This window comes from Passer domesticus, chromosome 1 (assembly GCF_036417665.1).
Source record: "Passer domesticus isolate bPasDom1 chromosome 1, bPasDom1.hap1, whole genome shotgun sequence".
Classification (NCBI taxonomy): Eukaryota; Metazoa; Chordata; class Aves; order Passeriformes; family Passeridae; genus Passer; species Passer domesticus.
Window position 1 is genome coordinate 117,598,946 of NC_087474.1, and position 129,946 is coordinate 117,728,891.

The window sequence follows — 129,946 nt, forward strand, 5'->3', positions numbered from 1 at the left end:
GCATTTCAGTCATAGCAGCTTTTTCTAAGGATTCAGCTTTATATTGGTGCCCAGTTATGATTTATGGTTACGTAATTTCATGCTGTATTTTTTTCAAAGTATTTAGAGACAGCAATAAAATACTGAAAAGCAAAAGCAAAGATTGCAAATATGTAGGACACTGTACAGCATTGCATACCCTTCCCTTAGCTTGTAAATGTAGCTCATTAACATGACAGGTATGTGCTTCTGCTTGCATTTGTTCCGTTTCTCATACATATCCAACAAAATACATTTCAGAAGATTGTTTATTATCATTCTGTATTTCTGTTAACTGGGGGATTTCCTTCCTCCTCTGCATGCCTTTAAAAATAACCTAATTGACTCAATCCATCATGTAAAATTAGTTTGCTAATAAAAATTTAAAAAGTGAAATGATACTTTCAAACTAGCAAGTTATACTTTTCCTTTCTGATGTTCCACAACCATTTTGGCACAGGCTCATATGACTGCAAATGTCTTGCATACTTGCTTAAAAAAATCAAAATCAATTTCTAATGCTGAGAAGAAAGTAGATTCTAACATGAAAAAAAATCACAGGTTTAGATTATTTTTTAAATGGGTTAATCTCTAAAACACTGAAGTAATAAATTTCATGGCACAGAAACAGGAATTGTGGTCAGAATTATATTTTGAGGTGAAAAAGTGATTTGTAGCTATGATAGCAATGATTTAAATATTTAGTAACAAATTCTTGCTGCCCAAGCAATAGAGTTTTGATGAGCCCATGTCCAAGCTGTTCTGTAGATTAGCTGTGACAAAACCCAAATGATGCCAAATGATGCCCAAATGAGGCATAAGGCCCTTGGGCAGAGGGTTTGTTTTGTACCATTTCCACGGGCCACCAGGCACAACCCATCCCTTCTAAGCAGGGACAGAGAAAGAATACACAAAGAGAGCCAAGAAAAAGGCTAGGGAGTGTGCAAGCCCCAATGCATGTTTGTTGAGGAAAGAGCTGGTTTAGGACTGCCCTGCAATTTTGGTCTTTTGTTTCTAGAAAAGTGTGGGTTTCCCTGCAATCGCACTAATTTGGCCTGAAGGTTGTAAATAGAAGTGGTTAGATTACGGCAAATTAAAACTGTAGTCATGCAATCCTTACTACTTTGGGGCAAGGCAAAAGCTATAAACTCAGGAACTTTGTGCAAAAAGGAAACAAACTCAGGTCAGAGGAAATCATGGCTTCTAGTTACGAACAGCTCATATGCACATCAGTCCTTACCTCCTGTGTTTTGTGAAGGCCTTCACTGTCCTTCAAAAAACACTTTAAAAACTCTTTGAAGAAATTTTGCATGAGAGTATTTCTTCTGGGAACACTTTTGCTCCACCTGTGAATCAAGTGAATTTCAGATGTCCTAATAAATCCCATCTCCTTCAGGTTACTTTTTTGACCTTCTCTGTCTCTTTAAACCTATTCTTGTGCCTAATCCTTAAATTATTATCATTGCAGTTGTTCAAAATAGGCTTCCTATTTCTCAGGGGAGGAACCTTGCCTAAATTTGTATTTGCAAATCTCCATCCACACAATCTGTACCTGAGGCACTATATGGACAGTAAATAATCATGAACCTTCTTAGTGACTGACAGATGTGTCTAAAAATCTCATTCAGTGTACTCAAAAAAAAAAAAAAAAAAAAAAAAACCAAACCAAAAAAACCCACGCTTTTAAAGTTTTCAATATAAGTTGTGTTTGGAACATAAACATGATTAATACTAAAGATATGTTAATGGTTTTTTTAATCAATAATTTGATTTCAAATGTAGCAACTGCTAGCAGATTTCAAAGTAATTATAATTTATTTTTCAAAAGTATTTATTTTTCTAACTGTGTTACTAATACCATAAAGTAAGGAGGTATTTTTCATGAAAATATCATATTTTTTCAACATAATTCAAAATTCACAATGACAGGAAGATATTAAAATCAAGTGTTTTGCCTGGGTCTACAAGAAAAAAAATACACCTGTTGTTGTTGGCTGTGTACCCTTTTATAACTCCACAAAATTTCAATGCAATTACTCTTGATTTGCACTCTGCTGTAAGAAACAAGCATGTCACGTTTTTCCTTGGGAAGTCACTGTGCCAAAGATTGCTGTAGGCTGTACAAGTTCATTAGGAACGTGCCACTTTTATACCTACCTTGTTCATATACTCTCCCCTGGATCCATTATTGGCCATTATCAGAGAGGGAAATGGGCCAGCTGTGGTTTAATTTGGTACTGCTGCTTTTACAACCTTAGATGTCTCTGGAGGACTTAAATTCATCCTATACGATGCAGACCAAACAAACAAAATAAAGACAATAGAATTGCTGTTTAATAGTCATTCCTGAGACTTTTTGCAAGAATCAACATGATTTAGAAGACTTGTTTCCATAGGGAAAAAAACCTGGAGATACTTTTTGAGTCTTATCTGACCTTCTGCAGCAAACCTCATTGGATTCTAATCTGACTTTGCAAATGAGAAACAAACATCATGGAAATGAATGGAATGCCATAAAACTGGATTTTAAATTAGAATTGGGCCATTAACACTGTTTTAGAGGACTGTAACACAACTGACTTAAAAGACCTCTTTATGACCCAAATGTGAAGATGTGGGGAACTTGCTTTATTGACCTAATTTGAGATTTTAGCTTGAAATTACACAGAATTTAGAATTTTATTCTACTTCTACTTCAGATGTTAATCCAACCTAATTGCAGTCCTATAAAGGTGTGCAAAATACAATGAAAAAGCACAAATGTGGATTCACCATGCAAATACCAAGGGAAAGCCAAATTTCTCAAGCATTGGATTTCATGGGATTTACGAGACTGTAGAGTTTGTAAAGTTTATGTAGCTTTGGTGAACATCATGTATAAATTGTAATCTGGGGACAAAGTGGCTGCCAGAGCTCAATTTCCAATTTGTCCTCAGGCCTTTTTATGCTTATGTATGCCCCACCTACAAATGTCCTTAACTAAAAGGCTGGTACATACGAGTGACGTTCAGTCAGCATTTTCACACGATTACCTTGCCAATTAAAAATGGGCTTGGTACTGAGTTTAGAAGTCAACTCAGATACTCCTAGCTTGGGCAGAGAGTTGCTTTCAGGCAGGGTGAGGCCAAGTCTGATTTTGTAGGAGATGTCACGCCTGCTTGGAGAGACGCCGTGACTCGCCAGGGAGCTCGCTCCCTTGGGCCTTTCTCCTGGACCGCAGCCAGAGGCAAAAGCACCGCTGTGAGACTGAAGTGTGACTTTGATCCAGCAAGTGGCTGCAACTTCGCCCAGCGCTTCTTCTTTGTTTACTGTGGTTTCTTTTCACATCCTCAGTATTGCTGCCATACTGCCTATGATGGTTTCAGGAAAAAAAAAATCCCATCGTCTGTTGAAATTATTTTTAAAAATAACTCTGGGCATAGTCTAACTGCCTGTTGTTTCCACTGTAAGAGGGAAACTGTATGTGTCTGGGATTTGATGACAGTAAAGTGCAAGAAAGAAGATGTACAGTATTTTAAGTATATTATTTATATATATTTTATACTAAGAAAGAAGATACCACAATGATAACTTTCCTCTAGGTGACGTACAGACAGGACAAAACAAAAGCTGTTTGACTTTACAAATGCACCTTGGGTATTATTTGGAGAAAGAAAATGCTTATCTTGGAGATCAGAAACATTAAAGTGTCTGGAAAATAGAAAATTGTTCAGATATGATGTTGCACACGGAAAATGCACACTTCAATCTGGAAACAAATTGGTTATTGAATGTAACTAATTATGCATATGTATGTGACAGCAATTTGTGCAAATAATTGTGATAACTGTCAATACAAATTAGATGTTTGTCATTTGCACATAATGTGTATGATATTTGGCTTGTGTGTTTGCACATTAACATGAGAGATGTTGCGACATAAGCAGTTACCTTTTTCTTGACTTCCTTATATAATAAACACAAAAATGTTTCGAGAATCAGGAAAGAGAGCTCGATTATTTCAAACAATTGCAACAATTACATTTGGTCGGTACTAATATTTTGAATTAGTCTGAATAATAATGAAGAAAATTTTATTTCCCTATCACTGTCCAAATCAAATAGCAATACAAGTTCTCCCAGTGGCACTTGTGCAGATATCACTCGTCAACACCTCCTACACATTGCAATTGCTTGAAGAGCCTTATCTTCTGTACAAGATGGAACTTGATTCATTTACATTTTCCCTTTTCAAAGCAACAAGTAGTAAATGCCAGAAACTCTCTGGGACTTAACTATTTCACATGTTCCCTGTCACTGTTATTTGTACCCTCTCACTTAAGTTAGACATAATAAACATACTTTTTTCACGGAAAATAACACTTTGAAAAACTCTGAATGTTTGTCTCTGACCATTCACTACTTTAGCTTTGTTTAGCAGCATGGTCCAGAGCTCTTGAGTGGAGTAATTTTTGTTATAACATTTTTTGTATTATTGGTGTTTCTATAATACAAAAAAACACCAGTAAAGTTAACAAGAATCAAAGGACATCAGATATTCTTGCAGCTATTCCAACCAGTAATTTTATTACTCTCGACATCTTCTTCATTATTCTCCAAAAATTATGTGTTGATATTCTTAATCAAAGCGTGGAAAAGGTCTGTACCATAGAGGCTTAAATTGCTTCTTTGGTTCCTGGGGGAAATGTTTTATCTTTTGCTTAAATAGGATTTTCATATTGCATATCTTGGCTTTTTTAAGATTTTAAAAAATTGTAGGCAATCTGTAGATACAGAGAGCTCATATGAACAAATAATGTTCCACACCAATTTATACAGATTATTTGGTGTAGACAGAAAAAAAAAAAAAAAGTAAACCTGCCATGTCAAGGCTTTCTGCAAACCAGACTGCTCAGCTCTGAAGTTCATAAGATGAATAAGGTGAAAGCAGAAACAAGGTCCTAGCTTTTTTCTTTGTTGATAATGGAATTTTGTGAGCTGATTTCTGTCTAGTCATTCCATTTATTCTGTACACCAGCAAACTACAGAAGGCAGAAGGCATGTACACACCCCATCAAATGTAAGTCCTTCATTTGTCATCTATTTTCTGCACATCTCTGAAGTGAGTGGCACTGTGCCTCAGGTGTCATTCAATAAAAATGCTCCATCTGCCTCTGTCATCACAGCAGGATTTTTAAATTAATCATAGAAGGCTGCATTAACCACCCCTTCATGCAGCACCTTCTTCGTTCCATCATTGATACTATTTTTTTTCAGACAGTCTCACTCCATGAAACACAATGTTAATCACATATGTTTTATTTCTGTATCCAGGGCTTTGCTGGCTTGAACATTTAATTGTTTTGCTACACCACATAATGATGTCTCAGAGACTCATCTTTATTAGGAATTATTTTTAAATTGCCTGACACTTCAAATTTTTTTTTCATTTTAAAACCCTTAACACAGGAACTTTAATCTTGTATGTCATCCTTCAGTACCTACCAACAATTTGCTCATTCCCATCACAAGTGTGTCTCAGCAGTTGTACTACTTCCATGATTAAATATGGATTTAAGACCATACAAACTTAACTACTAACTTTTGCTTTGAAAACGTATTAATAGGCCTGGGAATTATCCATAATGGGGTCAACGGCTAGATGTGGAGACCAGTGTTGAGTGGCATTCCTCAGGGATTCATATTGAGACCAGTGCTGTTTAGCATCTTTGTCACTGTCACAGACAGCGGGCTCGAATGCACACTCAGCAAGACTGCTGACATCAAGTTGTGTGGTGCAGTCAACATGCTGGATGGAAGGGATGCCATCCAGAAGGCCTGAAGAGTGAGCCCACATGAAGCTCGTGAAGTTCAAGGTCAGTTGTAAGGTCCTGCACCTGCGATGGGACAGTCCCAAGTAAAAACACAGGCAGAGCAGAGAATGAGTTAAGAGCAGCCCTGAAGAGAAGGATTTGGACTGTACTGGTGATGAGAAACCCAGCACTGGCCCAGAGAAGTTGTGGGTGTCCCATCCCTGGAAGTGTTCAAGGCCAGGTTGGATGATTTTTGAGCAATCTGGTCTAGTGAAAAATGTCCCTGCCTGTGACCGTGAGGGTTGGAAATAGATAATCTATAAACCCTAACCAGCCAAACCATTCTGTGATGAAAAGCAGCTGGCAATGAATTTAAGGTAAAATGGGATAACAGTGATATCTTTTCAGTGATTAAATAACCCAGTAAAACTCTTTACTAGGTTATTTAATTCCTTTCATAAGAGCCAAAGAGTGACAGGATTTTAAGAAGCAGTCAGAATCTGCTTGATATTCAAAAGGCTGACACATTTGAGCAAATTGTTGTCCTTGTTGTCTCTGACTAAATGGCGATAAGCTCAGAGTTGACATTTATAATATAAGGCTATAAAATATGTTACAGGCTCACTGAGTCCAACTTGTTGTTGTAAGCAAAACATCAGAGAGGTCCTTTCCCCAAAGTTATCAAGTTCCCATCTCCTAATAATTAGATGTGTTGTTCACTGTCCTTTAATTACAACCTCAGTGACACTGCAGAAAACCAATCCCTTCTTTGTTTACGTTGCTTTAATTCATGGAAAAATAATACACCTTCGGATGGAACACACACAGGTTCTCCTCCCTCAGTTACTGTAATAAACCTCTTCTAATACTTATTGCAACAAGACGTAGTTAAAGTGTACATTACAAGACCATGGGATTTCTGCTATAATTTGTGGTAATGGTGTATGCCCAAAAATTAGTAATTTTTTGTAACAGGATATTGATTCATTGTAATACAGCTTTGTAAAGAAATACAAGCAAGAAGACAAAATAATGATTCTTTAAATAGTAAATAAATTCTTCATAAGTCACTGAAGCTTTTTATAAGACAAAGTCAGAAACAGGTCTTTGATCCCTGATATAAAAAAATAGTGATCTTTAAAGGGAGACTATATTTCCAGGTGAGAGGAAGGTGTTGCTCAGAGAACTTCTGTCACAAAGAGGCACAATCATCCTTAAAGAACTTCAGTCCTCCTGGGTTAACAATTGGGAAAAGCAACATTTAGAGTATATATGCAATTTTTGTTTGTCTATTTGATTTTCCTCTAAAAGTGTGGTTTCTGTCTGGGACGGTAAATAGAAGTATGAATTGAAGAAGTCCTAAATTCCTAAGTAACTTAATGTGTCTGATTTCAGTGGACCTGACTTGTTAAGTGTTTATACCCTGAGAACTTGGTTTGTCTGGAGTTGCAGACCTACAGAATTCACCTGTGTGGGAAATGACATAGGTGAATAACAACTGAGAAATTACATAGGTGTGTAACAACTCTGAGATTCATCAAACTGGCCAGAGGAAGGAAGGGGGCAGAGGAAAAGATCTCATCTGGCTTCCATGATGAAGAGTTTTTTCAAGTGTCCTTCTAAAATAGAAATTCAGTGATCTGCCTTATCTTGCAGTCATTACCTCTTTGTTTTTAACTTTTTTCTTTACTCTTTACTCAGAGTTAGCTGAACCTGAGAAGGAGGGGGAAATTTCATTCTAGTTTAGCTTCTTATATGATCAGCCACTTTTTTTTTCCTTACTTCAAACTTTCAGAAAGGTTTGGTTACCTATTTCCCTATATTATAAACATTTTCCTGAGTAATTCATGCCAATTTTCTTTCTCTCAACATTTTTTCTATGATTCCTATTTCCATAATATGTTAAACTCGGGCTTCTTCAGTGTTAGCATGACCCCCATCCATTTGCAGATCGCGTTCCCTAGAATCCCCTTCCTCCACACACTTCAAAGGATCACAGAATATTCTGAATTGGAAGGGATCCACAAGGATCAAATCAAAATCCTGGCTGTGCACACTCCAAGAGTCACACCATGTACCTGAGAGTGTTGTCCAAACTCTTCTTTAACTCTGGCAGACTTGGTGCTGTGACCACTTTCTCTGGGGAGCCTGTTCCAGTGCCCAACCACTCCTAGGGTGAAGAATCTTTTTTCTGATATCTAATCTAAAACTTGATTGACACAATTTCAGACCATTCCCTCTGGTCCTGTCACTGGTCACCACAAAGAATAGATCAGGATCTGCCCTTCATATTTTCTCCATGAGGCTATTGTGGACTGCAATGAGGTCTCCCCTCAGTCTCTTCTTCTCCAGGGGGAAAGGCCAAAGTGACATCAGCTGCTCCTCAAAATGCCTTCCCCTCAAAGCCCTTCACCATCTTCATTGCCCTCCTTTGGACACTCTCTAATAGCTTAATGTCTTTTTTATATTGTGGCACCCAAAACTGCCCCCAGCACTCGAGGTGAGACTGCCCCAATGCAGAGCAGAGCAGGAAGATCCCCTCCCTGGCAATGCTGCGCCTGATGCACCCCAGGACAGCGTTGGCCCTCCTGCCTGCCAGGGCACTGCTGACTCATGTTCAACTTCACATCAACCAGGACCCCCAGGGCCCTTTCCACCATACTTATTTCCAGTATCTCATTCCCCAGTCTGTCTGTACATCCCAGGTGCAGAATCTGGCCCTTTCTTTCCCTTTGTAAACTTCATATATTTGGTGACTGCCCAGCCATCTGGTTTATCAAAGTCTCTCTTCAGTGCCCCTCTGCCTTCAGCTTGCTCTGTTTCACTTAATCACCTGTCTTCTAAATGGTTACTTCATCTCTTCATGCCACTTTTTACTGAAACAATCTCTTAATATTTTCCACCAAACTTCTCCTGCAGAGAAAAAAGCCCAACTCTACCTTCGGATCGTTCATTTTCCCTCCACTTTTCCCCCTCTCCCAAAAGTCCCTAATTTTTCATAAACTAGTGCCTTCAAAAATCACTGCCTAGTGACTTTTTTGAAAGTAATTAGACACTCCTCTTGATTGACAAAGAGTCTTTGTCTTATAACTTTTTGGTAGAAGATTGGTTTTTTGTGATGATTAATCTACCTAACACAAAGAGACCACTGTTGCTGGGTTTTATTTTGATGATCACAGTTTTTCCTGCTTGACAGTTTGAGACAGTGTACTGTATTATTGTTTTATTTCCTCCAATTTTGATATGATAAAAGAACACAGAAAATGATAAAATATAGAACAGATAATTTTATTAGAATATGTTGTCAGTTAGGGGGTTTGTGTCTACACATTCTTTCTGTGCAGAGTGGAATATTACCATTTAATAGAACTGTGCTTTTTTTTTGTCACTCAGCATCAGTTATAAAATATTATTGGTTAATATTAACAAAGGTCATTTTCTGAGCTGCAAAGGACTGTCAGTTTAAGACTAAATTCAGAAAGTAAAACTATTACTGAATACAAACATTAATAGCAAAATGGCAAAGCAAATGTATCTTACCATCTATATCTAAAAAATTTTTTGATGCATTTTTATGTTTTATGCGGTAATGATAGGTGCAAGTCTGCATGCAAGTTGAGGTACTCTAAAACCATCAAAAAAAGGCTATTCAGATATTTGCTGCTACTTTTTGATTCTGTTACTTTTCAAGTCTGTTTCTTGTTAATTTATGCTATTCTATTGCAAACAGCCTGGGTCTTAACTTTTATTTTCTTAATAGGTGGATAATATGAGAAAAATATGAGAAAAGGCACATTAAAGGCATGACTGTTCAAAGTGTTTTTTCTTTCAGCGGTGAACAGTCCTTCCCCTCCAGCATCTCCCCCAAGCAGTTAATACTCCAACTTGTCCCATGTATTGTCCTCTGGAGCAGTCAGAAGTCTTTGATTAGCCTAATCAGATTTCTTTGACACTTCCTGCTGGGTCATTTGGGGATACAAGCTATGGGGCTCAATGGCAGGAGAAAGCGCTAGGAAAGGAACTGCTGTTGATTGAGTAGCAGTGCTAGAAATACCAGTTGACATCTCAGTTCATGTGTTTTATTACTATTGAACTATTCTATTATTGTTTGCTACTGTTGATTTTTAATCCCTGTTACCGAGGTAAATACTTCCCTCTTCCTCAAAGAAAGCAAGAAGCAAGGGAGGTATAAGTCCTTTGCTTTCACTTCTGGAAAAGTGTCAACTTTCCCATTGACATTAATGTGGTTTTTACTGGTTAGATTCATATTTCCTTTACAAACTCACCACTGACCCACTTAAACAGTCCAATCCAATCATAGAATAGTTGAGGCTGGAAAATACCTTAAAGATTATGTAGTTCCAGTCCCCCTGTCACTGGCAGAGACACTGTCAATCATACCAGTGGCAGGGGAACTGGAACTAGATGATCTTTAAGGTATTAGACGAGATCTAAACCCCGTCCCACCTGGCCAGCCATTTCCAGGGATGAGGCACCCACGACTTCTCTGGGCAATCTGTTCCATTGTCTCCACACAGAAAAGAGTTATTTCCTTATATCTAAGCCTACTCTCTTTCAGTTTAAAGCCATTCCCTCTTGTCTTATGCCCTTTTAAAAAATCCTTCTCCATTTTTCAGTAGGCCCCCTTGAGTAACTGGAAGGCTGTTATAAGATCTCTCTGGGGTACTTTTTTTTTCAAGGCTAAGCAGCTCCAATTTTCTCCACTCTCTTTATAGGAGAGGTGCTCCAGCCCTGTGATCATCTTTGCAGCCTTTCTCCGGACTTGCTACACCATGTCCCCATGTTCCTATGTTGGGAGCTCCATAGCTGGATGTAATATGTCAAGTGGGGTCTCACAAGAACAGAATAGAGGGAGATAATCACCTCCCTTGGCCTGCTTTTAATGCAGCAGGATATGGTGGCTTTCTGGGCTGCAGGCGTAAACTGCTGAGATATACTGAACTTCTTCATCCCCAAAACCTTCTCCTTTGAACTGCTCTCAATCCATTCTCTTCCTAATCTGTATATGCTCAGTATTCCAAAACTCTGGTGCAGGGCCTTGCTCTTGGCCCTGTTGAGCTTCATGAGGTCCTCGCAGGCCCACCTCTCAAACCTGTCCATGTCCCTCTGGATGGCATCCCTTCCCTGCAGTGTACTGACCACACCACAGTAACTTGCTCAGGGTGCCCTCCATCCCACTCTCTGTGACATTGACAAAGATGTTGATCAGTGCTGGTCCCAGTGATGGCCGCTGAGGAATGCCATTCATCACTGGTCTCCACTTGGCCATAGAGATGTTCACCATAGCTCTTTCAGTGACACCATCCAGCCAATTCCACTGAGTGGTCCATCCATCAAAAACATGTCTTTCCAATTTAGAGACAGGACATCCTGTGGGGCAGGGTTAAATGTAGTCTGTCCCCTTTGCTATCCCAAATCTCCCCAAAAAAAACAATGCAATCATCAGACCAGACAGATGTGTTTAACAATGTTTTAAAAACAGTATCAATTTTGCACTCCAGTTTTCTGCTGTCAATTGCAGGGTGATTTCACCTGCCAGATAAATAAAGATCCACCAGAAAAAAATAAACACCTTCCTATAAACTGTCTCACTGAGGTGTTTCAATGGCTTACCCAAGTGTTGAATTTTATTGACAACCATTTTATTGTCAAGTAAAACACATACTTGTAATATTTCATTATTATGATACCCTGATCAAAATCAGAGTATGTTTCACTAGATTTTCAAGCAGGTAAATAATGCAACAGGTTCAAATGATAGTTAGCAATGATACCTGTATTACAGGTCAGATTCTTCCACCTATAATTGTCTGCTTTCCCAGTCCTCATTACATACTATTTCCATTTCCAATACAATAAGTTTTAAAAATATATTTAGGTACTTAATTTCACTGATGGTAAAAGATAATGCATTTTCATAGAAATGTCAAAATCTCTTAAATGTTTTATACCATATTGGAAGACTTAGTAAAACTATACATGTATATTTAAGCTAAAATTTTTTGGACTAGTGTTTTATTTCATTTTGTAATGAAGATCACACTATATTCATTCATATTTTATTTCTATTCTGACATACTTTCTGCAATGTTTTCAGAAAATAATCTTGAAACACAAACTCATAATTGTTGCATAGTGCTGTATAAATATTCAAGATGATCAGTTAAATAACAAAGAACATAAGAATAACTGCTGGACCAGACCAAAATGATGGATAAAACAGGATACCAAGTGAAAATTAAGAAAACAGGACAAGTAAGTAGTCATGCTTCTCCCAAATGTTGCAGCAGACTGATTACTTGCAATGTGGGTGGTTCATGGGCACTGTGTATCCTGTGACCCTACAGATATCTGAACTTTTCCAGTTTGGCCTTCCACCTGGGAAAGCTTTAACTTTCAAAAAACCCTTTCACAAGTAGTGCTTAAAATTAACACACACTAAATGAAATAAACACCTCATTTTGTCTCTTTTCACCCACCCACTTATCGAGAGACACAATGAGCAAGTGATGCCTATTCACCCTTAACATGCCACTCCCAATTTTTTAATCATTTATCACATATCCCCTCGATAGTCTGTTTTCCAGGCTAAAGTTTCCTGGCGTGTATAATTGTTCCTCCCCTGGAAATCATTCACACCTTTGATCATCTTTATTGGCCTTCTCTCTATCTACTACAGCTCTTCCATATCCCTTTTTTTTTGAGGTGAGAGAATAAAGGCTGCCTGGAACATTCGTGATGCAAGGATAAAGCAACACCTTGGTAAGCACAAGTGTTATTTCTCAAACAATTTTAGTGTTTACTTTTATTAAAACATTTATTTCTCTCAATTCCTTATTACAAGACAGGATTTGAAATTCAAGATTGACTAATGAATACTGCTTTTGGCATAGCAAATTCAAGTTTGTTTTTAAGTGATAGAGCTCCAGGCTAGAATATGTTTGCAAGTTACGTTTGCCTATGCTGAAACCAGACAACATAGATCCAGTTCTACCTTTGAATGTTTAGATAATAATGATTCATGCTAATAGAGGCTGTCTAGAGCAGTTCAACTCCTGCTCACTAAAGAATTTATTATAAAATATGTTAAACAGGGTCATAGACACAAGTGAGTCATAGATGCTAATAGACCCGAGCAGTCCAATGTACTAAGGAGCAATGTGAGTGAGACATGTCCTCTTCAAGGAGTCCAAGCTCTGTTGATAGCCAGCTGGTACCACTTGTCCTGTGCTATAAAACAGCAAGGTAAAAAAACACACCCTGAAAAAGAGTACCAGACCTATCCCTTTCTCATATTCTGATGGAATTACTCAAAATAAAATATTTAGTGTAATTTCATCCCAGACATTTGACAGGCCATTCATGAATGTAGACAGACTCAGCTCTTTTTGTAAGTGATGGAAGAATTTGACTCCATTTTTAATTGAACTGCTATAGTTCTATTAGAATTATAACTTAATGGAATATTTTACCCTTTTCTGTGCTAGAAGTGTAATTATCCTTCACAAGTTTTTGAATATATTTAGGAAACAGATGTTTATTCCATAATTTATAATATTCTTTTAAAATTAAATATTTCATCAGATTATTCTTAACATGGTACATATATCAATTTAATCAATTCATTCCTGATCATAATATTTCTTGACTTGTCAGCACAGGAGTCTCAACTAATAGGCATATTTTTCTTGAATAAAATCAATTGCTGCTTCTATTTTACAAGGGTGTTTTTTACTTTAAGCATTCTTGTGTTTTTTGGCTTTTTTACTGAATCATTTTGAAAATTTAAAGCTCAGGCCAGGTTTCATTTTTTTTACTATCTGCTCTTAATTATGCAAGATTTTTATTTCTATAACAAGCTTTAAAAAATTATGCAGGGAGTCCAAAGTTGATATGTATTTTAATGAACATTCATTTATTTCTATGCATATCTTGAAAAATGAAAGCAATGAGAAAAAATGTCAGTTCAACATTACAACTGAAAATTTGAATTAAAAAATGTAAAGATGTTTGAGGGTAACATTTTCCAACAGATAAATAATTTGGAGTATTTGGTGCTTATCACATTGCTATAACAAGAAAAATATTTCTCCTAACCTTTGAATTCAACAATAAATAAATCAATTAAACAATAGAACAAGAGCCTGAATTTTTTTTTTGTTTGGAACCGTGAATTAATCAGACACAATAATTTCAGTATAAAAGACCATAACCTGTGCCTAATGAAATGTTACCAAATTAGCACATTTCTTTCAAAAAAATGTAACACCATCTAGCAAGTTTTTTCTAAATAAAAGTTTAATAAGATGCTATTGAAAAACTCTTGGAACCACTCTGAAACTCCAGAATAAATTGTCAGGTACAATTTTAAATGTGTAATGGAGATTGATACATCTTCCATGCAGTGTCTTCTTTCTTGCTGGACAGGTTTGAGTTACCATGAGTACTCCACCCATGCACCCATATATGAAAGATTAGCAAGGAAAAGAATTGCTGAAAAATATAAGCTAGGTCTGCATTAGTAAGTGAATGACATGCACTGAGAGTGACATTGCTTTGAGAAGAAACAATCAAAAATTCTCTGCGCTGAATCAGCAAAAAATGTACTGAACTTTTGCCCTGATCTTTGAGAATGGGGATAGCATTGTACCGAGTTCAGTGCACACACTGACTAACACTACACTCCTCTCAGGCTTCTCTGTCTTTTCCATTCAAAGATGGACAGAAATTTGTGTAAATGGAGTCAGGACTGCGTTTATTTTCCAGCTGACATACAAGTTGCATCTGTTTAGAGGAACATCAATAACACTGCAGTCAGAGGAGCGGTTGAATGTGTTGCAATCAAATTTTGCAAGACATGGGAATCATGCTGGAAAAGCCTGTGATAAGACAGGACCTACGCAGAGCGTTGTTCCTAGGGAAGAGCTGATAACAGTGTCCAGCTGCATGTGACACAGGGGGGTCAACAAAGGGAGAAGCTGCCTCTACGTGCTACAAAACCTGAGATGTCACTGGGAGGGGACAGGCAAAGGGGCCAGAAGGGTGAGCAAGCCTTTACTCAGCACGTGTGACTTGACAGGTCTGGACAGGCTGTAGATGAATCCTTCGAAACTATAACTTCTTTGTCAAGGAATGAACAAGTGACAATGAATGTATGGGAGGTGCCATGTTGGAATCACGCATCTTTTCCTTGCAATCAATTAGCTGCAATTTGCCCCAGGAAAGGGCTAACCACAGTCCAGTTTTATCTAGTGAATGACTAGACACCACCTCTTGAAGTCAGCTGGCTGTGTGTAGGGTGAGGACCATGTGGATATTTGCAATTAAATCTGTAGCACAGTAGCACAGCAATAGTAACATTATATTGCACACAGGACACAATGCCAAAGTCATGTTTCATGCAGCCCAGCTATCACCCAATAGCGGGAATATGAGAGGTGCCAGCACCATGAGAGAAAAATTTTAAAGATGAGCTGAAATTAGGCAATACGAAAGCTTCAAAGGTCTGTAGCCTACAGTGTAGCCCTCACAATTACAAATCCCTGTTCTGCATCATGGCTCAGGTGAATACACTCTGATGTCTCCTGAAAGAAAACCAGAAATAATCAGGCTTTGAACTGTTCTACCCCATGAAGCTGATGTGTGAGAAACTGAGGTTTTTTATCAGGAGTTAATGATGCTTTTTAATTATATTATATATAATTAAAAATTATATTGTATTATATTATAAAATAAAATGTTGCTCCATGAAATATTTACCTTTATTGTTTTCCTCTTATTATTACACTATAGTGATGGATGAGCACCTGTCTTACTCTATTACTTCCTCAAGAAAGGATCATTTTAGGTAACAGCAAAGATTTCTGTAGTCAGCAATCACAGCAATTTATATGACTGACTTGTGGCTATGTGCACAATCTGTAATAAAGCTTTTAGTCAAATGAGGCTCAACTAGCCCTCTCATTAGAAAGGAGCACTTGATGAGTGAAGTGCATTTACTCTTTCTTTACTTTGTGATCTGTGTTGGCTAAACCCTCAAGACTCCATGGTCCCTGAGCCTTTTGTTTCACTCTTCTATTCATAATCTCCATGAAAATACCTCACATCTCAGGACATGCTCCATCAGTGCAGATCTCTGGCCAGCACAATGCTGAGATTGACTCTGCAGTGCTGCCATTAATGTGGGTTCAACTGCTGACTTCATCAGAGTTAGGGATGGTTTCTAACCACCAGAAGTATGTTCAGGTAACACAAGTTGTGTAAAAGTCTTTCGTGTTCATTTCATGCCATTTCACAAGCAATAGTGCACACAGTGCTTGAATTCAATGCTCACTCTTCCTGTAGCACGGAGAAGCAAAGCTTAAGATCATGTGTGAGGATCCTAAAGGAGCAAGAAGCAGCCTAAACTGACAACTCAGAAGTATTCAAGAAGAAAACTAAGCAGTCAATCCATGGCTGTAAAGAGAATTAGGAAGCCATCTATTTGCTGTTTGAATTTCCTCTTCAGGTTGTGTGCTTCAACCAATTATTTCTCATAAAATGTGGGAAGGCAGGGTATTATCAGCCATCCATACTACTCAAGCTATAGTACTTATTCTATGAGGCATTGCTCTAGTATTTAAATTAATTTCTGCCTCTTTTCTGGACTACCCCTGGGAGTGCCCAAGGTTATTGGTATTAACTCTCTGCAGTGAGAAGGTTTCAGGTGCCTGATGGTTTCTCTACCAGGCTGGAAATTGTGGGGCTCAGACTTGAATCTCATTCCAAAGAACACAATGTAGTATATTTAATGTTTACTTGTAAATGGAGACTACCCACTCATCCTTCAAATCTGTGTTTTGTGTACCAAGAAATCACTTATAAGAGACCTGAAGTAGGAACTCACAGACCTAATTCGGGGTTTCTGAGAGATCTTGCGCTACTAAGTTGCCTTTCCATATCCAGCCTAACTTTCCTCAAATCTCAGTGACAATGGTGGGTATGCAAATAAATTTTCACCACATATATTTTTCACATTTGAAATACAAAAGACTGAATGCTTTAAAAATATTGACCTATGCACAATCATTTATTTTTACAAAGAGATTTCCAGCATCCTGTAGCTTTCAAGGCTCTTGTGCTGTTGCTGCTCTTTACAAACTGCTGGCAAAACACAGACCTCAGCTGGATTACTTAACAGTGTAATCTAAATCTTGATGCAGCTAAGCAATTTGGGGAAAAGAAAGCAATAGCACAGCTCTGCTCCTTCTGCTGTTCAAATTACTGTGTTGGGCCTCATGGAAGATGATAAACAGGACAGGAGAAAGGGAAGGACAATGACAACAATAAAAGTGTTCTTCTGCTGTTGTTTTGCTAGATATTGCACAGCTCAGCATGACCAGTACTTCTAGTAGATTTGAAATCCCTGAACCTTCCTTTGTCTTCTGCTTCATCATGTCTTTATGGGCATGTAGACCTATCCCTAGAGGAAAAGCCTGCTCTGATTACAGCCCATGTGTCAAGTGAGACACTGTACAAGACTTCTGAAACTACTATCTAAACCCTAGGTAGCTTCCCTTGGAGAGAAGATTCTTTCAGAGTCTCTCCCCATATCTTCAGGACAACTCAGGCCTGACCTTAGCAATTCACATAAACAGGATATATGGAAATACATGCCTCTTTAACCTTCTTGTCCTCCAGTGCACAACATAATGAATGCTGTAAGAAGGATTGATTTGTCTACTTTGAAACTTGGGATTGGTCCTGAAGGGCAGGTTTCACTCAGGTCAAAAGACATGAACTGCCTTTCCCTGTCTCTGTCTTATGCAGAAAACAGTCTCATCTCCTCTTCTCAGCTTTGCTCCTCAGAAAAAAGAGAAGTGGGTGTGGAAGGGAAGGTAGTGAAGATGTCTGGGAAAGAAAACAATTATTGTTAAGGGTAAATTTCCTATGTTTTAGGTGTGTTCTTGCAATAATTGCCATGAGCCCTGCAGGACACAACAGACCACTGAAATTCATTGGTGCTTCTAAGCTCAGATTGGCTGGTTACTAGAGTGAGGGGGAGGAGCTAAAGGCTTTCATTAGTAGATAGCTATATGGAGCAAGTCTATGCTTCAGAATTGATCTGAAATATCAATAAAATTTCCTTTTTTCTGATCATATGAAATACTTGAATCCTTAGCAAGAATTTATTTTCTGTCCTCTCCTCTTTCTGTTTCTTGATCAATTACTTATTGATAAATTTCAGGCATCTACAGATATTTAGTATTATTTAATACACTTTTATGGTCAATTTTCATCGAGGTGAATCTGAAATCAGTATGCTTAGCATTAATGCTTTTAGATAAATAAAGCTGCATCCTTAATACACTGGCAAGTTACTTAAAGCTACAGAAAAGGGTGCGGGAAATACTTGACACTGTAGGCATATAAACAGCATCTCCAAAGCCTGTCACTTGCTGTCTCCACTGGTAGTAGCTGCATTCCTGCATCATTACATTACCACCAGCAAAGACCCGTTGGCACCTACGAGTCTGACTTGAGGACTGCCTGTAATGCCACCAGGCTTTTGTCATGCCTGTGCCTCCTGCGCTAGTTTGCCAGACTGGGAATGTGGATCTGGTGATGGCTGTAGGCTTAGGCAAAACAGGAAACTGTCTAGGTCACTAGGCTGCCAATTAATCACTGTGCTGTGTGGGTGCCAGGGAAAGGACATCAGATTTTCCAGCAGCTGGTATGGCTCAAGTGACCAATCCCTGCTTTTGTTTGGAGCATTTCATATTGTTGTTTTGGCTGACCTGATGGTAGATCAAAAGGAGAGCAATTACCTGTCTCTTTTTCCTATTCCCTTTTTCCCAGGAGCCATTAAACTTTAACTCCTGAGCTGCAGGATCCTTTCCTAGCTTTCCTGTGGGTAAGAAAGAGACATAAAGTCTCCATCAAAATGTGTTTATCAGAAACTTTAAAAAAAATCAGTCCCTATAGGGAAATACTGGATAGCAATTCAGAACCAGTTGGAAGGTCGTGTGACATTTGTGGCAGGTATCAGCAATGAGCAAAATGCTCATAAAGGAATGGTAAGAAAAAGTACAAGAGAAACTCTAACTCTTTATTATGGGAAAGTGTTTTCACGGTATGGTAGGATGCTTTTCCTTGAGAGTTCCTGTGTTAGACAGGAAGCCAAGAGTCTAGTAATCTTCACCTTGACTTGGTAGAGAAGATGGAGCAGATAGAAATATTCATTGATATATGAGGCAAGAAACACTACCTTGAGCATGCAACTGAAATGACAAAAGACAGAGCAGCTGAATGATTTTGGTGGTTTTCAAGCTCATTGCCAGACAGAGAGAAGACTGAACATAATATTGAGATCAAAGGGCTTTTGAATATTACCAGTCTAGCATTGAATAAAATTGTCCTTCACAGAAAGAGGTCTAGTGGGAGGTGAGTTGGAAAGCAACCAAAGTCTCAAGTTTGTAAAGCAAAGAGCACACTGCCAGAAATAATCTTTGTTTTTAATTTCTCACATTATTCAAGAGTACAAAACTGAGGCACTGTGCTTACTGCCAAACGGTTTACATTTTATCATATATTAATATATTGTACATTTTTTTATTTAGAATATTCTGCATATAATGCAAGAGAAGTAAGTTTTTCTGTGCTTTAAATATCTGGTGTAAAAAAATTATATATCCTACAAAATCAGCTCATTTTTTGTGTCTTAAGTAAATATAACTCTTAAGAAATAACATATGTTCCAGTTTCCAGAATACTATTGATTTTTTCAAAGTTGGGAAAACAGGAACATGCCCTTGAAAAAGCTCACAGTGCAGACATAAAAAAGTGAAAAAGGCAAACCAGACCTTAATAATAATATAAACACATAAGCATAATAAAAATTCTTTTAATAGAAAATTAGTATTTTTTCTTAAATAGAAAAATGATAATTTCTTTTACAACATGATAGTATAAGACAACACTTTTAAAACAAAACTGAAGGGAAAACTCACTAAATTTATTAACATAAAATAAAATATCACAATACATGAAATTAAAATGAATAGTTGCGGTCAATATGTTAAAGACATTATATCACTGACTCGCAGATAATAGTCCAATTTGCAATTAGTTTCCCTTGGGCCAATCTACTTGATAGTCAAAACCACATACACCTGTGAATGTGTTTATGCGATAACAATATGCCTCTTAATATTATCTTAAAATGGATCAATACAAATTAATGTCACTCCTTTACCATGAGTTGTATCATGAAAATTTTAGACCTCGTAGCTGATTTTTACACTTTTTCTCTTCCATTCATCCTTGCTGCTTTCAATGTGATATCATCTTGGAGGACTGTGGTATGTTCATTGGTGCAATATTTACTTCTTTTGTGTCTTTGGAGAGAGGATAGTCTTTATTATTCTGCTGCTCTCTTTATGGCCAATAACTGCTGATAAGGCAGCAGCACATTCTCTGGAATTGCCTCTTCCCTTTTAATGTTTCACAGTCTCTCCACAGTTGTGTAACTCAGCAAGTTTGCCAACTTTTGCCAGCCACTCTATCTCTTACAAGGCTTTGAAGCATGTTCTAGCTCCTGTTAAGAGCACATATAAACACTCCAAAGAGTCAATGCTTTTTTGTGGTCAATGTCCTGAATCCTTATGGGATGGACCTTGTTATTTCTGTTCTTTCTGTGGCCTGTTTGAGTTTCCTCAAGTTTTTTATAGGGATACCAAAAGACCAGTGCTACATCCCTTGCTCTGAACCCTATCTGTTCAATTTGAGTGATCACAGGGTCTCACTTGCACCATTACTGCCATTAGAGTATCTGCAGGACCATGGGAGCACATAAGGTTTTCTGCCACATCAAGATCAAGCATTCACTGTATGTTTGTATTTTCTTGTTTGGGGAAAGTTTAATCACTGTGTCAAATATCAGGGTGTTACTCCTGAACTTGAGCAGTTTACTGTTAAATCTCATGTAGCTCACAGAAAAGCAACTAAGTCATAGTTATTTATATAATAAATGTATACACAGGAGGCAGACAGGCATAGAACAGTATAAGCAAATGAAGCTGTGTGCAGGCATGGTAAGATCCATGCATAACACAGCAGGTTTTGTTGGAAAAGAGGCAGAGGCCCTGGTAGCAATGAACATGAAGAAATACTGGATGTTTTCTCACTTGTATGGTCCTTGACCTCAAATGAATCATCACTAGATCAGGTTGGTTTTTTATTTCAGTTTTATACTCAAGCAGACAAAATATAGAGGGCAGTTGCTTTGAACAAAGAAAGAATGCTTGAAAATGCCATGTTAATGCATTGTTCATGAAAGGAGAGTTAAAGCAGTCCTAAAGATAGACATTACTGGATTTCTGCACACAGTCACACTGATAATTGTTATACTGATTGATGGGCAGCCATTAAACTCGATATGAGGTTACTTACTGGTTTGTAGCTGTTTGTTCATAAATAGCATCCTTCTCCTGAAACTTCCTTGAAACACCTCACAGGGTAGGAATGTCCATAGTCCTTTCTACAGGAAGGAAAATGAAGGTATGGAGCCATGAAGTGACTAGTCCAAGGATGTGTGCTGAAAAAGCCCAGGAAAAGATTGGGATCAGCTGGGTCCCAATACAGCCTTTGACCCTCGGCTGATTTTTCTTTTATAAAATATTGGGTCAGGATTAACTCAAGACAAATTATTTCCATGTGCTTTATATTGAAAGCAATCATCATATCCTATTTCTTGGAGAGAGCCACATGGACAAGCCCACTGCAGAGTTTGTCAGAGAGCTGGGTTACTGAGAAAAGCTTTTTAAAAAGCAGCACCAAGGATATAGTGCTGTGGTTTTATAGACAGCATCCCTTTTGTGGCTTTCTTCTCCATCCCTCATCTGTAGTGATGCTTCTTCAGGAAATACTATCCCTCTTCTTGGGTTTGCTGCCTCGGGATGTCCCTTCTCTGGTTTTATTGTAGTTTCATTGCTAAGGTTGCACCACCAAAAGCCTTACAGCAAAGTGGTGTTGCTGTAGCAGCTGTCCTGTGCCCAAAACCCGTGCTTAAGGATAAAGTAATGAAATAATTTCTTCTGGGGCAGCTTCCCTCTTGGGCCCAGTTGCTCACTGGGTCTTGCTTTGTCTGATGGTGGGGTAAGACAGTTCATAGGAAGCCACTTCAGTCCATCAGCAGCAAGCCAGAGCACCCTGATCCTTCACTGCCCTCATGTGTGGTCAAAGTGACAGCTTGCCACAGTCTGCAAGACAAGGAAAACTGTCTACCAGAGCTTGAGTCCTTGCTGAGCCTTGGAGCCACCTCTAGCTGGGGAGCCAAACAGGAAAGAGAAGTTTGACATCCAGAGTCCCACCTCAAGTCGTGAGACAGTAGGCTGAGTCTACCCACACTTGAGCCATGATCGATAACAGGGAATTTGTTTTATTTTATTCATTTAACCTATTAGCCCATCCCTCAAAGAAGGAGGAAGGAGGTGGTACAAAATACTAATTCTGTGGGTCATGCTCCCAGTGCTAAAACATGATGTCTACAAGAAATGTTAAGAAACACCTAGAATTAACCGATATATTTTGCACATATTCCAGATGCTTTATACAGTATTCATGTTTTACAATTATTCAGTGTGAATCTGCAGATAAACAAAACTTTATGTACAACCAGGAAACATAAAAATCACCTAAAAATGTAAGATGTATAACATTACAGGGGAGTCTGTACTGTGTAACAGAGCAGAAATCCTTGGAGTATTACTGAGTTAGTACTGTTAGCTGCATTGGTGGCACGTTGTATTCAGACTAATTAGGTGGAAAGCAGTTATGCTGTTTCAAAACCTTACCTAGTGTTTCTTCATGGTGCTATTATGTGCCTGTGAACACATTAGCTCAAATATCAACCACTGCACAGCATCATATAGATTTGCTCCTAAGTATGTTGGATTTTATAATTTTTGAAAATACAATGTCCTTGTGCTGAACACTTTGTTGAATATTCCAGTACAAAGCTGATTTGAATTCTATAAGGAATGATTTATTATCTCACAATCTAGCTACAGAATACTTTGAAAAAATTGTATCAGTAATTATTCCTGGTGACAGATTAGGGGTTTATCATCATGTAATAATGAGAATTCTAAGAAGCAAGATTTAACTGGAAAAAAATGTGCAGATTTTTTGTTAGAAGGCTGGGGCAAAAAGGAAGGATGGGCCATTCAGACGTTGCAATGTGCTGGTTCATTTTTATTTCTTCTTTTATTGCTCTTTAGCTATTAATTGGCAGGCTTCTGTGCTAGCCATGCGCCTTGCTTTCCCAGCTGTGCATTAGAGTCCAATGTTCACTAGTGACCAGTTTTGCTTTCACTCCTTGCTGCAGTGCTGTACCCGGGAACATTTTTATAACAGCAGTGGTGATGGGCCTGGGCTGGCAGGTGGCCAGAGCATTGCTGATGGTCCTGTGCTGCTCTCCCAGACAGTCTGGAACTCCAGTGTGAGCTTGAGTTTAAGGGAGCATCCCTATGGATGAGGCACTCTGCATCCATGGTTATGTCTGTGTCGCAGCAGGTGTACCTCTGAAGGGGTTGTGGCCCAAGGATAAGTCCACGCAAGGGAAGGTGCACTTGGAAGCATCTGTGGTTGTGGATGATCCATGCTACAGCAGATGCACTTTGTAGAACCAGTGGCTGTGCATGAGGTTGTGCTGGAGCACCTCAAAGAATGTGGCCATGGATAAGCCCACGACAGAGCAGGAACACCCCTGAAGGGCCTGCAGCCAAGGGTGAGGCCATGTTGGTACGGGTCTGTTTCTGAAAGGATTATGGCTGTGGGTAAGGCCATTCTGGAGCAGATCTGTCTCTGAAAGCATTCATCTCTGGAGAAGGCCCTGCAGGAACACACACATCCAAGGGATGGTGGCTGTGGATAAGTCTATGCCACAAGCAGTTACCCCCCTGAAGAGACAGTGTCTCACAGACAAGGCATGGTGCACGTACCCTCCGAGAGAGTGCAGTCTTTGAATGAGTCCACATCCAACTCAGATTATCCAGCTGAGATCTCTCCAACTAGGAGAACTTTTGTTTCAAGGTGCTATAGAGCTGAAAAGTTTTGTTTGTTTTTACACAAAATCTCTGGGTTTTTTAAACAACAAAGTGTCCCTGCCATTCCTGTTTATTGCAGCCTTTCCTGAGTTTTTCTTCAATCCCAAACAAGTATTTGACTCAGTGCAATTCTTTAATGGCTTCCATTGACTTTTGGCCCCAAGGTGAAAGACAAAGGAACAGAATTACATCCTGACAACGATTTGGGTGGAAACAAGTAATCAGGGACTTCTTGGTCAACTTTCAGCTCAGCTGCACACCCACATTAGCAGCACCCCAAATGAGACAGTGAGTATCTGGGAGGTACAATCGCATCTTGACTTCTGCCCATCAGCTACAAAAACTTTATTTTAGTATGCATGTCCTGTGATCTTCAGCCCCATGACTGTTTTAAGAATCAGCAGTAGAATCTGTGTTAAACTACCTAATGGGCAAATCTGGATTGTATTTAAAACAGTGCTTTTATGTTAAAACTTTTATCTAGAAAGAATGACAGATAGTATTTGCTGCGAACTTAGAGAGAATGGATGATGCTTCCTTCATAACATCCACCTATAACTTCCAATGTTATAGGAAGTAAGAGAGAATTATAGACCAAATAGTAAGAGATGCTTTTTTTATAAATTAAAGTAGTTCACATAAGATTTTGTCGTGGGCAACGTGCTGTAGGTGACTAAGAGTGTTGTGTGACTAGGTAATCTAAAAATAATTCTTTTTGAAATTCAAATAATTATTTCATATCTTCCCTGATAAACTATTTGTCTTCTAGAAAAGCCAAGCTGAAATATGTATAGGCATACTTGCTGGTTATATGGTATGATTATATGGTCATTCCACGGGTATTCCATTAAAGGAATATTACTGATTAAAATACCGACTCAATTTTATTTTGATATCCTTATAGTATTAGGTCAGTAATAGTAGGAACACCAAGGAGTCACTTTGTTCTCATCATGTAGGTCTTATTGTCCTCATGGGATATTAAATTTAAGGTGCAGTCAGTCTGTAATGTAATGTCTGTGGTGTTTCATCATGTGACCTACAAATATAAAAACAGAACCCATAAAATATATAAATGACAGTTACATGTATCTTCTAGCTAATTGGGAATAATTATGTGAATTAGTGTGAATGCATTATTCTTTTCCTCTGTTGAAATGTGACCTTTGATCTTTGTAACCACTCCCACGTGAACACCACAGCACAAACATCACAGAGGATGGTGTAAATTTTCTCCCTCCTACTGCTCTGATGCCTGCAAAGCCCCTTATTTGCCTGAACAAATATTTTTTGAATGTTTCATATATTTGCTCTGGCATGGATTTTGCATATTTTTGCTAGCAATTTGACTCCTTATCTGTATGCTTTAGCAAACATATTCAGAGCTTATTTAGGGCAGGTAAACAGGTGGAAAACCACTAATCTTAAACGACTTTATACCAAATTGCTGTGCATGGTCCTAGGGGGTACACTTGGCTCCTCAATATCAGCTCATCTGAGCAGACCTCAGGGCTTTACTGTGGTCACCTCCTTAGCACAGACACATCAGCCTGCTGCAGATGTAGGGGTATGGGACCGTCCCAGCCCACCAGATTAAGTTTGACCCAGTTTCCAAATTCTTGCACTTCCTCACAGCCTCAATCTCAATGGCTTTCAAGCTGTATAGATCATCTTTTCAAACACAAGCTTGATTTGAATCACACTGGCATATTTTTGGCAAGAGTTCAGAACCTCATCAATCTTTATCAAGCATGAGAAAGAGCCACTTATCCAAAATGACAGCCAGCCACATGTGCTTTGCTGCCTTAGCTGATTGCTGGGCGGTCACTTAGGTCCAAGGGATACAAAAGCACTTCCTTCTCTCTCAGTTAAAAACTTTCTCAAAAACACAGAGCACACTCTCATTCCAGCAGCAGATAATAAGATCTCTTGTGTTCTCAGTTACCAGTAAGACACCATCAATATGCTCACCTTTTTTTCCCTTTGCAGTAATACTCCAACATCATTCTTCTCAGAAACCTCCTCCAGCTAAATGCATTTAGTTTCTCCCTCTGATAGGCTTTAAAATACAGAAATGTATGTATCCAATAAAAAAGCCAAATCAGTTTAAGCAGTCTTTGGCTTCTTATGAATAACAACATTGGTAGAATGTAAGGAAAAAACACAGACATCCCCTGGGGAGAGATGTAGACAAAGGAGTCACACGTGAGCCTGGTACTCATGTTGCCTAATGTAATTTTGGAAAACAATTAGACAAGCACAATACTCAAGTGTGAGAAAAATTGAACTTTTTTTTAATTGTCAAATACATGAAGTATAAAAGGCGCTTTAAATTTAATCTAATTGACTTTTCTGGAGGTGCTGTATTGGAAGAACAGATTTATCTTAGTTCCAGTGGAAGAAAAGCATTATGTCAGTTTTACTTAGAAAGACACTCCCTAGTTTATCATACCATAACCAAATTAAGCTTGAGAACTACTAATCAGTAGGTGTCTATTATACAGCAAAGCATCAGCCTTAGCATGTACAATGCCTTCGGCATTCAACAGGGCATATACTGGAAATAAGAATTCCTTTGTCATTTGGCCAGGGATGCAATTATCTTCGTAGTTCATGATTTGTGTAATAATCAGTTAAAATAAGGTGTGTCATGGGCAGAAGCTTGTGAAAAAAATAAAAGTTCTGGTTCTTATGTAGCACCTTTAACTTCTTAAATACTTGCAAATTCCTGAAAACACTGACTGCCTATTCATATAAGACAGTTTCTCTTTCTGCAGTGGTTCTGCTCCCACCTTTCCCCTCCAAAATACACAACTTCAAAAGAAAACTAGAAATCTCCAGTCACAGTTTACAAAATTCCTCACATTCCAGTTTTCTTTTTCCAATCCCACATATGCAGATACAGGCATGTTCACAGATTTATGCACAACATCAACTCCTTGCTCCTATTTCCATACTAGCATGACAAACATTTCAGGTCAGATCTGTGAGCCAGACATGTCCAGTGAGCTCTAGCTCACCTTTGGTTACCCTCAGGAGGTAAGGTGTCCCTGAGGGACCTCTCTGCTCCCTCTTCCTCTCCTTCCTTTCCCTTTTTTTTCCAGTAGAAGTGACACATGTGCTGTGGACAACACTATTAGCAAATGGTGCCATCTTGTTATGCTGTTCCATATGCTGCTTATTTAGAGCTATTTACACTAAATAAAGTATAAACTATTACAAGCACTACTTATTTAGTGCTTACTTAATCTCCACCCATCTGAGTGGAGTTACTGGGCTTGCAGGCTATGATAGTCCATATGCATTTGAGTCCAAGGTCAGGTAACTTATACTTAATTTCCTTAAATAGCATTTGCTACAAATTACAACAGCATTTTGCTGTTAGTAGCAAAAAAAGGCTTCACTTATGGTAAGATACCAAGTAATAGAAACTACTCCTATACCTTATTTTCCCATGGCATCATTTTACTGAACAGAAAAGTACTAATTACTGATATAGGATACCTAATATATCAAATATCAGGTCACCATCTCTTTGTTTTCTTCACAAGCTATTGCCTTTAACCATTGGAGATTTATCCATATTAACAACCTCCAGGAAAGCTAGGAGGTCTCATGATTGCTCTCATCAAAACTGTCTTAAGCATTTGCAAGTCTCAAATAACACACAAGACTCAAAATAGAAATGATCTCACAACTGAGATTTTAAAGTATTTAAAGTATTTAAATTTATTTATTTATTTCAAATAACATTATTTCTCCATCCATTCCAAGGTTGTATTTGTTAGGATGAACCCCTGGTCTAATGAATCAAGACAATCTCAGGCACCCCTTCCTGAGATCCCAGGTAACTTCTACTTCCTCTTCCAAGCTCATCTCACTTACTGATGTTGTTCTGATGACATCATGAAGAATAATTCTAAATGTGCTGTTTTCCATAGGACTTCAAGAAAACTGTACCCTTGCCAAAAGCCCAGATGTAATTCAGTGAGGAGAACATGCATATAAACACATATGCAAAATGGCAGGAAGAAGAGTAAGCTATTATAGTTTGAATCCTTCTACATCATGTTGTTGAACTGAAAAAAAAAATTAAAGACATATCCTTCCACTGAGAAAGTGACAGAAAGTGCCATCAAAATATAGTAATATAATTTTTTTTCTAATTACATAGTTCATACATCAAAACTGAGGAAGAAATTAACACATTGATTTAGAGAAAAAGAGGAATCTTTTTGGTCTTCTAATCTGATATGAATAACCAAGATCATGCACAAACTGAATAAAGGGAAGAATCACACCTGGAATCAGAATCATCTTAAAATACCTTACTTGATTTATTGCAACTTTATTTTTACTCTACTAAAACGTCATACAAATATTCCTCATTGGTATCAAAATATTCAATGCATGTACATTTCCACACATATTCCATCTTCCTGAAAGGCTGAATCCTGCAAAGCCACAAAACACAGAAACAGTTTCTGTTTGCCTCTTCATGGGAGTTAACCACCCAATAAAGTTAGCGGACTAAAATGTTGTTTCCATGGAGGGAAAGAGGATACTAGCCTACTGACCTAACAGAGGAGGCCAGCCTTTGGTGGGCTCTGGTTGTGCCAGAGCATCCTGCCTGGTGACCCAGTCAGCCTCTCCCCATGCAGCGATAGCTCTTAATAAGCAGATGCAATATTTTATGACAGGTTAATACATTGAACTAGACACAACATTGTTAGCACAACCTTTCTGATCCCAGTAAGAGCTCACATAATCACTCATACATATTTATCTTTCCTCTACTAAACTATCTGCATCCCAGCTTATGCATAATGACACCTTCCTCACAAACATATTTCATTGATTTGTTGATGTTTACAATATTAATAGAAGATGACATGTTCTTCAGATTTCCTCTAGTGCGAAATTATTACTCATTCCTGAGTCAGTTCCTGGAAATTGTATTGTTTTCCAGGAGAATTTTTATTGAGTTTTAATCGCAGCTTTTATTGCCAAATTCAAATATCTATGCAAATTGACTGCTTAGCTTACCAACCTCTTGAAAACCCTAGATGTGACAGACATTGATACTTTTCAGTACTATCAAGACATTTCCAAAAGGCAGGTATAGAAATATCAGAAATAGCACAGAATAGGAAGAAATCTTATTTCAAATTTAAAAAAAAGATAGGCGGGACCAATGTCCCCACAATCTCAACTGTTAAAAGAAAAGAACTAATTTGTTTGAAATAAATATTGGTAACCATTTTAGCAAGTGGGCTGCTAGTACTGAGAAATAAATTTTATGTTATCTATACAGTTCTTGCTCAAATAATTGAGTGAGGCTCCTGGATGTTTCAGCTGTACCATTAAAAAGAAATTCAGGAGAAAAGATTGAACAGAGCGCTGCAATAAGAAAAAGGATTGTCTCCACTTGTTTAGCTTCAACTCTTCAACGTGGTGCCCAGGACAGACCTATTGTCTCTACAAAAATATCATTTTTTTCTTTGCTAATCCTCTGTGTAGCTATGACAAGGACAGACAGTTGCAAACTTTTTTCTTTTCTTGATTCAGACTAGCGCAGCCTTGATCACAGTTAATGACTCATAAGTAAATAAAGGCAGAGGCCATCCTAAAAAAAGATCTTGAAAAGTGATTTTTTTTGAAATTATTATATTGGGTGCACTACCAAATGACTTATTGTATGTAGAGTAATGTTTCACATGTTTTGGTCATGATCAAAATAAATATTTTTGGTAGGCTTGATCATAATGAAGTTAAAACCTTGAGCCATCTCTACAGTATTGCGCTTTTGCCTCTTCACTGAAATTGGTTTTAATTAGAGCTCAGCATGAGCTCAATGTCTTGGAAACTCCTCTCTGCTTCTGGGTGCCAAAATTACATTCACATATAATCTCCAGTTTGTCAAATATCTCATAAAATCTGTGAAATTGTTTTAGATGCTGTAGTGTGTCATACAAAATAGCTGAGCTTAGGTAGTGTCTTCTCTAAAATGTCTACCAACCAAAAGGTAAACCGGCCTGACAGGTCTCTAGGGTGGGGACTTTTTGTGAATAATTAGCCTTGAGCAATGAAACTCCAGAGCCACACCTGGGCTGAATCTTTGATCTGTCTTTATACAGCTAGAACCAAGTTAGAGAGTTTATGCACTATCTTGATGTTGCAGGTGATAAAATCTTTACTCTTGCATACATACTGCAACAAATACACTTGTGTGTATATGTATACATGTGTGTATATCTATATGTATACCATATATGTATGTATCTATAGAGTAAAAATGGATATTAAGGATCACCATTCAATTGTGTTTCTTCATTGTTCATTCTGGTGTGGCTTAATCACTTTAAGATTTGTTATTTTTTCCTTTTTTATGTAAAAGATGAGACTCAGTGACACATTGTGTCTTGATAGCATCAGAACAATATGTACAACAATCAGTGTGCTGACAGAGCAGAATTTTTACCTGACCTATTTAGGAGGTGCAATTGTCAAAGACTGTAAAATAAAATAAATCAATCATTTGCAACATGTTTAGTTTTGGGTTTTTTTTATACATAATACCCTTTCTTAATAAAAGTTTTATTAAATAACAGAAAGAGTTGGATTGCTTCATGTATCTGATCTAGCTGCATGTGGTCAATGAACCATTTTGTCCTCCATTTTAATCTTTGATGCACTTCCAGATCTGCCTGTGGCTTTGGGCAAATCCCTGAATTTCTCCGTCTCTCTTACACATGAAATAAGAAATAATAACAACAACAACAACAACAACAATAATAATAATAATAATAATAATAATAATAATAATAATAATAATAATAATAATGAGCTAATTGGTTATTTGTTTACCAGTTTGTTTGCTGCAGTCTTCTCTTGTTTATACTAACATCATATCCTAAGTGAATAAGTTTGTGACTGTGTAATTTAGAAAAATTCAAACACAGATTGTACCCTCATGCTTAATATTGTACATTTCTTATATCATTAGGTTCTGCAAGTACACGTGGGAACTGCACATATTGTTTTGAAAACTCTCAAGAATAAAAGACTTTACTTCTTCTACTTTGTGTGGTTATAATTGCCTCTGATTTAAAAAAAAAAATGTGCATTCAACCAATAAACTAGACTCAACACATTGTTGTGAATGTGAAATCTTTGCTATCAGTAGTCCTTCGATAAAACCAACGTGTATCTGCACATCTGGGCTGTTCAACTTGCTTTAGTCACACTCCTCAGATAAATATTTAGATTTAATGAACTGCTGTGGTTGATACCACTAAGAAGTAACCATCTCAGTAGTGGACAAATCATTAGGAAAATACCTGTGATTTCTAATTTTTTCATATGTTATGGAGTGTTGAAAAAGGCTAACTTACTCACTCATAGAGAAATTCAAGATGAGGGCACTTTATTTTCATCTTGCTTTAAATATTGACATATTAAAAGAGTAACATTTATAATGTACTCTGACTTTTTATTGAAATTAATCTATTTTAAAAGAAAATATTTATGAGCTGGATTCATTCAGACTAGTAAATAACTTTCCCTTCTATATTTTACAGGAGTTTTAATAAAGTAGGTGCTTTACAGGCAGGAAAAAACAGACTTTTAGCAACACTGTCTGAGCATTTTGTAATGACCATATTATAATGAAATATGTGATGAAAATGCACTAATATTATTCCTTACAGATAAAAACAGAGTGGAATATACTCTTATTTTCAGGTAAAAATCATGAACATGCATGTATTTCTCTTCAACAAAGCTTTTATGTGACTGTAGCCGAAAAACAGCATGGTTTATTCTCTGATGTCAACTACAGATAGTTCCATACTAGGTTTAGACTGAATATCAATATATAAGGGATTAGAAGCATAATACTGCTTTAACACATTTTCACCTTTGTTTAGTAGATAATTCCTAAAAAAAGGCAAAATTTTGATGACAAAAAACCTGATTTTCTGATCCCATTAATTCCCAGACAATCTGAATAGAAGACTTTCCCTGTTTTTAAACTTTAAAAAAAGCTGTGAATCCTTCTTCTTGCGCCCTTTCCTTAGCAATGATGGCTCCACCACAAAGAGTCTCAAGTTTGGGGCTTGCCAAGGAAAAGTTGAGCCAGGAGGACACCCTGGGTGGGAGCCTGGAATGTAAGGCTTGTTTTTGACATTCTGTCATACCCAGGCTTGTTTTTGTGCTCAGACTCATGGCTGATTCCCTGAGAAAGTCCAACAAATCTCACATCTAAGTGTGGTTTTAGTCAAAACCTCAAATAGCATTGGTTAGCAATGTTTACAGTGCTGTGGTTTCAACTACAGGCTGAGTAAACAAATATTTAATGGGCAATAAAATTTTTAAGATACTTGAAAAGTGGGGGAATGTGGTTTTGCTTGGCTGCATGCTGTGTCTCATGCTGAGAGACCAAGCAAAATGTTCACTATGTGGTTTCTTTTTAAGACCCACGCAAGAACGTTTTGGTAAGCTCTTACGGGGTTAAAATTCACTTAATTTGGCATTTTAGTTTGGGACTCATATTAAAGCACTCTAAAAGTTTTGCTAACAGTGTTGATGGCAACAGACCGGGAGGACCAGATTATTTTTCCAGTGTATAGCTCAGAGGTAGAATGGTGCCCAGCATTCTCATTTGCCTTATTTCTAATCACACTGCACAGCTCTTCTTATAGTCCTCTGTGCTGCTGTGGGTGTGTTGTGCTTCCCTATATCTCAAGGATAGTTTTAAAAGCTGTGACTCCAGCATGATCTTTTCACTAGCATACTTAAAGAATCGCTTTTCCTTTCTGTTGTCCTTTCCCCCTCATTTGCCCTGTTCTGCCTAACCCCAGCAACAAAACTCTGTGTTAGTAGGACATATACTATGGCAAGAATCCTGAACAAAACACAATTCCTGCTTTGTTATGGGTTTGAGGGTGGTGGTGCCCATCAGCAAAAATTCCTAGTGGTAAAAGATGAGAAACATCCATAATCTATAAAGAACAAGATAACAGGTGTAAGAATTTCTTCTCCCCTCAGATTTCTCACAGTCAGCAAGACTGGGCCCACGTTCGGCCGCTGTAATTCACAGTCGGGTGCATTAGCCAACATACACTTTGGTTGACATTACAATGCTGGGCTGTGAACTGCCATGCCTGAGGAACTGGTTCACATCCACTTCTGTGACCCAAACACAAGCAGAAAGGTGGGGCAGGCATACCTAGTGCTATCCTTCTAAAATGTCTCAGCATCCTTTTTTTTTTTTTTAATGTAAGGTCTCATAATTCTAGAAATGGCCAAAAAAAAGAGACCACAATAGGAGTGGGAAAATACAGGAAAGAGATTAAGGTTTCAGGCTTCAATGTAAACATTGCCTTTTACTCTAAATGAAACAGAACTAGTAAAACAAGTTAAGCCGTTACTTTGTCCCAGGTGGTTTTTCTCTAAGTGTGAAATAAGATTCACTTTAGAAAGGGCAGATTGTACTTTCCCCACTGTGGTTAGCTAGGCCACACTCCATGGCTCCTCTTTGCATATTCCCTTTGGTGTAATGCTGTGATCACCTCTATAAATAAGTAGACAGAGCTGATTGCCAGGCTGTGATGATGTCTGCAGATGAAGGCTTCCGAACATTCACAGGAGGCTCAAGTTTCACCTCTGTAGTGGTAAAGGCAATTCAATCTTGCCAGCTGACATATTTGTGATGTTTTATTCCTTAGGTGGTTATCATCTTCAGATAGTAAATACAGTATGTTGGACACCTGAGTTAGTTAAAATTAGAAATATTTTCATATTTGTTTGAAAATGTGTCTCTTTTGTATACTTATGTAGAATGTACATGGGATATATGTGAAATACATGGGAACAAAATCACAAATAATATTGTAAGTAAAAGATTTCCTGCATAAATACATTCCCATCTGAAAAAAAAAATAATATGCTTCAATTGGTGAGGAGAAATTATTTATTCCAGAAGTATTTCATGCAGTTTCTTCATGAACAGGAAAAATTTCTTCCGGAAATATTTCTATGCAGTCAGGCGAACAAAAGGTCTTTGTTGTTAATGCCATTTTATTGGGCTATTTAAGACTGATAAGTTGATTGTATATTAACACTCCTCCCACTCTATTCCTCAGGGTAAAAGCAACCTCCAAGTTTTCACTAGGAAAGCACACAGATCCACAGCCTGCTTTGTCCTAGCCCACCTGAGGTGCCAGAGCAGGGCTCAAGTTGTATTAGCTGCCCTGTCACTTAATTGTGTAGTGTTCCTTAGTCCAAGGAGGAAAAAATTTCTACATTGCATGTGCAGAGAGCTAGAAACTCAGGAGAGAGGGCTAGGAAAAATCAGAGAACACTCAGCAAAACATAGAGCTGCTTTTCTCATCAGTACAATACCAGTTTCTGTGAAAGTTAAAGTTCACAGAAATAATAAGCAATTTAGTAATTTTTGAAAGAATTAGTAATATAGATAGCAGAATGATTGTATCCTTCAGTGAGCAAATAAAAATTCAATGTTTCTACAAATGCAAAACTTATGATACTGCAACTTTTCATTGTATTTTGGATTGTGCATGTAATTCACAAATGTGGATTTTTTTCTCAATATAACTGATGAGAAAGCCCATCAAATTCTCTGTGCTTTTCTTGAAAACAATTGGAATGTGTCACAAATTAGCAACAAAAACATATGAAGAAATGTTTTATACTCTTTTTGTCACTAAATAGATAATGGATGTAAAAATAAATTCACAGTTGCAGTTTTTTGTATAGCATTCTCACTACTTCATATATTTTTTATGGTATAGTCAATATGAATATTAATCATTGAGAGTACATATTTTTTCTTTAGTACATAGGATAATTATAATAGAATTTTTTGCTGTTTTAGAGATTAATGGTCAAAGTTTTTTACATAAACTTGTAAGTAATCAATTAACCTTTCATTTACTGCAGGAAATCTGACAGTTTCTTTTATGTTTAAGTAATTGCTGTCTTCCAGTTATTCACAAGATAAACATGCCTGTCAAAAATTGATTTTAGTGTTTGTCTGGTTACAGTCCAATGGTATTCCAGTCCTTATCTCTTGTTTGATTACTCTTTATTAGCCTTTAAGAAGAGTTGTTTCTCAGCTGAGTTTCCTGGGGCAGTTCTGAGGCTCGAGGCACTGTCTTTTAGTTCCAGTCATGTTGTTAAACAGAAGATTTTTTTTCTCCAAGTGTGACAGCACATTCATTACAAACTGAAGCCAAAAATGGTTAGTGGCACAAACATGATCAAAGAAGAAGCTTCTCAAGGGGTGACTAAGTTTAGAATAGAATAGAATAGAATAGAATAGAATAGAATAGAATAGAATAGAATAGAATAGAATAGAATAGAATAGTTCGGTTGGAAGGGACCTGCAATGATCATCTGGTCCAGCTGCCTAACCACTTCAAGGCTGACCAAAAGATAAAGTGTGCTGTTAGTATCATTGTCCAAAAGTCACTAAAATACTGCCAGGTTTGGGGTGTCAGCCACCTCCCCAGCAACTCTGTCCCAGTGGATGACCACTCTCTCAGTAAAGAAATACTTCCTGACATCCAGTCTGAACCTTCTCTGGTGAAGCTTTGAACACTGTATTACAAGATCATAAACTCTTAAAGTGTTGTATTATATGTTTAATGTTTCATTTAATTATGGTCAACAAAGATAGTTTATCTAAGAAATTACTCTTAGGAAAGAGTTAATTACATGTAAGATTTCGGTAACATATTTTATATGAATGATATTGGCTATTTTTGACCTCATTTTTAGTATAATTACTCAGGATAATGTGTAATGAACAATTCTGAGCCAACCAGCAGCACTGTTCTGCACACCTACTTTATAATCATGATCACGTTGTATGTCATGTGTCATAGTAGTCTTCAGGCAAGAAATGTTTTAAAGAATAAAAAGGAACTTGTCTCCAGAAAAACATAACTCTGTTTGCAGCACTCAAAAATATTTTGATTGACACAAAAGATATCTAGAATAAAGAACTATAGATTCAAAAGTCATCTTTTTCTGTGGAAAGTGTGCAGAAAATAATTGCAGTCATAGACATTTCTAATATGAAATATATAATTGCTCTTCTCACTTTATAAATGACAAGGAAAGACAGAGAGAACAAAGGAGTAGCAAATAACAACTTAATGGCACTTTCAGCGAACAACTGCAAGCACAGTGGGCCTTGTTTCCTAATTGTTTGCTCCTTTTTTCATCTGCATAATACTGTTGATCTTTCTGAAACAGGTCTTGGTAACACTGATAGTAATGATGTGAACTGAGAAACAAGCCTACTCACTATCCTTTAACAACATTAATATGCATGATGGAAAACACTGGATTGTATGCCAGTTACGTAGAAAGTAACTTGTCAAGACTATTTTTTGTGTGTTTTCTTGCACTGTGATATTCAGTCAAACCTAAGCAACAGGCAGTGTCTTGTTCTATATTTAAAGTCTGAATGCCATAAACTTCTGCAAAATCTCTGAAGTTCTCCAAAGCTTGCTGATACATTACTTTGCTATTTACCATATTTACACCAGATCAAACCACATGAAACCTGAAGAAGACAACTTGTCCTTTTCACTGCTTATGTTTCCCTTGTGTGTGTAACACTTTCATGAAACCATTCCCCCAAAGATCGTACAAAATCCAACTTAGATCTGAAACACTTGGTTGTCCTTTGTGCAGTTAAATGAAGTCCAGGAGGAAAGATTTAGTGATCCAAATCTACCTCCAGGCACTTTGCTGACCCTTTTTTTTTTCTTCAAATATCTAAATTAAAATGATATTGTATTTAAACAGTAAATGTATTCCACCTTCAGAAAACTATAAAGACTGAAAACAATTTTTCCTCTTCCTTTTCCTTCCTTTTTTTTTTTAAATGATGTTCAGATGCATTGCACTTCTAAACAAGGTTAATAGGTACTGAAAAGAGCAAGGAATGCCCTGATCCCTGTGTAGTGGAATGCTATGAAACCCAAGCTGCAACATGCATGCTGTAGTACAAATGCTAGCAGCAATTTATTAACATGATTTCCACATACTCAGGTACTCCTACATTCAACTCACATCAACAGATGCAGACACAAAATACCTACTAAAGTTTACTACAAGAAAACTTTTATCTATGGAAACAATTTTTTTTTGTGTCAGAACAGTAAGTTTGGCTTTAATATTATTCAGCAATATATGCAGTTTTAAAATTTTGATATAGGTAATAATTTGACCCATGTTATGTAAAAAAATATTCTGCTTTTGCATAAGCAATTACTGAGTTTTACAAATAAGAGATAGACAATGGTTATCTAAGCAACAAAAATGCAGAAGAGGTTCTAATTTTTTGAGGATCACAAGCTAAATTGCATCCAAGGCTTTCAAAAACTGAAGAAAAACAGCTTGTAGGAACAACAATATTATCACTATCCTGGTATCTCTGATCTATATACAGAAGCACTATTTGTAAGACATAGAACTCGACTTTTTGACTTCCTAATCTCTAATAAAACTGTGGGATGTTTGTAAGATGCCTACACAAGAGATACAAGATTGATCAAAGGCCTGGGAAATTTTGCCTGTGATAACAACTTGACAGAACTTGTGTTGCTTAGTCCAAAGAAAAGGAGACCTGGAGGAGGAATCATAACTTGTTCTAAACTTCTGCAGGAAGAGGAGAGTAGAAGAGGAGGAAGGTAATTTCAGGACAAGTGAAACTGTGAGTGGATCCATGGGAGTGTCTCTGTCCAAAGTGGTTTGAGACAAAACAGAGAAAGATCTTTTTTCATTATATTTGTAAGTATCTCCCAGGCCCTGAACATGGGCAATGTGCCTGCCCAGCTTTCTTGCCCTACCTTCACCTTCCTGGACCATCATTCCCATCCCTCCCTAACTGCCAGAGAGATGGAGCTCACCAAGGGCTCCACTGGCCACACTTGACATGGGAACAGCTTCCTACTTCTAGTCACTTTTCCTTGCTTTGTGCATTGCTCAGCCAGGCAACAAAATTATCTCTTGATTTTGGAGAACAAAAAATTTGCACAAAATATTTCTTCCTTTTAGAAGATACTAGAAATGAAATGGTTATTATTCCATGGGTTTTGCAGCTAGTTGGATTTCTCTGCCATTTCCATCTTCACTCACACTTTCTTAAATTCAATCACTAAAAAGAGTAAAAACAATGCTGTTACACCTTAGGTGCAGTACTTCCACAACAGAAGTTGCAGTCAAATGATAAAGGAAGAGGTAATATTTGAAAACTTACACTTTAACACATTTGTTTCAGATTCAGAAGGGGAAATTGAAGGTGTGGCTGCATTCGTGTATTTACCCCATTAAAGCTCTTTCCTTTCAGCTGAAAGTAACTGTCCTGCATCTGTCTCAGGTTTCTCTCAAGATGAAGCAGTTGATGCCTGATAGCATCTTCCCTTTCTTTTCTGGATCCAAGAAAATTCCTATTAAAATCACAAGAAAAAAAATCCCTCTAACATAAACATGAAGTTAAATTGGGCTTTCTTGGGTTTGTGGTGTAGCCTTGGACAAGACATAAATCCTCTGTCCCATAATTAATTAACTGCAGGCTACCTTTCAATACTCTAACAAGCCAGGTCATTAGCGCATTTGGAATGTGCAGATCTTTTATGCTGCATTTCAAGAAATTCAAAGCAAAGTCTTATTTTAGGTAACTACATATAATTATAAAGCTGTGATCATTAGATGTTCGCAACAGATAAGATCTGTAGGGTATATAAGGATATTTCAGAGTTGTTGAGGATTTTTAATATATTATCTGGAAAATGGAGGCTATATGATAGGGGCTGACTAAAAAACAGTAATAACAATTTTCATTGTGTTTACATTTTTTCCTTTATAATAGCTTTAACCAAATAATACATGGATGCCGTAATACTGTTTTAGATTAAATTTTTAAAAACTGAAAGTAAGGAAGGATTAATTCTACTTTTGATAAAAGAAAAATACTTTTCATAAGCTAAAAACTTTTTTTTTCTGGCATTCATTAAATTTCAGACAGGGCAGTTCCAATTTCTAAGAAGATTAATTTAAAAATATTATATATTTATATATGCACAACTTTTATTTCAGCTAAAAGACAATTTTACAGGGAAAGAATTGGGACAATACTTACTTACAAACCCAAGTTGAAGTTGTATCCTGTAAAGATTTTGTTAATCAAATAGAATCAGTCTTGATGACCAAAAATATCTAATTGTTTTTACAGTGTGGTCTGTTTGATTAGGAGGATGGGAGAAAATTGGTTAAGGAAATACTTAATTCTTGTTCCCAGGCACCCACAGTAAGTATCATAACCAATCCCTCAAATTTAGGTAATGTGGGGAATTGTCTGAGATTCATCTGACTAAATTAATGTTTACTATAGCAACACAAACATATGAGCTTGGGCTCTTTTATAGTCAGCAGAGATCTGGCCAACAGTTGATGGATATGGCTCATCCTAAACTCAGTGCCTACATTTGATCAGATTAATATTTCACTATGTGGCATTGATTGTATTTATTCTACTTTGACCAGCTACAGATGGTGTCTAGGTGGCCATGGGTTACCTGTCTGACTAGCTCAGATGTAGACATCTACACCTCAGACATCAAAAGTTACACAAATGAATATTGGTCTTTTGATACTGTGAGCAGGGTTTTTGTTAGGTTCACTCTTACATCAAACAGAACTAATACGAGAGCAAGGCACAGTTTAAAATAGCCAACTGATTAGGTTATTTCTTGAAATAGGAAATACTTTGGGACTAATCTTTGTTCTTAATAATTCAAAATAAGGAATGAAATCAGCATATTTTACATTCTATCAAAGTCTACTAATTATGGGGATACTATAGTTACTATTCTGATGTAAATGACTTTTAAAAATTTGTTTGAAGGATCCCCTTTTCATTCCAGTGTAGTACAGGACTCATTTGAAAAGCTCTAGTAGTACAAAGGGACGGAAAAATATGTTTTGCGCATTTCAGTTCCACACCATTTTTTCACTTTAGTGTGTGCCTTCAAGGCATAATTGAACATCTAACCCTTTTGATCCATCTGGTAGAATATATGCACAGAGTGGGACTAATTTAAAAGAGGTTTTGATTGACTGTAATTTACACATTCATATAGCTTTTTGCTGTCTGCTTAACATGGCACACCCTTACCCAGTCCTTTGGCACCCTAATTAAACCAGCCTTAGATTGCCCTAGAATTTCTTACCCTTAGACAACAAAGGATAAATTCAGAGATGGACTATCAGATGAACAGAGAATTCAGTGGGGATGTAAGGTGGTTTACATGCCTGGCAAATTATCTAAACTGAGATTACCACCAGAATTATTTCATTTTACAGCTGCAGTTACATTAAATTTACACAAAATTTAATTCCTGAAGGTGGCAGCATCCTGGCTAAACCTATATAGAGGCTTCAATGCATGCAAAACCCTAGAACACGATGGTTTACAGATAAAATTATAAGTGTTAGTTTAGCAGTAGTGCCACATATGACCTTTTAACACATATAACTGGGAGTATGCTCTGTGTTAGCAGTTGGTTTGAATATTTCCAATGTTTTTTTCTTGAGCTGTAAAACTTAAAAAGAACATTGCATACAAGAAATTATGGATTTGGAATATTTTTACCTCATTCTTTGTTTTTTTGCAAAGGTTATTTTACATAACACAGGCACTGTAAAAGGAGACACAATGCAGAAGTTTTATCTTCTCTGCACACTTTTAAACTCTCTTCATAATGTGAAATGAACTCTGTAGAGAGTCTCTATTTTTTCTGCAAGGGGCTTTGTTTATTTTTTGCTAGTTTTTTTTTTTTCCTCCACTTTATTCCTTGTAGTTACTACCAATGTCTGTGTAGACTGACTGGTTACAGAAAAAGAAGGGACAAGGATTTCATCCACCCATGTCCCTATACATACAGAGGCATGAATGGACCATTTTTACACAGGCAATTTTTTTTTTCATTTTCAAAAAGACTTAAAATTTTTAAAAATTGCCTTAATAACAAACACTTGAGATCATACTGAAATCAGGGAAAGGTTCCATTAAGCTTAAAATCATGGGAAATCTTTTATTTGGCTAGACTAATATCAGAAAAACAGAGAAGAGTTACAGGCTGCTATTGCAAAGTCCCTGGGAGAGCCAGAGGGAATTACACTCTGTCCCCAGAGGAAGACAAGCTCTACTTCATCCCCATCTACTCAGAAAAACAGGCTTTTCAGAGAGGGTGAGTTTCTCACTTGGGTAAGCAGGGCAAACCACCCCTTGCAGGATGGCATTGCTATGGCAAGGTAAAGCTATATGTGGGCACATTCCCTTGTGCTTCCTCCTGGAAGAATTTACATCATTCCTTAGTAACGGCTACACCTAAATGTTGCAAACTACCCCCTAGTTCTTCTTGGCCATTTTCTGGTATGCAAAGCATATTTTCCAGTCTGACAGGACCTTCCCCCTGCTGTAGCACAGGCTTTTTTGGTTGTCAGGTTCCTGGAGCAGAAGCCTTCAGACCAGTGTTCTGTATTTGGGTTTCTGCTCCAGGAACCTGACAGCTGAAGAGACTGGCCTGGATTCCCTGTACCTCTCCCAGTGTGCTTCTCTCTCAGAGGCACCCAGCAGCCATCCAGCTCTCCATAATGCACATATTATTTAACTACAAAAAAAAAAAAAAAAAAAAAAAAAGTTCTTAGGAGAAAATGTCTTTAAAAATGTTAAAATAGTATGAATAACACTTAGCTTACCTGCTTGTCACGTTTTTTTCCACATCAAAATCCTTTTGAGGGTTTGTCTCTGTCTTGCTCAGTCATACATCTCTCACTGATGAGATGGGTAAAATGTCTTTTCTGTCATGTCAGAATGGAGATTCACCACATTTTGAGCTTCTCCATCTTCTTACACTTCCCAAACCTGACCAAACTAGTCTAAGCTAGTCCTACAGGGCAATACTTCAAAAGGCATTTTTACTGCTTAATTTTAGTATTGCAATTTACCCTCATTATTTTTAGTTCCTACCACAAACATTTCTTGTGTTAACAGATAAGTCAGGAAGACTTTAACCAACACTCTGTAAAAATGTGTATATAACCTCAGTAAAGTCAGGACAGCTGCTATTGAATGTGCTCTGCTCCTCTAACATCTGCAATACTAGCACAGATGAAATGACACTGGTGCTTATGGCCTGCTATTTGTGCTGGGAACTTTCTGATGCAGGATTTCACTCAAAAAAAATTTGTATCAGTTCTGTCTGGCATAAATGCAGCTGTCAGAGATCCACTGCATTACCCCTGGCCAAAGCAGAATTAGCTCATCCCTCATGTGGTTGCACGGCTGTCAGTATTATACCTGTGGTTTAGTTTTCACCTCGGCCACTCTGCCCTCCAGACGTGTTTGGAGACTGAGATATGAAGACAACATGTCGGAATGTGTAGCAAAGAAAACTGGAGTAGCTGAGGGGCATTACCTCAGCTGATGGCAAATGTTACTGACCTGCCATTCTTAGTAATCATCCGGATCAAAATAATTATTTCAAGGAGAAAATATTATATATAACAAAGAGCAAAATTAAACTGAGTGGAAATGAGGCCTGTGACTTCCTTCTGTTTCTGAAATAAGCTTAGACTTGTAGAAGAGCCCTGAGTGTAGCAGGGAGTATAAACTGGGCTGTGCCCAGACACAGTAGGGTCAATCGCTAGAACAAAATCCTTCCTCTGCACCCTTCTGGCGGGTCAGCTTGTCTGTGTCCTGCCTCTGTGTCCACTCTTGTCTGGTGACTGTCACACAAAGAAGGGGGGAGGCCCAGCTCTTTACTTCTCCATCCATGCCTTCCTCACTAAGAGCAATACTTTAAGAAATCTGTTTTCTCTCTACCTTGAGTTTTCACCGAGACTATGAGCAGAAAAGCTATAATTTTACAGACCATTCAGATCTAGCTGAGTGATACAAAAGTTTGTCTAGTTACTGGCATAAAAGCCTTTCCAAAAATTGATTTAAATTCTTGTTTTTTTAATTAATTTAAACTATTGCCCATTTCACATGCCAGATGAAACTCTGACACTGTACATGATATGGCTGGGGTGAAGTTAGATTTCTTCATGGTGGCTGGTGTGGGTCAGTGTTTTGGATTTGTGCTCATCATATTTTGATGATTTATTGGGAAAAAAAATCAACACAATTGCACAATGAAGTTTTTCCAGCATTCACAGGTTAAAAGATGTCCAAGACTGTTTTAAAAAATGCTAAACAGAAATGTACATGATATCTTAGTCACAAATAGAAAGCTGTAACTTTACAACGGGTTACTGCATCTACAAATAAATATTCACAATATTTTTCTGACAATGTGAAAGCAGCTGTAATGTATCAGAGATTTTTTTTCCTGTTAAAATTATAAATGACACCTTATGAGAAAAGAGACTACAAGTACAATGTAACCTTCACATAAAAAAAAATTAATGCAGGTGCTTGTGCTTGATGATCTAATACAGATAAACATATATTGCCAATATGTAAATATTTCCTTTTATTAATTTAGAAGTAACAAAGTGTACTCCATATTTATTTCTGTGCTCGAAAGCATGTCTGTTCTTCTACTGTTACGGACTTAGAGAAAACCTCCATAGGAAGTGTTCCAGTTGTACCTAAATCTTCAGTATTAAATAGATAGTAGGCTTTCATGGGAACCGAGAGCTTCAGAAAATGGCTTTTAAATCAGGATGACTTGGCCTGGGAGTTTACACTGGCTGCCATCCAAGCAGAAATATCCAAAAGAGCAAATTACACCTCCACACCCAGTTAGAAAGTCTTCAGGTATTAAGTTGTTTGTTAAGTAGAGTCATTGCGTTAGTAATTTTAGCTGTGTTTGTTCTTTGTGGAAGGCAACAGGCTCTTCCAGATAGTTTCAAAACACAGCAGGGCAAAACTTGATCTTATTAAAACTAAGTTTCTACATGAACTGTTGTTTCTCGCTTCACAGGCTTCCTCTGCTCTTCTCAGCCAAACTTACTGCTAGTGTATCTTCCTCTGTAAAATATGGTTTTTTATACATATATGTAAAATAAAATGGTTTTTTTCACAAGCATTTATTTCAGAAACTGCCTTAAAAGCCTTTTCTTTAGGGAAAACAAGCAAAAGCACAATTTTCACATCAGACTCATTTGTTTGTATTTTTAGCCTTGTTATTTTATATTTCCCACAAACGGAAGAAAAACTGTATCTCTCTCTCTTGCAGAAAAGCCCCATTTTTTTAAATTTAAAATTAAAAGGTCAATAAATCTGGTAAATTCTTTTTAAGCTTTCTTAGACTTTTAAATAGAATGTATTAGTTAAAGCTGTAGCTCAATTCTTATCAATGAATACCTTATTATAGAAGTATGCTAAGAATTATTTTCTGAATATGTTCGTCTTCAGAAAGCAAGGGTGACAATGATTACACTAATAAAAATTTGTTTCACTTGGCCTTTTGCTGTTGTACTGGGAAATTTTTCTTGGAACTGTCATCTTTCCTCTGCATCAGCAATGAAACTTCCAAGCTAGTTTCAGTGAAGGGCAAGACTTATTCTAACTCACAGAGGAGCAACTGGAGGTAGAGTTCAGTTCAAAGCCTGATATATATGCAACCAACAAGCCCAACTTGTTCCTCTGGCTGCATGGGACTCCTCGCAGGAGAAGAGAAGGCAGGATTGTGTTTTGCAGAGGGAAACAGTGCTTTAACTCTTACTGTATGAAACCACAACGCAACCCAAAGGAAGTCTGCTGTGCAGTGCCTGGTGAAGATAACCTTCCCAACAGAGGACTACAGTGCAATGCCATGCCCTCAGTCACCCTTGTATCTTCAGGGTATCTGCAGACTACTGACATAACCTTGTGAGACATGGAGCTGTGGCAACCAGACATGCAGGAATTGCAGAACTCTTTCAAACTTCCTCTGCCTTGCATACCGCTGCAGAATTGCAGTGCAGGCTCCTTTCCCCTCACCAAGGAGCTCAGCTGCCCCTCAGGCTCAGTGACTACTGCTGACACCAGCCAGGGCGGTTTGAATTATGCCAGCTCTCAGGGGTGATTCATCCTTCTCTTGTCCATGTCTCAAAGCATGCTCAAAATCAGCATATTTCAACTCACATACAGTTTCTAAGCCAGAAAGCTTTCAGCTACCATTGCTCTGGCTTGTATGGTTATTTCCAAGTTGAAGAGGCATGAATGCCTCCTTGTTGGCTGAATTTGTAATCTGCAAATGACAGTATACGTTTTCTTCTGCCTTCTCAGACCCCTATGGAATTTCTTGTGAATTCAGCTGCAGCATAGACACCAGATCTTGTTTGGCAAGATATGCAAAAGAGGGCTGGTAGCATAACCAAATGCAGCATAAGCCTTGAGGCTTCTTTCCAGCCAGCTGTCAAAGCATTGAAAGTATCTTGTGTTCAAGGCACTGAAAGGACTGTGGAGCATGAGCCTGATGGAATGCATGGTATTCATTTATCTCTGGAAGTTTACATGTCCTGCTTGATGAATTAGAGCTATAAAGTGATGAAGTGAAAGATGAAAGAAGCTGAAAAGGAGTAAGAGCTTCTGCAGTTATAAAAACTACTTGAAAACTTGTGTTCACCAAGCAAAACTTTTGATTGAAATTACTTTAAGGGATGAAAATTTGATTTTATACCTTACCAGACTGCACCTTGATGGTGCTTGACTCCAGTATGATTTCTAACAATTGCTCTATAAAAGGACAATATTTCCCATTTAATGGATAGTGTGAGCTCTGAAGCTGAAGCATTAATAGATGTCTGACCCTGTGTCATAGGGGAAAGGTAACAGGAGAGGGAATGAGCCAGAATTATTCCCTAACCCCAGAATTTTCTTTTTTAGGCATCAGCTGTAGCTCTGTGCTAAGTGTCCACAAAGTTTTGCAGATGACCAGGCAGCTAATTTACAGCTAATACTGTAAGTAAACAGCCTGTACCGCAAACTTCTTAAGAGATGAGTGGTTTATTCATTTGTGTATTTGCTTTGAATTTAGCAAAAATGGCAATCCGATGTTGCAAGGTGACTGCAAAAGCTGCTGAAGAATTCATTTAAGCACCCAGAAAACAAGGTTTAGAAGTAGATCTGCCATGGAGCTCACTTAAGTTATACAACACTGTTTCTGTAGTCACACCATGTGGAAAAACTTCTGTAAGCAAAGAAACACATGTACAGTGTATTCTTCAGAGGGATGGAAAGCCAACTCACAGGTGATCTGTCTCTCCAGCTGATGCTCTGTCTTCCTGAATGTCATCACCCTGTGATCCCTCTCTAGTCACTGGGAGGAGATAAGCATCTCCAGTAAGTAATTGAGAATTTGGACGCTCTGATTCATCATCTGCAGGAGACTTCCTCCCCAGTGGCTGCCCAGAGAGGCAGTGCTCCTATTTGCTTTACCCAAGTGTTTAAAGTTAAATATACTAAAGAGTTCTCCAGACTAGCCAGGGAAATCCTTATGTTTTCTTCCATCTTCATTTCCTTTTCTGTCCTGGAAAGCAAGTTACACAGAATTTGTATTTAAAATATGTGCATTCCCATATGCAAATAAGAAAGGCATATCTAGACTGCCCCAATATAATTTTCTCACAGAAATAATTATGTTTATTTTACTTATTTTTATCCCCAACTAAACTAAGACTTTATCCAAATTATTTTGGGAATGGTATGGGCCTACTCAGCTCCTTTCCTCTTTAGAGGACATTAAATTTTATGCTCCTGCAGGTGGATAGATTTTGTTTAGGGGGTAGAAGGAGACCAAAAAAAAGCCTACTCCTCCTCAGATATGCATATTGCCTTTCTGGTTACCTCCTTCTGGAAGAAATAGCTTTCCAGTGAAGGGTTGATTGCATGAGGAAAGAAGGGTGAGCAAAGCACACTGTGGCCTGGTGTTCAAGGGATTTATGGTAGGTAGGAAGGGAACAGCATAGGAGTGTTTGGATACCAAGTCTAACATCCCCTCATCAATCACTCTTTGTCACTCACACTGATAACCAGTTACAGAGTTTTTGAATGACAGTTGACCACCTCTTTTGCTTCTCTCCTCTCAAAGTCTGTTTTTGGTAGCATGTAATCAGCCATCTATGTACTTAAATCTAATTGCATATTTTAGATGCAAAGAAGAGGAAAACTGGGAGCTCTTGATTAAAAGATGGAGATGCTTTTTGCAAACAGAGACTGAGGAAAATGACCTGCAGCTCATGAGTTCCAGGAGGAACAGCAAGTTGTGCCTGTTGCTGGTGCTACAACTTGTGACTGGGGGCAGAAATGTCCATAGATATTTTCATGGGCCATAATTATGTACATGAGTAGAAAATTTGGTCATTAGAGGACTCTCTAACTTCAGTAAACTAAGCAAGTATCCAAAGTTGAAATCTGTATACTAGAAAAACACAAGCTGTAAATGCAGTACCAATTTTCAGATGGAAGTAAAATAAACATTAAACAAATAACCATGGGGAGCAATGGAATATCCGGCATGCAAAACCCTTGCATCAGGACCAGATATATTCTGAATTATGTACTTTGTTTCTAATGCATGACAAGTAAAATTATTATAATGGTCCCCTCTAGCCTTAAAACTATGAACTGCTTCCTCTGGTGCAGCAACCTAACTCAGCAGGCCGACAGGAGCAGGAGTTTATTGCGCCAGCCACACTGCTCTTAAAACCACACCCCAAAGGAAAGGTGCTTGCGAGGAAATTGGTGCGGTAGGTTAATGAAAGGCAACAGTGACCAGCACAGAGAGAGGATTCATTCATCCTGCTCTCTGAACAGCCAGTTTGCACCAGCTGGGCAGGATGACCAAGAGAAGCATCTGGAAAATCACAACTGAGAGTGAAAACTTGGATTCAAGAATGTTCTTCCACTGGTGGTCCAGCTCTCTAGTTTTGCATTCTGTGTCTGTGCAGAGACACTATCCAAGCACTGTCTTTCATGAAGGTGGTGCCTTTCTTCCCCAGGAAAAAGTTTTAAGTGCAAACTTATCTCCCAGCACCCACCACAAATTACTCATTTGCAGATTCCTCAAACTTTTCCTTCCTCCTGCTCAAGAAGTGGTTGAGCATGAACTGTATACTTTTCTTAAGTAAGGAACAAAATCGGATGTGATTTAGAAAAATTTGAAGGTTTTGATTACTTTTCCTAAAACCATTTAAAATTTATGGTAAAATGTTATTTTTTTTCCATAAAATGAGAAACTCCAAGATTGTGCCAAGAGTTATAAATGCATCAGATAACATTTTCTAGCCATTTTTGGTGATCAACAGCAAAGAACAGCCAACGTAATGTCCATAGTGGGAGCTGGCAGGTTTGGTAGAGTTTCTTTTTGAAGTATTAGCTTTTTATTCATGATAAATCATGATTGAATTTTAAGACGATTCTTAGAAACATTGTTCCCCTTTCTAATCTATGAATTTGGTATGAGTGGAAAGGGCTGTGTCTATTGAAGAGAATGACAGTCTGCTTTTTGCTTACTTAGCAATTTCCATACCAAACTACCAACTGCGTCACTGTCTTTCTCAGCCACTTCCTAAATCCAGTTGGACCAGTACAGTGAGGTTGACTTATTACCCTTCTTTTAGCTTTTTTGACAGCTGTTAAGAAGACTATTAACTTATTTTAGATGACCATGTGTTTCACACAGAGGGAACCAATAATATTCATTATATACAAAGTTCCCCTATAAGCCTATTATAGGCACCTGGTCCCATTATCCAATATATTCAGCATTCCTTTATTCTGACAGAGTTTTTTAATAGATTCTTTACGTTTCTGGTTTTGTTCCTTTCAAGTCTCAGCAATTTCAAATCCTTTCAAATATCTGAGCAATTTCTTGGAGGGGAAAAAACCCTTTCTTTTAAAGAAAGATTCTGTTGCACACAACACATACATTTTCATGTTTCCAGGGCCAGAAGTTAGATTCAATGATCCTTGTGGAACCCTTCCCACTCAGGTTGTTGTGATTTTATTATTTCCCACTGTTATTACCATTATTAATAATATTGCTACTATTATAAAACAATTATACAACACTGTGATTTTTATGAACATGACTAAACCCAAATTCTCTTCCAGAAAGAATTAAAAAATGCAGTTAAGAGACGTGCATATGCCTTCAGTCTATGATCTTATTGGCATCATGGAGACCAGAGGTGTGGTGGGATGGCTCCTATCACTGGAGTGTTGGAGGGGAAAGGAAACATGCAAGTTCTTTAGAAAGGACATGTAGGGAAGAAAAGGAGGTGGTGCTGCACTCTAAGTCAGTGACCAGATGGAGTGCATGGAGCTCTGCTTGGGGATGGATGAAGAACCAACAAAAAGCTTAATGGTAAGGATTAAAAGGAGGATGGGGACAGGTGATTTTTGTAGTGGGGGTCCGTTACAGACCATGGGACCAGGAAGATTTGAAGATGAGACTCTCTATGGACAGATTGGAGCAGCCTTACATTCACAAGCCCTGGTGCTCATGAGGGGACTTCAGCTGCCAGGATATCTGTTGGAGGAACAACACAGCAATTCAGGACATTCCTGGAATGGCACCAATAGAGAATTCCTTCTCTAAGTGACAGAGGAGCCAACAAAAAAAGGTGCTGTGCTAGACATTGTTCTACAAACAGGGAGGGGCTTGCAGGGAATGTGAACGTGTGGGACAGCCATGAATTTGTGGCACTTGAGATCCTCATAGAAATGAGGACGGTGCACAGCAAATTCCCTACCTTGGCCTTCAGGCAGATTTTGGCCTCTTTAGTCATCTGCTTCATAGAGTGCAAGAGAATAAAGGGCTGGAGGGAGAGAGGTTCCAGAACAATGGTTAATATTCAAGGATAACCTCCTCCAAGGCCAGGAATGATGCATCCCAGTGAAAAGGAAGTCAGGCAAGAAGACCAGATGGCCTGTGTGGATGAAAAAGAAGCTCCTGGACCAACTCAAACCAAAAAAATAAGTCTTTAGTGGGTGGAAGCATGAAGAGATAGTCTGGGAGGAAAACAGAGAAATTGTCCCAACAGCCAGAGATTAGGTTAGGAAAACTAAATTCCTGAGACAATTAAATCTGGCCAGAGACATAAAGAGCAACAAGAAAACCTTCTGTAGGTCAGTCAGTGACAAAAGAAAGACGAGGAAAAATGTGGGTACTCCCAAGAAGGAAATGAGAGATCTGGTTACCTGAGATATGAAGAAGACTCAAGGACTTTTAGTTTAAATCTTCCTCAGCAAGTGCTCCATCCACACCATCCACGTCACTGAAAGTAAAGGCAGGAATTGAGAAAATTAAGAGCTGCCAGCTGCAGGAGAAGATCAGGTTCAAGATCTAAGGAACCTGAAGGTACAAAAATCCATAGGACTTGATGAGATGCAGCCTCAAGTCCTGAGGAAATTGGACAAGGAAGTGGCTAAGTCACTATCCATCATATTTGAGAGGTTCTGGCAGTCCAGTGAAGTTGTTATTTATGGGAAAAGGGGAAATGTAACCCCCATTTTTAAAAAGCTAAACAAGAAACACCAAAGGAACTACAGGTCAGTAAGTCTTACCTCAGTGCCCAGCAAGACCATGGACCAGATGCTCCTGGAAATTCTGATGAGGGAAATGAAAACTAAGAAGATGATTGATGACAGTCAGCATGGCTTCACTAAGGGTAAATCATGCCTGACAAATCTAGTGGCCTTCTACATCAAGGTTACAAAATTGGTGGATAAGAGAAGAGCAACTGATGTAATCACATGCCTGTGCAAAGCATTTGACACTGTCTGGCACAACATCCTTGTCTCTAAACTGAACAGACATGAATTTGATGGATGGTCAGTTGGTCAATAATGAATTGGCTGAATAGTCACAAATGAAAAAACTGTGGTCAGCTGTGGCTTGATGTCTGCGTGGAGACCACTGATGAGTGGCATGACTCAGCGTTGATACTGGGAATGGCACTGTTTCACATCTTTGTCAGTGTCATGGGCAGTGGGATCAAGTGCACCCTCAGCAGTTTTGCTGCTGACACCAAGCTGGGAGGTGCAATCAACAAAGGGAAGGAATGCCATCCAGAGGGGCATAGACAGGCTTGGGAGGTGGACCCATGTGCAACAATGCAAAGTGCAAGGTACTGCAAAGTGCAAGGACCTGGATCAACGCAATTCAAAGCACAAATGCAGGCTTGGCAGAGAATGGATTAAAAGCAGCCCTGAGGAGAAGGATCTGAGGCTGTTAATTGATAAGTTCAATATGAATCAGAAATGTGCACTTGCAGCCCAGAAAGCCAACCACAACATGAACTAGATCAAAAGCAGCATGGCCAGCAGGTCAAAGGAGATGATTCTGCCCCTCTGCCTGCTCTTGTGAGACACCACCTGGAGCGCTGCATCCAGCTCTGGGACCCCCAACAGAAGAAGGGTGTGAACCCATTGGAAAGTCCAGAGGAGGGCAATGAATATGATCAGAGGGCTGGAACACCTCTCCCATGAAGACAGGTTGAGAGAGTGGGAGTTTTTCAGTGTGGAGAAGAGAAGGCTCCAGGAGATGACTTATAGCAGCCTTTTAGTGCCTGGAGGGGGCCTGCAAGAGAGTTTTTACAAGGGCATGTAGTGATAGGAATAAAGGGAATGGCTTTGAACTGAAAGAGGTTAAGTTTAGATTAGATATATAGGAAATTCTTTTCTGTGAGTGTGGTGAGACACTGGAATAGGTTGCCCAGAGAAGTTGTGGATGCCCCATCCCAGGAAGCGCTCAGAGCCAGGCTGGATAAGGCTTTGAGCAACCTCGTCTCATGGAAGATTTCCTATCCATAGCAGGAAGGGTAGAACTAGATGATCATTAAGGTCCCTTTCAAGTCAAACCATTCTGTGACAAGACGCTTGTTATTAATTAACAAAAAAATTTAGAATACAGTTACAGTCAGGTCATAGTACAAAGGTGGGAGGGCAAGAAGGGTATAAATGGTTAGCAGAGTTTCCTATCCTTGCAGAACAGACAGAACCCTCTTTGTTTCTTCCTGGAATTGCACTCTCCCAGTCAATGTGAAGTCAATGCTTGGTTGAAGTAGACTTAGCTTTTACATACCTTTCTAAAGCTAGTTTGGCAGACCTACACTTCTCAGATACACAGCTGAACTAGTGGATGAAGCATTCTGCCTTGCTGGAGTTCAGCTTATCACCTTGGATGTGGGGTACAGAAACTGTTTATCACTCAGTTTCCTGAGTGACTGGTTGTTTTCTTAGGTGTGTGCAGTACTCAGTGCACTATAAAGCCACACCTCTCCATTTTCACCACTCTCATTCCTTGTCTAATTACGTGTGCACCGTCATAACTTGTGAAAGCAACTGGATAACTTGCTAATATCATGACAATGCTTCCTTCTTCTAATTTTTTGTTGTTGTTGTTGAGACATCAGTTTTATATTTAACAGTGATTGAGACATTTTTAGTGTTTAATCTTTGCTTCTTCTGACAACATAATTTATGCATCAGAGTCATAAAGATATAAACTGCTGGTAATGATTTACTTTTTACAGAACTAAACACTAGTGGGAGATCCAATATTTGAATACTTATGCTTAATAACTGTTTTTCTTTTGTTGGCTTCACCTACCCATCCTTTGCCTTTGTGTAAAAGAAACCCAAATGGTTTCATAGTGCCCTGGAAGCTCAAAGATGACATGTGGGAGGGTTATGTGTTTTTTCTACATTTGCTACAAGAGGCAGCTTTCTCTCAAGGTCAAAGTTCAGAACATCCCTAGCTGATAAACAGATAGAGAGGAAAGGCAAGGAGGGGATGACTATAAATTCAGTTAAATGGCAGGAAACTTAATTTTGTCTGAAGTTGCATAGGTATTTATACACTCCCACCATATTGATTAATTTCTGAATGTGTTCAACATGTTCAAGCATGTTGTCATATTTCATGTGTGAATTAGATATATCAAATTATCAGAGAATGCACCTGTATATCTTCCATAGCAGCAAGGGAGATCTCCTCAGCAATGACACCAGAAGAGCAAGCTGGGGACTGGGAAGGGTGGGGGCATGGTAAAGGCCTGGAGAATGAAAATCTCCACTGCAGGTACCAGGGGAGGACCTACCACAGTGACAAGGTCTGCCCCAAGGGACATCTCTGAGACAACCCCTAAGATGCCACAGGGCTCAATCCCTGCAAGCACAGCAAATTTGTACTGCCACTGGGGGTGTGTACCAGGTACTAGTGGAACAATAGACACTTTTAGATTTATATGGCTCAGGTCTGAAACATTTTAGCCAAAATGCCATGCAAACAAAATTAGAAAAATCCATATCTGCTGGTTTTAACGGGCTTTCTAGAGGCAATATTTCCACATAAACCACCAGAAGAGGGGAAATAGTGAAAACCCCCAACCAACCAACCAACCAACCAACCAACCAACCAACCAAAAAAGTAGATTAGTCAAAATGGAGAATAGCTATTTTCCTATATTTTCTCATATACCTAGAATGCTAGTTCAAATTATTTAAAGTAAGCATGACTTAAAATTTTTCATGTGTCCTTTAGATATATATAGAGTGAGTGAAAACTTGTCATCATCTGCTTCCCCCCGTGCTCAGAGGCAGCACAGTCATCATCATGGGCATTGGGAGCTGTGGTATCTGTAAAAACTGTGAGTAAACAACAGAAAGCAGGGAGTTTTTACAGGTGTAGTAAAAGATGTGCCAATTAAACTGGAGAGCAGTAGGATCTGAAACTTTTCAGAGGGACAATGTGATGGTGACCAAACCAGAAAATTAGTGTCTGAAGATTCAAAAGGAAACAGATCTGGATAAAATGCAGAACTTTATAAGATATCTAAATCTCTGCACTGTATTCACAATTAAGGCAAATTAATAGACAAATATTTTTGTAAGAAGTATTTTTAAAATGAAGCTTCAATAAATACCAAAGTGGATATTTGCTTGCACAGAACCTTGGTCGTACATGTAATCCCAGTAATTGCTTCCTTTTAATTAGGCTTGTAATAGGTACCCAACCCAGTCTAGATGTTCTTCAACAACTTGTCTGAGATGTCCATGGGCCAGATTGCAACAGAAGCTGACAGAGGAACAATGGAATAACACACCATAAGTGTGTCCATCATCAAGTGTCCAGCACAAGGGCTGGTCATGTCTTCAGCTCACAGAGTTTGGAACTCAGGCATAGATAAATCCCACCTGGCTAACTAAGTGCCCGCCCAATAAAGGCACCACAGAGTGTGATGCTAAAAGCATAGTCATTTTAACTTTCTCAAGAGTCAGAAAGAGACATCTCTGGAGGCTCATCCTTGAGCTCTCTGGAGCAGGTAACACTCTATTGGCAATAGAAGCATTTGTGACTCTTAACTTAAGCAGGTGGTATGAACCTCGGCCTTGGAGTGAGATAAGGGAAAACTGGTCCACACAGCAGGTATGATAGGCATGGGAAATAGTACACAGCTTATTAAATGCTTCTCTAGCCTCAGGTGATCCCCTTTAGGCCCTGAGGGGATTTATTTCTTGGACTTAGAGATGTGAGAAATCTCCACCATCTGCTCTTCAGCGGAGAGTTTGCAAGGCCTAACAAGACAGGTGTTCAAAAGTACCTGTGTCAAGAGAATAGAGGAAAAACCTGACTCACATAATTTAGGACTACAGCTATGTGGATCTGGATTCAAATCCCCACTTCACATACAGAAACAGATTTCCTCTCATGGGACCTATTCCAAAGTTCAAGAAACTCAAGGATATCCATTTGCATGAATTCAATAATTTCTGGGTCAGTCGCTTCCCAGAGATGAAAGACAGAATCCAGAACAACTGGACAGATAAACAAGCTGATCTTTATTTCCAGCAACACACCACATTAATTCTTAATGGTACATAATGATGGTTATTTACAGGGAAGGCTTACTCTTGATTAGAAGAGAAGTTTAGTTGTGATTCTTAGAAGGTAGGATCTGTATTTTATTGTGAAAGGCCCCATCATTCAGTGAGATGCCAGTAAATGACTTGGAGAAGGTGACTAATGAACAGCTCCTTATTGCTCTCATAACAGAGTGCATTCAGTGAAATAATCAGTCTTCATGTTTAAAACAACAGAAGGAAGAACTTTTTCACATTGCACCTAACTAAATCTGAGGAACTCACTGCCACAGGGTGTTTTGGTAGTATGAAAGTGTTCAATTAATGAAGAAAGGTGCATCAAATACTGGTAGTTATATCCGTATGGATGCAATTTCCAGCTCATGAAGTTCCTAACCACCAATGACCCTCTTCCATCAGTTCCTTTCTGAACTTGGCTGTTACACCAAGCAGTTGCTGTTGGCCACTCTCAGACTTAAGCTGTTAAATTAAAGGGAACGATGGTCTGATATCTATTTTTATGTCATTAAAATGGCACAATATTTTTATTAAGACATCTTCTCACAAGTTCAGTATGCAAGCATAGAATGTCCAAAGATCCTCAGCCAGACATAATACTTCGTCTGAAACATTAAAAGAGTTAAGATGCCAATGTTACTAATATTCATATAAAACTAGAAAACAACAATGTCACCGCACTAAAGAAGGTGATATGTAATATGTTATGTAAATAAAATGTAAAACAGAGGTATTACATTATTGAAAATATTAAAATACATATTCCAAGGCTTAAGCCTGGCCATTGGCTTTTTCACCCAGAAAATTAATTTACAATCTGATATCTTAAAATCTTTTAATCTTAGTGATTTTCATATTTAATTACTAAGGTTTAATAAAGCATTGTGTTAGAGAAATTATTTTAACCTTGCTTGTTACTGTTGTCAATGGCAATACTGTAATGATTGCTAAACCCACTTCCACTTTCTCATTGATCCCTAACACCCAGATCAAGCTACACCACAAAAATATGTCTTGAAAAAAAGATACAAGGGTCCATGCACCAAAAGAATTTGGAGGGGCAGGGCAGCAGCTGAAGTCACTATCAGTGTCATGACTGAGATGGTAAAAAAACATGGAAGCAAATGGCTACCTCTTCAGGGACCCAGTTCATACTTGAATAAGGCTGGATTCAGAATATCTTTGACTATTAGTCATGCAATTCACACAGCAGTCACTGCCTGAGCAGTCAGATTAGACAAGAAACTGCATGCTTTTCTTGTAGCTCACATACCTGCACTATATAGTCAGTTGAAAAGAAGCAATCACACCCCCAGTAGTGTCCTGAGAGCTGGTTTGTTAGTGCTGTGGAAGTGCAAATGCTCCCTGAGCCACAGCAAAGGCAGCAGATGGAGATTGCTGACCATGTCCTGCAGCAGCATCTACAAATACCTGGTCCTTGCTGTAGAAAGGCTGTAGTGGGAATTCTCCAGTCCCCATCAGGCATATCCATTAATGAGAGCACAGGCTCTAAGGGCTAGAAGGAAAGGCACTGCTTTCCTTTCTCTCATCTCTCCTTCCTTTCTTCCCAGGAAGAAGGGGAGGTTGAGGGATGAACTCTCCTTACACCACGTTTGAAGGCATTGCAAGGAGCATTCAGCCAGTAACACTGCTACCCCTCCTCTAGCTCCACTGCAGTGACAGATGGACTGAGCAGGCCTGTCCGTCTGTCTTTCTGTCTCTCATCTGCCCACCCTCCTTAGCAGTTTTCAGAAGAAAGGAAACATATCAGAGTGTCAGAGATAAAACAGTTGTCCTGCAAAAAGGACTTTGAATGTAAATGGGAATGTGACGTCTCTTAACAAGAATGGAAAAAATTGAAAGTAAATGCAGGACAAGAGCACAGTGCTGCAGGAGTTTACTTGCTTTTGGGTACTGAAAGCATTAAGACCAAGTAAAAATATTGTTTAGAGTTTCAAATCCATTAATATTTGAATATAATATGCTTACAGATGGTGAGTTTGTTTGTGTTAGTTTAGACATATATTCCTAGCTCATTTGGGACCTAAACATGAATTTAGAATTATATATTATAAAAATGCATGTGAATATTTATCTAAAAATTCTGAATTATCCTGTCTTGAATGTTGAGTTTCTCAAGCTTATACCCAGACTTTAATCTTGCTGTTATCTTTTTATCATGTACAAAGACTTATCAAATCAGCTGAGAGAGGAACACCAGAAGAGTGAAGCAGGGCTCCAGACACAGTTTTATAGCTTTGCCCTTTTTGCCCACACATGCTTTTGCTGTTTCACTTGTTTATCTGAAGACAAATCTAAGGAAAGTGATACCAAATTTTTCACTGTCTTAATCAAATTCACCCTTAACCACCAGACGTATAAGGATTCATGCTTTAGCTTTACAAGCCAAGGTTTTCTAGGTTTTTTGTTTGTTGTGGTTGTTTAGGGTTTTTTACTGACTGCTGAAATTAGATTGCTTAAATCTTCTTCTTTTGAGGTGATGCTGTGATGCTGTTACACAACATGGTTTTCTAATTAGCAGGACTGATTTTAGCAGCACTAATCTGGTGATGCTTGACAGGTTTCAATGTCATGCCACTTAGATGCTTGCATGTAACTTCACAAGTCTGTTAGTTGGTAAGAGTTTTTAGAGATGTTGCTTAAAGTTCAGACTCTGCTTGTCATAAAATTAGTCCTGGGTAGCTCCATTTTGCTCCTATTCTCCTAGATCTTTATTTTCTTGGCACGTTCTCCCTGAAATCTAGGATTATAACTGTTCTTTGTCCCAGCACAGAGGTTCTCTTCTTTACATGTAAGCAGGACAGCTCATGAGATTTCTAATTTATTTTTAGTTAAACAAGATATACTGTAAAATCAAAATTTCCAAATTAATATTGTTAATTTTATTCACTAGGCACTGAAAAATTTGGTCTAGACAGTAAAATATAGAATATATTTCAAACATTATGCCAGGGTTTTATTTATCTACATTGCTTTAGCCACCTTACTCTTCCCCGAACTAACCTTAACTCCTCTCACACAAAACTTTAATGTTTTTTTCTGGTTGCCCGGCAAGTTTTTTTTAAACTTCTGTGGCTAAAATGTAATTTTTGGCATTATTTAAATGCCAGAAATGTAATCAGATACCACTATGTTTCACATAACACAAATTATTCAAAAAACTGAAATAAATATTATAAATAAATAAATAAATGAAGATATAATAATGTTAAAATATTTGCAATATAAATAGTAGATTGTTTCTGGTTCCATATGGATGTTTCACTAACATTACAGCATCTTGAGTTCTGACAATCTTTCATTATTTATATAGCTGCCAATATGTCACAGGTAGTACAAAGAACAACTTTTCAATAGCTTTAATGAAGCAAGGTGTTTTATTAAATAATTCCAGAAGCAGATTGGGGTTTCTTCACATATTTTTTTTACAAAGCTGCTTTTTTACATTTTCTTGTGTTCTAAGGGCAGACACCAATTGTCCTCCAGTGCTTCTGAAGTCAAACAACAGCAGTGCTCCCTTTGCTCCTCAATTGTGTGTGGTTCCTTGTCTCCAACCCCACATACAAATATAAATTTGCAATGGATTATATTTAGATCCTCAAAATGCTGTCCAGACATTGTCACAGCATAGGGAAGTACACCAATTTTACCTTTATCCAAAGCAAGTCAGGCAAATTATCAACTGAGATATATTTATAAATTGGCTGCTCTTCATATAAAATTGTTAGATCAATGTCTTTGATTAACAAGAAGGAAGTTAATTATATGTTGCAAGTAATGTTTTAAACATTATGTTTAAAAAGCAGTAATATAAACCATTTATTTTGCACTCATATGAGCTTTACTGTCTGACTTGAACAGGTTTCCTGTCTCTTATTCTGTCCAAAGGTTTTATTTTTATTTCTTTATTTAGCAAACTAGGAGAAAGCAAACCAACATACAACTTTATTCTTACATGCAACATCACAGATATGAGCAATCTGCTGCAAAGCAGCACACAGGTCCTGCAGCAGTGACCTGTCTAACTTTCTTGTGCTAAGACTATTTTCTCCCTCAGTAAACAACAAGCACACTTATCATTTGGCTTTAGTTCCTGGCTCCAATGATGCTTCCCTTCATATCTAAACATCTTCAAAAAAAGCAGCTTTAAAGTTACCATCACAGGCCAAAGCCAGTGAAGGTATGGATTCGTGATGACTTTGCTAATCCCACCAGGAATACAAGATGTTCACCTTCCAATATATGAACCATAAATTTCTAGGATTATTATTTTCTGTGATATCTGAGTAAAAACTGCAGAAGTTCTGAACATCTCCTTTCTTTTGTTTCTCCAGCACTTCTGCATCCTTCTCAGAGCAATGATCCTGGGACTCTCTGCTGCTCTCTCTGGTGAGAGTGAGATAAGATCAAGTCTGAGTCCACTCCCCACAAACCGATACTCTTTCACCAGAAACAAAAGCAAAATCTAGTCCGAACAAATACCAGAAATCTTTTATACATAACTGCGTCTACTGTTTTGGAGACCCAGATTGCTACAAAGCCAAGGCCAAGCACCCTCAGATCTTGCTAGAGGGAGTGGGAACAGCTGCATCTGGTTTTTGAAAACCAAATACAGAAGTAATCAATCAGCAGTAAAATCTAGAAAAGGAAATTAATGTGATCATGATCCCCATCTTTAATGGAATAATTTGTGAGATTGGCCACTACCTGTTAAACTCACAACCTGAGCAAAGATCTCTTTGATCTTTACTGCTCCTGGATATTTTCTGCTACTTTCTAGAGCCTATTTGATGTCTATTGGCCTGCCTTCAGGTTTTCCTTTCTAGGCACTGAAGATAAGCTAAGTAAACTCAATGAGAAGAACAAGAATCTGCTTAGTCTCTTTTCCTCTAAGGGGTAAAGAAAGTGAGGAAGCTTGGGACAATTTTAGTAGTAAGTGAATCTTACCTTCTCAATTAAGTCTTCCTTTTTAGGAGATAATAATGAATGGCAGAGGATAGCTTTGGGCTTGAAGAGAGATGGGGAGGGCTATATGGTCCAAAGACTTTCTTGACTTTCCACAATTATACTTGAAGACCTCTGAAGAACTTCTCTGGTCAGCCCCTCATGTATTCTCTGGTATCACCTCCCAGATGTTGCTATGCCAGTGAACGTTCTATTTTACACCAGAAGTCTGTGCCCTGTCACTGCAGAGCTGCAGACTTACACAGAAAAGTCAAGGGAGTAGCATGATTTGGACATGAGTCTTGGAGAGTTCCTGGGCTGTGCAGTGAGGCCCAGGAGCTGGGAAGTACTCCCATGATTGTAATAGACAGATAGCAAGACTGTCTTTCAGTGGTGGGACTCATCATTTAGGGGGAGCTGTGGCAGGAACTCATTCAGGCATCCATATTCTGCATGTAAGCCTAGGCCCTCCACTGAACTGGGCTTCAGCAGAAGATAAAACTCACTAGCTGTTCATTAAAAATAAAAGGAAAATCGTACCCCACAATGGGAGAGTAAGAAGGCAGCCAGGAGGCACTAATTGCTTGAAAAAAATAGCAGATGACCACCATTCAAGGCTCTTATAAATCCAAATATTTTTCTGTTGCTGTTGAATGCAAAGGTTTGACAGAGATGACAGGAATAATCCCAGAGTGAGCAATTTTGTGATGCATTTCTCTAGTCATTCTTATTTCTGAACACTTTTTCTTACATACGTTTTCTAGTTTAGATGTAAGGCTGTCTTTCTGATTATATTCCTACATTTGCCCCACACATTTTCAGCAACTCAGAAATAACATTTTTGTCATCATGATTATTAGTATCAACAGTCCCCAGAAGCAGTAAGCTGAATGAATAGGGTGAAAAAATCATCTATTCTGAGGCAATTGAAAATTGCCTTTGGCATAATCCTGCCAAAATCAAATTTTAACATTCAATTATATTCCCAGACAGATGGGTTGATAGTATAATGACAGAAATTCTTTTGGACTTATATGTATGCTCAGCAATCAAATATCATGTTGACAGGAGAAGCCCATAGTGCATTAAAGTTTTTCCAGCCTGCTGTGGTCCTGCTGATATTTAAGTAAGATTCCAAAATATATCAAAACATAAGTATATTATGAAACAGAAACCCATGTATCATAAGCATTGCAAAGTGTGTCTGTGTGCTTTACCTGTCAAACAAGTCCCAGGAACTTCAGCTCCATAAATGTAAAATAAGGTATGTCAGAGGTGAGTGCATTGCCACTCATAAGTTATCTCCAAGTGCACCAGGTGAGACAGAGTGCTGCCTCTACTTTGCAGACATATTTCAGACAAATCACTGCATCTTGCTGTGCCTTGGGTTCCTCATATTAAAATAAAAAACATATTAAACCTTACCAATGTCATCACACACTGCTTTGATAGAGCCCATGGCATTTCCCATTTGCCCTCTCTTTGTATTACAGAAACTCTCCTTTGTAGCCTTCCATATAGGTCTGAATATAACACTGATAAAATAGTTCTAATCCACATTCCTGGGTGTTTGCCAGAAAACTGATAGTTCAGGATTTAGGGTGGATTTCTCCTTCAGAATGGAGAGAAACTTTCTTTGTTAACTTAAGTATGACAGATTCCCCAGGTAATTGCTGAGTAAACCAGCTTCCTATAATCAAGAGGGTAAAGGTAGAGCAGAAAAGTTTAATTGTTTCTGTTGTTGGGGTTTTTCACTTCCCACACAGGAAGGTTAATTTGAGAGTGCAGTATTAGGGTGTGTGTTCATTATTATCTCATGTAGATACAAGACCCTTGAGGGGGAAATTGCTCATTGCTGACCTGGATCAAACACCTCTTCTCCAAACCCCACAACAGGGCAGTCATGAGTCATATTGTGGACTTTGTGCCAGGAGGGGTACAGGACCAAATATTTTCCTGCAAAATGTTCAGAAAGCTGACTGAAATGTATATATGTATATATTTGTCTGAAAGTAGACAGCGTCAAATATGAATGAAGCAGGTTTGAAATCAACTGCAGGTTTGGACTTTTTGCAATCTTGGAGACCCATTTCAAAAAACTGACTCAAGAACTCTGTTTTAAAAGGAACAAGACCACTGCCATAGAATAAGGGTGCTTTCAAAAGCACTTGAATACGTCAGCTAATTCCTGAAAATGGGAGTCACTAGGATGTAGACTCTTAGCTGGCTCTGTAATATCCATAGGTGACTAGTTGAATTTTCAGATACCAAAAAAAAATATTTTAAAAATATTTCCATTAAAAGAAAATTTTAATTAACCACATTATACAAAAATTATATTTTTAATTTTGTATATCTCTGTTTCCAGAATGATCCATGGCCCTTTTCTCTACTGTTTTGTAAGGTGCTAACATGGGTAAGAGAAAAAATATAAATAACTTCATCCTGAATATAAAGGAGAGAAAAGCACCAAGAGTACAAAATGACTGTGAGGCAGATGCCACTAGTACTGTTTTACTAACTCCCATACTCCAAAAGAGTAATGGTCAGCAGATTAGGATTTCTTCTCCAAGCTGCATCAAAAAAAAAAAAAAAAAAAACACCAAAACCAAAGCTGTATCTTTTTCAGTCATTTTCATTTAGACAAAACTATTTTGTAAACATTGTAAATGTGCAAATTATATTTTTAAACATTTATTTGGAAGTCCTATTTGAAATTTCATGACAAGTTTTCCCGTTGAAAAAATGTTCTTATTTATATTTTCTCATAAATCCATGTGCACTCTTCATAATAAGATATAGCAAAGAAAGATGCAGTGCAACAGCTGGTAATTTTGTTTTCACTTCTGCTGGGGCTATTATTTTTGTTTGAGGCATTTTATCAAGTTTTGTAAATCAAATTATCTTCTGTTATAATAAAAAAATTGACTCAGCAAGGGATATTCTGGTGTGTAATAAAACATGCCTATTTTGCAGTTGCAAGAAATAAATTTTTCTATACAGTGGTCAAATTAGAATTTCAGCATTATGAAAAGCGGCTTTGAGTGATACATACTGTCAGACTTTCTTGACTATCAGTTTGGTATTAAAGAATTAAAAATACAAAAATAATGTTTCGAATTATGCAAACAAAAAAAAATCCACACAAACTGAACTGAAAAACCTAAAATTATTTTAAATTTACTTTTTTTTTTTAAATATGATTAAGCAAAAGTTCTGAAATAAGATACATTTCAAATTGTTGAGGAAAAGGAAAATGCAGCTACAATCCATTTAACATTGCCTGTCCCGGTCTGCCTCACTGACTCATTGACGGGCACGTTCAGCTTGGTACCGAGGGCTGAGTGACAAATGGGGACATGCACGACTGGCTTTGGCAGCCCCAGCCAGTTGCAAGACAGCAAAGTACCCATGCTAAGTGGCAGGGAGACGCGGCATGCTGCAAAGCTGCTTACCCAGCAGGAGCATGGGACCTCACCCTGGCAGGGGCTGAGCAGCCCCAGAGGTGCTGAGCACTCTTTTCCCAGCTCAAGTCCAGCCCTGGGAGATGCCAAGAACCATGGAGGGCTCACCAGGCTCAGGAGCACACCGGTGGTACTGCGCTTTTAGGGAGGAAGTGTGCACCCCCTCCCAGCTTCAGTCACAGAGGAGAAGGCCACTCTGACTTCTCCTTGCCCTTTAAGGGGTGATTCAGGTGTTCCAAAGACACAAGGAGGCACTCAACACCTGTGCTGCAGAACAGACAGCAAAGCGGGGAACCTTCTGTGATTTCTTTGTCCCCCACACAATTGTGCTCCTGCCATTAAAAACGAGGCCAGAAGAGAGCTGTGCAGCACATCCTCTCTCTCCTCCACTAGCTGCTCTTTTGAACAGCTCTCCAGTTTCTCTAACACTCTCTCCCCTCTCCACTGTGTCAGCGAGAGCACAGCCCATTGGAAGGGAAAGGTATGGCATGAGGAGGCTTTGCAGTTGGTAAAGGCAGAAAGTCTTCCTCCTCTGCTTCAGAAATTCTTGCAGCCTCATGAATAAAGCACTATTTTCCCCCCAAAATTAATATGATATCTCTTTAGTGACAGCCCCATTCTGCTCTCAGTGCTTCACTTCTGTGAACAGTGTGCATGGAATTCACTCCTTTGTGCCTGGAAGTAAACAAATGGACTACCAATTTAAATGAATAATTTCTTTAATTCCGTATTCTTTATCATAATATTCATTTAGTTCTTCTATTATACAGGGTGCAAAGAGAAAACTGGAAGTTGCATTCAAAGCAATGATAAGTTACAATTTTAATGATTCCTTGTGTTGTGAGTAATTTATAAATCACCCGGTATCTTCTCAGCAAAGCTTGCCTCTGTTTTTAAAACGTACCTTTTTGTATCCAACAAAGGGTTTCAGTGCAATAAGAATTAAGGTGTGTCTCTTAGCTTTTACCTGCAAGCAATAATGATGTTGTCAAGCATTTCAGGTGAGACCAGCCCAGGATTTTGGGGTGGGGAAAGACACTCTGTTATACAGCATCTTCAGTTCTTCTCTCAGAGGGAGGCAGAGACACCTTGAAGGGCTGAGTATAAGGACATGTACAGAGTGTCTTTTTAAATAGTCACCAGAGCTGGGGGGGGGAGGGGAACAGGAACAGGCTTGTAACCATAACTCAGTTGGACTTGTTTCTGAGAAGTCAGATGCCATGGATTGGCTCCCTCACCGAACGGCTGCTTTTCTGTTCCTTTTGTTGGTAAGTCGGATTTTAAAACAATATTTGTAAACGCTGTGACTATGCCAGTTTCATCTTCCTCAGCAGACCACTGCGTTTTACAATGTAAACTATTCCCCAAAAATATCTTGAGAAATTTACCATAAAAACTAAAGCGCTGCTCATTTTAAACAGCACTTCTGAACATTCTATAAAATCAAATCGGCTTTTCATTAAATACTGACAAATGTTTCTTTTTCGACTTTTGGCGATCTGTTGGTGTTCAAGATGTGACTTTCTATGTTTACTGCATGATTTTTCAGGCAAATGTTTTCTGTGGCTGTGATTTGAAGGTCACAGTTATTAATAAAATGCTATAATTATTAAAAATTTAATGGTTGGATATATTTTGGTTCTATGTCTTTACTTTTTTATCAGTTGAGGAAATACCTTTTCCTAAAAAAATTAAAATCTCTTTTTTCTAAAATGCTTAGAAAGGTTGTTTCAGAGCTGACCAAATCTTGCAGTTATTTTCAAGAGAGAAAAAAATGGCAAAATGTAGTGATCTCAGTTAAGTAGAAATCAAGACTTGGCCTATTATTTCACATTGCAAAGGATTCCTGTGTTGTTGTGCCCTAGTGTTTGAGCCGCCATGTGCTGAGCAAGTGAATGCATGATGAAAGTGTTGCTCTTTGGGTTTGTTTTTCTCACTGTAAAAGGAAAGTTGTGGCTATGGTCAAGTGGCATAGTTGTTCAATGTGTTCATCAAGGCATGGAAATTACCCAGAAGGGACTTAAAAGTGCTATGGGTGCCCTACTGCTCCTGCAATCTGGTTTTTGTGTGGACTCATTTTACTCATATGTGCTGACCTCTTGAAATTCGGTAGGGATTTAAGGCCCTGAAGATTGAGAAGAGCAGGATTTCTACTATAGTTATGTCCTGTGGTTTTCATGAAATTTTACATTTTACACAGTGTATTAGGATTATTTGGAAATGTTTAACTTCTCATTACTGACTTCTCTAGAAATGCTGTAGTCTGAGAAAAAGTTTGTGTTATAGGTTAAGAAATCCTAAACCCATTATGAAAATACAATCCATTAATTTTAGGTGACAGCTCTGCAATCAGTAAAGTAGAACTAATTAACACAGAGCAGCTGCCAAGCAAACAAGGGCAAAACTTGGCAAAAGCAAGTTATGGTTCGGATGAGTTTCAGCTTGTTCAAGGCAGCAGAGAGGTGTCTCAGACTGGCCTGTTGCACATCACACTAACACTTCTGGATTTTCATGAAGCACCTAGTGACTATTCATTTTACTCAGTTACCTGGTGATGCACGCTCCCAGTGTGTTGAAGTTCAAAATGATTGACTGTTTTATGTCTAAGACCTGTCCATTGAAAAGATATTTTACCCAATTGCTTTGCTGCTTTACTTCTCACAGCAACTCTGGAGCCATTTTCATTCTATCTATTGTTGTTACAGTTGTGAGTGATAGAGGGTAGGTGCTGGGTCAGAAAAAAAGAGCGATTCGGGAAAATGCTGTTGTGTTTTGATGACTATCAAATATTTGAACTTTTACTACCCAGAGGAAACCCTTGTTCTTGTTATTTGTTTTTCTGCCTAGCAATGTTTATGATGGCCTGTACAGCTTAATAGCATCTTTCAACATTTTAAAGAAAGGTAGCAAACAATCTGTCGAGATCAAATTATACATTTATGTATCCAGTTTTAGTGATTTCTGAGAAAAAAAATTTGGCTTTCAGCTTAACTAATCTTTCATGAAAATCACCTGTCTGATTGGTGTGTCTGGTTAGTATATTGTTAATAAGTTGCATCAAATAAAATTAACATGGAGTTATACATATTTTAGTACACTACTGCATTTTCAAAAAAACAAAAAGGGAACTTACCAGCCCTGAAACAAATAATTTTCTCTATGGATTTCACCATTGGTGGGACTGATTCTGCAACCCTTGCTCATGTGACTTCAAAGACCTTATTCTCATGAGTAAGGGAGTTCTGTTTGTGATACTAGCACAGACACGTTTTATGGAAATAACCTGTTTGATCAGGTATGACTCTTCTCCTGCCAGCTATCATGTGACAGCCAATAATTTTAAATTCACCACATCTCTTATGCACTTTTGTCTGGATATATTTTCCCATATGTTATCTAGGCTTATTCACCACCACCCCACACCACCCCACCAACCCCCCCCCCCCAAGTTGTAAGGCTGTGGTTGCACATCCTACTCATAACTTGATTATAAAAATAGTCAGGAGCTACATCCTGTTCTTATAGCTTCATGTGAAACATCCGCCAGAATTGAATCAGGAACCTGCAGGTTCTTCTGCCAAATAATTTTGTTGTAGAAATATAAACTGAAGCAATTCCACATCCAGGAACTATCACCTAAGATCAGGTACTTAAGCCTGCAGTTTTACATTCCTAAGTAAAATGCCCATTAAGCAAACATGCATTTGCAACAGAAAACTCTATGTCATATCAGAATTCAGGTTTTATTCAGGAGATTTATTGAGGGCACTTAGCATGACTAATTTGAAAAACACAAATTTTAATGATAATGGCATACACCCTATATTGAAATTTCTTTTCTGTTCATTTTTCTAATGGTTAAGCTCAGTTACTCTATGGACATGTATTGTACCTGCATACAATAGAAGATAAAATAACAGAACAGAAACAACCTCAGTAGAAACTTTCCTAAAGTTGTCAGTTCTTTGAGTAAACTGATTTTAAAATAAATAATACTTCAAAGTATATTCTCCAGCCTAACATGACCATTGTCATAATTCCTGAATTATCTGTGTCACAATTGTTGAAAGAGTGATGGATTATCCATCCTCGGTGCAGTTCAAAGTATTGCTAACATAGGAAACACCTGACCTCCTCTGAATTAGAAAACAAAATGCCAAAAAATAATCCACAAAATCTTTCCTTTAAATTGGATTAAGTACATTCATAAGTGACATATGCAAAAGTGAAATGTAGAAAAAGAAATCATGTTTCAATTAAAAAGTAATAACATGGCATATTTATAAAATACGACAGTTTGTCTTATATTTGAACTCTGCTTCTCATTATTTCATATGCACTGCTGTATAATTTTTTCAAAGAGATGCAGAATGAATAAAGGGGAAGGGTTCATTATTGCAACCCTTTTCTAGTCAGGGTTTTGGATGAGTAAGAAAGATGTAAAAGTCCCAAAACGCTGACAGTACCAGAGCTACCACGGCAGCTTGATGACTAACATAATACGTGTGAGTTCTCAGCACTCCTCCCATCCAGGCCAACAACAATGCCACTGTTGACTTCAAAGAGAGAGAAGCAGATCCCATATGAATAATGCTGGGAAGATGTTAAAGGCATGTTCAGTCATTTAGATTTGAGTAGGTGGAGGAGGGAGGATTCCATAATTACATATGATATTGCTTGGCACTCAATTAATGATTAGTTAATTCTTGTTTGTAAATTGCTTTGAGGGTGCAAAGAACAGTAGACATCCTATGGGCCTAATTCTATCCCCCAGTTACATCAGAATAAATCCAGAATAACTCCAGTGTGACACAAAGGTATCATTTTGGACATAGGGTCCAGGTATCATTCAAATAAAAGACAAGCTTTCAGACAGAACACTGTGCAAATGACAGAAACCATAAACTTGTTTCCTGCCTGCACATCTCCCAACCCAAAACAGAAACAGCTTGTGTAACCAGCATCTAGATTCTCTGCAGCTTCCTTTTTTTCACAGTCTTTCAGAGACTAACAGGACAGCAAATCCTGGCATCATTCTGACCAGCTTGCCTACCCCAAGGTCCTCAGGATGCATCCCACACATTCCAGTGGCTCCTATTGCTTTAATTATTGTTTATCCCTGTGTCTTTGGAAAGTACTGTACTTGGATATGGGTTTAGAAGGGATTTTTTTAACTACCTAGAAATTTTCTGGGGTGAGCTGCTAGGAGACAGAACTTATCTGCTGGAAATAGCACTAGAAAAAAAAGGTTTGCATCCCAGATACATATTAGAAATAAACAATTGGGTTAGGAGAAGACTTCTAACTGCTGGTGACAGCAGAGAACCAGAAGGCATTAGCTGGGGAGGTGGAGGAGTCTCTGTTCTTGAATCAAGTAGGATAAATGTAATTTCAAAATTGTTCCGATTTATCTGGAGAACTATTCATTTTTGTCTGATGTCTGCCTGTCCTCCTTCCTAAACCACAGCTATAACTGAGAGACATACCAAACAGAGCCACCAAGCTCATTGGATCAGCCTTTTCAAATAATAACATGAACTGTGCTAAGGACTCTGAATTCAAGGTCTTCCATTACCAACAAGTAGCAAAATGGGGTTTTCCTTAGCTATCACTGCACAAGTGTGAAAATACAGGGCCTAAATTTACAATCCCCAGCATCACCAATGGACAAATTCCTGATGTTCCCATTACTGGTGCTCAAAAACAAAGGATAAGGCTCCAGTGTAAAGTATATTTTTTTCACTGCTTGAAAACAGAGCTCCCTATAGGCTGGAATCAAGAGATTTATGAATACTCATGTCCTTAAGTTATAGAATTCTTTACAGGAATAATTCTTATTGCAGAAAAACTCAGAATCGTTTTTCAGAATATGAGAGTGATGTGGCTGGGTGTGAGCTGTTAGTCTCACTGTTAAGTAACAGGATAGGCCACATGATGCAGACAGCAGACAAGATTCACTAACATTGCACTGGGAGAGGCATACCCATACTTTGCCGGGTCAAGACAATTGTTTGCATGCCAGAAGGGATTTCAGCCTAAGGGTGGAGAGGATTTCATTGTGCTCACCAAATGAGGTGGGATAGACTGATAAGAGACGTTCAATTAGTGTTATTTCTGGTGGACCTCATCATTCAGGTTCTCCTTTGACTTTTCCATGTTCCCCTGGGCTCCAAGGAGGATTATAAAAAAAACACAGTTGAGCTCCCACGGGGGCGAACAAACCCTGCCATTCACAGGGAGTCTGATATTGTCCCTTCTCTGAGATGAGAAACAGAATGGCTGCACGTGAATTTGAACCCTATTCTGAAGCTGAAGATTTAAACAATCATAAACACAACATAAGGTAAAAGATGTATTGGTGCTTTTAACAGAACATGAACATATTGTAGTGATTCTCCTGAAGAGTACTTTTTTAATCATTTATGTCAATAACTGGATCAAACAAGGAAAAAATCCTTACTCTGTGAATAGTCAAAAAAATGTCAAGCTACATATGCACATCAAATGGGCAGATCCAGTCCAAACTCCTCCATTGAGAAGCAGATTAAGGCATCCATTATAGGCCAAGGTCTCAAGGAATATTTTGAGTAAAACCAGATCATTGGAAACACTGTTTCATAAATCACAGATGGTGAATTCTTGCAGCATAAAGGCAAATGGGGAAGAGAAAGAGAGACAGAGAGAGAGAGGAAGGAGGGTAAAGCTGCTGTTCATTAATCTGTTGCATGTAAGAAGTTGTCTTAACATGAAGTAAGTGGAAAAAATTTTGTGTCCATGTTCCAGTCTTGCCAGTACAATGCAATAAATTTGAAGTGAGGAAAGTCCCATGATGTAAGGATAAAAGGTGCCAGATTTTATCCAAGTATAGCTGACATAAAACCCCACAGATATAACATATCAGACAAAAAAAAAAAAAACAAAAACAAAAAAAAAAAAAAAAAAAAAAAAAACCACACACCACCCAAAGAAACCAAACCAAACCAAAAAGCTATGGGAAATTATAAGGAAGTGAAATACTCATAACTGCAGCTGTTAACATTTGTTGAGAAAAGATAAACACTGCAATAATTTTTGAGTCACCTCGATATTTAGTACCTTCCAGTGATGAATGAAACAAGAATCCAGTCCTGAAAATCCCACATTCTTCATTCTATTGTCTGAAGAGACCCAAAGCAGTTCCTAAACTTGAAAGAGATACTCTGAAGAAAGTGAACTTCATTTGCACAACCTATTTAGGAATAAAGTTTATTAAATTGTGCCATCTTTTAAATTGTGCTAATCAAGAAATTGAGGCTACTCTCATTTAAATTTTAGTTTTAAAGTAATTACATACTGCTACCTTTATTTACTCAAGGTTAGTTGCATACTTGAGTCTCAAATCAAAATCAACTGCACCCCAGGGAAATTTGCCTGAACACTGCAGGTGGGTTTCCATCTTACATTGAATCTCTTCAATCTCACTTAATCTCAAAAAACCCCATTTTCATTCTTTTTGGTTAAATTACATAATTAAGTACTCAAGGGTTATTGTCAACTTTATAAATTGGAAAAAGAAAAAAGAAAAAAAAAAGAAAAAAAGAATAAATTATTTAGGATAAATACTTTTTTGGTTTCCTGGAGTGTCTGGTAAAATCTCTTCCAAACACTTCTCTCTTTAGCTGAAGTGTTAAAAATCTGCGTGAAAGCTTTATTTTGATGAAGGTATGGTTTGAACATTGCTCTGGCATATCCATTCAAGCTCAAAGTTCTGTCTTGAAAGACAGTATGGATTTTGAAGGTTTTAACTGTCAAGGAATTTAGGTGCTAGATATAAAAAAAATTGAATTTCATAAACTCATTTGTGGAAATCTTGCGGCTAGATAAGCTATTGCAATAGGCCTGCAGTATAGCAATGTCTTGCTGCTAGGTTTTGCTTGCTGTATTTTTCCTTGCATTTTTACATGTCAATTTTTTTATTGTTCTTGCAGGTACTCTTGGATTTCAGCACAGGATTTCATGTAGAGGTAAAATATATTTATTTAGAAACTATTTTTTCTGATTAAACATAATGTAACAAATGAAAAAATCATGTGGAAAATACTCAACTGAGACAATTTTGAACCTGAAGATTGAAAACATATTTAAATATTAAACAGTTGCAGGTAATAACCTGCTAATCCTCTCAAGAGAAATTCACCTAAATCTAAATGAGTATCTCATACAAATGAGCAATTTTAAAATACACATGTACAGCCGTACAGTTTGGGACTCACAGACATGCAAAAAAGCACATAGTAAAAAAGCACATGGTCTACAAAAATCTCTTTTCTTCTTATTGTTGGAAATTATAATTGTCTCTATTTATTTAAAATGGATTGAGGTCACATAATACTGGAACTCTCTGTCAAAGGTAAAAGAATGGGATGAAAATGGAATGGCAAGATGGAAAACCTTTAGAAGACAAAAACGTGAGTGGATCAAATTTGCTGCAGCTTGTAGAGAAGGAGAAGATAATTCCAAGAGGAATCCAATTGCCAGAGTAAGTAGAAAGAAAAACACAAGTATTCACTGACAAGAAGTTTTGCCAAAGTCAGGTTGATAAAAGCAGAGAGATTTAAAAATACATATGCCTAGAGTAGTAAAAGCAAGGAATGTAGAATAAAAAAAGATGATGCAACATTCCCAGCTCTGCTGAGACAGTCTCATAAAGTGAATCCGTGTGGCTGCTGAGGAGTAACCAGAGGCTTTCTAGAACATTGCTATGAGTCTACTCCCCAGGCAGCTCCAACCAGTGACATTTTTCTTCTCTCTCTCTCATCCTGAGAAAACCCTGAGCAGAAGTTCAAAGATTGTACATGACCTGTGGGAAACAGAGAAAAAGAAATACCTTTCTGTTCTCTCACTGTGACCATGCCCTTACTGAGTTCCAGCCACAGTGGAGGTTTCTCTCTCCATTTCCCTGACAGATTTAAGAGAAATAGAAGGTCTATCCAGCCCTTAAGGCAAGATGGATGTCTAAGTTAACGTTTTGTAGAAGAGTCTTCCATTGACTCTGTCAACTGAACATTGTAATAAGTAGTTGAGAAACTGAAGTTGTATAGATTTTTTTACAGGAACTAAGAATAGAAGAAAAAAACCTGTAGGTGTCCTCAGTAAACTGGCATAAATTATTATTATCTGTTACTGTAGATCCGATCTGATTGTGAAGAAGACAATCCAATCACATACAGCATCTCTGGAGTTGGAATTGATCGTGCACCCTATGGAATATTTGTTGTTAACCCAAGAACAGGAGAAATTAATATAACATCAATAGTGGATAGGGAAATAACACCAGTATTTGTTGTAAGTACTCCCATTTTCTTGACCTTTGTAATGATAGATCCAGGGTGGGGCAGACAAGAAATTAGTTTGTTTCAGATTGCTACTTTAATAACTTAACTTTTGGTTTTAAAACAAGTAAATCTCTTTATTTAGATACGTTGTTTTGCTAAACACTCAGTGACTGGTATAGATCTGGAACCACCTCTTGAACTTCGAGTCAGAGTCCTGGATATAAATGATAACCCTCCTGTATTTGCACAAACTGTATTTACAGGATCTGTTGAAGAGAGCAGCATGGACAGTGAGTACCTATGCTATGCCTTTTTCAGTACTGCTAGTGAAGCTCACAGAATGCAGTTAACATAAACCGGGAGTGCTCTTTCTGCTTTTCTTAGGCAATGACATAAAATGGTCAGGGCCACTGCAGAGGAGGGAGCAGCAGTTGCTTCTCCAAGTGCTATTTGAGCCAGGGCCTGGGCTAATTGCTATAAATTAAACAGCAATGCTTCCTTCTCCCTTTCCTCCCACACACGAGTGCAGAATGTTCCAGTTTCTAGCTATACCATCATGCAAATTCTTTCAGATGTGAAAATGTAAAAGAAATAATTTCATTCCTTCTCATTAGAATAAAAATATCATTACACTTATTTCCTTGGAGGGCATGTAAAATACATTTTTCCCCATTTTTCTCTTTCAAATATTTGTACTTGTAGCCTGTGTATTTGCAATTGCAGCAGAACATTACTAAATAATTCCATACTTAAACCATTAAAATGGTTCTTTTCACAAAAAGTGCAGCAATCAACATTAGACATGCAAATAGCACTGAGGCAATGGTGCCTAACACTCATTTTCTTCTTTCTAGAAAGTCTCATTTAAAGCTGAGATTTCTTACAGTAATCTCTACAAGCTCAGTACTTTATTTGCATATTCCCTATGGTGATAGGGAATTTAACTTATTTAAAGAAGTTCAGTGAAAGTCTGTATTACTCGTTCTGACTTTGATTTTTAATTCATTTGAAGTCATTAACATTGTCAGAATCAGTACTACAAAACTAAAGTTTCGCTTTTCTCTGTAAATGTCAAGGAATAGACAGTCTTCTATCATTTTCATACACTGTTTCAGCATTGTCTTGAGTTGTTTGCAGGAACTCAAGAGCTTTTCTGGTGGTTTTATGGTTTGGTCTTTTTTTTGTTTGTAGGGTTTTGTTTAATTGCTATTATTTTTTTAATTTATTTTAGACACACTGGTGATGAAAATCATTGCAACTGATGCAGATGAACCTAACCACTTGAATTCTAAAATTGCCTTCAAAATAGAGAGTCAGGAACCTTCTGGTCCACCTATGTTCATTATGAATAAATACACAGGAGAACTCCATCTTGCAAATTATCTTGACAGAGAGGTAACATTTCCCATTCCAAAGCTAAATAAAATTGTGCTGTAGTGTGCATGTGCTATGAGAGTAAGAAAAATATAGAAGAGAGAGAAAGGTTGTGGTTTTTACAACTATTAATGGAGAAATGCATGGTTTTGATGTGTCACAATAAAATGTCTAAGTTAAATTCCTGTATTAGGAAATAGCAGCAAGCATGAGTTATTTATAAGATGCACAGATGGTATTCTAACGTACTCATTTCCCTTTTTGTGACAGCAACATAGTAGCTACACTCTGGTTGTGAAGGCATCAGACCGGGATGGGGCTGCAGATGGAATATCATCCCTTTGTAGATGTAATGTGAAAGTTATCGATGTTAATGACAACTTTCCAACTCTTGCCCAAAGCTCTGTAAGTTTCCAGGGGGAAAAAAAGCAGCAACACTGATTTAAAACCCCATTTAAAAGCCCCATTGGTAACAGACTCCTTACTAACCCATAGAGAACGTTCACATTTACATGCTCCATGTAATTTTTACATGGTTGTTCCCTTGAAGTGTGCTCAAAATATGATCTGTTGCTTGTGCAACAATTCTGATAACATACACATATATCATTTTTGTATTCAGAGATGTCATTCCTGACATTGTCAGGACTGACTTATTTGTATTCAGAGAAATCTTGTCACACAGGTGCCCAGATCCCTGAAATATGAGATTATGTAGAATAACCAAGTCCTTGGAAGACAATTTCCTATAGAAAGCAAAAATTCTCTTCCTCTAAGATGCCTCTGCAAATCTTGGAAGGGATACAGCCTTTCAAATCTGTAACCATAATCACAATTCACTCAGAACACATGGGTTTTTTTATTAAATTGGCATGGACTATGCTCAGAACATCCTTCAAAACAATCTCTGCAGACAGCTGTGTTTTTCTCACACACACACACACACACACATATATATGTTTGTTTGCTAATGGATATTTCTCTATCATTTCAGTTTTCAGCAAGTATTTCAGAAAATTCACTCAGTTCAGAACTGCTACGAATACAAGCTCTGGATGCTGATGAAGAGTTTACAGACAATTGGTTAGCAGAGTTTTTCTTTATATCCGGTAATGAAGATAACTGTTTTGAAATTGTTACAGATCGAGCTACAAATCAAGGAATCCTTAGAGTAATTAAGGTATGGATAAATGTTGTGATCCAGCTCTTGATTTAAAATTTTAATTAATTGTTAATAGAATTAAACAGGCAGTAAAAACACTGTCACTCAACCATTTAAAATTAAAAAATGTTAAAGGAGATCTGTGGTTTACCTTCTAGGAGCTGGATTTTGAACATATACGAACTCACTCACTGATGATTGGCGTCCGGAATGTAGCTGCATTCCACCACTCTGTTGCACATGAGTACCAAATATTTGGGACACCCCTCACAGTAGAAGTAAAAAATTTGATTGAACCACCAAGATTTCATCCATCTTCAGTTGTGTTTTCCCTGGCAGAAGGCGCAAGAGTGAATTATGTTGTAGGAACATACACAGCCATGGATGAGGACACTAGAACCATTGCAACAAATGTTGTGTAAGTTCTGCTCTGCTTAACTCCCTGGATGGAATAATACTTTTGATATTTCAATGGGATGAAAAATAGGTATTTTAAAGGATGCTTTAAAAAACAATGATTATTGATTAGCAATAGAAAAATGGCATCATATAATATTATATATTATATAGTATTATATTCTATATTACTACAGAATAGTATATAGACCATTTTTGTGCTATAATTGCTTTTCTTTTCTGACTACTTTACTTAGCCTTATGCACAAGACAAAGAAAATATCACTTTTCTAACAGGCTGTAACTTAAATAGAGTAGAAGAGGGTTTGTTTTTTTACTCAACCTAAGAATGTTTTTTCTTGAAACATTTGCTACAAGGAAGGAATTTGTTAGCATAGCAAGAAAAGCAGACAGAAAATCCTAATAACAGTCAATATTATCCAATCAGAATAGAACAGGTCCCTACTAGTTGATTCTTTAATGAAAAAAAATTTACACTTGTTTCTCTTGAAATTAACAACACTGAGACTATAATTTGCTTTTCGGTGCATGTAGAAATACAGCCTATTTACAAATATTTGAAAAAATTTCCTAAAACACAGAAATGTGTCAGCATATGCAACTGTAGATTGTTTATAGGAAGAGCTGTGGATTTAACTATTGCTATCAACAAGGGTTCTAGTAAAGGTTTACAGGATCCAGAAAAGTTTTACTTTTAGACTACAATGACACTTTCAAAATAAAATGGGCTTTTACACATTTGCTTTATTCCTAATTACTTCTCTGGTCCACGCCTTTTGGAGTACATGGATTTCACATGAACTGAGTGAAATGCAATAGGATCTAGCATAGCTGAAAGAAAAATGCTCCAAAGTGCCAAATTTTATCCGCAAAATAAATATGTAATACATATATTCATAACATAATGCTGAGTATTTTTACTTCACCAAATACAGATACAGTATAGGACGTGATCCAGCTGCCTGGTTCAGAATCAATCAAAACACCGGTGAAATCACACTGAACAAAGTAATTAACCGGGATTCAGTCTATGTAGTCAATGGGCAGTACCAAGCAGAGGTTCTGGCTATCACCAGAGGTAAGAAAAGAGCTTAAGTTTTCCAAAATAAACCCTTTATTTCTCTAATTTTTTTTTTTTTTTGCTGTTTCTAGTTTTCCAACCCTAACTCCATTGTTTATAGTATCACTATTCCCTCCTGACCACAAATACCTTCTTTTTACAGGGGTTCCTCGATATACTGCCACTGGCACCATTGTGCTTTCAATAGATGGCATCAATGCCAATTGCCCAACTATTAATACTGAAATGAGGAAAGTATGTATGAATTCTCCATCGGTGATTATCTCAGCAAAGCATAGGGATGGTGATCTCTATGCTACCCCCTTCACATTCAGCATACATGGTGAACCTCAGACTACATGGATTATCAGACGAATAAATGGTAAATTAACCTATATTTTATAACAGCATAAGTGATAGCAATAAGCTCTTATCTAAAATAACTGATTCGGATGTTACTTTATTAACAAACAAATCACTTACTAGAATCTATTCAAATCTCAGTTAAATATGAATTTAAGGAGTTACTTCAAATTTGAATATATGCATGTGTACATACATATATATCTATATATTAGAATATTTAAATCAGAATGATTACATGTGTTATACTTTAAAGGAAACTGAAAATTTACTGGCAAAACTGTACTTTGAGTATGACTATGACAAGAGCCTTTATGGGTCTAAACATAATTACGTAAATCAAAAGGACTAATTTGACACTTTTTTATTTCTGTGTTATCTAAAAAATCCTAAGCATACAAAAAAATCTCAAATTTGTTTATCAAAGTATAAAGTTTAGGATAGCAGAGCTTTACTTTGATGAGAGGCATATGAAAATGGCAAATTAAGATTACCTCTTTTTAAATTTATTGTACCAGTCACACCTACTTGTATTTTAAAGGAAATTGTTTTAGTCAGTGCTCAGTGAAGCTTTGCCAGTTTCCTTCAATACGAAATGACAAAATAATGAATTAATCAATAGCATGCATTACTAAATGACAGAATTTGCATAACTTACTGTTTACATAGAAGACTACATTATATGGCTAGTATCACAATTGCAAGTATTCCTGAGTCTCCTACCTGTCCCAAACAGCTGTAAATATGTAATCTTAAATATTTTAAACCTACTGAAAAGTTTTCCAAAAAACATGCATAAGTTCCTTGAGAGAGGAATAAGAAATGCATAAAACTTTCAACTTTTATCTTTACCATTGTGTGAATAAAATTCAGGAAATGCAGCAGTGGAAATAAAAGATTTCATTTTCCCCTTTTGTATTTCTCAAGTTTTGAAGTGATAACTAGACTGATTTGGCTCAGGTTTTGCAGGAAATAAAACAAGCATAGATGAGTATTTTATGTTTCAGGTTTGAGTAAATACTGTAGATGCATAAGTAATTGAGGTGCCTAGAACACTTTGTTTCATTCTGTTCTATGAATGTAATACACAAGTAGTATAGATTTGTAGAACACTTATAGTTAATACCTTCATCCAAATGTTTTTCTCCTTTTTTTTTTTCTATCCAAGATTCTTCTGCAGAACTAGTGGGCCAGAACATAGACTTTTACCTTTATAGGATCTATGTGGTTGTAAGAGATAGCCAAGGCCGGCGCTGTGCTCGACCACACATAATTCCTGTGCAAGCTTGCCAGTGTGATAGTCGGAACTACTGCACCAGTGGGGCCACAAGAATAATTATCATTGGTGGTGGTGGTGGCTCTGGAGGTGGCGCTGGTGGTGGTGGCGCTGGTGGTGGTGGCGGCACTTCTGGTGGTGGTGGCGGTGGCACCGGTGGAGGAGGACGGGAAGATGGAGGAGGACAACAAGGTGGTGGTGATTATGGTGGTGGTGATTATGGCCAGACTAGACCTGGAGAAGACTTTCAGGATCACACAGACTGGCAGGGTTACACTGATGGCTACGATGGACGTGAAGATGGATATACTGCCTCCACTGATGACAGTTACGGTGGAAATGATAATTATGGCAGGCAATTAGACTCAAATACCACACTTAGCGGTGCTGCCATTGGCCTGATGTTCCTCGGTGGATTAATATTTGTTTGTAAGTATAAAATTTAGAAAACAATTTTTATTATTTTTCTCAATAATGTAAAAAGTACATTTTTTAATTCTTCTAAAATAAGGTTACTTTTTCAGTTGGTTGTTAATCCATTGGCTTCTATTGGCCATTTGACAGAGAAAAAAAAATTGTCTTTTAAATGAAAAGAATTTCCATAAATTTTATTTTATACATATATTTTTCATTCAAAATTAAGCATTTCCTTTCTAAGATTTGCTATCCAATTCTTAGACAGAGCTTTCCTGTCACACTTTGCAACTTCTACTTCCATTACATTACTAGAAGAAATGGGCAAGTGTCAGCTCTGAGTTGGGTATGAAAGGATCTAAAAAACAAGATTTCTTTGAACTCAAAGCCAGATTTCAGTAGCAGAACAATAAGCCATAGATTTTGAAACTTTTGGCTACTCCTTCCAAACATTACATCTAATAAGAAACCAGTAGCATTTATGATAACAGGACCAAAGCAGGATGTTAATTCATTTGTCCTAGTATTCATGAAGAATTATGAGCTTCATGGATTCAAGTTAGAATTTATACAAGCAAGTATTTCTCAGACTACCACAATCATAGGTGATCAACCTTCTTTCATGGCCTGGGCATCAAGTAACCAACATCTAAGATTTCCCATTTCAGAAATAGTGACTACAAAACCTAAGGAAATTGATTTTTTTTCCCCCAGTTTTTTGAGGAGGGGGGTTTAGTTCGGGTTTTGATCTTTGTTTAGTAGGAATCAACAAACACAAAATTTTGAAGCTTCAAAAGTCTGTGCAATTTGTAGTCCCCAGATGGTTTATCTTACCAGAAAGTTTTTCTGCCTTTGGAAACCTCCCCTCATAATCTGGAGTAAATACATCTTTAGTCATGCTGTATGAGGCAGTACTTTGTACATAGTATAGTCCTTTCCCCTTTTCATTTCACTTTGATGTTCAAGTAATCAGAGGGCTGGAGCAACTCTCCTGTGAAGACAGGCTGAGAGAGCTGGAACTGTTCAGCCTGGAGAAGTCTCCAAAGGAAACCTTAGGGCAGCCTTCCAGTGCCTAAAGGGGTCCTGCAAAAGAGCTGAAGAGGGACTTTTAAAAAGGGCATGTAATGACAGGACAAGGAGCAATGGATTTCAACTGAAAGACAGTAGGTTTAGGAAGAAATTCTTAACTGTGAGAGTGATGAGACAGAGGCACATGTTGCACAGAGCAGTTGTGGAAGCGCCATCCCTGGTTCAAGGCTGGGCTGGATGAGTCTTTGAGCAACCTGGTAAGTGGAAAGTGTCCCTGCCTGTGGCAGAGGGATGACATTTAAGATCTCTTCCAACCCAAGCCATTCCATGACTCTCAGAATTAATATTGCATTGCCTTTCTAAAATAAGCAGTGCTTTTGATGCCAGCCATTACAAGCATTCTGCAATTTCCAGCACTGAGTTCTTCTTTAAACAACTAAGCATAATTCAGCACTCTGGGAAACCTGACTCATTCTATGTAAACATTTGGTAAAACTAGGGCTTGGGGATTGCCCCTACTGCTTTTTCAAATCAAGCATTATGTATATGTTATGTACAACTGGAGCCTTAGCCAATGATCACTGTAGTCAGGTGGACTCTCCACTGATTCTCCTATGTCTATTATTACTAATGTGCATTTTGTTTCACTTACAATACTTGAAGAGAAAAATGTATGCTCATATATCTGGAAAGAATAGCACTGAATGCTATACATACCAACACTGGTTCTGTTTGCCTAATTTTCATATGTATGCAACTTATATTGGTTCAGCTGAGCTAGATCAAAGTCTGTTCCCAGGTGTATAAGCATAAATTTAGTGTAACAGCCCCACCCCTGTGTTGCTCTGCTATAACTAAAGGTACAAATTATTCTGAATTTCCAAATACAGGCATCTCCATAAGCAGCTAATGATTCTGAAAGCCAGACTTACAGGCTGCTTGGTTAGAAATATTTTAAAGGCATATTTTCAAAAGTTCATGAGCACCTGCCCTCTGGGGAGAGCAGCTATTCCTGTGAGGAAAAGATGTCCTAAATCCCTGTTTCCTGTTCCTTTCCTGTTAAGTGATTCCAATTTTGATGTCAATGAGCGACTGTTGTGGCTGTGGACCTGGTGCTGCAGGTGGAGTTGGAACTGGATTTGAACCGGTACCTGAATGTACAGAAGGGGCAATTCATCCATGGGGAATAGAAGGTGCCCAGCCTGAAGACAGGGTCAGTACATCCCATGTTTATAAAACCAGAAGAAATTTGTGAGTAAAGGCTGCATTTTTCTATAGAAAGTGATAGTAACACTGTGTAATCAAAAACCGGTCTGGCATTGTCAACAATTGCCAGGCAGATATGAAAAGTGATTCTTAATAAACATTCACTGATGGGGTTTATGTGTTTTAAGCAGTGGTAAATTAGTCTGGCATAATGGTTTGGTGCCACTGTTCCTTCAGATGAAGCATAATAACTAGAAAGCTTCTTCAGTGCAAGTTTAGGAGAAGGGAACACAAATCATCTTCACTGATCATTGTTCATGTTGACAAGGAAAAAAAACTTGTAGTCTCTTTGTTTTGTTTTGTTTTGCTTGTTAATGGACATGGTGACAATGACTATCATTAACAGTTTGGACTGCTAATTCCTTAACATAATTCACAAAGTCTTGGTCTTCATATGGGAATTTCAAGGTAATCATTCAAGGAGTCAAAATGTTGTTTTCCAGGATGTCTCACACATTCTTGCCCCAACAACTGCTGCAGGAGGTGATTTTGGTGAACCTTCTGGTAAGCAGATCCTTAAATCTTCTATGTTATGCTGTCATAAAGCTGTCTTTTAGAACTTCATGCCTTCAGATTAATGGAGTCCTTTGGTTTCCCAGCTATAACTCAACCCTTCCAATCTCACATCTGCAGATAGTCAAACTCATACTGGTAGGACCTCCAGTATGAACAAAAAGTCTGGGGTTTGAGATTTTGAACAGATCAATTTCTGCAAACTACACTTATTTTGAAATAGCTGCCAAGGCTTCCAAATCCCAGGCAATTTTTCTTTTTCAGCACAGCTACTGAATGGAGGGCCTTTTCAAAATATCAGTTTTAGCAGAAATCAATCTTTAGCCAGAATAAGGATATTTGCTTTCATAATTTGGGTAAAATCTTCAGTTCCTCCCAGTTTCCTGCTTCCCACAAGGGAACATGTCAAGTACCTAGCTGATTACTAGCAATTTGTGTGTTAACCTAGACAAGCTGATACATAAATGTATGCTTCTGAGATAAGGTTCCTCCAGGAATTCAATGATCATACAGAATAAGCCCAGCTGTGCAGTGCCACTTTATCCTTCTCCCCCATTCCTTACTTCAGAAGAGGAAGGAAGGATGCTGGCACAGATCCATTTTCCCTAGCTTCTGACAGGAAGAAATGTTACTCTGTAACACAACCTCTCTGCTGACGATGTATTATACAAGAATGTTCTCAGATTTTTCATTTCACAAAAATGAAAAAAATGTGTAGTTTAGCCTATGTTTCCCAGCATAGCCATAGACAAGACTACTGTATACAATTCTTTTATTATAATATGTCCTGACCATTAAGAAGACTCCTTCCTTGTTATCATGTATTTTTAAAAAAACAGAGAAGATAAAATCCTGTATTACTTTATAACTTATTTTAAAGACAATTTCCATTGTAATTATAAAATGGTGGTTATTATGATCCATTTTTGTTCTCCCTTAAAAAATCTCACTACTAGAAAATGTGAAAGTAGTTACAAAACTCTTTCTTTTCTAAGTGTGTAAGGGAAAAAAAAATAATGCAAATGTGACCATAAATATGCATTTATGTATTTGCATAGATCAACACTATCTGATTTTCTAACACAAACTCCATGACAGCATACATATATACTAGACAGAATAATCTGTCCAGCCAATAACAAAATAAATCACTGATTTTCTAAAACACATGCACCATGCTGCCTAGCCTCAGGAATAAAATCAACTGCTTAGGTGTCTGTTAATATGAATATAATCATTACTGCAGTTTCAAAGTTTGGTACCTGTGCATGTCCCTGTGACTGAAATTGGTCTAAAAATACCTTTAGAAACTCAGAAGTGTCATTATACCATTTGTAAAAAAACCTGACAAATTGTGTGTAAAGTTTCACAGAGCACAGGAGGAATACCTTTTTCTGCTTTCAGACATATATAATAACACATATGGAGGAGGAGGAGTAGTAGCCTCTGGTGTTGAAGAAACTACCGGTGTTGGCTATGGCACTGGTACTGGCTATGGAACAGCTGGAGGAATTTCTGGAACAGGGGAAGCAAAAGGGTCAATTGGAGGAACAATCAAAGAGTATCGAGAAGGAGGAGTGAACATGGCCTTCCTAGACAACTATTTCTCTGAGGTATGCTATTCTTTGAGTTATTGCTGTGAGCAGGCTTTCTGTTAGATTCTCCTTCCCAGGTTACATGGTGGAAATCCAAATTAATTCTACTCAAATTGAAACTTCCATGATATAAGACTGTTGTGAGAGCAAAGCTGACCACACTGGTGGGAAAAGGTACAACACTAGTAGTAGTACTGTCTTTGAGCTGCTGCCATAGTAGGTGGATTGTTCAACAGCCTTTTTGTAAAATTGATGGACATAATGCGGGTAGGGGTAGGAAGCAATTAAATTATTTCAACTTCATAAGTACCCACCAAATTTATGTATTTTCAACCTTTATCAGTGTATAAATATTTAATAACTTTTTGGAATTGTTCACTCCTACTTTCTGTATCGTTTATTTGATGAAATAATTTTAATCCTGAAAGAACTTTAAACATCAGTTCTTCCTTATTTTTATTGCCATTTCTGCTCCCTAAAAGACTTGTGAACTACCGGTGACACCAATATGCAGTTTTACAATTGGCAACACCTAAATTCGCCTTACATATGGGATTAAAAAAATAGTATGGAATTTACATGATTAATGGCTTCATGGGCTGTATTTTTATTCATATGCATGAACTGTAAGGCATAAATATTGTAATTGCATGTAACCAAAATATCAATTCAGATATAAGGATTGCTATATTTCAAATTCTAAACAAGGTTCAGTGGAGAGAACAGAGCAGTCGTGACATCCTGAGCATGGATTTCTCCCAAACTGCAATCTTCCTGCCTTGACCTGAAGCATTATGTATTAACTGTCTGCCAGCCATAGGCCTCCACATACTACAGCTAGCCTCCTGGACCATCTCAATCCCTAAACTCTCTGACTCTCCCTCTCAGGCCTCCCCTTCCATCCTTTTCTGCTTCCTCCAACCCCACTCAGCACTCTAAATTCTCCTCTTTCCTGCCTGATCTCTTTGCAATGACCATGCCAGGATCCAAAATATCATTCCCAGTTGGCAATTTCCTTCTTGCTCAAAATGGACTCCCCTCTGGACTCACCAGGTCTCCCCCACTGTGGACAATCCTCCATCCCATCTCCTCTTTCCTGATCTTTTCATTGCTCCTCTTGCCACTCTGCTTTACTCCTCTTCCTACCACTTTTTTAAGATACTGCTGCCCAAAGAAGGCATCTGTTTGTCTCTCCTTTTTGTCCCACAGACAAAGGCATTGACAACAGACCAAATTCAAGACGCTACATGTCAGCAGAAACAAGAATAAAACACAGTACTATTTAAATAAATATATTTTAAGGGTAAAAATGTTGATGATATAGTCTGTCCTGTTGATGTCCTATTTTTCAAATCAGGTGGGCATTACTGTAGTTAGGAAAACTTTACTGGAGTTTGAGTATTCATGGTTAAAAGCCTGACAAAATTCACACTGTTGTTCTGTTCTTTTTTTTTCCTTTTTTTTTTTGGTTTTTTTTTTGCTTTTGAAAACTACAGAAAGCATTTGTGTATGCAGACGAAGATGAAGGTCGGCCGGCAAATGACTGTCTATTAATTTATGATCATGAAGGAGTCGGTACTCCTGTTGGCTCCGTGGGTTGCTGCAGCTTTATTGGAGAAGATACAGATGAAACATACTTGGATACATTAGGACCAAAATTTAAGACCCTAGCAGAGATCTGTCTGGGCAAAGAGATCGAACCTTTCCCTGATGCTAACCCACCCTGGCCAGGCGTCAACATTCCCTTCCCCAGTCCTGAAAGTGATCTAAACCTCCCGCCACCTGGCACCACCATCGTTGTCAATGGAAGTGCACCTATGCCTGCCGCCGCTGGCACCACAACGGTTGTTACTGAAAACACCTACACATCTGGGACAACCATACAGCCCCCGAGACCAATGCCAGATCCCTTGCTCCACGGCAACATGACGGTGACCGAGACCTACACCTCCAGCGCGCCTTCTCTTTGCGTTGACCCTCTGCGTGCATCCAACGTCGTTGTGACAGAGAGGGTTGTCGGGCCTGCGTCTGCCTCTGATTTGCGCGGCATGCTAGATATCCCTGATCTCACAGAGGGCTCCAACGTTATCGTCACGGAAAGAGTAATTGCGCCTAACTCCCGACTCCCGGCATCTCTGAGCATTCCTGATTTGGTAGATGGGTCAAATGTGGTAGTGACAGAAAGGGTGTTCAGGCCTGCCTCCGGCATGCCGGGCAGCCTAATAAATATTCCTTCAGAGTTATCCAACACCCACAACGTGGTGGTCACAGAGAGAGTAGTGTCAGGGGCTGGGATGAGCAGCCTGGGAGCAACAAGCCTGGGAGGAGCAAACATGGGGAGCCTGAGCAGCACAGGTCAGATGCTCAGTGCCGAATGTCATCTTGGTCAGGGAATGGGCACGGCCTCTCCTGGCACCTCCCGGAGACGAATGACAAAGTACAGCACCATGCAGTACTCCAGTCAGTAAAGCCTCCTCTGGCACCCCTTCCTGCTGAAATTGCCATTTGCACTGACACTCATTAGCTGCCACACATCAAGAATATTGTTATTATTTATAACTAAGAAAATAGCGCTAAAATTTCAGGGATTCCTCCTTGTGTGAGGATCTCTGACAGGTGCCCCATTTTGAGGTCAAATGCACTTTGTCAGTGAAGGGAAAATAGCATTAGCTTTAAATTTTTTTCTTTCTCCCTACCTAGCACTACAACTGCATAAAGAGACTAGTATTTTTGGAGAGATATCTGATTACCAAGGAGAGCAGTGACAGGGGAGCCTTGCATGCACACAGTATGAATTAATGTCATAGAAAAGCATGTTAAAATCACCAATCACAGCTGAGTGATCTCTCACAATAAGCAGATTTGGGTTAACAGGCCCTCACTGACAAGAGAGGAAAAGAATGTAGTTAAAAATTAGTCAACTCAAGACTAAATAAGCACTTTCAAATGCATCATTTTACTTCACATGTAATTCAAGAAGCGCTACAAAATGGCACTTTCAACTATTTCTCCCATCACCAACAATAGTTATAAATAATAATTATATAAACATAATACACTTTTATTGCTTTCTGAAGTTCTCATTAAACAAACGCCCTGACACAGCCTGACATGCTGTTCCTGTCATGGTGAGAACAATTTGTCACAGCTGGTGCTGCCACATTGACACTATCACCCAAGAAGATGTTGGCTTCATCCTTTCTCCATTGCCATTACAGCTTTGCTTAAATCTAAAAGGACTTCAGTGACAACCAGGAACTCTTAGTCAGATTTTTGTGCCAAACTATGACTACCATTTAAATTGCCAGTGTCATGTTATATTAAGAGGTCTGTAACATACTATGCCAATTCTTATCTCACATACTGACAAGAAAAGAAAGTATTTGAAGCTTTGTGATATGAGGAGTCAATAGCAAGTATTGTATTACTGACACTGGCAGCTGAAGTCTTCCTGAAAAGAAAAAAAACCACTTGGAAGCAATATAAATTTGCTAATAAGCAATGTGGAGAATTTTTATTTCACATGTCAATGTATTTTGCATTGATATTTTGAAAGTTTATTTGAATGTATTAATTGCAAAAGCCTTTATGAGTTTATAAACTTAATTAAATCTGGCTTTTATTTTCCCACAAAAACAGCTCTGCTGGACTCTGTTATTCTAATAATACCTTAACATGTATTAGAATATGATCTGAAGGACCAAAATACTGAAATATATCTTTTATCTCATTTTATTTCTGTATCATATGTATAGTAACCATAGTACACCCAACATTGCTTCAGTGTAAATAAAATAGAGTTATAGGGAGGGACTAGCTTTTTTTGCTAGACCGCCAAATCAGTAGTTTTCCTGCAAATTTTGCTTCTTTGGCTTTGACAGATAAGTTAGTGAAAAGTTTAAGAGTTGTCTGTGAACCTCCCACTCTATAAAATGGAAAAGAAACTCAATTGTGTATCCAGACTAACTTACCTCAGAAGGCATGGATGACCAGTTTCTGAGTCTGATACCAAGAAAAGGTTTCTTAAAAGATGTTTTTGGAAATGCAGCTAGACCTGCTGTCAACAACAGCCTGCAGTGCCCCCTGTGTAAATGCCACTGCCAACATCAGTAATCCCTAGAGTCACGACAAATCCAAGGCTACCTCCAGGAAAGGTCCCTTCCATAGCTTCAGGTTATTTTCTACAGCAACTGATGCTCTCCCCATAAAATCTGATGTATTGCTGGTTTTGCTTCTATCGGTAGCCTTGATTAAGTATCACTAAAATTGCATTGACTTCGAAGGGATTAGTCTTCGCTGTAAATTATGTACCGACTGTTAATTATGGTTCCTGGAACCATTCTTTAAAGCAGAAAAATTGGTACTAATATATAAAGCTATATCCTTTTACATCTTGAGAATTTGTGCAGAAGTTCACTAAAATGCTGACAAACTCCCTTTCATTTTTCTAACGACCTGTTTACATTAAAAAACAAATATTTAAAATATATATGACTATCTGGTATATAAAAAGCCTATGTAATACAGCCAAACCCCACTAGAAAATATTTTACTGTAAAAAAAAAAAAAAAGTCTAGTGTAAATATTTCCATAATCATCTCAAGCAAATCAGAAATACTTTTCTGAATTGTGTTCAAAGTAATGAAGCTAGTCTTCAGGAGCACATGCTGAATTCCATGAACAGGAATGCTGTGTGAAGTATGAGTGTCTGAACTATGGTCTCTTGCATGTCTAGAAATAGGGGAAGAATGAATAGAAAAATATAGAGAAATAGAAAGGTAATAGAAAAATAGAGAAAAATTGTTGTTTCAAAGGACAGATTTTGGTTTTGTGGTGGTTGTCTACTTCTAGTACTATCTTTTACCAACTTTTTAATTATTAATTATTATGTAATACATTTTCTTGAGATATTTTTAGCATCTTTTAATATTGGTTTCTCACAACAAACAGCAATTCCATTATCCTGTGCACTTCTGAATATTAACTCAAATTGCTGTGTAATTTCTACAGACTTCTTAAAAATTGTTTTCTTAGTGAATTGAGGATTCTTTTAGGCTACTACAAATTGTGGAAGAGAAAAATGCAAGCGAAGTTGTGAACAGATACTTGGTTCATTAAAAATTCTGTTCAAATTCTTTTTCTAGCTTTATTGTTCAAAAAAAAGCACATAGCTTAATTCTGGCCAGCAGACATTAGTTTTGTTTATTTTCTTCCAGATGCAATTTCAAAGCCTGTTTGCTGTCTTATCTTTAATCGTATTGTTTAATAAGGAAGAAGGAATGGTTTTCAGGGAAGAAAGACAGTGGTGATATCAGTTCTGCTCTAAACCGCTCAAGAGAAATGCTCTTACTTAGAGTCAGCAGCATGCAATACCAAGTGTATAGCTATTTTCTTTTTCTTTAACTCGAGTTTATTTGGGAATAGGATCTTACAGTTTTAAACAGGCTCAGTGAGATTTTGGCATGATAAGAAGTATACTGACATGGAAGAAAACAATCACAAGCTGAGGATCTCATTAGATTTCTATCTTAGGAACACTGTCTCAATTTGAACTGCAAGTTTCAATACTTTTTACTCTGTCCTAATTCTGTGGTAATAAATAACACTTTTAAACTGTTGTGAACAGCACTTACTATGCGCAACATGAAAAGGCCAAACAATTTAAGCACCAATTTTAAAAATTCTGCCATTTTGTTTGAATTAACATAACTGCATAATTCAAATGCTCCTCAATGTTGAGTCACCAAATGCATCATTTTAATTTTATTTAAAATATAAGTAATATTACTGTGGGCTTGTGTTTTCATAAATAAAAATATTAGAGGTTTATTTGTAATAATTTCTGAATGGCACTGAAAAAATACAATAAATGATCATTTGGAACATCATGTTTTACATAGAGTGGCTCAGAATATTTTTTTTTCCATTTATCAGTGGGAAATACAGTTTCCTTAAAACTGATGGGTTTTTTTCAGAAAAAAATCTCCTTCTTTCATGAAAAAAAACCAAGAAATTTAGATTTAGAAAGTTGGGTAATTCCAAAACAAAATTATTTCATGTGTCAAATTGACTACAATACTTTATTTCAGGTTGTCAAGCAGAAATGTGTGTCAGGTCTCACAAGAATTACCATACAATTTCCTCAACCCATCATTTTCTGCTTTGTTCTCTCTCTTTAGACAGCCTTTTCTGTGATACCCTTCTGTCCTGCAACTCTGAAACTGTGCTTCAGAGGAGCTATAAATTAATGCTGGACTACAAGCCACAGAGAGAAGGACAGCAGAAGTCTCTAGAAACACAGTATTTGAGCAGCACAGGCATCACAGGTACATTCACTGCATAATGGTCAGAATGAGTTGAACCAAGGAAAAGCACTTTGGTTCTAAAATCAAATTTCTAATGTTTCAGATCGGTGTTCATGATAATAATTTTTTTTGTACAGAGATTTTTTCCAAAAGTTTTATTTGAACTCAGTAAATTACTGCTTTTAAAAATAGTATCATGTATTAAGTAAATGTAATCTAATCTATCATTTTATTTTGCCTTAACACTTTGACATCTTATTTCTGCAGTTTCATACAGAATTATTATGGACACATACATATTTCAGATAATGATTTAAGTGTCTTTTCAGGAAGTTAAAATAAAAAAATGCCCATCTTCAAACTTATAGCAACTTTGCTATCAGTCTGATGATGCTGCCAATTCCAGTGCAAAAAAGATAATTTATCATTTATCTTTAGTGTATTTAGAACCTGTCTAAACAGAAATGAACCAAAGCTATGTTACACATCAGTTTTTATGCTCAAGCAACTTGAGTTGAAATATATGGGTCAATAGACAATGTTATTTCATATTCCAAGTGCACTTAAATTCTCTAAAAAAGGAGAATAATGGCAAAATGACAACTGGTGACAGTTTTAGATGCATGTTTGTATAATGATGAATCTGTCATGTTTTCTTATTGTGACCATATGTTAAACAGCATCTTGTAATTCAGGATGCAGTGAAATAAGCTGTGAAATAGAACAGTCACAAAATGACAACTTAGGAAACAAAAGCTGCTTAGTTGATACCCATCACGTATTCTCACATCTGATGTTCATCACGTGCAGTTGGGCCTACCTGCAAATTTAGATAGTTACCAGTTTAATTTTTTTTCCTACTTTTTGGGAAAGGTCTAAAAAACAACATCAACAAAAAATATTATTACAGGCTTCCTTTCAGCTCCTTGATTAAAGATTACTTTCAAGCCAGTCAAAATCTAGGTAAAACAAATGGTAATTTTTTACCTGCAGGCTTTGATTTTACAGTTTTCCAGTACCAAAGATCTAGGTGAGGGTCTGTTCCTCTGCCAGTCACTGCAGGCTCAGGCTGTCAGAGAGGTGAATTGTGACACCAGAACAGGACTCAAGAGTCAAAGGCTCCCCAGAATTCCCTACAAGATCTTGGTAAGTTGTTTAATTTTTCTGAATTTTCAATAAATTGTCTTTGAAAAGGGGAATTGCAACTTAATCTCTTCCCCTCAGGAATATGATTTCAAATTCATTGATGATTGCAAGATGCTCAGGTGTTAAGGCGTTTTGATAACACCCATAAATACATTGTCAGCCATGTGCCTGAAGCACATATGCAGAGGGACATCTGGAGTATTTGATGCTGAATGTCTATTATATGAATGCTATTTGACTGTAAAATCCACTCTAGATCAAATGTTTGAATATAAATAGCAAAATAACAGCTATTGGACATGCAAAATTTATAAATACTACTAGGAAAGTAATGCTTTTCTTGTGTTGTTTCTGGGTATGTACATCTGACTTTTATCTTTGTGACCTTCTTAGTTAATATATTACTGAATAAAAGACTCCATGGTAAGCTGTGGGTGCCCCAAGAGCCTTAGAAATGGACTGGAGAAATTCATGTGCAACAGGTCAACAAATACCAACTAAACTGGGACGAAAGGGGAAAAGAGAGGAGGGAAAAACAGACCACAGCACCATCCATTCAAGTAATTACAAGAAAAATGGAGTGCACCACAAAGTTATAAGGTGCGAGTTTACAGCAGCCTTCCAGTACCTGAAGAGGGCCTAGAAGAGAGCTGGGGTGGGACTTTTTACAATGTTATGTAGTGATAGACAATGGAGAATGGCTTTAAACTGAAAGAGGGTTTAGATTAGATATTGGGAAGGAAATCTTTACTGTGAGAGTGCTGAGACACTATGCCCCATCCCTGGAAGTGTTCAAGGCCAGCTGGATGGGGCTTTGTGTAACCTGATCTAGTGGAAGGTGTCCCTGCCTCTTTTTGCAGGGCTGCTCTCGGGTCTTTCCTCTCCCAGTTTATACTTGTCCCAGTTTTACTCCAACCTAGGTGCAGAATCCAGCATTTCAACTTGTTACATTTCATTCCATTAATCACTGACCAATGCTCCAACCTATCTAGATCTTTCTGCAAGTCATTCCATCCAGGGGGGTTGAAACTAGATGATCTTTAAGGTCTTAAGATTCTGTGATTCTACATCCTCAACCACTAATAAACAGCAGCTGACTACATCAGCAGCCCCTCTCATGTCACCAGGACACTGAATAGGAAAGCCCAGTGCCTTAAAGGACTGGAGTTCACGGTTCCATCTCACTTGTTTGTTTTATTCAGTCAAACTTGCCTAATGCAAACAGTAGAGACTCAACAGATTAATTCTAGCACTATCTTTCCTAACAAATTGACATCTTAACGCTAAGAATTTCCAGTAAGGATGATTCAATAGGCTCCCAGTTGTCCTTTTATTCCTACTGGAACATTCATCTTGTAGCTTACATGAATCTTCCTTTTTTGCAATTTGTCATTCTTTGTAAATGCAGAGAGCACCTAAGTTTTTTCTAATGTACCTTTTAAAAATCATGGAATGATAGAATGGATTGGTTTGGAAGCCTTTTAAAAGATTATCTAGTCCAGTCTCCTGGACTTGTGATTACTGCCTTACTGAAATTTCTTGGAGCCTGTAAGGACATGGGAACCAAGATTCCCTTTTAGCTTCAGACGGACCACTTTATCTTCATTAGCGTGAATCATGTGACTCCTCCTGAGCACACGTCTCAGTTTATATATTAAAGTCTTTGAAAATTAGAGATTATTGAGTCTTGAGGGTCTTTTTAGTTAATTTGGAATTATTCTTATTAATATATTATTATAGCACAATCTAGTCAAAGATGTTCCTGTTCATTGCATTGGGCTAAATGACCTTTAAATGTCCCTTTCAACCCAAACCATTCTATGACTTTATAAAAAAATGTGAAGTGACTTTCTGTTATCACCACCAGTCCATTGATAACTGGCAAACACATTCTAGAATCTCTTCTATGAGCTGACTGAAATCTGTCCAAAAAATCCATTGAGCTCTTGTCTCTGAATTTCCAACCAAGACATTCCAAACTCCACCAGAGTTCAACATTCGTCCAATTTCCAGCCTAAACTTCAAGTCAGTTGATATCTGATTTCCTGCCTGCATTGTTCTTCAGTTGGAGCCCTCTTTTTTTGCTAAACCAGCCACTTCTAGGGTTACCTACTGACATAGCGCAGAGGCACACACAATAGTTTTACATTTATTAGCTCATGTACCTCAGTTGTGACAGAAAAAAAATAATATAATAATACTCTTTTTCTTCTGAGACTGGGAATGCCACATTCCTGCATCTACAGTCCCTGAAAACATACACTGTACCATTGCAGCTAATACTGGACTTAACAGATTAGAGTAAATCAGCAGAGATTTTTTTCCAAGATGCAACTTTTCAAAATTATCTTTCTGTTGAATACAGCTCAGCTGTTCAGCACTAGATAAAAATTCACAGACCAAAAGGAAGCTAATATTTCCACTTATGCTAAACACAAGTAATAACATGGGAAAGGAGGGGTTGCAGAGCAGCCTGCAGAGGGGGATCTGTGGGTGTTGGCCAGCAAGAGGCTCAGTGGGAGTCAGGAGTGCCCTGGCAGCCCAGAGGGCAACCCCCAGCCTGCGGTACATCAAACACAGCACGCCCAGTCAGTCTTAAAAGGAAATTATTCCGTTGTGTTCAGTGTTGGTGTGGCCTCACTTGGAACACTGTGTGCAGTGGCCCCACACAAATTAAGAAGGAGGTGAAGGTCCTTTAATGTGTCCAGAGGAGAAAAACAAAGCTGGTGAAAGGGCTGGAAGGAATGGTCTAGGAGAAGTGTCTGAGGACTATGGGTTTGTCTAGCTTGGAAAGAAGAAGGCTAAGGGGCAACCTTGTTGCTTCCTACAGCCTCTCAAAGAGGAGAAGTGGAGAGGGACATGTTGATCTATTCTCCCTGGTATCCAGTGACAGGACATGTGGGAATAGCTCAAAGTTCCACCAGGGGAGTTTCAAACTGGACATCAGGAAGCATTTCTTTAATGAGAGGCTGTTTGAACACTGGAACAGGCTTCCTAGAGAGATGGTTGATGACCCAAGTTATCAATAGCTAAGAGGCTTTTCAACTGTGCCGTTTTTGACATGCTGTAGCTTTTGGTCAGCCCTGAAGTGGTCAGGCAGTTGGACTGACTGATTGTTGTAGGTCTCTTCGAGCTGAACTATTCTATTCTATTCCATTTATTTTATTCTATTATACTAGCTGCACAGCAGAGCAGTCATTTATTTGTATCCACCTAAATGCTCTCTGTCATGAGTTTTCCCAGAAAGAGAGCCACACCACCTTGAAAGAAATCTATAGACAATTTCACAGCAGTGCCATTTGCTATGCAGAGGAAAGCAACAAAAGGGTTACTCTGCCACACCTTGTTTCACACACACATAAAAGACAGTATATCATGCTGTCAGTAACAAAACGCCTCTGTTCAGGGCAAGGATCTGGCCAGGCTGTTTTACGGCTCTGCCAATCCCACAGCTCACAGCTCAGCAGGCTTATTCATTTCCACAGCTGCACCTGGCACCAGAAAACTCAAACAACCTGGCCACACCAGAAAAGGGAAGGAAGAAGAAAAAAAAAAAAAAAAGCCAGGCAAGTAGCAAATAGAAGAATGCATAAGCAAATAGAAGAATGCATATAAGGGAAAGAGCTGAACAGAGAAAGATAACAGAAAGTAGCTAAGAAAGAGGAGGTAATGTAAAAGAAAGGGGAGATTATTCCTGCTTGAATTTCTTTAAGGCACATGACAGGAGGCATGGAGAATCAAAAACATAATTCACCCACATAGGAACAACAATGACTCCATTTTTAGAATGCCAAGTGTTTGCTTAAAGTATCAAACCCTGGTGCTAATCTACTCTCCTCAGTTAGAACATTTTTTGTCTTGAAAAAAATGCAGGTGCTTGGTTGTGTGAGCACTTCGAAGCTGGTGACTATACCTATTGCAATTGCTCTGGTCTCAAGAGCTGTCTGGGTGTTAGAAACCCTCTGTGATGTGTATATTTTTTTATATATTATGCATTAACCATTACCTATTTTAAATAAATGTTATTTTTATATATCTCTGCAATGCCCTGATACACCGCTTTCTACTGGGATCTCTTCCCAAAAAATGGGTGGCATCTGCGACCAAGGTGTAGTAAAGAATCTTTAAAAACTACAGAAAAGATTAATGCAGAGGTAGACTCTGGTGGTCTGATCAAGCATGTCCTTGTCCTCCACCCCAGGGAAGCCAGAAGTTTCCTGGCACTCCTGTAAGCAAGATTAGTCAGCATGAATAGGGAGTGGCAGGCAGAGCTAGGGGCAAGACAAGGTTTCAAGGGAGTCACCAAGATCCAGCCACTATGGCAAGGCTGCAATAGTAACTTTCTAGAGCACCTGTGCTTACAGCTATTATTCCTGAGAGAAAACACTCTCCCTCCTGACAAAAGTTTGGCTGTTTTGGATGATAATTAATTGCTGTTAAAATTTTATCAAGAGAATTTAGACATTTGTACTTTTTTTAGATGTTTGTACTTTGAGAAAACAGCAACCTAGTGCATGCCTCACACCTTGAATGCCCCTCTCCTCACCTGGCACCAAGAAGGGCTCAGCTGCTTTTATGGTTTGAAAAGCAAAGATTAACATTCTCTTTGTTCTGCAGTGTCCGTGAACTCCGAATTGCTGCTGTCCCCACCGGGAAAACAAAGATGTAATGATCAATGGATCCTCCCTTGCAAACTGACTGTAGGGACAGAACTTCAGCCTGGTTATGGGAGGAGGAGTGGTTACCTGCTGCCAGGTTAAAGTGGCAGAAAGACAGAAAGAAATTCAGCCTCAGTGGTTGCTGACACACTCACTAGCTGAATTAAAGTAAAATTGATACTGTTTGACATTCTTTTTGTAACAGCAGGATAATTATTTTTGTAAAATGGGGTCACAGAAGTTTTTTAGACAAGGCAGCCAAATTAAATATAAAAGAAACAACAAACAACTTTTTTATAATAGCTGAGGTTCTTGTAGGATGTTCAAGACATGTAGCTGGCCCACACTTAAGTCATAAACAACTTAAGAGCACACATCTAAGCTCTGGCAAGGCAATTTATAGAAGAGCTGCCGTGCTATTGAGCTCTGGGAAAATATTATTCCATTCATTTCTCCTGCAAGCACATATGACTTCAAAGGGAAATCAATGCTAAGATTCTTTCAAAATAAATTCATTTAGGTTTTTACTCCACCATATCAGCATTTAAAGCTGGCAAATAGTTGTAAATACATACTATCATCTCATTAACAGTGTGCTGGATTGGCAACAAAAAACTCTTTCAGAATTCCTCAAAGCAACCTGCAGATTGAAAAGAAAGTTACAAATCATGGTTCTTCTCTTACAGCTTTTTGATGTAAAGAAATACTTAACCATTAGTCTAGGAAATGTAATAAACATCTGAAAGCAGAATCTACTTCTTAATCACCAAATTAAAAGGGTTGCAATATGAATGCACTGCCTCATTTATCTCAAACAGGAATAGCTAAAAGGAAACTTCACAGTACTTCTATTACCATTAGCTGCTGTAGCTACAACAGCTATTAAACCTCGGCCAAAATACACCCCTGTTCTCCAGACCCTGAAGAAGAATCCTCACAGGAGCTCAGTGTGTACCGCTGTGTGAATGTGCATAGTTCTGTGTGGTTATAAAGTGATCAGTCCAGCACAGCAACAGAAAAATAAGGCATACAAAAGCCCTTAATACTGTGAATTTCACCTATATTGACTCATTTATGCCTTTTGTTTTCTTTAAATGAAGTCAACTATTTTTATGCAGCGGTATCAGCAAACTCCATAAAGTGGTATATTCTAAGTAAGTAACACAAGCAGATATATGTGACTTCAGAAAAACTTTTGAGGTAAAACTCTTCCCCTCATGATAGCCATGGAAATTATAATTGTTGCAACTAACATCAAATTATTTATTGTTACATCATGCAATAAAGGAACACAATGTGATTGGAAAGACTCCCCTAAGGCTGGTTCCCCTCTCTGACCCCAATAGTATCACAAATAATATCATAACCAGCAGCTTCTGAAGTTACTCACCACAACTGAGTGTGATCCTGGAAAGATTAACTGGGCAACTGCCTCAGCAGAGAGAATGTACAAGAAAGCAATTTAATTGTTTCACCATCATGAAGAATCAGTTATGCCTTCGTAAGCATCAATTAATCAGGTGTATCCAGGAAAGATCCCTGCCAGATAAGAGTAGGAAGGACATGGCTTGGAGCATATAAAAAATGAGGATTACAGGGAAGGATGTCCTAAAAATGTCTAGAATTTTATTTCCCCATAAGACTACACTCACCCCTACCAATTAGGTGTTATACCTAATATAATATACAATATATATATTATATACACTAAGGTATTATACCTTAACGTATCGGTTTGCTGCCGCAGCCCTGCGCACCTCCTGCACGCTGTGGCTCACCTTCCTCGGCGGAAGCGTGGCAAACAAACCGCAAACTCCGGGAGCGCCGGGGAAGCGGGGCCGGAGCTCCGGGCGCTGCCCGGTGCAGCCTCCCCGGGCAGGGCGGGGCGCGGGCGGGGCTCGCCGCCGGCTGCCTCTTGCCCCCTCCCGGCGCGGATCCCGCCCGGCACACTCCACCCACCCGCGGCTACTTGTGCCCCCCTCCCCGGGCTGCCGGCATTCCCGGGTTGGGCGGCCGGAGGAGCTGAGCCCGGCACGGCACGGCGGTCATGTCGCGGAGCCCCGGGGCGGCGGGGTGGCTGCTGGCGCTGCTGGTGAGTGCGGGGCGCTGCCTTGCCGCGGGGCTCCCTCGGTACCGGGGCGCTGCCTTGCCGCGGGGCTCCCTCGGTACCGGGGCGCTGCCTTGCCGCGGGATGGAGCCGCGGTGGTGCCGCCGCGGGGGTCCCGAGTGCGGCCGCCGGAAAGAGGTGTTCCCATCGGCACTTGGCAGCCGTCCCAGCGCTGCATGTGGCTGGGAACGGGTTTTCTCTCTTTCTTTGGGAATTAGGTAAAAGCCATCGCCGTTTGCTGCCTGAAAGCAGGTGGAGGTAGGAAATCCCAATAGGAGTGGTATCTGGGATGGGTGGGGTTGCTGAGGCTCCGGGAGGAACAGGAATGCAGTGAGAAGTTCACATTGTTGCCATTTTCATGTTCAGTATACTCTCTATACTAGTAAATTGCATTTCCCTTCTGAGGGAACAGTGTCCGGAGGGAAGATGAGTCAAAAGTTTGGAATTCTTTATCACCTTGGAAAAATTACGCCAAATTCTTAACAATCTACGACTCTTTAAGCTTTCTCCTGCCCTTCCCTCACTATTTTTCAGTCATCAGCCTTTAGATCTTCCATCCTATGAAATACTTTCTCAGGCTGAAAGCAACGACTGTCTCATAACAAACAGAGAACAAAACACTTGGTTTGTTGGATTTGGACTGATGCTTTCTAGCTCTTTCTAGCTGGTTTACAGCAAACTCTTTGTTGTGTCTGCGGGATTTTCTTTTGCTTTTCACCTTTCCAGGCTGGCAGAACGCCTGCGGAAGTTGGGCTGCCGCCACTCTGACGAAGGTGAGGGTGGAGGCCATGCCCTGGGCTGTGCCGGGAGCTGCCGAGCAGCTGTGTAGGGATCAGGAATGGCCTGTTGCATGGACAGAATGGAAGGCACTGGGGGTCAAGACCTTGTTCCCTGAGCTTGGGAATTGTTGTCTGGAGACCTGTTGCCTGCTGACTTTAATACAGACATATGGTTGTGCATAAGTTGGCCAGCAGCAGTTAAACCTGTTTTTACAGCAAGCTGGTAGTTGGGGTTTGGTTGGAAAATGTTTTATCTTCATTTTGTCCATATTAATGATGGAAAATATGGAGCACAACTTGTGCAAAAGTTTTTACATATTCTTCCTGCAATACCTGAAGCCACACCATTGTCCATTTTGGTGGGCTTGCACTGGCTCAGGGTGCTGTTAGTTTTGCCTGAAGAACATTATTTTTCTCAATCCTCATGATCCTCAGTTTCAGTTAGGGCTGAGTCAGGATATGACGTACTGAGAGTCAACTCAGTTTGGCCTAAAAGACTCATGGTTAGAATATTAGCGTGAATGAAGTTGGCTGGTGGCAGAAGAGAAAGAGAGAAAAATTTTGGGTTTTTTTTTTCCTAATCTGAGCATTCGTGTAGCAAAAAGTCAAGTTTCTTATTTGAGAGTATTCAATTATGGTCATTTATTTCTTATGAATCCTAAGAAACTACTGAAAAACAAAATTAGTCTAAAAGTAGTGTGTTCTCAAAGCATCTTCTACCTTAGAAGCATCAGGAATGGTAGGTTCTTCGTCTCCCAGTTTTTCCTGGAAGCATCTCTCAGTGCTCCCTCCCTGCCTGCAGGCAGCATCCCTGTATCATCATCCCTGGATAAACTCAAAGAGGTCGTAGCAGATCTCCCCAGGCCCCTGCCTCTGACCCTTTTCCAGGAATGTTTGTGCTGCATGGTGGTGCACCCAAAGGGCTGAGCTTGACTTGGAGCGTGTCCAGGGCACACACCCAGAGCCATGGGCCTGCCGGGCGGGCACGGCTATTGAGGATTATTAGACTGGGAGGTTTCTCAGTCATTTCTAAAGGGGATGGACATCATAGCTTCAAGAGAAGAAGTCTTAGAACACTTCCTGCATTTGAGTGAAAGAATAGTTGACAGAGATGTATGAATCTTGCTATGGGAGTAGCAAAATTTATCTTTTTTCTGAATGTCTTCCTCAGATTGTACTTTGTTGAGGTTTGGGATGTTAGACTTAGACTGGGTATGATGAAATTTGGGCCTGAATATATTAGATCACTACTGCAATGTTAGAGTCAGTAGCCATTAATTTTCAGAAGTCATAGAAACAAGTTAAATAAAAACCATTACAAAGTGATGCTTGGTTTTATGAATAGCAGAGGTGAGCTAATTGAAAGCAACCTAGCTTCTGTTGCCAGTAACATGTTGAAACATGGTAAAAGTATTTACAACCATCTGTGGATTGATTCAACATTTTAATATAATTCCAAAAATGAGGGAAAGCCCAGCTGTGGTGAGGTCTGAAAGCAGCTGAGAAATAGATATAGTCTAGTATTTTGTCCATCCTACTGAACTGAAGTGTTGTGTTACTTTTGATACCAGACTTCAGGAAAAAAAAAAAGTGATTCTGTCCAACAGAGACTACAGAAAAGCAAAAAAGAAAATGCAATCTAAAGTCACAAAATCCTGTTTTATGATTTTTTAAGGGAAATTAAAAAACCAGTATGTGAGAAAAGACAATGAGTAAGTTCAATTTACAGATACATGAAGAGTAGAAGACAGGGAAATTGCACCATACAATGAGAGCATTGTCAAGATGTCAAAGGAGATGAGGTTTGAGGCTAAGACATCTCAATATAGATGTTCAAGTTTCTGTTAATGTATATGGAGATGCCGTGGATGCTGAGTGCACCTGTTTGATTGGATCATACTGTACTTTTGAAGAAAATCCCAAGAGTGTGTGAATTGTATCCCTCCTGAGTGAAACCACGTTGGGAGATGCATCCATCTGCTTGTGGATGTTTGATCTGTGGGAAAAAGCTAATTCTAGTCTGAAGGATCCATCAAACCATGGGTTGTGTGGTGTTGGGTTCTCTGCATCAAATGCTTCACTCTACAAATCCTCCTGTGTTGGATTTACAATACTTAATTGGACGTACTTACAATCAGTAGAGCTCAGAGAGAAATAAGTATGGACTAGTTTGGGGGCAAGTTGAGCAGCGCTCCAATCTCTGTGGGTATTGACTATATTTCTGCTGGTCATAATGAAAGTTTAGGCACTTAGCTTTCATTTAGATATGTAAATTTGTGTGCCTTGCTCTGAATATCATGCAAGCAGCAATATGGTCAACTTGCAAGGAGCTAAGAATTAGGATCATAAAATAAAGACAACAATTAACAGTCTTTTCATCTGTAGGAATATCTAGGAGCCTCCTTAGGTTGATGAGGCTGAGGGACTTCCATCCCTCATTTTTAAGAACAGGCTAAACACTTGTCAGGAAGCATTTCGGTGTAGTTTGTTTTCCTCAGGACCAGGAGGTGTACTAGTAGATGACCTTGGAGGGTCCCCTCTGCTTTCTTCTCTGAGGTCTTCACTTGCTGTCTTCAACACCAAACTGACTCACAGGAGGTGCAAGCTCCAAATCTCCTAACACACAGCACATGGAAAAGATCGCATTTTTAGGCATTCCTGTTTCCTGGTGTAGAAAACACAGACACGTACCTTCTTGGTTACTCAGTTTTTGAAGTTTTACAGCTTAAATCTGAGCTTTGTGTTGGAAATCTGTCCTTTAGTCACTTCCTGACTATAGATGAGCAGGGATTTGGGCAAGAGCAGCCTTGCAGTCACTATACATGGCAGTCACTCCCTTCTTTCCCATTCCCTCCCGCCTATTCCTGCTGCTTTCCTGTAGTGTTTCATTCCAATTTCATTACTTCAAGCCTCCGACTTTTTTTTGTAACCATCCCATTTTCTTCTGACAATGTGTTCTCATCTCGTCACAGGTGTCATCAGTAGATGTCTGGTTTTTGAGCCAATGCTGTGATCCACAGCAAATGACAGTTTTCCTGCTCTGAGCCATTTAACAGAAGGCAGTTGAAAGATACTAAAAAGAAATGTGGGGGGGAGGGAGAAAATTCACATGTTCAACAGGCAGTAAATTTTGACATTTCACTTGTCCTTGAAGAAAATGTGACTAAAAAGTGCTTTTCCCCCAGTTTAAAGTTTTTGGAACTTGAATTTTTTTCAATAAAAAGGCTGGGTCCCTTTATGTACTTTTTCCCTTTGTATTTTTGCATCTTGTGAATAAAATCATAATTCTTAAAAAAATTTTGTAGGTGTCATCTAAGTCCCTTCTGAGACTACCTGTGGACTGCAGATTGAATAATACAAGAGCAAAAGTATTTTTTACTGTCTTAGCATTAACCTAGAAAGTTATGAGGGACATTTTCTACTATGCAAACAAATTTATTTTTTACTTTTACTTATCTTAATGAAAGATTTTCTTTTTATAATGACCAGTGGATTTTTTTTACACATTTGTGACACGCATCTCAGTGGAAGATCTACTTATTCTTCATTTTCAGACATTTTTGTTTATACTGGGTTCTCAAGTTTCCAATACAAGGAAACTTCTCAGCGCATGCCTCTTGTCTACATTCAGTTTTGGGACAGAAACGCTTTTCCCTCCAGTTTACCAGTTAGAATGACCAAGGATGTTTCTGATGATGTCTTGACAATTATTCACCTTCCAAAAGAGTTCTATGGAAAACATTGACTATAAAGCAAAATTCTCCTGACACTTGCTGGGATAATCTCATTAGTCATGAAAATAAACTTTGAAAATCCATACTGCTATTAAGATTAAAGATTAGGGAAAAAAAGATTAAGAACATCCATGAAAACAGCTTTGTGTGAGATCCTTTACCCTTCCTGATGCATATTCATTAGGAAACTTACTGCTTGATAATTTCTGTCTTCAGAATCTATACATTAGGAAAAGTACCATTGAAAAACAGTTTTGTTGAACAAGTTGAAACAGAAATCTGCTGTATTGCTCAACACAGTCTGCTGGAGCGTGTGGGTACAAGATAACATCTTTTTTTTAAAAAAAAAAAGCTGTCATCAATTCAGTAATCAGGGATGAGTCAGAGGGAAGAATAAGGAGAGCCCAGTGAACAGACTAGAAACCAGTCAGAGATTGAGTTATTTGAGTAGAAAACCACCTTTTCTGAGGCTGCTTTGCCTTAGGCAGCAGTATGCCAAAGAAAATATTCACATAAGTTGCAAAATATTAGTAATAGTTTTCAGAACAATAACAGTATTCACTACCTGTACAAAGTTCAAAAGCTTGATTTGTAGGTTTCCCACGTTGTAATAGCCTACTTTTTATTGTTGGTGCTTCCCAATACCTACATTTTTTTGCAGTTTGAGGAGTGTTGTTACTTGCAGAGTCTATGGTGCCTGGAAAGCGGACATAAGCATGGGGTCTCTGAAAAGTTGGGTGCACCCTGCAAGGTTTTGTCAGAGCAAGCACCGCTGCCTTGTTTAAATAAGTGATGCCATTTATCCTCCCAGCAAGGTTCTGAGTAGGAGAGCTGCTTCTGTGGTGTACGCTTCAGCAGATGTTTGGGTTAGTCCTTACCTTTAAACACCATTTATCCAATTTTCTTCTCTGATGCAATTGATAACCCACCACAGCCACAAATCCAAGGCTTGCCCAGAAAAGGGAGCTTCTCCAAAGTGCTGCATGTTTTTAATATCAATGGTTATGGGTGAATTTTTCAGAAGCTGTTATGGGTAAATTATAAATATTAATTTATACATTTCAGAAGCCTTCTTCCTTATGGCTTTGCTGCTCTTACGAAGCAGGTCACAAAAGTTATGTTTTGGTGCTGCTGAAGAGACATAGAATTAATAATGACTCTCACAATTTCCATTGCAGGTCTGTTTGAATTATGGACATGGGCTCTATGTGAAGGTAGGATACAATGGAAAGCTTTTTCTTTTATCAGTGCCTATAGAAGGGTTCTCTGAGCAACATGTCAAAGCCATGTCTTATTTCAGTTGATAAATGTCTTAAATTCAATTTTCTGAAATGTGAAAGCTGCATAATGGATAGAGAAATGAAAGCTGAAACTAAGTGAATAGATTCCTACATGCCTCACCTAGAGTGGCATTGAACTTTAAGAAACTTTCCACTAAAATAGTAAAAATGTAGATTGCTTTTTTGAACTCAGTAGTTGAAAAACCACTGTTTTATTGAGTGTGTTAAACTGGGAGTCAACAGAGACAGTGGAAAATAAAGTGGACAGAAGGATGAGGGTTCTCATGCAGAGTGAGAATGAGATGTAATTAAACCGAGAAAGCAGAAGCATTGGGTGGATTGAATAGAGTCCTGCTCTTCCATGTGTTCTGTTTCAGAGGGAAGGTTAAATATGCGAGGCAGTATTGGTGGAAAGATAAACACTGTGATAATGCAGAAATGGTGGTTCAAAACAGCCTTAGTGCCAAACTTCTTCCCACATCTGATGACAAGCATTTAAATCTTCCAGAGCAGGTGTATTTTCACAAACCGCTGGTCATGGAAACTTGCTCATATCTTTAAAGCCTGTCCTGCCTAATTCTGTCTTGATGAAAAGACCAGTGCAGTTTTCCTCTTCAATCAGCTTGAGGACTTCGTAGCTCTTAGACTGTGACTCAGAAGGCTGATGCTGCTCCAGGATTTTGAAGTTACTAGCTATTGAAAGAGCAAAAGTTGCTCAGAAGTCTTGGCTACAGCAGCAATAAAGCATTTATCTGAAATGAGTAAATGCAGGGCTGACATTCCTTCTTGTCTTTTCACAGGTTTATAATCGAAATGACAGGAGTGGCCTGCTGTCTCATCCCAGCAGCCTAGTCAGACAGAAGCGAGAATGGACAGTCCCTCCAGCTTTCATACGGGAGGAGGAGGACAATTCCTATAAGAATCCAATTGCTAGAGTAAGCTCAGAAAGCAGTTAAATATGCAATACACATAAAAAATAGAGCTGAAAATGTAAAATAAGAGTGTGGCTTTCCTAAACACATGCACGAATATTTCTTTAATTTTAGAGGACTTGAATGCCAGTTGAAGACTGACATGTTTCCTTTACTTTTAAAGGCTGGTTTGGCTCAATCTCTCATCTTTTCATAGCCCCTTTTCATTAAGTTTTGGGAATGCAATATCTTTGAGTTTTTTCACCCCACTACTCCTGTTCAGGTGAGGTTGAACTTGGCAAGTGGGTCCCAAATGTGCTGGTGCTGATTGGGCAGAAGGATGTACCTAGAACATGATTATGTATGCCTAGTCTTTTAGGAAACAGAGCTAAAAATAACCCAGGTGTTATTCTGTGTGAAAGAGTGATATGCATCTGGTTCAGCACAAATGTTCAAATCTAAATTCACCACTCCTACCACTTCAGCATATGAAGTGACTGCAGGTGGTGGCAAGCTGTTGCCCTCTGCTTGGGATGCCCCTTGATGGTGATACTGGTACAATGCACACTTTTCCAGATGGTTTGAATATCTGCTGACAGCAGAGAAAGGGTGTAATCTGTAGTTTCTGCAGCCTCTTCTATGTGTTCATCTCCAGGTCTGACCTTTTTCCTCCACCCTATCCTTTCTCCAGTCCTGGTATGTTTGCTAGGTGAGGTCTGACCTCCTAGGTCAGCTCCCTGCTCCAGATGTTTCTCATCTCCCTGCACCAGATTCTCAGATAGAACATGCAGCCCTCCCTGCATTCATCTCTACATCTTCACAGTCAGAGGAGTAAAGGGAAATATGTTTTTGTTTGTTCATTACAAGACAGAAAAAATATTTTGTTCCACTTTTAAATGTGGTTTTATTTACTGAGTGCTGTTTAATTTGTTATATTCCTACTAGATTCATTCAGATCTTGAAGATACAGGAATAGTAGTAACTTACACTATATCTGGTCAAGGAGTAACAGAACCTCCATATGGGTTATTTGTTATCAATGGAAAGACTGGTGACCTGAACATAACAGGAAGGGTGGACAGAGAAAAGACTCCCATTCTTCTTGTAAGTTGAATTTTTTTTTTCTTTATAGGTCCGTTCCTATCCATTTTTTATTTAGTTTCTTTAAATGTGTCTGCTTGAAATAATGCACATATATAATGTATTTCTAGATATTTGTGTATACCTGCTTGTATTTGTAAGCATATGTAATAAGCTTTTATAATATTTAGACTTTGTTATATATAGTGGGTGTATTTCTGTTTTGCATATGTGTTTGTATGTATGACAATCACTCATTGGATTAATTTATTGTGTCTCTCTGTATTATCAGGTCCGAGGCCATGCACTAGATAAGAATGGGGCAAAACTGGAAGAGCCAATAGACCTCCCAATTAAAGTTGTGGACATAAATGACAATTTTCCAGTGTTTTCACATGAAGTTTTTGTTGGTTCAATTGAAGAATTAAGTGAAACGGGTAACTTTATTTTATTTTTTTTTTTTTTTAGTTTTTCCCAGAATATGTGTGGGGACATGTGACTATGCACTTTGGAGCAGTGTATCTACAGTAGCAAGAGAACGTTCTCTTGCTGACATAAGCCAGGTCATCCATGTGTGAATGAAGGATTTTATTCAAGCCTGTGTTGTGTGATTAAGGGAGAGCATCCCCCTAGGGGCAAGAGAGAACAGTATTTCTTCTTGTGGCATCTCTGGTTTGTTGTCAGAGCTACCACAAATCCAGGAACCAGAGTTTGTCTGCAGGAATTGCACAGGAAATGCAATCTGCCTTCTGGCCTAGTAGTCAAAGCACATTTGGGAGGGACTTCACTCTGCCATCCTCATCCAAAGCTCTGCTTTATTCGTGAACTGGAAAGGTAGTTTGCTGGTAAGCACATATGGTTGTGCCATAATCATTGAAGAACAAGTGAATGGCCATTTTCCTATTGACATCAGTAAACGTAAGAGCAACAGATTATTTTCAGGAAGATTGGAAAAGCTGGAATAAAGCTACCTAATAAATACCTGGCAGTGTGTCTGTTTCAATGCCACTATAATCTGAAGAAACATATTAAGTTGAAAGGGGATTGCACCATGGATGCCATCACATATATTGAGTGAAGTTGTTGAAGGGCATCAATACAGATCGGTGGTTTTAATTATGTTCAGGTAAAGGAATGATTAGTGCTCTCTTTAGAATAATGTGTGAGGGAAATGTAGCTCATTGTTCAAAAGCTTGTACTTTCTGTGTTGTATCTACATTTTTCTGTCAGAATTACTGAGAGAATTTAACCTGTTGTTTAATTTGCACATTGACTTTTATGATTTACAGATGTGTAAATGCAATATTTTTGTTGGCTAGAACATATACCTTTAACAGGTACCTGTTGGGTTTAAGAACACTTCATGCATTAAATAGAGTCAAGAGCATCAGAAAATTGTGTAGTGCATCTAACAAAATATTCTTATCTTTGACATTACAATAAAGATATATACCAGTGCATGGTGGTGTAAACAAGTGTCATATTTTGTTTGTGTTTTCCAGGTACAATTGTAATGAGGATAAATGCAACAGATGCAGATGAACCAAATAATCTAAATTCCAAAATTGCTTTTAGAATTGTTTCCCAAAGCCCTAGCAATGCATTCAGCATGGATAAGAATACTGGCGAGGTTCGAGTAGCAAAAATAAACCTTGACAGAGAGGTAAAAAAATACCCTCCCATTTTGGTGGTTGTTAGTAATGGTTTTGTGGTGCCCATTGTGTCACCCTCAGCTCTGCCTGCAGGATGAAGAGCTGGCCCTCTTACTTTTCTTAACTTCCCTTGGGATTAAGGCCTTGTCTGTGTGATGCATGCTTTTCAGGGGCAGAGGGAGGAGGCAGTGGGATTAAGGCTGTGTCCCCCCATCCCCTCCCCAGCACAGCACCAGCCCGATGGTTGTTGCTTTCTGTTCCTCCTGTGCAGTCAGGGCATTTCTTTCTGCTGGGGAGTGTATGGCAAAGATAACTTCCACCACCACCTGCAGAGTTGCTGGCTGTATCTGGATTTTTGTAGCCTGCCATGCAAATTGTGGTTCAAAGAGTTAGGACAGGTGCGACAGTGAAACTGCATTGGAAGTCACATATTACCAGGGATATGACTTGTGCCTGCAGAGTTTTCCCCGGCCAGCAGATGGTGATGGGAATGCTGGCTCTGTGGCTGAGGGATGTGGCTCTGCCTATGTCCTGGCATGTAGGTGTCACTGGTCCTGACCCTGTTCATGGTCACTGGAATTTTTTACTTTGCTGTGTGAGTACAGTCTGACTCTTTGTAGGGAAGATGTGAAAGTCCTGTACCCTATTCAAAGCCTCACTTCTACTCCAGCAGAATCTGTCAAGGCACTTGTGTGTGAGATTTACTTCTAGCTAGGAGTTAAAATTGACCATAAGAGACATTACCAAAATGAAATAGAGGTCATATATTAAAGGAAGAATTTTTAGCCTGGATTAAACACCATTTTCTTACCATGACAGACACACAGTAGCTATTCTTTGGTGGTGGAAGCAAAGGACCGTGGTGGTGAAAAAGGTGGGAATGCTGCAACATGTTCTTTAGAAATCAAGATTCTGGATGTCAATGACAATCTGCCTGTTGTTGAAAGTCGCACAGTAAGTACAATTATCACAACTTTTAGCATGTTCCTACACCAGTATCCCATAATGAGACATTTTGCAAAATTCCTTGCAGTGATGAAATGAGGTAAACCATGACATATTTTTAAAGAGTGGATTTTTTTTTTTAAATTGCAGTTTGAAGGAAGCATTGAAGAAAACAGAGCAAATGTGGAAATTATGAGAATAAAAGTATTTGACAAAGATGAAGAGTTTTCTGATAATTGGCTGGCAAACTTTACATTTGTTTCTGGTAATGAAGGAGGTTTTTTCAAAATTGTAACAGATACCCAAACAAATGAAGGAATTTTGACCGTTGTGAAGGTAAGTATAGATTTTAGAGAGTCTACTTGAAATATTAGAATAATTTATCCATCTATGTTGACAAATTGTGTTTATTAAGTCAATATGTAAAACGTGTGCATACTCCTCCTTTCCATATTTTTAATGTATTCAGTAATTCCCTGCAAAATAATTTTATCAAGCTTTTCCATTTGCATTCTGTGTGATCTCAAATATAACTAGTAGGGCAGGAGTCCCCAGACTTCCCTTGCCCTCTGGGCTACAGTACGAACATGCTGTAAACCTTCACGTTTCTGCTGTCCTTGATTTCTTTATACAAATTTCTTCATTTCCCCTGGCCACTGTGGCAGGCAACACTATGATCCGTGAGCTACAGACAATTTTATGAATTTCTGCAAGTTGAAATGATGCTGAAAATATTTTCCATTAATGGAAATGTCTATTTTATAATTTTCATTTTTCTTTAGTCCACAAGTACTGAAGATTTATAGTGCCCTGAGTAGCTTTTTTCTTTCCTACTCAAGTTTCCTTATCTGAAAACTTTTTTTTTTTTTTAATGAACATTACTAAGTGAATTATTAGGTTTTAAAAAAAAAAAAAAAAAAGACAAATGCAAACACATAAATTTGGAGAAGCCATGTAATTGAGGACTGATTCACTGAAAGCACAGGCAGAATATATGGGTAGGACTCCTTTCATGTACATTGAATAAGATTAATTCAATATTAAGTTTAATTCAATGACATAAATAAGTTTAATTCAATGACACCATTCCTATGGTGTCATCCATTAAAAATGAGCAAGAGTAACTGGTTAAGAAATTTTCTTGCTCTGTAACATCCTTACTGTTTAAATATTACTTAAATATTTATATCCCTATTACTCAAATAAGGATGCTGTAGTATTATTTAAATACTAAATCTATGTGTGTTGTCTAGATATTGGATTCTGACAAATTCTGATTTTTCTTATTATTTTCTTTATTGCTCTAGGAGCTGGATTATGAAAAAATGCAAAGCCTAAACTTAGGCATTGTTGTTACAAACAAAGCAGAGTTCCACAAGTCGATTAAACCCAGTTACAAAGCAGAAACCATTCCAATCAAAATTAAGGTGATCAATGTGCAGGAAGGCCCTGTGTTCCCTGGTGGCACAAAAATTATTGAAGCAAGTGAGAAACTGCAAATAAAACAGGTTATTGGACAGTATCAAGCCTATGATGAAGACACTGGAAAAGTAGCAGAGCACATTACGTAAGAATTTTTTATAACCATCATAACTGAGTCTATCAGAAGTCATATCTTATTGTCAAAATTTGTGTGTTAAACTTAAATAATTTCAAAGGCAATAATTTTCTGCTAAAGATCACCTTAAACACCTAAGACACCTTAAACATAATGATCTTGAATATTCTATTATGCAGAAAACTGGTGATATGAAAATCCTCCTTCTTTCGTTGTATATGGAGAGACCTGAGTGTTTGGGTTGAAGTTGTTTGTGTTTGCATGGTGTGTTTGTCATACCTGTCTACTTCTGAGATTAGATTTACCAATCTGATTCCACTGTCTCCAGTAAAATTAGAAAGGAATATGCAGAAACATTTATCAGTCAGACAGAGAGGGTGTAACACAGATACGTCTGCATGTGTGCGCTTGGGTTTTGAATCATATAGCTTTTCAGCTAGAATGTTATTTAACCACCACCATGGCCTTTACAAATGGTGCATAGCAGAGTTGCACACCCAGGGGTGGACTTCTTTCCCTCGTGCCTGTAATGAAGTTTCTCATGGGTGTCTAATGCTCAGCTTTTGCTGGGAGCACAGATCAGGGGTAAGAGGACAGTGGCCAGCAGTGCAGCTCTGTCTCCTGTTCCAGTCTCACTCCCTGATTGTACTTTCTGAACTGCACCCATACCTAAATCTTTGATTGTCCATCTTTGCCTTATTTTCATCAGATACATGAAAGGAAAAGATGCAGCAAACTGGATCACTGTAGACTCAGTCACAGGTGAAATCCGACTTGCTAAAAATCTTGATTATGAATCACCTTATGTAGTAAATGGTACCTACACTATCACCATGTTGGGTGTAACTACTGGTAAGTTGAGAGGGTTTTGTTTTCACACAAATTGGTTTGTTTGCCTGTCTACAAGGGTTGTTGGTTTAACCTACCCATTTCTTAAGTTAGGCAGCAAGTGCAGTCTCAGTGTTCAAAGGGGAGACACAGGCAACTCATTTTTTGGAATGGGCTTCCAAGGTATCTGTTTCTCCCCTTTGACTAGATGGAGGTGAACTTTCATAAAAGTTTTCAAAGATAGGTCTGACAGGAAACTGTATTGGCAAGGTGGGAATTGCCAATATCTCAATATGCCTATCATCAAACTTCATAGTCCTAAGTTTTCTCAACTTCTAAGCAACAAAGACTCTCTGAACTTCTTTTGTATCTAAGTAGAATTCATCATTTATAATCTATGTGTTACTGTGTAACCATGCAGGATTTTTTTTTCAAATTTAAGTAATAAAACAGCTTGTCTGCAGACAAACTTTGTCAATATATTTATTAACATTGGGAATGAAGCACTGCTGTCATAAGCTCCAGGGAGATCTCTTTCAACTTACTTTAACAATGTCGGGGTTTTGGAAGATACTAACGTTTGGGGTTTTTTTTTTTTATTTTAAGATAAATTTTGTGCACAAAACAATTTAATTTTTAATATTTTAAATTCTTAGATTCCCCAAGGAAAACAATCACTGGCACAGTTGTCATTCAAGTTAAAGATGAGAATGATAACTGCCCAGTTATTGTGAACCCTGTGCGGACTGTGTGTTCAGATGCAAAATTAGTTGAAGTTACAGCTCGTGATTTGGATGGTTACCCAAACAGTTATCCCTTCAGCTTTACTGTCATTGATGAGCCAGAAGGGACAGCAGAAAAATGGATAATCACATCTGGAAATGGTAAGAAAATGTTTTTTTAATTACCTTCAGTTCTTTGAAGTCCTAAGGTCGTAATTTAATAATTCCAGTCAAACTGACACTTTGGCTGAGTGAGACCACTACAGCAACCCTATATATGGAGTCAGAAATTAAGATCATAAATTGCATTCTGCTCCCTTTTCTCTAAAGGTTATAAAAGTCCAGACATGTCATCTAGCCTCGGGTGTGTTGCCTTCCTTCAGTTTGACCTTCTTTGTCTGGCTTGATACCCCATATGTGATGACCAGGATTTCATTAATAATGCTAGGAACAAGCTGTCCCCATCTTCTTATGGATAATATGCAGTGGTGCATTATCTGAGCATAGATGACAAGCTGTCCATGAGCGTGTCCTTGTGGCCAAAAGGTCCATGGTGTCGTGGGGTGCATTAGGAAGAGCATTGCCAGCAGGTCACGGGAGGTGATCCTGCCTCTCTCCTGTGCCCTGGTGAGGCACATCTGGAGTGCTGTGTCCAGTTCCGTGCTGTGTCCAGTTCTGCCTCCTTGGTACAAGAGAGACACGGAATTCTCGGAGCACCCAGCGTAGGGCAACAAAGATAACTGGGACTTGGGCATCTCTCTTATGAGGTCAGGCTGGGGGAGCTGGGCCCGCTCAGCCTTGAGAAGAGATGACTGAGAGGAGAACTCATCAACATCTATAAGTTGCTGATAAAGGGTGAGTGTCAAGAGGATGGAGCCAGGCTCCCCTTGGTGGTGCCAAGCAGTAGGACAGGAGACAATGGGCAGAAACTGATGCTCAGGAAGTTTCCACCTGAATACAAGGAGGAACTTCTTTACTGTGCTGTGACTGTAATTGGAACAGACTGCCCAGAGAGGGTGTGGAGTCTCCCTCACTGGAGACACTTGACAACTGTCTGGATGCAATCCTGTGCCTTGTGCTTTAGGATGGCTCTGCTTGAACACAGAGGTTGGGCCCAGTGGAGATACCCCACTGTGGTCCCTCCCAACCTTAATCAGTCTGTGATCTTCTGCCTAGTTAGTCCTTGACATGACATAGCCACAGGAGTAGGTGTTTCTTTGACTCCTGATATCTGCCTGTGGCCTACAACAGATTAATCTCCTCAAGACTGAAGCTGTTTTTCTGTGAGTTCAGCCTTTATCTATCCAGATGACATGGTTAATGCTATATATGTGATTGGGCTGTCTTCCATGCTGTCTCTGGTCATGTGAAATTTTACAATTATCTGAGGCTGCAAGTGGGCATGGCTGCTCATTTACCAGCATGAATTACTTGATAAAAGCACATGTACTGTAGCAGCAGCTAATTAAACTTAATTCCATTGCATTGGTTGGGCTTAACTGGAGGGGATGTGTTGGAAGACTGTAACAGTTGTATTTTTGTTCGTTTACAGGAGTCCATTTTCTCTCTGCTCAGTGCTTGTCTTTTTTTTTTTTTCCTCTTCTTTAACCTCCCTCCACTTCTGTCTCAGACACTAGCATACAGCTGGTACCACAAAACCTGAAGCCGGGCAGAGCTGAAGTTCCCATGCTAATAAAGGATTTCCAAGGGGTCGGCTGTGCTGTGCCACAGTCTCTGCAGCTGAGTGTTTGTAAATGTACAGATGATGGTGTGTGCCAGGAGAGGTTTGTTGGTGCGAAGTCAGTGGGTCTGGGACCAGCAGCTGTTGCACTAATCATCTTGGCATTTTTACTTTTGCTGCGTAAGTAATTGTTTCATATTATCTAAGAAGCACTGTAAATGTGATCTGCAAAGCATCGGGAAAGATAAATTCCAGCTCCCAGGTTTTATCATCTTGATACATTCTGTGTAAACTCCTAGTCTTGTGGAGGTCATGGCAAATCCCCAGCTAATTTTGGTAACATCAGCATTTCACCCTCAAAAGATTTCAAGCTGTGCATTTTAAAATTAATATCAACAACTTTTAATATTTGTTTATGGTGCAGTAAATAACAATTGGGGAAGCAGTGAGGAATGCTTTTGGTGTTCTGAGATGTCCCCAGGTGAACCCTAGCTCTTCCTACTCAAACCACAGCACATTCTCCATTGTCTTTGCTGTCACTGCAGATTCACTGCCTTGCTCAGAGCAGTATGTGACATTGTTCTTTGGTGAGATAAAATAAAAGAAAAATAAGGATATTTGTAATTCTGCTGTGGCCAGATGTAGCAGTGCTGCATTTAAACTCCCAATAGATTGTTGCTTGTGCTGGCAGCAATCTAATTGTGATAAAATAAAGTTCATGCCACAGGAATAGTATTCTCTTCTTCTGAAACTGGGTTATTTTGGGTCCCCCAGGCAACACTCTAGGCACGTCAGAGGACTGGTGAGGTGGAATTTATATGATGCCATGTTGTTATCTAGTAGTAAAAGAAGAGGAGGAGTTAGAAATGCTGAGGTTGTACAGTGATAGCCAGGGCTTGGAATTGGTATATGAGATCTTTGATAGAAGTATAGCTACGTACATGTGTGGCCATCTGCAGGATTCAGACCCTGATGTATTAGTTGTCAGTTTGCTCTCTTGGAAACTGCCCTCAGCATATGCTTCTAGGAAATGCCTTGAATATTTGGGAATATGTCTTCAGTCCTTGCCAGCCCTCATACTGATCACTAGCTCATTAAAAATGCATTTGGGTATGGGAGCTGGCCAAACTTACAGGGGCTGTAAGTATGCTAAGGTCCTAATAACCACACAGTTAATGGCAACCTTCTGTTTCCCTGTAGTTGTTCCACTGTTGCTGCTGCTGTGTCCGGGTGGCTTGGGAGCAAAGGGATTTGGTGGAGCAAAGACATTTGCTGACATACCGGACCACAGTGAAGCGATGCTGCGTCAGTGGAACAGTGAAGGAGCAGCTCCTGAGGAGAAGGCATGTATCCCTACTAGTCCTTCTCTTTGATTTCTATCCCAGTTTGGCACCTGAGGCCTCTTCCACACTACAGGTGGATATTTCGAAGCTCTACAGCAGATTTTAACAACACATGAACATTAATTAAAATTAACCCTGCGAGGTTCAGTGAAGGATGTGTGGGAGATGACTTCCACCAGCAGCTGAAAAAGCAACCATAGCACTTAAATCCCAAAATATAGGGAAAGCAATTAAGCAAATGCTGATCATATCTGAGCAGAAGATAGGAGTGTGGGAAAAGCGTTGAACCAATAGAGAGTGAAACATTTGCATTTGCAAGGCTGGAATGCTCTGCACCCCTTTGGGAGCACGATAAAACAGCAAAATAATGGGTTATAGTGCTGAGCTTCCCTTCATTGATTTAAAGTTTCAGACTGTTTTAAATTACTTCTCTATGTATTTTCTTTTTGAAACAGAGGACATTTCTTAGTAAAAAAGAAAAAGGCAGAAAAAATGCAGATCTGCAGAGGGAACAGTAAATACCAAGAGAAATTTGCTCTGTTGCTGCACTACAAAACAAGGTTTTCAAAAAAAGGGCATGACACTGACATGCTTTTGCACAATAACAGAAACAGAAGGTAAAAGACTTTGATTTAGGGCCAATGTTCACACCAAATTCTTGTTAAAAGATAATTAACAAGCCAAACTGCTAGGGAAGAAAAAAGGGCCAGGCAGCACCACAAAGGTGGCAGGCAGCGCATACTTCCTCACTTAGTGTCTGAGGAAAACTGGGCAGAGTTTTTCTTGGAACAGCTGAGCTCCCTAGAGTTTTGCAAGCCTGGTTTTGGTGGGGTTTTTTGTTTCGGTTTTTTTGGGGGGTTTTTTTTCAATCCTCTGAGTTTCAAGAAAACAATGATCTATAGAAACATTTCCATGAACCTTCTTGGCAATACATTTGTGGATGCTGCACCCTGTTTTAGGAGGCCTTTTTCTCTTTGCAGCAACATGTATAAGTGCAAATTCAAACAAGTCATAAGGCAGCACCCTCCCTGTTCCCACCCAGCCCCGCTGCTGGTTTGGTGAGTTCCGTGTGCTAGACAGCAAAGCTTTCATGTCACATCTTAATTTGTCTTATTTATGTAGCCAGTGCTAAGCTTCATTCCACCCACTGCACTTGGGAACGTGAAAGGAGGAACAGCAGCAGCAGCAGGAGCAGCAACAGCAGGAGGAATGAGTGGAGAAGAAGCTCTAATAGGAGCAGGCAGCTCTGCCTCTCACGTAGGAGAGCATCACAGCACCATTACCAGGGAAAGATGGGAAGAGCAAAGGCGTCTTCTTTCTGCTGCTGACTATGGAGCCATGGCAGCTGGAGCAGCTGAAGGCATGGCAGGTGTAGACGGCAAGACAGTCGTGTCTGGAGGAGGAGTTGCTGTGGGAGCGGCTGGAGCCATGAATGAAGAATTCTTAAGAGACTACTTCAACGATGTAAGCATATGACCCAAAAATAACAGTATTTTGATGTTTGCACTTAGCATTGTGAAATATCATGTTATGACAGACAGAGGTGAGTAGATATGTAGATATAAACAGTCCTGATATGCACATGGAGTTGGGGGCATTAAGGATTTTTGGATTGGCCACACTGGGAGTGGGACTTGGAGTGTGACAATGTTCAGTCTTCTAGAACTGAATGCTTGCAAGGTGTCACACAAATAGACCTTTCTCTCAAGGGAGGTATTTGTGGATGGGATCCAGAATATTCAGCAATAGCATAGGAGTGCCTTGCCCAGGAAAAAGCCCTGAGAAAGACTGTGTGATCTAAATCTCAGGGACTTAAGAACATGAAACTGATCTCTAGGGAGGCACCTGTGACTCATCATGAGTCACAGCTCCAAACTTTACCACAGAGCAGGTTTTTGAAAGATAAGCCGAAGATGTCATATACCAGTGGGTGGGGCTGTATTTTCAAAGTAGCTGATGCAGTAAGTGGTGCTGACTTGTCTGTTTGCCCAGCAGCCTGGGTAAAGGGCCATTCATCAAAAGTGTACGAGGCACATGTTGCAATCCCCTTTCTTTTATTTTTACTAGCCTAACCACTGGCCAGTAGGTTGTTCCTACTTGTTGAAGCTACTTCTCTTCATGTTACACATATCATTAATACTTTGACTGGTGAGCTCCTTGTAGTGAAAGTTTGATTTCCATGCACCATCACCTGTACAAACAAAACCTCTTCACACCCTACAGCTGGCAGCTGATGTGGTTTTGCAGATTCCAATCACCACCTCAAGCCAGGGAAGGATTTGAGCTTTAGGTACTTTTATGTCCCAGAGTGCTCTAGCCACTGGTCTCCTGGGTGACCAGATGCAACAGTAGCAATCTCCTTTTCTTCCACTCTTTGAGAGGTAATTTTAAGCATAATTGCCTGATGAAGTCTGCAGGAGGGAAGTCATACTCGGTATCCACACAACTTCTGGGAGGCTGAAATATCTCAGATTGGGAGTGAGGAAACAGACAAGTAACCAAACCAAATAGTTTCAGCTGCTGATTTTTGTGGCAGAATCTTGGGTTGTGTGCCTACTTCCAGGATCAAATGCAGATAAATATGCAGAGTCAAATGGGGTCTGGATATATAGCACATTACAGAGATGTCTGAGCTAATTTGCAGTCCAGAACTTCAAATGTGGCAGAAAGGTGGTTCTGAGCATAAGCCAGGAGCCATATTAGATAAATCTGGTTCAGCAGGGCCACAGGGTTTGGCTGTCTTCACTTTTGGAGCTGAAGCTGATGCAAACACATACACAGATATTTTGGCAGCACTGCAGCAGCTCCATGGCAGATACTGCTTTCAGATTGTGCTGACCCTGTAAGCACTGTAGCCAGAGCTCACAAGCCCTCCTTGTTGCCAGGTTGCGTGCATAGAACCTAAGAATTTACATGATGGACTCTGCATCCATGCTTTACCAATCCATTTAACTTTTCACTTTGTTTCCTGTTGGGCATCTTGGAGGTGATCCTGTAGTCCGTGCTAGTGAAAAGGGCCATGGTAGGTGATACATGTCAGCATGTACTCAGTAAATGTTTGTTTAAATGTTAAGATACTCTCAGAAATGGTCTTGGTGTTCTCCCACAAAAACCTGGTTAGAGGTGAAGTCCATTCACTGAACTAAAACAATTTCTTCATGACTATGGACGGCAGTATCACCAATTACACATTTACTGGAAGGAACTGGTGGTGGTATCCAAGTGGTGATGGTATCCAAGGCTTTAAATATAATCTCAGATTTTTCTTCCCTTCGAGTGTACTGTCAAATTCAGACTAATTTCAGAAAAGCAAAAAAAAAAAAAATTAGGTACAGCCCTCACTTGGTTGACAGTTTCTGTGGGATCAGTTCAATTTCTTATTTCAATCTTTGTTGAATTTGTTGAATTGCCCAAGCATTTCTGATTTTTCAAAATTGCTAAGTCTAGAGCTGGCATTAACAAACTTTTGCTTGCTTTTGTTTTCTGTCTGCAGAAAGCTGTCTCTTTTGCGGAAGAAGATGAAGAGCAAGCTGCAAAAGACTGTCTCTTGGTTTATTCCCAGGGAGAATCAGGCTCCCCTCATGGCTCTGTTGGCTGCTGCAGCTTTATTGAGGGGGATCTTGATGACCATTTTCTTGATGATTTAGGAGACAAGTTTAAGACTCTAGCAGAAATATGTATAGGTAGACAGATCAACATGAAAGACAGTGGCTACAAGAATGAATCAGGTTTTGGTCCTAGTGAAGCAAAGTCACAGTTCTTACATCAGCAAAATGCTTCTACCTCTGAACAAGCCTTTGCCTCAGGCAGTGGTTTCCAGTCCGTCCCACCTGTCCATGCAGGCAGTGGCACAGGAGAAAGTACCCTGTCCAAGGAGGTGGTCACAGAAACAACCTTTTCATCATCCCATTCTGGGCAGCACAATGCCCAGCGCCTCCCCACAGGCCATGCAGAGAGCAATGTCACTGTGACGGAAACATCCTATTCTATGGGGGCTCCTGCCCACTCAGCCCCTGTCTTTTTAGACCCCCAGTTTAAGGAGAATGTAGTGGTGACAGAGAGAGTGCTGGCACCTGCATCGAGCATTCAGGGGATGGTGAAAATCCCTGATTTGCCACATGGAAGTAACGTGGTGGTTACGGAAAGGATGGTGAAGTCGGCGGGTGCAGGGCCAGGAGCCCTGACAGTTCAGGATCTTCCTGACTCGCAGTATGTCGTGGTGAGGGAGCGAGAGAGGGTGCTTGTGCCTGCTGCAGAGCAGGGCTCCCTCAGCTTTCCCACTTCGACAGAGGAACGCAGCACAGTGCTGAATGAAAGGGCGGTGGCAGCCTCGGGGCTGCAGAGCAGAGCTGAACAGGCAATGGGTGCCAGCTCAGGAAGGCAAGAGCATGCTCTGATCACAGATTCCCCTCTTAAACTGATGGGCTCCAACTTACAAGGGCCACCTCCTGCCAGTGCCACACTGAGCAAGTCTTCCAGGGTCACCAAATACAGCACAGTGCAGTACACTCGCTCATAGCCTGGCTCCATGCAGGGGTGGCAGTGTCCAGCACTCCAGCACCCTTCTGTCTGGATGCATCCTGCCTCGGGCTTTTCCATGAGATCCAAATTTGCTGGAGATTCCAGAATGACATGTACTCATTTGCACTAGTTTTTATAAATATGGATTATATGACCAGGAAGCAAGAAGGAAATCTGGTGTTATGTTACATCGGCAGGGATGCCTTTGAAGTGGAAAGATGTGGGAAATACTTTTTTTTTTTCCTAGTTTGCTATTTTTTTAATTGCCTTTTGTTATACAGATAGGTTAACAATGCCACATAACCAGAGCTACATAATTATGGGAAAACAGGAAAAAAGTCTCCAAGCTAGTGATGGATAGTAGCCTGCAAAGCACAAGTAAAGTTTTTGAACTGCTATTGGGTCTATCTGGAGTCCTTCTTTGAGGGCAATCAGTTTCTCATTGTGTGTTTGCCATTGTGCTGTGGGGCATGGTAGCTCCTCCTGAACCTTGCTAAGAAATCTTCTCGAGAAGCCCAGGCCACCAAAGGTGGTATGCCTTCAGAGCAGTGGTGTGTTGATCTCCTAAAGGGATGTCACAATTTCAGGTTATCAGAATTTGCAACTTAAGCAATCAATACCTGCATGTTACCACAGCAGTTTAAGAGAGCAAGTAGCAAAAAAGCTGAGAACTGCAATTTTTCATTACCTCAGTCTAAAAGTTCCATTACTTGGTGTGGGACTACACTGACATGGACAAGTAAGCATTTGTATTGTGCACACTTTTCACTTTATTTAACTTATGAGAAACAGCCAAGCCTTACTTTAGCCTTAGAGCCAGAGATTTAGTCAGTGGCTTTGTCAGCAAAGTTTGTGGTCCTTGGACATCTGTAGGATCTGATTTACAGGTGCAATTTGGTATTTGGAATTGGTTCTGTGAACTCAGACATAGAAGTCAGCCTTGTGTGAGTGAGGTTTCACTAGTTTCAGTAGCAGAGCTCAAGTAGCTGGTATAGTGCTGTGTAACGACGGCTTCCCTTGGTTGTGACAAGATAACAGGAAGCTCCCCTTAGCTGTGCAATATTTGGGTTTACTTTGCTTTCCTTGAAATTTATATGGTAAAAGCAAGAGAGAGTACTGCACCATTTGACAGTATGTATATATATGCACATGTAAATATTTGTATGCTGTTTGGAACATTCTGAAGTTGATGTTATACAGGATAAAATGTCTTACACTCCTTATGTTTACTCAGAGTAGAAGTATTTTAGATGAGGCATAAGTAGCGTGTTTATCTCATACCTGGGAAATCAGCAAGTTGGTGATAAGGTACTGCAAAGCCCATGGACCTGCAGAGCTTTCAGGCTGTCTCCATCTCCTGGAGTTTTCCTGCAGATGCAGTGCTATGTTTTCCACGGATGTGTTCTGCCTTTGACTGGAAATGCTCTCAGTGTGTTTAGTTTTACTAATAGTAAAAGTTGCTTCAAAAACATAAATGCATAAACTAGGAACCATGGCTGTGCTCCACCGTGACAGCTGGGCCCTTACATTAGGTGGAATAGTATTTCCAAACATATCAGGCTTCCTGCTTGCTTGGACCTGTTGGTTATTTATCTCTTACACTACATTTTTAAAATACATGCATTTATTTCTAAGCAAGCCTGCAGTTCCAAGTGGTCACCACTCTTCTGATTTTCTGATAAAGTAGATACTTTGTGGGTTTTTGTAATCTTAAAATAAAGAACTCTACTGTATTTTTTAATACTTCCTTCAAACAGCTACCCCAGTGAAAACACTGGCTTTCCTACTGCAAATAAAGACTTTAAAGAGAAAATGAGGATGGAGATTTCCCAAATAGCCTCAAGGAATACCTGAAAGATGCAGAGGTAAAAACGTTGGTGTCCTGCTATAACTTAAAGATTCTGACAAAAATGTGAATTCTGCCTTGTGGTTAAATGCACTAAATTCTGTATTAACTTGATTCAAGAGAATATCATCCCTGCCACAGATTTACTGGGCTTTGAGTCAGACCCTTCAAATCAGTTTATGCTTCCAGACAACAGTCTCAATTTTATAACATTTTAAAACATGCAGTTGTTAACATTCAGGAGAAGAGGTAAGAGTGTAATGTTTGTATTATGAACTGCTTTCACAGATCTGCTTGTAAAGAGTCTGTTTGAATAGATTCATTAAGAGTGAGTCTCCATTATTTGACTTGTACCAAGGCTGCAGCTGCTATCAGCATATCAGCATGTGTAAATGCTGGCAGAACATCCATCACTTCTAATGGAGCTGTGTTTTGTAAACGATAGTGACTGCTGGGAGGAATGTACAGACCCATTTTAATGGAAGTTCCTGGTTATCATCTGACTACTAGATAACCCCAAGAGGGGGACTAGCCCCAGAACTTATCTTTGTGAAAGATGCCTTGTTGTGACTTCAAAAGGAAAGCAAAGTCTGTAATTTTCTTATCTAACAATAATAGAGCACAGTAATGCTGAAATGCCAGCATGACAGGGATTCGATCCATGCTGCTTTCTGGGATTTATGTTACCTGTGAATCTTGGTAAGTATGTTGGACTCCATGAGTATGAGCCAGCCTGCCACAACAAGGATGCAGCTAGTGTCCTGCATACCCACAAGGAAGTATCTCTGCGTCATCCCTCAGTGTCTAGTTGGAGCTAGGTTAGAATTTGCAAGACAGTACAATCTTTTCCAGGCTCCATTCTTTCCTGGGAATTTGTCTGTAGTCCACCATAAAAGGTTTAAAGCTTGGCAGGGTTATCAGCAGTAAATCAGTTTTTTTAAAAGTTAAATAAATCAGCTGCTATCCCCAGGAGGGTGATAAGTGTTTATGGCCTTGAGGCGTCTCAAAAATGCACCACTCCTTCAGTGTGCACTGCACTGGTGGAGCTGGTGGTGCTCACTGTCTCCTATGCTGCTGGCCCCTTCTCCTTCCTGGTGGCCTTTGAGCTTCCAGGGAGCTCAGAGTGCATTGACAGCCATCTGTCCGTCTTACCTTATGTGCAGGAAGATTTGCCTCTCCCTGCTGCTAGTGCAGGCTTTCAAAGCACATAGTTTGCATGGTTTCAAGGTAGCTTTTCAAGGCCCAAGTTCACGGAGAAGCAAGACACTGGGGGTTACTGAACATACAGAAATGCCTTCCAGATGTGAGAAAAGCTGAGAGCCCTGTTAGGGAAACCTTCTTCCACAGGTATCTTTGGGTGGCTGCTGCTACAAAGATGGGATACTGGATGACAAGGACTTTTGGCATGATCCAGGAGGGGCTCGGTGTCAAGTTGTAACAGGACAGCGCTCGCCTGAGGAAAAACGATTTTGACTGGATGAGGAGAAATGGTGTTCTGCTTTCCCTGCATAGACAGCAATCACTGAATAAAAAAAATTATGTAGGGCAGGGCCCTGATTGCCCAATAAGCCATGCCTAATGCCCCAGCCCTGTGGTGTGACTAGTGAGAGTCACTGCCAGGAAACAACTGCGCATATGTAGCTAGTATGACTCCTGAACCACACAAAGTGGTTGCAGTCACCAGCTCCCAGTTTCTCCTTGTGGCCTCACCCCAGGAGCCAGCACTGCAGGTGGTCAGGTCTCCCCACCACATGATATTGCTCAGCACCTTGGCAGCCAAAAATCAAATGCAGAGCTGGATACCTGTTCCCTCTTGTGTGGAGCTGGTATGTGGGGAAATTATCCTCATTTTTACAGCTACCCATTCGTGGAGCCACGGAGGCTATAATGAAAGGGGGCATGACAGTGGGGTCCAAAGTTGAAAATTGTGTTTTTATGTAATTCTAAGCAAATGTTTAATATGACAAATGGTGAAATTTCCAACATTATCTTATATAAATTAGGGAAGCCCAGGGAGAGAGGGGATTTGCACTGAGAGGATATTCCCTCTACTTAGTTCATTATTTTCTGTTAGATACTGATGTGTATGGAGTGGTAGCACTGGTTTTACAATTGCCCTGAAACTCATTTCCTTGAAATATATAACACAAAGTGTCTTCAGCCATATGTTAGGAGTGCATCCAGAAGGTGCTGTGGACATGCTGGGGGAAAACCACATGGCAAAGTCTGTTCTATGGGTGCTGGGGAAGCAGGAGTGTTTATAGCCTTCCCACCCCAGCTTCAAGCTGGTTCCTGACCTACGTTTCAAATGTTTCATCAGACTATTTCTGTTAGATCTGTTATCTTATTTGCTAGAGCAAATAGAACTCAGAGATATCACCTCACAATGATTACGCAAAAACAGCATTGATTCCCTGGTTAATGATTATCCAAGATCTTTGGAGCATGGATGAAGTTTAAACCCTGGGGGAGAGCAGGAGCTTGAGCAGAGAGTGCTGGTACCAGCTGATGGATCTCCCTCAGGCCTTGAATCCAGCCTCCCAAAAAGCTGTGGGACATGGGATGGTGGCAGACACTGAGCTGCTGGAAGTAGCTGAGTGGCAGTGACATGGCACTGCACAGCAGAAGGGCACAAACCCTGGGCTGGGTACCAGGGGCAGAGCTGTGACTGTTCAGGGCAGCCTCCATCCCAGCTGGGTGGTTTTTTCCACCTTCTCTTGCCACTCACTTAAGTCAAGCTGGTGCCTTCTTGCTTCCCTAGATTTCTTTCCCTTATTAAAAGCTCTCTTAGGCAGATTTACTTTGTTATTGTTACTCTTGTTATTATTCCCTAAGTATTACCGATTACTCCTTTCTTGAAAATAAGGCTAGAAGCAGAGCTTCCAGCTAGAAGGGATTATGTACTTACAGCATCAGCTTTCTGATGGAGCCAAATTGCATCTCCCAGGTGATGCATCTCACCTGATCTGTCATACACCTGTCAGTGTCACAGCTACTACTGATGGGCAGATTTGCCCTGTGTGCCCTGTTTTGTTATTTATCAAATAAATATCAAATGTGTTACACTTATGTAACCAGAAAGCTTGATTTTTGCAACAGCAGAAAAAACAGGAAGCCTCTAACACCCTTTTTGAATCAGAACCCCAGGACAGGTACTGCCAAAATAATAGATCTGTTAATGAAGTTTCCTTGTCATCCATCCTAACTTGGTTTTGTGGGAATGAGGTGGGAGAGATGAAAAACAGATCCATACAAATATTTGATTTTTCAAAGTCCTGGTATCAAAAATATTTGATTTTTCATAGTCCTGGTAACTTGGAACTCCCTATACTCTGACTTACTGGTTTCCCTAACACAAACAAACCAAACCCTATCAGTCAGGGTTCTGTGTGAGGTTTTTCAGGCATTGCTTTAAGCAAGCAAGCAAGCAAATTACACTTAGTGTCAGATGGGTATAAAAAAAATGCTTCAACTACCCTTTTCCAGGTGGTGGTAGTGGAATTGGTTAGTAGTTGAGCTTTCTGCATTTTGGATAAATGGCTGGCACCTAGGGCAGATGAAGTCCCTACTACAGCAGGTAAACAGGCTGTAACAGGTGTCAAGGACGTGTCCTGAACAAGGAGCACAAGGGTCATTCTCACATAACCCTGTTCTTTGAATTAATGAGCATTTAAATATTTGATACCATGTGAAGCAAGTGCAAACAGAGTGACCTTACAGCACCCTTGCAGTTGGTGAGGATGCTCTTATCAAAGAAAGGGAAGATAGAATGGAGCTGAACAAGGTCTTCTCTCACATGAAAATACCCCTTACAACTTGAATAGAGTCAATCATCATTATAAACTCTGATAAATTTCTTGGCTCACTCTGCTTGTGTTACTCCAAAATATTAGTTCAAAATACTTGCGAGACACACAGGGTATTTTTTTTTTTTTTAAAGATGGGGTTAAAATAAAAAAAAAAATAAATTTAGGTGCCTTTTCCATTGTGTTCTTCTTTCAAATTCAAGAAAATTCCTGCAAACCAGTGTCAAATTAAAAGAAGGTACAAGTACAATAACACAGTAACAGGAGCTGGAAAAGCAGCCATAGTAAAATTTGACTTGTAAATTAATCCAGGTCAGTACAGAAACACAGCTGAGGGTTTAAGGAAGTATTTTGAATGAGATATTTAAATTAACATTCTGGTTTAAAAAATCATAAACTTTGAAGACACTCACCGACATACTTATAAGATGCATTCCAGTGTATAATTTTCCAAAGATCTCACCCCTTAAGTGTGATCCCCTTTCTACAAATCACACTAATAATTTTTAGTGCAGTCTGGCAACCCACCCTACTGCTTTTGGCTGGGAGAGAATTAATTTTCTTCGTAGAGAACACATGTTGCTGCTTTTCATTTATGACCAGAACAGCGTTGCTAACACAGGGATGTGTTAGTTGTTGCTGAACAGCACTTGAAATGTGTTGAGACCTTTTCTGCTGCTCACATTGTCCTGTCAGCAAGCAGAATGAGGGTGGGCAAGGAAGTGACTGAGCCAGGACACTACATCCATAGTGCAGAATCCAAAGGGAAGGGCAGAACATGATGCTATCCCAGAGTATCTTCACTTATTTCTCAGATATCTTATTCAGGTTTTTCACTGAGAAGGAGTATTCTGACCTATGACAAAAGAAAAAGAAGAATACTTCTGAAGCACATGAATGGCACAAAAATGTTCTTGATGTGATGTGGTCTGAGGAGCAATAAAATAATTTGAGGTAGAAAGCCTCCAAGCAGTGAGGTTCTGCTGCAAACAACATTTGAGGCTCTCTTACTGCATCAGCTGAAGTTTGAGATTAGCAGAAAAGGACAATGTGACACAATATGTGTCATGATATTTTGTGGAAGAAGAAGAGAAGCTGTTGCTTTTTAAATTGTTTCTGGAAGAGAATGTGCTGAACATACTGTTCAGTCTGGGTTTACAAAATTATCTGCTGTATGTTAGGGAGAAATACTCTGTTAGGAATGTTTGCTGCACTGGAAGGAATTTGTACCACAAATAAATCAGCAATTAGTACCACCAGGGTTCATTTCAGAGAGAGCCTCCTTTGGAAGGCCCTGCCCCTGAGATAACCCCTCTGTTTCTCTCCCACATCTACCTTTTCCTGCTGTGCTCTACAGCCAGATTAAAGGATCAACAGGAACTGAAATACTCCACAGTGCCGCCTACTCATCCAGCAGACTGGGTGGTTTTTGTTTCGAGGAGTTGGGGTTTGACAATATCTAAGTGCATTAAGTTTGTCTGCAGAGCATTAGAAAAGAAATCCAGGCTTTCAAAGGGAAGGGAAATGGAAATCTGCGTTCAGCATATATTTTTTTGTTTACTTCGGTAACAAAATTATTTTTTAGGTGGATTTTTTTTATTGTGTTTGGCTCTGTCTGCCACCACAGATAAGCTTGTTTATCACAACAACAGAGGAATGGCTGACATTTTTCCTGGTATCAGTGAAAAGAAAATAAAAGAATTGGTTTGTTGTCTTTATTACCAACAGATGACCAGCTGCTTCTCAGGAGGCACCAAAGGTGTAACACATTTCACAAAGCAGAACCATTAAATCTTTCCTTCATGGAATTACAGAATTTTTAGTGTTGTAAAGGCTCTCTGGAGATCATCTACTCCAACCCCTCTGCCAAGGTGTGGTGACCAGGAGTAGGTGACACAGGAATGTGTCTGAGTGGGTTTTGAGTGTCTCCAGAGAGGAAGACTCCATGATTTTCCTGGCTACCTGTTCAGAACTCTGCCACCCTCAATGGAAAGAGGTTTCTCCTCATCTTGAGGTGAAAACTCTTGAGTGTTGCTTTATGGCTATTGCTCCTTGTCCTATGTCTGGGACTAAAAGGGGTCTGGCACCATCCTCTTGACACCTGTCTTTAAGATATTTATATGGATTAACGAGATCCCTTCTCAGTCTTCTCTAGCCTAAACAGGTTCAGGTCCCATATCTCTCCTCATAACAGAGATCCTCCAGAGCCCAAATCATGTTTGTGACCCTCACTGGACCCTGCCCAGTAGCTCCTTGTACTGAGGAGCTCAGAACTGAGCACAACACTTCAGATGTGGCCTCACTAGGGCTGATTAGAGGGGCAGGATCCCCTCCCTCCACCTGCTGGCCACACTCTTCCTGGTGCACCCCTGGGTTCCATCGGCCCTTCTGTGCAGGAACGCTCCTGTCCCACTGCCTCGGAAACAAAACCACCAAGCAAAACCACCAAGCAAAAAAAAAAAAAAGAAAAAAAAAGAAAAAAAAAGAAGAAAAAAAAAAAAAAAGGAAAAAAAAAAGGAAAAATAGACGAATAAGTCATTTTCCTAGAATCGTAGGAAAACGCCCGGGGGTGTGAGGAGGAGGAGGCGAGCAGCGCCCGAGGCCAGCAGGTGGCAGCCCGTGACCGCGTGTCCCCTGCCTGCCGGGGATGCGGGAGGGTGACACGGGGACAGCTCTGCCAGGGACGGGCAGCGAGCGGCTGCAGAACTGCCCTCAAACACTGCCGCTGAGACCCCTCCGGCCTCGTTGCATCTCAAAGGTTTTTGGTTCGGTTACAAGCACATCGCCAGTGGCGCTGAACTGTAACCAGGTGTGCTCAGCAAAGCCCATGGGAACAAAGGACTAGGTCCGGGGCTGGAATACAGCTCTCTCTTCTAGTGCTTCCTTTCATGGAGGTGACAAATCCCTCCCAAATAATAACGATTTTTTTCCAGGTTTGTCATTGATCTCTTAAATAAGAGGTTCTCTGGCAACATACCAGCAGCACATTCCTGCTCTCAAAAGATGAATCCCTTAGGACTCCCTTACAGCATTTTTCTTTCAGAAGTTTTGACGCATGCTGTAAAGAAAAGAGAAACAATACACAACCTGATTAATGGAACTGCAGCTAACAAACAGTGCCCTGAAGGATCAGCACTCAAATCATCAAGTAATGCCAGAGCAACATTGCCATCCCCATTTCCATCACTCTTTTTCTTCTCAGCTTTTCATAGTTTTGACCTGAGATATTTCTACCCATGTGCTGGGCTTATACAGCTGATGAGCCAAACTACAAGAGGAGACAAAATAGCATCTCAGCACTGCAGTTCACTGTGTGGTGGTTTCTGTATGGCTATCACTCTAAGTCAAAAGGAACAACCTATCAGTGACATCTTTAAAAAGGGACCTATTATGGATGTTGATTTTTTTTTTTTTATCAGCAAAAATTAGGAAGCAGTTGATAAAAGATATTGCACAACTCCACACAGGATGTCTCCTGGTCCCCCCAGAAAAAGAAAAATATTATGTGCTTTGCACTACTGTATATTTTCCACCCCTTTTCTCTGTCCACGCTTTACAGTATTTCCACAGAAAGCAGTTTTTCTTTTATCAATGCTTCTTTCTTTTTCCACCTCACTATTCTGGAAGATTTGTAAGAGGAAACTAAACTTGACCTAGGGTCAAGACTAGATCCTTTTTGCCATGAAGACACCATTGTGTTTGCTTCATCGGGGTTCTCTAGGTAGTTTCTGCAACTTAATGACAGGGACACCATGAGAGGATCCAGAAATTTCTTTTCCTTGTGAGCAGAGCTCAGCCTGTCATAAGAAGCAAATGTCATTCTAATGGGAGTTTCTGTAAATCATATCAGTCATATAGGGGAACATTTGCAATTACAAGGTGAGGGATAAATTAGTCATCCTGTCATAGCTGAATACTCTGGCAAACAGCAAGGCTGACATAGTCCTAGTAATTTATTTTTCATGGCTACAAGCAATTTAGTGTTTGATAACTCTGGTTAAAGTTGGAGTTTAGACTGCAGATGACTAACCACAAAATCAGCAGGATGTCTGTAGGAATAAAAAGAAAATGCTCTCTATTTTTGAAGAGTATTTTTCTTCCTTCCAAAATGACTTCAGAAGAAAGGGCCCTACCAGATACTTCAGAAATTATTTTTTTTTTCCCCCAAAAGCAGGCTGCTCATGGAGTCAGCAATCACAAGCTATATATCACTGCTCAGAAGTACAAGCCGGTTCATCTGCTTACTCACTTCTCTAGTTTCAACCATCTCCACATGGCAAGCTCTTCCAGGCCCTTAATTCTGGAGCGGTCCATGGGCACTGCAATGATGATGTCAATGCTACCTCTTCAGACTGAAATTCAAAAACACTGTGTCTGAGATTATAATTTATTTGGATAAGGAAAGAAAGGAAGTAACATCCTGTCCTCATCCAGGATGCTGTGCCCAAACCTCAAGGGCAGCAAACACCTCCTGCACTTTGCCAATTGTCTTCTTTGAGTCTGAAGGAGACCCATAATATACATGGGAAAAAATCTGTTCTGGTATAGGAGCCACAAGGTGAATGTTAACCTGTGTTTGAACACCTGATTCATCCCAACAAGAGGAGATCCATTTTTGGACCCACTGCTGTAGGCAGTGGCTACCCTGAGGTAGCTGAGCTAAAACTGATCTTAGTGAAAAGGTGTCCTACTTGGAAACAGCACAGTTACCTCCAAAGAGAAATTACATGCAAAGCTGCAGCAGAGTGGGCTGACAGGAAAATTACACAAGCTCTTCAGAAATAAATGAGAGTGTGTATTGATTCCATCTAAAATTTGAGACAAAAAAAAACCCAGTGTCTCCTTTGCAAAGAGTTCTGTAAAATAGGGTGTCCAGGAAACACAGCCTTGAGTAGACATAGGAGCAGCACATGTTTAATGTCAGTTACAGCTTAAAACACAGAGACAGACTCAGAAAATATTATTTCAGCCTTGTTTGTTCTTGAGTTGCTGCTTTCCTTGGAGACTTGAGCATAAGACTTTGAAAATACCAGTCCCCTGTAAAGTGGGTATATTGAACTGCCAACAGATTTGCTTTTCTATACGTTGCTGCTTTCTATTTCTGTGTTTTATTTGTATGACAGTCTGGGGCCATCACCACCTGAAAGCGTATCCTCTCTCCCTGCCCACAGCCTTCCCTTCTGTTGTTTTTGCAGCTCTTTTTCTCACCATCCCTCCATGTCATTTCTTCCTTTTACTTGAATTTACTCCAGGTGATTCCTTCAACCATTCCCCTTCCCTGCTCCTGTTAAATGCTTATTTCATGTTCTTTCCTCCTGCTCAGTTACAGAGATGGATTCCTACACAGCTCTGCCCTTCTTCTCTCTCCTGTTCCTTCATGGTTCTCCCTGGTGCAGTTTTTCTACTTAAAATAAAAAAAAAATTTTCCTCCGTAAGGAGGCCTTTGCCCCTCACACTTGCACTATGAATGTACATGCTGTGTACTACCCCTTCTCACAGCTGACAAACTACATCTCCTTTTCAGACTTCTCCTTCCCTTTCTGTCTGCATTCCAACATTAGCCAGATATGCAGTTTCCTGGCTTTTCTGTGCTCTTTCCACTGTGTTCCCCTCAAAACCCACTCTAAATTTCTGCCAGAGGTTCACTCTTAACATTTAATATTTACCTTGGCCACTCTGGCTTGTGTCTTCCTCCACTTTTTGATGCTGCTTGGTCACTTTTGACGAGACAGTGGGACATATTAATTTGGAAAGAGAGATAAAAACAGGGAATTTATTAGTGGAGGAAGCAAATAGGTAGCCTCTGGTGGGTCTGAACTCTTTAAACCATTTCATATACTCTCTCTACTTTCTCCCAAAATAAATAATTCCAAAAGACTAGAGCAGGACTTTAGTTTCTGAGACCCCCCTGAGAGCAGAGACCCTCGGGGTACTCTTGCAGGCAGAGCCACCCCAGGGTGCAGAGGCTAAGTGTGGAAAAGAAAGGCCAGTTTATC

At 39.0% G+C, this 129,946-nt stretch overlaps 2 protein-coding genes and 2 long non-coding RNA genes across 4 annotated transcripts; 2 read left to right on the forward strand and 2 right to left on the reverse strand.

Annotated features, from left to right (window-relative positions):
- The first annotated feature begins 64,348 nt into the window (after positions 1-64,348).
- Positions 64,349-87,294, forward strand: LOC135278348 (desmoglein-1-like). Its single transcript, XM_064384909.1, has 16 exons — positions 64,349-64,533; positions 71,233-71,268; positions 71,655-71,783; positions 72,434-72,589; positions 72,722-72,869; positions 73,811-73,974; positions 74,224-74,358; positions 74,948-75,133; positions 75,274-75,533; positions 76,468-76,610; positions 76,756-76,974; positions 78,124-78,660; positions 80,739-80,887; positions 81,384-81,444; positions 82,858-83,066; positions 84,545-87,294. The coding sequence occupies exons 1-16, from the start codon at positions 64,486-64,488 to the stop codon at positions 85,514-85,516; spliced, it is 3,552 nt and encodes a 1,183-aa protein (XP_064240979.1). The 5' UTR covers positions 64,349-64,485; the 3' UTR covers positions 85,517-87,294.
- A 6,776-nt stretch (positions 87,295-94,070) lies between these two features.
- LOC135278356 (uncharacterized) lies at positions 94,071-96,999 on the reverse strand. The gene is made up of 3 exons (XR_010345872.1): positions 96,879-96,999; positions 96,548-96,696; positions 94,071-95,797 (listed from the first exon to the last, which is right to left on the reverse strand). It is a non-coding gene; the product is annotated as an uncharacterized LOC135278356 (long non-coding RNA).
- Positions 97,000-97,131: 132 nt separating this feature from the next.
- On the forward strand, positions 97,132-120,462 carry LOC135278365 (desmoglein-2-like). The gene is made up of 15 exons (XM_064384917.1): positions 97,132-97,249; positions 102,956-102,991; positions 103,858-103,992; positions 104,914-105,072; positions 105,341-105,485; positions 106,551-106,711; positions 107,520-107,654; positions 107,796-107,981; positions 108,953-109,212; positions 109,913-110,055; positions 110,688-110,915; positions 112,384-112,614; positions 113,635-113,781; positions 114,904-115,241; positions 117,271-120,462. Exons 1-15 carry the CDS (start codon positions 97,205-97,207, stop codon positions 118,294-118,296), a joined length of 3,375 nt encoding a protein of 1,124 aa, XP_064240987.1. The 5' UTR covers positions 97,132-97,204; the 3' UTR covers positions 118,297-120,462.
- Positions 120,463-124,390: 3,928 nt separating this feature from the next.
- On the reverse strand, positions 124,391-128,270 carry LOC135278374 (uncharacterized). Its single transcript, XR_010345893.1, has 3 exons — positions 128,200-128,270; positions 126,928-127,008; positions 124,391-124,806 (listed from the first exon to the last, which is right to left on the reverse strand). It is a non-coding gene; the product is annotated as an uncharacterized LOC135278374 (long non-coding RNA).
- Between the last annotated feature and the right edge of the window lie 1,676 nt (positions 128,271-129,946).

Bases quoted from the DNA above. Each gene is read 5' to 3' on its own strand.
- LOC135278348 (XM_064384909.1), top strand. From the start codon at position 64,486: ATGGATTGGCTCCCTCACCGAACGGCTGCTTTTCTGTTCCTTTTGTTG. The intron at 71,269-71,654 runs GTAAAATATATT...TCTCTGTCAAAG, and splicing joins GCACAGGATTTCATGTAGAG to GTAAAAGAATGGGATGAAAA. The intron at 80,888-81,383 runs GTCAGTACATCC...GTTGTTTTCCAG, and splicing joins GTGCCCAGCCTGAAGACAGG to GATGTCTCACACATTCTTGC.
- LOC135278365 (XM_064384917.1), top strand. From the start codon at position 97,205: ATGTCGCGGAGCCCCGGGGCGGCGGGGTGGCTGCTGGCGCTGCTG. The intron at 110,056-110,687 runs GTAAGTTGAGAG...TTAAATTCTTAG, and splicing joins CATGTTGGGTGTAACTACTG to ATTCCCCAAGGAAAACAATC. The intron at 110,916-112,383 runs GTAAGAAAATGT...CTTCTGTCTCAG, and splicing joins GATAATCACATCTGGAAATG to ACACTAGCATACAGCTGGTA.